This window comes from Cinclus cinclus, chromosome 3, assembly GCF_963662255.1.
Source record: "Cinclus cinclus chromosome 3, bCinCin1.1, whole genome shotgun sequence".
NCBI lineage: Eukaryota > Metazoa > Chordata > Aves > Passeriformes > Cinclidae > Cinclus > Cinclus cinclus.
The window spans coordinates 32,500,797-32,644,975 of NC_085048.1; the positions used below are offsets into that span (position 1 = coordinate 32,500,797).

The following is a 144,179-nucleotide window of genomic DNA, read 5'->3' on the forward strand; positions in this document are numbered from 1 at the left end:
GGCATTATTCCAGAGTGGTATTGTCCCAGAAAAGGGCTGCTACTAACAGTGTTATCTGGAGTAAAAGGTTATAGTTTTTCACAGTGGCAAACATAAGACCTGGGAAAGGGTGGTTTGCAGAAGTCAGAAGGCTCTCACAGTGGCAATCCAGGTCACAACAGGCTGCGTCTCACACTTCCAGAATGATGTACAGTGCTGTAAGCACTGAAAAATCAGTCTGTGGACACCTAAAGTGCAGGAAGTTTTTATTGACTCTAGGTGTTTCCATTCCTCCCTTGTAAAACAAAGTGGTAGTAATAATGCCTTCCTTTTTTGACACATCTTTGAAGATTTTAATCAGTGTTTTGTAAAGAGCTAACAAATACTTGAGAACATGAGTGAATCCCACTGAAAATTAAAAAATGCAGTGTTCTAAGCTAAATTCAGAAGCCCACAGTAAAACAGTGGAGAAGCCTACACACTACAGGGAAAGGATAAATAGAGAAGACACTAAAGATCAAGCTTTAGTAAGCACCAAGACAGTGATCCAGTAGCAAAAGTAACATGACATTTCCAGTTGTGGGATCCATCTTGCAAGACAGTCACTTGCACCCTCTCTAGAGCACAGAAAGGGACATGCTCTGAGGGAGATATGCCTCCCTTCTCTCAGACACCTGGCTTACTTTTGGATGAATCACACATGAAGTGCTTTACTTCTGCCTATTGGTGTAGCTAAGGAGCCCACCTGACCAGCTGAGATTCATTGCCCAACTTTCACATGGTAAAAGTGAGATTAATACCTCTCTGGCATACACAGAAGTGGTCTGGATCCAGTGTGCACCTGCAATATTAACTTTAATGACTTTTAATTAATGTCAGAAGCATGCTTGGATTTGCAGTACTGACCTTTAAAAAATAGGTTTTGGACTTATGATTTTAGCTAAACAGGTATTTCTAATAGCAAAAGCCTGATATAGCTTGGAAACAAAGATAATTCTGTGGTTTTATTCACCTGCCCATAAATTACTAAGAAGGCACACATAGGACATCATATTTATAATCTATGTCCTATCTATACTACATATATTAATATTTCTATGGGGTTTTTTGTTTGGCTGGTTTTTTTTTTTTTGTTTTTTCTGTGGAATGCCTTTCTTACCTCTTTTGTAGAAACAAAGGCATTTCATGTAAAATCTAAAATTTCACTTTTGCTAGAAAGCACTTGCAAGTCATCATCTCAAACATAATTTTATTTGCAGACAGGGCACTCTTGTAGGGTATGGGTATGTGAAGTATGCAGTTCTTTACTTCATATTAATAGAGGTAAACAAGGAAATATATCCCCCTTTTCTAACACAGGTCGGCTGATGAAAGCAGTCTGGTTCAGGGGAAAAAAATTGAGACAAGTTTCTACAATAAATGCATAGTCTAAAAAAAGCATCACTTCCTTTAATGACAAAAAGAAGGGTCTCATTGAAGCCAGTGCTAATATTTGTGCAGAAATCCTGAATCTTTCCCAGTAGGCAAGGAGAGAGGAGAGTGAGTCAGTAGTTTGGTTTTGCTTGGGCTTGTTATCAGCTGTTGTCCTTATGAGGCTGTGATTTTGAAAGTACAAGTTGTCATTCTTCCTGTGTTCTCTCTCTCTCTCTCTTTCTCTGCCTGGGGGGGAGGGGGGGGGTGGGTAGCAGAAATGTTGCAAGATGAAGCACTCCACATCTCACCTAAGATAAGAACATCTTCATCAAAGGAAGACATGGCCACAGCTATCTGCAAGTAATCTCAGGAGCCAAGAAGGCAAAGCTTCAAGTAGCATGGGAATGGTCCCATTTCTTTCACAGAAGAAAGAGCGCAACCCACGCACACTCATAACCGTAGATTTTTACTAGGAGGGAAAAATGGAAATCTAGTGTGAAAAATAAAGGTCTTGTTTGTGCAGATGATCACACAGTGAAGGGTCCAATAATCTTTCCTCATCAGATTTTATTAGCAATAAAAAGTAATCTGTCATACACCTGTCACAGACAAATGTTTGTTTACAAATATACAAATATCACTGGGTGCCTTGGAACATAACTTGATGCAGTAGATGGCTGTGGCCACTGAGCATGAGCAGGAGGTTGCACATTTGTTGAGGACCAGTGTGGTTCCTGGGAGCAAGACAAGGAAGATCCTTCCTCTAACCAGGAGGAAGAGGGCACCATCTCCACTTTGCAGCATTGTCTAGGAACTCAACACAACTGGAAGGGCAACCAAAGATGTAAGAGTAAGTTGTCATTCCTGGTGACATGGTACACACTGGTGGTGTATTAGCCTAGGCTGCTACAAAACACCACATTGTCATACAGAAGTGACCACAGAGATGTTGCATGTGACTCCTCATCATGCTGCTGTGGCACCCTGGACTGGCAGATGTTGCTACTATACTTCTTCTGGGATCCTGTGTCCCCTCAGCCCTGCTACATCACCCTGTACAGTCCCTGCATCCCTAATCTATGTAGGTTTCACACTCCTCTGAGGCACTCAACACATGAGCTCTGCACAGCCTTCTGAGGGTGTACAGATAGGTGTAGACTCCCTCGCTCACACTCCAATTTAGGCGAAAGCAAGCTAGTGCAGATCTGAAAGTAATGTATTTGCACAGATTTAACAACTTGGGTACAGCCCTGAGCCTCTCCAGCTACACAGATTCCAGAAGTGGGTGGCATCCAGTTGGCTTGGAAAGTGAGTGAGGCAAATGTGTGTCTGTCTGCACCTGTCCTGGTCAATACATATGAGTCAACAGCACCATTATTAGGAAAATAAGATTAGGGCAGGGACTAGGAAGGTCCTCCTACAACATCCAATCTGGTCTCACTCATTGTGGATATCAATTGTGTATATGATTGCATCCCCAAACTTATCAAGCTCCACCTGAAGATAATCTAGGATGTGTTTGCATATCCTGTTCCTAATAGCACATAATGGGACAGAGGCTCCTGATCTGATGGTTAGGAACTTTCTAATTCCAATTCTAGATTACTAATGTAACGTGGCTTAATGTGCATTTTATTATATGCACATTCTTTCTACTACCAGTATCAATTCAAATTGCTTTTCTCACTCAAGGTGTTGGATATCCAAGATGTTTGTAGATAACAATGGTGTCCCCTATCCATGTGCCTCTGGCAGCTCCACCTGTCATCCCTAGTCTGATAGTTTGCAACTTCTGGTGCACATCTCACTCTCTTGTTTTTGACTGATGAGCTAACATTATGCTCACTTGAACTCCTTGATGAATCTCTTTGATACAGAGGTGAATCTCAGATTTGCTTCCATGTGTTTTCTCCTTCACCTGGAGGTCATTTTGTTTCCTGTTTTATGTCAGTATCACATAAGGCTTCATTGCTCCATCGGAGACTACACCTCTTAGCTATCTCAACCATATCTCCCTCTTCTCTGTTGCAACAGTCTTCCCTAATTTTCTCTTTTGCCATTCCATCATCTGCCTGATTTTTCATATCCCCTTCCATGACTGCAACTTAATTTCTCAATTTTTTCTCCTCTACCAGTTAGTCTTTCTTTTTGTTTGTTTTAATTTTGCAACTGCATCCTTCTTCTTCTCTTACCCTTCAGGTTAGTTTCCTAGATCCAAGCCTTAAGGAAAGGATGAAAATTCTCAGATCTCCTCCTACAAATTGCTACACAAGCCACCCTTGATGTTGTTTGTTTTGGGCAAGTAGAGCATCGCTTGCAAGAGTAATTTTTCCTTTGGTCTTGCCTGTAACAGTCTTTCACAAGAAGCTGAATGTGTGCAGTCGTAGGCAGTAGCTTTGACAATACACATGAAACTACCAGTAGGTCTTGTACCACCTTCTGGCACATTTGAAGGAAAACAACCCTAGGCATTCTTCTACTGCAATGTAAATCATTCCAGTATCTTCAGATATGAGCAAAACCACTCCTGTTTTCTACCTCATCCTACTTCTTGATATCATCTTTTCGGCATGCTAAGGAAAGTGTACTAGGAAAGTATACTTCTTTCTTTCCACTAATCTCATTTCTGAGTGATAGGAGAAGCCTATGAGGAAGACAGAAAGGTATTAGATAACATAAGTGTTCACAAAATCATCATATGCCTAGGAAATACACTTTGTTCTGCTGACCTCCAGAATATTTTAACTCCCCTAGCTAACTTGCTTCTACTGTCCTGCCTGACATCCCTCTTTCAAAGGAAACTGTCATTCATAAATGAGTTAGTTCAGATCAATGGTTTTGCAGTCTGAAACATGTTTTAGTTTACTGAGGGCCCCTCAAAAGAAAGCACTGGAAAGCACAGTTTATTATATAGGCAGTTTAAGAAAAACAAAACCGAACTGTTTCGTGCCTTTTATAGAAAGGAGATGATACAGAACAGCAATAGTTTTTTGTGGGGTTTTTTGAGGGAGGGTAGGGGGGTTGAGTCAGATGATTTTTCAAGTTCTTTTTTTTACTGAATCCATCCCAGAAAGTAGATGGAAGATGCAAAGTCCTGCAAAGGGGGCTGAACTTTGTTCTATTTGACACAGCCTAGGAAAAATCAAAAAGGTGGTTGTGCCCACTCTTGTAAAACAACTGTAAATTCTAAGGAGAATTCAGGAAGACTGCTTGTTTAGGTCCTTACATTCTCGAAATATAACAGTATCTCAGAAAATATTTATCCTCCTCTTGAGCAGACTTTCACATTTGATTGTACAACAATGAAAGGGCTAAAGGTACAAAAGGAAATATTCAGGATTTCGGCTCAGCTGAGTAAGCAACTCTTGACATTTCTCATAAAACTGTAAAGAACAGCATAAGGAAAACAGGCTGAAAACATACAAATAATGTTTTCTAGCTTCAGGCATATGGTAACCCACATTTGAATTATGCAGACTGGAAAGACCTTTCCTTTGTGGACATACAAATACTTAGTACACTTATCTGTGGTTTTAAAAACATAAGGCACAATAAGTGATCAGCTTGGTGGCTATGGTTGTTCTGCCCTTTCCCATAAAGATAAGTAAAGCACCACTTCCCCACATTAACCCATGTCCTGTTAGGCTCTGTGCTACTGAAAGAGCAGCAGCAGCATCAGGATGTGCAAACACAAATCAGTTCATGTGCAACCCACCCCAGGGCTCACAGTGTGCTCCAGACTCCAGAGGCAAATTCAGTGTGCACACAGCTTGCATTGCATATTGCATTGCATGGCATCCACCTGTTCCCAGCAGCCTGTTCTTAGGAGAGCCTGCACAACCCCACTGAACACAATTCCCTCTGAGAAACACACTTGCTTAGTGACTCCTGTTTTTCATCAGTCTCTCAAAGACAAAAATGTTTGATTATTGAACAACTCACAGTGCACCAGAAAAAGTACTGCTTGTTTGATTTCACACAGGGTGCAAGCTCAACCTCCTAACAAACTGCAGCTCCTCTCCCATGATTTGCAGGGCTATGTTGCATCATTCCTGGGAGGTCAGTAACCGACACAGTTAGAAGGTAGAAATAGGGTAGGGTGATCTACAGACTGACTGCTGGACTGATCCATTGGGACTACCAATACTGCTGTCAGATGCTAAGGTTGATAGCATGTTGAATTAGATTGCATCCTGCTTGGCAGCTTTCTGAAATCTGTAGCTATTATTTGTGAAGGAAAGAAATTGCTGTTGAAGATGACCCACCTTTTATGCTGACAGCCATGGTGGCCATGGGACTATGATGTGTGCGGGCATTGAGTATTTATATTTGGAAGGAATCTGATTTTCAGCAATCCAAGTTAATAGAATCTGTTGCTTAATTCATCTTGTGGTACCATCATTACTACTGGGTTCGGCATTTTTAACTATTGAAGATTCCTGTTTCAGATAGAGTTTATCACAAGACTGCCTATGTCTGAACTGTGTGGCTATGACGCAATAACTAAAACCCAGAGGCTAAGATTGAAAATATTGAATTTCAATTCAAGCAGACATATAGACTTTACAAATAGTGAGGTTACAGCTTGTGTAGTTACTGTCAGTGTTCTCAGGCAATGCCAGGGCTGAACAGGAAGAACAAAAGGACTCCTTGCTTCCAGAGGCAATTGCCTGACACCAAAGAGACAGACTGTTAAGAGTTCTGAGTTGCTACCACACATTTTTTCCGTGAATAATGGATTTCTGTCTCTTTATTGTCACTCACTTTACTGTCACTGCCACATTAAAACTGCATTGAGCTGAATTTCTCTGTGTATCAGACTAATCAATAACAGATCAACAAAATATCTCTCTTGTGCTTCTCTTCCTCTCAGGTGTTAGCTTATCAAATAGGAATGGCAAACTGCAGCTATATACTCTTTTCTGGAATTGTTACTTATTTGGCACTAGATTATTACATAAACATATGGAAAAATATGTTTTGGGACTTTCCAGTTCAGAAGGTGTGACAATATCTGTGGCACAGTTCCTACCAACAGCACTTGATGAATTTGAGGGAACAAGAATAAATCTTTTAGGGGCTACTCTTGCAAGGGATTTAATTCCACATCTCTGGGAAATGCTGAGCATAGATTTCCTTATCTCCTACAGAGCCAGTAGTAGTGCAATTAACTTCCCATACATCAATCATTGAGTGAGTTATCAAGCAGGCAAGTCTTGCCCTGTGATTCCTGCCATCTACCCTCTTAGCAGTGACATCCATTGCAATTCTAAAACCAGCAGCCAGCTAGATTTAGAGACATAAAAATTGCTAGCATATGGATAAATATATACGCTAGCAAACATGCATAAATTCCCTGTCTTTTTTCTTATAGCCATTGTCTGTCAGCCTGGGTGTCTAAGCCTTGTCAGTTCAATCCTTTTGTACCTATGCTATGTAAAATATCCCTATTTATAGCCAGACCCAGACAAAGCCACAGCACTTACAAACAAGGCTCTCAAAAGAATAATAAACTTTCTTGCCTTCCACCAGTGCTTACTGAATTAGACTGGCCTAGGGGCTACTTCCAGCAGTCAGATTTAGCATGACCAGAAGCAGAGATTAGAAGTAGATACACAACAATGCTGATATTTAATCTTTAAGGAACTGCCAAAGGGGTGAGTATACCTTGTTTTTCTTTTTCCTTATTTCACAAAAGGATTGCACAAAAATGAAATCTGAAGCAGTTTTGATGAAAGCAGTGAGCCCTGCTGGTAAGTCATTCAATAATTAGCTAAACAAAGCTCTTGACAGTTCACAGTAGGAAATCTGATTCAAAAAGGGTGGAGAGAACAATCTGATAGATCTGTATTTCAACATATGTATTTCATCAAGTAAATCTTTATTGTTCCCTGCCACCTAATGGTGTACATGAAAAATTACAAATCAGTAAGACAATTCTCAATTTATGCTATTTCTAATAGATTTTGATATATTTATTTAAATATATATCTATATTTAAATGTAGAGAAAGATGAAAGTTTGGGATTTTTCACCACAGAATTTTCAGCTACTCTGTGGTGATGAAAATCTTTAGAAAAGCAAATATAGAAAGATACACTCTACATTGAAATTAAAAAATGCACGTAGATATTTTTTGCTGGGATGAAGAAAATTCATTGGGTAAAGGAAAATAGAAGTAATAATAAATACCACAACCAGCTACTTTATTTAAAGACAGCTGCAAGTGGGTGACTGCAGTGGCGCAGACGGCAGTGCCACACTGAAAGCAGCATTAGAATCTGAATGTGAACCAATACCTGAAACCTAGTCTAGAAAAATATACCTAGGACATTCTGTAACTGCACAGATGGCCAAACTAAAAGGAAGAGGTATGTAGAAGGTAAAAATCCCTTGCAGTTTAGAATAAATTTAGGCAAACTGAAAGCATAGTATGGGATTTGGCTCTTAGAAAATTAGTAGCACAGGTATCCCTAAAGTATGATCTAATTTTGAATAGCTTTGATTATTCACACTCTGAATACAGTTCTCTGCAATCTTCTCATGCTTGACAGCAGCCAAACATGGGTCTGGATACTGCACTGACTTATGCAATACTGCTTCTCTGGCTAGTAATCCTAGTTCAACAAATGGCCAGGTGATGCACAGAAATGGATGTCTCCACATGTAAAACTATGCCATATTTTATAATTATATTGCTGCAGTAGGACTTGTTCATTGGCTGGTTGAGTACACATTCAGTATTTTTAATTTTAGAAATTGCATTAACATTCTGGAGAGAGATTTATTAACTTTGTAACTGATCACAGCTCCCACATTGATCAGCAGCTAAAGGCCAGTCTGTGGCAAGGTGAACATTACCTCACTTATTCAAACCTCTTGAACGTGTTGCTTGGTACACGGTTACCTATAGAGCAGCACCTGACAGCAGCAGTTTGGAAACCTGTTGGGAACTCATGGGATCCAAATGTGACTTCTTTAAATCACACAATCATTACTTAAAGCCATCTCTGTATATTTGTTTTTCCAACACTGCTTATGATGTCATATATATATACATATTAATATATGCATACACATACTTATATTAATATATACATACACATACATATATACACACACACACACACACACAAATACCTTCAATATACCTGAAGAATCCATCACTCTTCTCGTTTCTGAATATGATTAAGATTTTTGGCATACTTTCTTGACCAGTCAAATAGCAAATTCTCACTTATTACAGAACAACAATGGGTATTTTAGAACTGCAAGGTATTAATAAGATTATTTCAGTATGATTTAACCCAGTAGTTTTGCTATCAAGATAGTAATTTTTGTTTGAGCTACAGTACATCATCTACAAAGAAATCTAGTTATGATTTGAAGAGTTGAAGTGATGAGAATCCAGCATATTCTCAGCTAAATTGTTCCTATATTTAACTATCCCCACGATAAAAATGTGATCCCCATTCCTTTTGGATTTCATGATGACTTTTTTTTGGCATTAGAATGATGAGTTGTCAACCATTAGAAATCATTTCCCTGTACAGGTATTTCTAGATTAAGTCAGTAGAAAATAGAGTTAAATATGCTCTTCAGTTTTAAGGCAATTAAAACTGATTGAATTAAACAGAGGAGTAGGATTCTCATCCTGTAATTATGAAACACTGAAATGTCATATAAAGAAATCTGAATAACATCTCTATGGATAGACACTGCAGTTTCTAGCCTTGATTCACTTAATGTTATGAATTACTCATGTAATTTAAAATAGGACTGTCTTCAACTTAAGTGTGCAGTGTTTAAAAATCTAAAAAGCAATTGGTGATGAAACTCACAGTTATTATTCTAGACTGAGTGGGAAGCACTGTATTACCATGGAGGTGGGTCATATAGAAGAAGTAACTGGATGATTTCTGACCTTACATGAAAATGAGTGCAAAACTATGCCATTAAAGCTTCTCTTCCCTTTTCTTCTGCTCTCTGCCAGACTACAACTTGTCTGGCTCCAGATGGATTACCCTGACCTGCTTTTTATCAAAGTGGAAAATAATAATTTCTCTGCTAAACTATAAAAGGGTTTCTGGCATTTACATTACTTAAGATGAAACCATTTATTTCTAAGTCCTGTTGATCAAAACCATTACTGCTCTGGTCTTGTTCAGTTTGTCTTACTCATTCTTAGAGGCAAGACAACCCTTTCTTTTCCCACATTGAATCTGTACAGGACTGATAATAAAACCAGTCTGGCTAAATGCTACAACTTCTCCTTTTCCCATATCCAAGAAAGAAATGACTGTCACTAATCAACAAAAACCCCCATTTGTCTGAGAGAGGAGGGATGGAAAAAACAGTGCCAAAGTATCATTACAGAAAAAGAAGGACAAAGCAGACAGTAATTAGGGTAGAAGGAAGACAGAAGACAGCAAACAAAAGAGGAAAACAGCTGAAGTGCCAAGATCTAGGATTAACATGACAGGAGTGCTTACTAGCAGCTCCTATAAGAGGGGGCGAAACAGCTGATCAACAGCTGGGGTGGAAACATGCAACAAAATTCCTTACATAAACCACAGAGCAGAGAAGAAAACTTAAAGGAACACTATAACATGTCAGACAGAAGCAAGAAGAAAACAACTATGCTCGAAGAAATGCAAGAGAAATTGCCCGGATGCTTCATCATCTACAGAAATGTAATTTAAATAAAGTAACACCTACTAGGAAATGTGACAAGTTTAAGGTTCAGCTGCAAGCTATGTAAAAAATATGAGAGATTTTGAAATAGAATACTAGACTTGGAACAATATGTTTATGTTCAAATCCAATATTTCAGTTTGCTCACAATTAGATCCATGTCAATCAGAGGCAACAACATGGACTTCAAAGGAACAACATCTGATTGATGCTGGTATAAATATGGGCATAATCTGGTCTGTGTCAGCAGGGTCTGCAATCATCATCAGATCCTCATTAATTGCTCTGCATGATTATTCACAAATAATGGTAACCCCTGCCAGAGTTTTTAAATGGTTGTCAACAATACTAAGGAAGTGCAAAATGACTAATACACACAGATGGGGAATGCAGCTGATTTCAGCTCTTATTGTCTGCTATACAGACTTTACAGAAGTGGTCCTAAGTGACTGAACAACTTCCAAAAGAGAAAATCGTCTACAACATGCAATTGAAGCTGCTGGAATATCGCAACATATACCAGCAACAACATGGCTATAATTATTACCCCATCAGAGCTGGAAAGACATAAAAGCTGGGACTAAACTCCACTAAAATATTGTTCAGCCAATGTACATTTGGATAAACCTCTTTGATTGTCCCTTTTTTATATCCAAAGCCATGTGGATAAACCATCTTTTGTTCTCAAGCGAAAACAAAAAAAGTTTGGGTGTTAGTATTTCTCCAGATGCTTTTTTCTCTTTCACTTAGGACCAGGTGAACATCCTACTGATGATATTTCTTCTTTCCATCCTTCCATCATAAATGCTATAACTTCCTCTGTGAGATGCTGGGCCTCATGACCATTCTTTTCAAGTTCCATGTAACACCAGGTGTAGGACACAAGAGTCACTGAACTAAGGAAGGAGTATCCTTTATCTGCCTATGCTGAAAACAAGCATCTCCCACAAAGTCATCACCACAATTTATAAATAACACAGCATGGCATATGCTGACAGTACATAACAAGATTACATCTTATAGTTTACAGTATGAGTTTAGCAATTCGCAGATCCAACAACTGACATATTAGTAATAGATGACAGACTCACATATAAAGTAATTCCTTTCTATAATATTGGTCTCCATTTTTATTGCAGATTGCAGATTTTGCCACAATGATGTGACATATACCTAAATTCCTCCTACTCAGATACCTTGCTTTCTGCAAGAAACACAATTATTTGAATAGTACACTTGGATATTTGTAATATCTTCCACTATTAGCAACACACATTACATGATTATGCATCACTTGATGGTTATGATGTTTTCCAGGTATTAAACTTCTACAAATATCTATGTGCTGCCTTCAGTTGAAGGTGGAAGCAACCTCAACATTAGACATTTATACTCCTTGCTCCTTACAAAGTTGGCTTTTCTATAATTTGTTAAAATCCTCACCTCCTTCAGAAACTTAAAATAGTGCCTTGTTTCCCTGTGATATACTGCGATATGTTCAAACTTGTTTGATCCCACAATCAATCACTCAAAATTTGAGTGCTTTTTTCAACAGTCTCTAAGGATAAAGGGCATGTTAAAGACCAAGTAGATGGTCTCCTTAGGTAGCAGGAGGATTAAGCCTTTTATTTTGCACAAATCTTAATGTTTAAGAAATTCTAAATCAACGTTTCTTTTTTTTTCTTTTTACAAAATACATAATGAAACAATATTTTTCGATAAAATGGAACTGTGGTCATTACAGGGATATTCAGTAATGGCTTGTAACTCAGAAAAATAAAATCTAGTCATAACAGTTGCACATATTTTATGTTAGACATGAAATCTCATATTCCTGTACTTAACTAGGCCCTGTCCACACAAGATTACATATGATCCCTCTTGTATGAAAGACGTGATACCATTTATACATCATTCTAATTTCTAGCCCTCTTGTTTGAAAGAGGTGATACCATTTATATATCATTCTAATTTCTAGCCCTTTTCTTTGAGGCACAGTTTTGAGTTAGAGTTTTTGGAGCAACGTAAAAATGCTAGCCAGTATGGTTGGTCTTACAGACAATATCAAAACAGGGAAGAACAACTCAAAGCTTGTCACATGCATTGGAGGCTGTAAGAAAGGGATTGATGAAGAGGCATGCACAGGGACAAGATGTGAAGCACTGAAAAAAGGGAAAGGATTGATCTGGAGACAACTAAAAGGCAGCAAGGAGGGGTGTACAGAGGAAGAAACGGAGGCTACAAAAGTAGACCAAGAAGATTCACCTGGATGATGGAAAGAATGTGAGGTGGTCACTTTGATGAGAACATTAGAAAGAATGTTTTTATAAAACCTAAAATATAAAATATGTGCATATGAAGGATCATAATTTCAATAAAATAATGCAACAAAGGTATGGGAAAGAGTGTTTGGAAGGAAGGACCCTTGAAAAAAATAATTTAAAATGAGACAGACTGAGAGCCAGGATGGATGGGCAGTTAAGAGAGGTTTTGAGAGACAGAGTAGTATCTGAGATAATATCTGCAGGTCTATGAATTCTTTTCACCCTTCTGCTGGGGTAGAATTTGAGGACTTTAGATGTTTCTGAAGAGAGCCTAGAAGAAAGATGGAGAGTTTTACAAGGGCATGTAGTGGCAGGACAAGGGGGAACAGATTCGAACTGGAAGAGTATAGGTTTAGATTGGATGTTAGGTAAAGAATTCTTTACTACAGGAGTGGTGAGGCACTGGAACAGGCTGCCCAGAGAAGCTGTGGATGCCCCATTCCTGGAAGTGTTCAAGGCCAGGGTGGATGGGGCTCTGAGCAACCTTGCCTTGTGAAAGGCATTCCTGCCGCTGGCAAGGCTGTTGGAACTACATCATCTCTAAGGTCCCTTCCAACCCAAACCAATCTAGGATTTGTCGATTCTGGGGTGGTGATATGACAACCCCTGCAGTGGAAGAAAAGAGTTAAAGAGGAGAGGCGAAGCCTTTGGTTTCAGCTGCGACTATGACAGCACTGAGAGTGCACCGAGGCCCCCGTGCCCGCGCCTACGACTGCGGCCACGGCTGTGTCTGCGCCTATGGATGGAACCATGGCTGTGCCTACGGCTATGGATGGAACCATGGCTGTGCCTGTGCCTATGAGGGCGCTCCGGGAGCAGCGCGCTCCCGGCTCTCAGGGCGCGCTCCCGGCTCTCAGGGCGCGCTCACGGCTGCCGCGTGGCGCGCGCGCGCGCAGCAAAACTCCCTCCTCCCCTCCCTCCCACTCCTCCACCCACCGCGGAGCCGCCTCTGATTGGTCCGTGCCGCGGCAGCGCTGGCCAATGGCAGGCCGGCTCGGGACCCCGCCTCTTTAGAACCTGCTGGCGGCGGAGGGCCCGGCGTCGCGGCGATGGCGGTGGCGGGGCGGGCCCTGCGTGCGGCGCTCCCCGCCGGGCTCTGGGGCCGCCTGGCCCCGCTGCCGGGCGCTCCCCGCCGGGCCGCCGCACACTTCGCTTTCCAGCCGGACCCGGCGCCCAGCGAGTACGGTGAGAGCGCGGCTGGGCCCGGGTCCACCCCGCGGGCCGGCCTCAACCTCGCTCTGCCGCCGATTCCGCTCTGTCGCCCTCACCTTCCTGGGGGAGGTCGCCAGCAGCCCCGTCCGGGATGGGAGGGAGGGAGGGAGGCAGACAGAACCCGTCGAGGGCCCGGTGAAGCGCTGGGAGTCAGGCCCCGGGCGGTGGAGACATCCCCATGGCCGCGTGACCCCGCCGTGTCCTCCACGCTTCCACCCGCGGGTTTTCCGCAGAAATCCTGGGCTGTGGGTAGGAAGGCCCCTGGGCCGCTGGCGGGGCTGGGGGTGCCGCAGGCCCCCTCCGTGGTGGGGTGGTGAGGTGTTTTGGGCTGTCAGAGCCAGAGTTGAAGTAGATGGGCCCGTCCTGTGCTCAGACCTGCAAGGCCATCCTCGGCCCCCGTCCTGTACCAAAAGCTTCTTGCAGTAACTTACTGACTTGACATCCACCCTGGTTTTTGTATTGCATGCTTAGATCATGAGTGTGAGAATAAACCTATGATTAATAAAGACTGCTGTCCGCTGAAAGGTTCGAGGTCATCCTTGTCATCACATGGCTGAGAGTAAACACAGATAACTTGGAAATGAACAGTGTTTGACTTTTATTTCTGAGATGCATCCCTGCAAAGCCTGCCAGCTGCAGAACAGCTGTTTCTATCACACCAACCTCACTATCCTCTAGAAAACTTGTTACTTGATCGGATATCGTGCTGTTGTGTCTTGATCATGACCAACGGAGTTTTCTCTACATTTCTTTTAGTGATAAGGATGTACAGGCATCCAAGGTGCCACATAGTGAAGCTTGTTTTGGGCGGGTCCCTGCTTGAGATCATGTGAAGTTCTGGAGTGGCATGACAGTTATTGCCATTAATTAGTAGAAAACTAATTCCCTGTGAGTTAAAATATACTTTGAAATTCTGTAAAAACTAGTGAAAGTTAAATAAAATTATGGCAATACTGATCCTGATATTGATCTAAAAGGCACAACTAGTTCCCCTTTGTGGGGCTGATACAAAAGCCTGTGCTATATGTGAGGGAAGCAGGTTAGAACTATTATGGTGTCTTTTTGACAGTGACTTAAGTAATAGCCATTTGTTTATATCACATAGTGGGCAGATGATACCTTGTGGAAAAGATAACCTAAGCACTAATGTGAATTACTAGGGATAGAGGGAAACAGCTGCTGATCCCCAGCTGTTTTTTTCGAATTTGTGAATTTTATTCATTAGGGCTTTTGTGTAGCTTGAACAGTTCCCATAACATTTTTTTTCCCACCTTTTCTTCTTCTTAAAGGGCCATGTAAAGTATAACAAGTGAAGTTACCAAGCAAAGGAACGTGTAGGAATGCAGCTACTCTGGTGTGGCATGACACGAGTCTTTAACAAAAATACTAACATTAATTAATGATTTAGAAGAAAGGGAAGCTGAATGTTTGTTGAGAGGTACTGTAACTACTGGAAAAATAATGTAGTTCTCCTTTCTGAATTCTAACACCTATTATGTTTGTGTGAAATCTTAATCTAATAATCTAATTTATTTATTTAATTTTACACACTGTTTGTGTTGGTAGGTTGCGTTCTCCTGGACAGTGGCCTCTAGTCATGACTTAAGAGGTTTTGCCAGTTAAAAAGCTATCAAATGTCAGCCAAGCAATTTCTTACTTGGTTTCTTTTAAGAATTATTTGCTTGGAGAATCTGAATCAGTTATAGTAGTGAGGGCTAGGCTGTTGTTTTGGTCCATCTTTGCTTTCAGGTCTCCTTGTTTTTTCCCTGCAGTGCTGCAGTGAAGAAGGGCACTCTGGTAGGCTTGGTTTGAATTAAACAGCTTGCTTTACTTCAGCATCAAGTTTCTTTCTTTGAAGTATGGATTTAATGCTTCAGACACTAACTGCAGTGCAGAGAGCAGGCCAGTGGTCTAGAAAATTTCTGATAATAATAGATGTCTGTAAATGGGAACGGTTGGTGCTTAAGAGAATGTGATTAAAGAATGATAAAGTAAACTTCAGTGAATTTTCGCTGGAGGTGGATCCTGGTCTTCAAAACAATAATATGTTGATTTCTTCCTTTGAAAAGGAAGGCATTGTTCCCAGTGCTTGAGCATTACAAAGCTGCATTAGCTCTATGCAAGAGCATAGTTTCTTGAAAAAATGTGGAAGTAGAATTATAGTCCTTGGGAAGGCCAAGCATACAGTGCTCAATCCCATTTATCCCATAATTTTATTCAGCAGATGAATCTTGGGTATTCCTAACAAGGATCTTGTTTTTGATGGTTAAAGTTTTTGGACATGTTTTCACCAGTGTTTTCTAATATACTCTGTGTTTTGAACCAAATTAAATTGTGGAATGATCACTTTCACACAGGGCAAACTCAGAAGATGAATCTCTTCCAATCCATAACAAGTGCCTTGGACAATGCTTTAGCCAAAGATCCAACTGCAGGTACCTTATACTTGTTACTGTATTTTGCTTTATATAAATAATGTTTTGGTTTGCCTATCTGTGTACAATATTTAATGTATTTCTCGTGGCTTTTAAAGTTTTCTAGTAAGTTATTTCTACACTTTGATCTCAAATCTGTGTTACGTCAACAGATTACTAATGGAGTATATGGTCTAAGATGCAGTTGTACCTTCTGTTTTAGCTCTGTGTATTTCACTTGAAAGTGAGGACAGAAGATATATTATTTAACATACTTAAAATATTACTGATGAGAATTCTCCTCGAGGGCAGCTTGAGTCCCACTAGTAGGGGTTTTAAAAGCGTAAACATTACTTTTACATTTCTTAAACTTTTTGTTCCCCAAAACTGGTATTTTTTTAGAGACCATATATTCTTTGCTCTGTACATTATCTTTCTTCCTTGCCCTCCAAAATTAATTTATAGCTTTACTGGTTTCTGTTCATTGTTGTGCATAGGCAGTGTAATATTTGCTAGGCTTTTGCAGTCTGGACAACCCATAACTTGGAAGATACTACTTCATAATATCGGGATTCAAAAGGCTTATCCTAAACTATTGCACAAAACTATTGACTCCAGATTCAATTCTTATACATAACAGGAGGTCTTTTGCTTCTGTTGTCCTAGCAAAGGCATGATAATGGCCAGATATCTGAAAGAGATGCTTCATGCCATGAACACAGCTGCAAAGGCTGCATCATCTTATGTAATTTTGGGTTTTCTTTTTAGTATGTTAGTAGCCCTTTTTGGCACTGCTTGAATCACTGCTCAACCTAAAATCTGACTAACTGTCTGATCTGTTGGGACAAATTCCATGTTGTCAGTCCAGTACTATGCCTGTACACATTCCCTCTCAGTCTCAGCTGTTTTATATGCATCTTGATTAGATTAAATTTAGACAACTGAGTGTAAATTAGGGCCACGAAGAGATTTTATTACCATTTCTGTATAATTAGCCATATAAAAGCAAGTAGAATGTTAGTCCAGCAGAGACCTAGACTCATATATAATCTTGGGCCTTTAGAGAACCAGTTGCTCTAAGGTTCCAGTCTTGCTCCTCAGCTTTGCAGGGGTTAGTCTTTGTAAAGTCCTTTGCAAGACCATGTTGGAGTTCTACAGTCCAGATGTTCTCAGAGTTCTCAGAATCACTGCACTTACTGAATTAATTAGGACTTTCTGCAACAGAAAACATGTCCTTCATATGTTTTCAGTTGTATGGGAATTGAGCAATTGTTTAAGTGTGGAAATCCTCATACTTGTGTGAATGAGAATTAGAATCTCTCCAGGAAAATATATTTCAGTGGCTGAACTGAATGAGTAAAGCCATTCAAATTTGTGGATACCAGCATTAAATGTGAATATTTTTGTAGATGCCAGCTGGCTCAAAAGTAAGGAGCCATATGGTAACAGAAAGGACTTACGAAGATTTTAAGTACATAAAATCCCGCCCAAATTATTGTTAAAAATTAGAGAAGTGATCCAGGGACATAGTTCAATCACAGACTCCATGAGTACATTAATTTTGCATCTTTATAGAAATTATTTTTCTTTAAATGTTGCCATTGATGTGATTAGCCTAAGTATGCTAATCCCTTTTAGTGATTACAATCAGAAATTTACTTTATTTAATTAATAATAGTATTTGAAAGGCAAGAAGGTTAACTTATTATTTTGTGTCCTTTAGAATATGGAAAATAATGAAGAACTGGGGAGTAATCAGAGCTGACCCTTGTTCATGCAAGCAGCTATTGGTGATATTGCTGCACATCTTACATGCTTAAAAAAATTGCAATGGGCAATACTTGTTTCTGTGAAACAGATAACAAAATGGTTTCATGAAAAATTAGACATAACCATTCCCTAAATTCAAAGAAAAAAACCTAAACAGATTAGTTAATATGAAGCTAAGTTTTAAAGGCAAATACTTTTAGTGATAAAACTTTATTGACTACAAGAATAGTAGTATTAAATTCTGAGAACTGTCCTAGTTATTAAATAGTCATCTTTTCTGTAGAGGAGTTCCTTTGAAGTCATTCTTCAGGGGTCTGGCAGGTATGTTTGGAGAAGACTTGACATTTCATGTTGAATTGATATTTTGAAAAATACTTCAATTTGATGGTTTTCAAAACACTATATTTATTGAAATCTGTAGAGGAAGCATGCGAATGGTTACCAGTTGATGCAGAAGGTTTAATTTCAGTGACTCTTTAGAGACTGAATGTAATTGCTTTTTGGAATTTTACTAATTTAGTTGTAGACACTGTGTTATTATAGAATACTTCAAAAACTTGATAGCTAATGAAAGCCTAACAGAATCAGTTTCATGAATTCTGTTTTGAGACAGCTGTGTTGGTGTTCTGATTCCTCATTAACCTTGGCTCTTCATGTATAATAGTCAGGCTGTGCATGAGAAATGCTTAGATCTAGATAAATCTTGAAGTGAAATGAAATGTTAGGAGTTACTATTGTTAGTGTCTCATATAAAAGCCTTTGAAACATGTGAGTTTAAAAAAGTAAGATGCATTGGAGTAATGTTAGCCTCCCCTGCTGTTCTTATTTTCAGTTGTATTTGGTGAAGATGTGGCCTTTGGTGGAGTCTTCAGATGTACAGTTGGCTTGCGAGACAAGTATGGTAAGTTAATCTGTAAATCTGACTTCAGTTTCATGTTAACAGCTCTGCTCTTTTTTTACCCATTTTTTATGAGAAGTACTGTTACTGGAATGCTAAAAAACTATAAAATCAATGTTTCATATATAGCAGGCTAATTAGTGTATAGCATTTTCAGGTCTTGGAAGCTGGTTGTGGAGACAGTAACATGATACAGCTTTTAATCTGGCAATTGCTATTCCTCCACTGGGCTATTACAGAGAAGAAGAGGTTATAACATATTAAGTTTCAGTAGCTTACTTTCTTCAAGGCACAGATATGACTTGGACCTTTTGCAACAAGTGATTAAATTTATTTAATGATAATAAAGCTGTATTACAGCCATCTTGGAGAACAAAGATCCACCTTTTTTGAGTAAATAAAAAAGGGAGAGGATAAAGACTATACTTCTAAGAAGTTTCAGAAACACAGCCATATTTTGTTGTATTGCTTCTCTGCTTCAGTTATTGTGTGGATGTTCTTTTGCTGTCTAGTTTACACATTAATGTTCAAATAATTAGAATAGAACTTCTGCTAGTCATGATCTTTAGTGCTGCTTGTTGGGAGTGAGTTGCAGTTCTGTAACTGGTGTGATATGTTGCCTGTGTGTACTAGGCACCATATGAAAACCAGGCCTCTGAGACCAGTTGCTGGAAACATAGGCAACAGAAGATGTTGTTTGGGAAATAAGTAACAGGAGCAGATGGTTGCATAAGCAATCTTCTTGGATTATAGTGAACATCTCCAGTTCAAAAGACAGAAGGGACAAACTTTATATTATTAAGGTGGTTCTTTGAGGTTCATTTAACGGGATTTTTTGATGTAAGGCAGTCATATAATATTGGAATGAAGGAAAGAGATTATTTAATATTTGTAATAGCATTTTATTGGTAGTGTATTCCAATGTGCCAGTTTCAAATATTCTGTGACAGCCCTGACAGAGCACAGGGGGACTGTTGAGGGGGTGCAAAGGACTGGTTACGCTGTGCTAATCAGGATGATAACCAGCAGTCACAGCACATCAGCAGCCTAGCTAGATTCAGGTTTATTTCATGGGTGTAATAACAAAGATTTTAAATGAGATTTTTGAGAAAGCTATGATGTGACTTTGGGAATATTTGGAAAGAACTCCATTAAAGTGTGAGAGGGAGTGAAGCATGAGAACTGGGGAAGTGTTTATATGAACATTGAACAAGGAGTAATGAAACTAGTATTACCATTTGCTCAAAAAGGGTACTGACCTCTTCAGGGTGAGTAAGAGGATAGATTTTATGAGAAAAGACTTAAGAAGTGCTCTTGTTTCAGGTGATCATAAAGTAAAATGAGTAAAGTAAAAATTTAAAGTGCTGGTGAGATCAGATTAGCAAGGTAGGAAGCTGTCTCTTCACATTCATTCAGGCCATTGCTAAGATCGTGCTTGCTAGAGGAAAAGTGTGTCATCTAGAAGAGAAGAAAAAATTCTAAGAGCTTTTTGCTGTTTTCCTACATTAATAAAAAGTTTGTTTTACAGATTCTGGTGTTTAGGTCTAGGTGAAAAGTGAACTGAAGGTGTTGATAGTGATTGAGAGAGAAGGAGGTGGAGAAGGCGTGACTTGATCTGGTGGTTTGACCCTGGCTGGAGGCCAGTACCCTCCAAAGCTGCTCTATCACTCCCCTCAAGTGGACATGGGAGAGAAAATGTAACTAGAGGCTCATGAGTTGATATAAGCGTATAGAGAGATCACAAACTGATTTCTGCCATGGGCAAAACAGACTTGACTCACAGGAATAGGCTGAATTTATTACCATTCAAAATCAGAGTAGGATAATGAGAAGTAAAACACATCTTCAAAAGACATTCCCTCTACCCCTCCCTCATTTCTGGACTTAACTTCAGTTTTGATTCTCTGCTTCCTCCTCTCCCCACAGTGGCACAAGGAGGCAGAGAGTTGGAGTTAATGGTCAGTTCATCACTTGTCTCTGCCGCTGCTTTTTCCTTGTGGAGAGGAGTGCTTTCCCTGCTGCAGTGTGAAGTCCCTTCCACAGGAGACAGTTCTCCATAAACTTCAGGAGCAGGCTGCTCCAGCATGGGTCCCATGTGGGGTCACAAACTCTGCCAGCAAAGCTACTCCAGAATGAGCTCCTCTCTACACAGGGCCACAGGTCCTGCCACGAGCCTGCTCCAGAGCAGGATTCCTATGGGATTGCAACCTTTTTTTTTTTTTTTTTTTTTTTTTTTGGATATCCTGCTCTGATGTGGTTCCATGAGGGGCTGCAGGTGGATCTCTGCTCCTCCATGGACCTCTATGGGCTACAGGGGCACAGCCACCTGACCATGGGCTGCACCAATCTGTACCATAACTTTTTTTCTGTTTCCTTCTTAAATATATTATTACAGAGACATCACTGACCTTGCTGATGGGCTCATCCTTGGCCAGAAGTAGGTCTGTTCTGAAGCTGACTGACATTGGCTCTGTTGGACCTAGGGGAGATTCTTGGCAGCTTCTCACAGAAGCCACCCATGTAGCTCCTTCCCCTTCTAGCAAAACCTGGCCATACAAACCCAATACACAGGAGAAATAAAAATTCTTTATGATGCTGCTGAGGTGCCCATAAGTAAATGAAAGACAATATCTGAAATACAAGTTTGAACAGAAAGAGAATCTGAAGATAAGGTCCTGAATTTAGGACTCATTTGCAGAATGGAAATTCAGTTCTGTGAGGCAGGTAAGAGGACGTGGGTAACTAAGCTTCTTTCTTCACTGATAGTGAAATTCAGTAGAAAGCAGGTAGTGGCTGAGGAGGCCTTGCCAAAGATGACCTGGAGGATGTACTGAAAATATAGTTACAATGCTGAGGAGAAACAGAAAAGACTGAAAGTGCAAAAATTGAACGAATACAATATTTTGAGGGGTGTATATGCTTATCAGTGCAGTCACAGAGATTAAATAAGTTCTAAGTGGAATGCCTGTTTTATGAAAAGGGTAGACTCCATGTAAAACTGACAACCAACCAACCTGAGGAACCTTATGAGAAAGATTACATACACTTACTGACTCTTTCCCCATCCCTTTCCTGAATTTACCATCAAATTATAATAGGTGATGCAAGTAATATAATATGAGGTTGTTTCTATACGTTGATATAAAATACAAAGGAATGAATGGGTTTTTTTCTTCTACCCTGGAAGAGAGAGGCTGATTTTTGTTTAATTTTTTAGTTTCTTTTTCCTTGTAGATAGTTGAAATCACTAGGTGGCAGTCTGTGCCTGCAAGTTGTTATTTTGATACAAGTCGATAGTTCATTTTTAAGCACTTTTATAGGGGTCAAGGTCTAAATATCATCTAATATTATACTAGGAAGAATTTAGTATATTAATACTCAGTGCTAGTATTATAGAGGTTTTGGTTGCTGTCCAGAATGTTACTGAAGTCTCTCTGGAGAGAAAGAAATGAAATTTGATTTTAGAATAAACTGGTCATTAAATATAAAAGCTACCTTTTTTTTCTTTTCCCAGTGCAGTGTTATGTTGTATAAACACATCCAGAGGCCTGTACTAGTAAGTGAAGGAAAGCTCATTGGCTTTTTAAGGAAATAAATACAACCTTTCAATCAGATGAATTTTTAACATGCTACCAGGAGTTCTGTCTAAAAATATTTAATTAAGGAATCATATGTAAATAAGTCAGTGTGTGGAAATTTAATTTCCATGATAGTATGACTAAAGATAGTATGTTTGTTTCAGTACATCTTATATCAAGGTCTGAAATACATTATTCCAGTTTTCTGATATTGAATTGAATTTTTAAAAGTCTGTTGCTGTATAATTCTGAAAATGAGTAGACTTTCTGAATTATTTATGCAGAGTGCTTCTTCCAGGTAGTGAAGATAAACTGTACAGTTTGTTTCCTTTGTCCCCTCCCTCTGATCTGGTACATTGCAAGGCATATTCATGTTTTATTTCTTTTATCCTTCCCCATCACCCTCTGACAGGTTTTTGATTTTGCAGAAGTTGCATCCTCTAACCTCTAGAGTATCTTTATCAAAATAAGGAATGCCTGCTGTTCCACAGTCCTGCCCTCTTGGAGGTGTTTCCTGTCCTTAGAACAGTGTGATGTAAACTGCCTACTGTATTTTTATAGCCTAGGTAATGTGTGCAAACATTTAATATTTTTTTTAAGGGAAGTATATTATTATTCCAGTCCTTCAGAGAAAGCGCTGTCCATTTGTCTGTGAGTCTGCAAATGGATTTGAAACAATGATCTTGGAGTGGAAATACATGTCATGTTGCTCTGCCTGAAGTGTGAAATAAAGTTGCAACATGACAGAAACATAGAGGAGATCAGAGCTAGGAATTAGATGATAGGGGATTAAGAAATGGGCGGAAAAAAACAGAGGTAAAAGCAATGTAAAAATGGAGAAGATGGACAGAAGTGAAGACTGAGAAATGAGAATAGCTGAAGTAGTGACACAGGACGTTACTCAGGGTAATGCTAGGGCAGGTGTTTTTTTGTGTAACTCAAAAGAAAAGAAAAAAAAAGACATCTCTATCCTACTGTCCTACTGTGGTCAAGAAATGAAAATTACATAAACAGGGAAGTACAAATATATATAAAATACTTTCCCTGAATGTTCTTTCTGCCACCGTCTGAACACCTGCAGCTTGGAGGCTTCCTTATCTATAAGTGCCTCTGTGGTGATTTGGCCTCTGTGGTGATTTGTCTTTCAAACCATTCTGGCCTGCACTTGAAGGGAAAATTTAAAGTGCACTTGCTGCCCTGTCAAAAGACTGTCCTTAGTGGGGGTAAGGATCAGGAACTTTCTGACTATTTTGGAGCTTGATATTTTGATATTTTGAGGATGTGGAATAGGATCAGTCCTTGCTCAGAACTCTGAGTCCAACAGAAGAAAGGTGAGCTTGGCAGGTCTTTCCCCATAGCAGTGCTTGGGTAGAGGCTGACTTTTTTTTTGTTTATATGTTCACTTTTACAAATGAAGTTTGCAAACCTTTTGAGGTTCCACTCAATTCCCTATTGTGCAGCAGCCTACAGTTCCTTCTCATGGAATGTCCTTCTATTTGCCATCAAGAGAGTCTAGGTGACTGTGTAAGTTAGATTCCCAGTATTTGCAGGCCTGAATAGATTGTTTTTTATGTTGTTTGAGCTCTTGAAAATTATTTTTAACTGAAAGAATAGTGTGTGTCTTTTACTTTTCAGTATGGAATTCCTGAATAAGGCCATTTTAATTCCCTTGCTGCTATTTGCAAATGAAGGTAGAATGTGAATAGTTTGAATGGGAGTTTTTATTTAAAGATTCTCTCAGTTCCAGGAGGATGTTATTGTGGTATCTCCTACCAGAAGCAAATGCTTGCCCAGGGTATAAGAGACTTGGCCTAATGCTCTCCCTTGAGAGTTCTGAACTTACTCCACAAAATGTTGACTGAGTTACCAAAGCTGATCTTTATGGAGATAAAGCAGAAGTACTTTTTGCAGCAGTTGTTATTTTGAAATGTTTAGGAATTAGTTTATCTTTTGCTTATGTGATTCATTTGTCACTGTTTGGGATCCTCTGTGTGATCGCAGAGTGAACAAGAGGAAGATAGGCTTCTTCCTTTCTGGATTAAAGTCCCATCACTGATAGGAGAATTTTTGACTCATGGGTTTTTTTTTTTTTTTTTTTTTTTTTAAATCTGTTCTCTTTGGTCTCTGTTATTGCTGTTCCCCTCTTTTTGTTTGTCAGTGCACACAGAGAGTACTGCCCACAACAGCTTATGGTACCCTCAAACACAGTCAATTAGACCAAAGTGCTTTTCCCAAGGTTTCTCTATAACATTGCTGAAATGTTCTAGTGATGTTTGCTGCCTTTTTTAGTAATGCAGTGTTGACTGTCAGTTTGTGGCCTTAGTCCCCAAGTTTTTTCTAATCTACTGCTGTGCAGCAGCCAACTGCTTTTTTTGCTGGGTGGGTGGTTGATAAAATGAAACGCAGAACAACTGTGTGTCGTCAGTTCTATACATATGTAGGATAAAACAAAATCAATCTCAGATAATTTCCTTTTAGGTAATTCTGAGTTAAATACATGGCTAGAGACATTAATACATGCAGATAGTGCTAAATGTGCAATAAGTAGCTTCATTTTTTTTCTCACTCCTTTTAAAGTTTTGTCATGTAGTATAGAAGGGGTATGCACAAGTAACTTGAAGTTTAATTCTCCTTTTTTCCCCAGTATTTTCAAGATCATAGGATTGTTTTGTATATAATCCTCCCTGTGTTTTATTATTATTTTGATGCAGCTAGAAGTGTAAATATAGTTTCTAGGATTATTTTCTTCCAAACCATATTTCTAAAAAAAAAAGCATGAAATAGATAGGGAGCAGATTGTAAACAGTAATTTCTGTATATCCAGTCAGTTCAGGATATTTTCTTGCAAATTGATAAATCACAGGAAAAAAAACAGAACATCAGGAGAAGAGGAAACACTTGTAATGAATCCTATGAGAATAGAGTGAGTTGAATCAGAAGTTCCCCCTGTGGCAAATTTCAAACACATCAAAAAGCAAGTGACATATGAAAGCACAGTTGTAGCTGTGAAAGAAAATAGTATCCTTATGTTCCTTATATCAGGATGACTTAGCTGCATTAGCAATCAGCTGGATGCTTTAAAAATGATTTTATTTATCACTTCCATATTTGTTTTCCTTTCTTTTCTGTCTGCCTTACAAAATTTTCTCTCTGGAGCACAGGGTATGTTTTGAGACAGATCAGCTGGCAAAGGCTGTTTTTAGCCTTCAGCGTTGAAGTTTCTCTGGCTTTTCTACACACATAGTCCCAGTGCAGGATTATGGTTATAGTTTGAAGCTTTTCTTTATTGATCAGTTTCTCTGAACTCTGCTTATTGCAGCTGGAGGATATAGGGCATCCAAAACTGGATACTTTACTCTTGTGTTTTACTGAGTAAAATCCAGTTGCTTACAGCTCTCTCTTGTTACATCCCATGATAATGCTAGCTTGTCTTCAGCAATAATGTTTATTTACAACACCTGATCCTCTGTAAGCACTGGTTGCTATTCTGTAGACCTTGTATTTAACATGTAAACACCTGTGTGAGTTTTCAGGGAAAACTTCATTCTCAGTAAATGAATTGTTTATTTATAGTCCAGTAAACTTTATTTGGCCAGGCGATGCTCAAGGGACTCCAGCTTTTCTGAAAAAAAACAAAAAACAAAACAGTAGTTATTCTTTGAAGGTAAGTATTTACTTGAGCACGATATTATTCAGTGAGCTTTAGCTGTAGAAAACTCCTGAAAGCAAGTTCTGTGTTTTAAGTGAAAAGCTTATGAAGGAAAACATGGGTGAGAAGATAGAGTTGTCCCCATGTTGTTCTGGTATTTGGTGAAGGTTGTAGGCTGAAGTTTGCATGTTTAAGCTTGAAAAAGCTGCTTAATATCCTGATGGCTTTTAGTAGCATGAAGTGATGGGAGAACTTTTTGAAGCTGAACTAATAGAAGTATAGTATAGGGGTTTTTTTAAAAAAAAATCTGATAGTTTGTGTCCAAAATACATCAAATATTTTAAAATGTTTATATTGTAAATATTTTTGTTAGTGATTTCAGGGCATTTTTTTTTATTCTGTAAACTATACTTAATGTTACTGCTAAGGGAGCAGAGATCTGTCAATGGAGATTCAGGGTTGTTCTGGTTATTCTTGTGATCCCAACTGTCACAGGGTAAAGGTAAGAAGTAAAAGAACGCAATTTGGATGGACTCTAATGCTATATATTAAGACAGTGTGTTTTGCCTCCCAAAAGTTATTAGTAGATGGGTCTTAATTCAACAGGTTGCAGACGCACTAAGGTTTTTATGTGGAATTTTAAATCAATAATTGGGGTGTCTTTTACTTTCCTTTAGAACATAACCATATGCTGTTATGAAGAGGAGCCTAAAACTAAGCTGGAAGTAGCAGAGGTATTAGGGCTTTGCTGTATAAGCAGATAGAAGAATGTTACCTTGATGCTTCAAAAGCAGACTGCAGTCTTGCTGGAGAAATGTACTTTGGCATAGGTCCTGGTCCTTGCTGAAACATTGCATGTGGTAGAAGGAAGGAGTTCAGAACTTTTGATGTCATGGACATAGGCTAAGGGTGGAACATTTTATTCACAGTTCAAAATGACTACTTGTGTGTTGATTGACTAAAACCTAAATAGCCTGGGATTTGGTTATTGTCATTTCTTTGTGGATAGATTTAAGTGGAGAATTCTACCGCTTGCTTGTCTGGTTCTTCCAGAACAGTTTGGCAAGACCTGGATTTGTTCTGATTTATATAAATGTCTTTGAACAGTAACATCTGGAGAACGTGTTCTGAACTCATTACACAATAGTACATTTTGTTCATTTTCATCTTAAATAGCCAATTCTTTTTTGAAGATAGAAAAAGAAGAAAAGTTATTTGAAAACTTGGTAAAATGTAGTATGCCCTTTTTATACCTTTTGTATATGTGGGATAATGATATAAATCAGTCTCTGTCAGGCCTAAATAGCTTTCATTTTAGTTTTATTTTCTTTTTACTAGTTCTGATAATGTTCCTGGTGTGAAAACTGTATTTTATTTATTTGGGGCTTATTAATATTTATTATGTTTCTTTTCCTGTGTTGTAAACCTGTTTGAGGGAAAGATAAGGAACATACTTTTTAATATAGAACTCAATACTCAGTGCAGAACTCAAGAAAGCTGTTCTTACATTTTTAAGTTATTTCAAGATACATTGCTGAGCAAAAAAGTATGTCCTGCTAAACTTCATAAAGATGGTATTTTCCACATAAGAAAATACTTGCAGTGAAACATGTAGAAACAATATTTATATAATATCATGTCAAGGAGGATGAAACTTTATGTAATTAAGACCCAAGATGGAATTGATGAGCATCTAATCTTTGCAGTCTATATTAGTACCAGGTTTGCAAGCACATTTTGTGTACCTTCTTTTAGACATCTCTCTATGCCTTTGCAATTCCTTAGGTGGAATTAGGTGATTATCAATTTCTTTGGTTAGTCCTGTGATTCCCTCTGTTCCATCTGTGTGTTTATTTATCCCACTCATCAACTAGGGTTAATACAATATGTCTGCTGTTTTTTCTACTCTGAGTTTGGTGGTAAGAGGGTGATAATTTCAATGGTGGTAAGAGGGTGGTAATTTCAATTTAAGAAGGTGCTGCAGACTTTATTACATGGAATAAAACTCTCAGAGTTTTCTTGAAGGTAATTTGCTTGAAGCCTAAAAGGGCTAAAACCCCCAAGATTAGTATCCAAGCCTGGGAGTTGTCTAAGATTTGCAGCAGAAGCACTTTGAGGTGCAGGTTAATCTTACTTTGACTTGATTCAGAGCCATCTTCCAGTGACCAGGTTGACATAACATACTAGTAATTTATAATAAAAGAGCTCTTTTCTTTTTAATTTACAGAAACATTAAATCCTGAAAACCTGGCACAAGGTTTTCACACTTAGATAGAAGCACCAAGTATAGACTAATTTATTAATTTTTCTCATGCACATGTTTTGCATTGTAAAGGGGCAGGCATGGTTACCAGTGAGATTTGTAAGATGGTTTTCACTACTGCAGGTTACTGGTCACTGAGCTCTTTTCTTGCTCCTGAGTACTTCTACAGCAGCATGAAATCTTTGTTCTTATGTTGAGAATACTTGCTTTACAATTCCAGGTAGATCCATCATGCTTTCATGTTCATGATAAAATACGTCTACACTACTGATACTGAGGCATGTGAGAGAGGGTAACTTGTATTTGACATTTTTGCCTACTCCTTGATTTGTCATCCAGATGGTCTGCACAACTTATTACAGCAGAATTTTCATTAACAGGTTGCAATACTTAGCTTTGACAACTGTTCTGTTTCCTGTTGGATCTCTGTCATGTCATGTTGCAGACAATGTGAAAATGTATGGAACTGACCTAAGCCTTGTAATTTAGGATGGTGTGTTGTCCTCTGCTTATACCCACATATGAGTATTTGGTAGTTGTCAATTTTGGGGCATATTTTTGCAAGTAAGCACTCTGTCATCTGGCATAGCTTCTCAAGTCAAAGCACTCTGTCATCTGGCATAGCTTCTCAAGTCAAACTGTATGTCGGTTATGCTTTTCTGCAAGTGTGCTTCTCACATAGCAAAAGTTTTTTGTAGTTGACAAAGGAATGTTATTAATCATAGCTGGAGGAATATTTGAATGCTTTGTCCAATTAGGCATTGCTTTTTTTTTATTTAGGCTGCAACTGGGTGTATGAGCCAGATGATGAGGAGGATTTCAGTGTGGAGTGGGCAGCCTGCATGAATATTTGAACTAGCAGTTCCAGGTCAAAGTGTTCTCAACAAGTCATTCTCTTACTCAATATGATGCATTTTCCTTCCAAGAGCTCATTAGATAAAAACCACTCTTTCACCTCCTCTTCCCTCAAGAGTCCCTTAGAAAAATAAAAAGAAATTCTGGTGAGGAAATCTGCCACTGAGATAGGTGTGAGCTGCTTTTTTAATGTTTTCCTAAGAGTGTGGATCTGAATCAGTACTATTTTATCGATGTCATTAAAGGCTTCCATCAACAGGACAGGTAAAAAGGACAGACATAAAAAAGTTTTGGCAGTCAGCATGTTGCCCTGCTTGGGGCTGTTAATAAACCATAGAGGGTTATAAGGAGAAGACCTAGAAGGTAATCTGTTTCAAACAAGTACTCAACACAGAGTTGAGTTTAGGTTGCCTGTGGTCTTATCCAGGTGAGTTTTGAACATATCCAGGGCAGGAGCTTCTACAGCCTCTTGGGACAGCTTATTCCAGCACGTGACTACTGTCACAATGAGGATTTTTTCCTTAATATAATTAGTTTGCTTTTCTGCATCATTCTTTTGCTTGACACTGAGTACCTGAAAAGAATCTTCTCTTCCCCCATTTGTACTACTGTTTGGCTGCTCTTCCATTGTGGGAAGATTAAATGACTTGCAAGGTTACCAGCACTCAAAGCTAAAGCCAAAGCTTTGCATTAATCTGCCTCAACTCCTCCCACTTCTTCCCTGAGAAAGGGAGACAATTACATAATATATTATTTTTTGGTTTATTCTTTAGCTTTCGTTGGCTGCTAGTTTGTCACAAATGACAGGAAATCTGAACTGGGGGAGAGGGCTAAAAATGAAATCTTCACTTTTTGCTTTAGGAAGCCAGAGGTGTTTATGGATTTTTTTCTGGGTCTTCTCTAATCCAAAAAGTCTGTGGGCCTAACAAGGACATTCTCAATGTTATATTCATGCTGTGAACTTTCAGATTTACTAAGTTTTACTAGAAAGTTTTCCTTCCAAACCTGAAATTTGGTAACTGTGTGGATTGCAAGAATTTCTAGGTAATGGAGGAGATTACTCCCTATCCATGGTAACCTTTTCTTTGTACTTCAGCAGTTCTCCTGACTCTGGTATTATCTGTAGCCTTTGAGAGTGAGGGTTAAATGAAAATGCAATAAACATGCTTTTCTCCTGAGGGAATCTTGGGGGAGAAGAGGTGAAAGTGTAGTCATGATCTAATAAGCTCTTAGAAGAAAAATGCATTGTCTTGGGTAAAAGAATGACTTGTTGAGAACACTTTGAGCTAGAACTACTAGTTCAAATATTCATGTTTCTTCAAATGTATGATTTAGTAACTGGGGGAGACTTAAAAAGAAAATATACCCTTCAGCTGTTCCTAATTTCCAAATTACTTGAAGTGCTTTTCTAAAGTGTTGGTTATGTCAGTGACATGCATGATAAACTTGTGAAGAATTCCTGTTCTTATGAGTTGCCAGGCAGAACAGGTGTCCTTTACTTTGGGCAACACGGTGGTGACAAGTGGTGTGGAAGGATGCATTTTTTGTGGGATTTTCTTTTTTCCCCCTAAATGAAGCATAATTAAGACTCCTGTGAACAAGTGAAACCAAGTAGGAAAGACTTACCTGTCATTTTATCTTTAAAACTTCTGTCTAAAAATTTCTGTCTAAAATTAGAGCTAGAAGTCAGCCCCTTTGTTGCAGAATAGAGCGTGATAGTGGATTTTGCAGCAGCAGAATAGGAAGAAGCTAATTTATTTTATTGCATGGAAATCTCATTTTGACCCTGTTGTCAGTTGCTCTCAGATTTTGGCAGTAAGTTTTTTTTTGCTAACTTTTGTATCTTACTGCCATAATGTGACTTTTTGAAATATTTATGGAAAATGTAATGGGAATGCTATGTACTTGGTTGTTAAATAATCTAAATTTGAATGACTTTTTTATTCAAGGTAACTAAATATTGCAGTTGTTTTGCAGGCATAGGCTGTGTATGCACAGTGTGTATGGATACATGTATTATTAACAGACCCAACTCACTGCACTTGACTTGAGACTTTACACTGACTTGTCTGAGGACTCAGCCCTGGGGTTGGCTGACTTATGCCAGAGGCATGGCTGGGTCTTTGAGGCCTGTTAGGAATGTTTGGGCACACACAGAACTTCTTGGCTTTTGCAGGACACAGGGTTAGGGCAGAACAGAAAAGAAGTATAGCTAAATTCTTTAAGTTGTTATTTTATGCACAGTAGGTAGAAGTCATCTTCAGAAGTTAAAAACTACTTGCCTATGAAATCCTTTTCATTTTGTATAATCACTTTTCATCAGTTAGGTGAAATAATGTATTTTAACATGAATAGCTCTGGAAAAAGCAGCTTTTAAAGCAACACAGCATGTTAGTGTGCAAGGTTTCAAGACTGAGAGTTAGACCATCTCTGTCTCAGTGAGCCTGACACCCTGCTTTGGACAAGTAGGTTTGAAATTTCTATATTCAGCTGTAAAGTTAATCTATATTTACTGGTATTCCCTTTAGAGCAACTGGGCCTGTTTTTTTAAAGCTGGAGAACTGTGACTAGGTTATCAGTAGAAAAAATGGTAAAACAAAATGATTAAAACTATTAAGTTAGTAGAACTACTTTTTGTTAACTGAGGAGCTCTAAAAGAGCTCAGTATAAATTTACCAAATTTACTTGCTGTTTGGCCTGCCCTCTCATATAGTATTAGAGAAATGGAAGACTATGAGTGTCACCAGTTGTAAAATGGGGCTTTAAAGGGATGGTGGGACCAAGAAAGCTTAAATGTGGAATAGATTGTGTTAATTATGTTAAGAAATTGAACTAGTAAGCTGATGTAGAATTACATCTATGAAAAATCCTAGATATTTTAAGGTTAAAAAAAGTCTTTAAAGGCAGGACTGACTGGTAATCAGTAATTCCTGTTTGAATTTTCTACACAAAGTCCCTGGTGAGTAGCAGAAAAGCTCATCTGCTGGGGCTTACTTTTCTTTTTAGTCTTCTCTGCATGTGCAGCCTGACTGCTTCAGTTGAACTAATATTTTTAGCTTCTTAGACTTTTCTATTTGACTTCTAATGGATGTCAGTGAGATCACAGGGACACATAAAACGTTGTCCATGTATATTGTTAATACTGCTCAGTACTGACATCTTTTAAGATGTGTTATGCATTTTTTTAAACACTAGTGATGTAGAAGTATCTTGAAAAAAAGCACAGTTCTCCTTTGGCTAAATGACTGGCAGTATTCCTTAAACCACCCAAATGGTCCAGGGTGGACTTGTGCATAGAGATATGAAATTACTCAGAGTTGGAGCATTGGGTGGTATGTTAACATTATAGGAGCTTTAATATTGTTTGAATATCTCATTTTTGAAGTTAGATTAAGAGAGGAACATGACTCGTTGCAGTTACTGAAATCTGAAATACTTTTATCCTGATGGCTTGGAACAAATAAAGATGAAGCAGCCAAAACATCAATGCACAATAATCGACTACGAATGTCTGTAAACATGTTCTGTTAGGTTGCTATGAAACTCTGTTCCTGGCGAACAAGAAGATGGCTGTGAGACTGCCTTAATACTGTTGTCTCTTACACAAAGGGTCAGTGGTAATTGCAACAGTTGTGGTGTACTCTTTGTTCTGAAAAATCACAAAGATAGCTCCTTTTTTATTTAAGAAAAATTGGATGAAGTATTACTTTTATCCTTAATGCTTGTTCTTCCTAATTTCAGGTTTTCTTTATTAGGGAAGACTTCTAGTGTGTTTTTTTCACTTCCTTAACATGCATCTAGTCTTCTGATTTATTGGGACGGAGAGATGAGAATCATCCTATTTTATTCACATAAGCCTCCCTGTTTGCTGTGTTGCTTCCCTCAGTAGCTGGCAAAGGGCACTGACCTGTTCAGATGGCTGAAACCAGGGATGTTTATAAAGGCAGGCAGGTTAATTGAAATGCAGACCAGTGTAATGTCTTCCTGCAGAGGCTGACGTACCTGGCTTCAGGAAATGTAGAGGTGCTGCTTTCACCTGGACTAACAAGTCTGCTCGTTGACTTGGTGTTAGTTTGTTTTGGGCTGCGTGGCTGATGCAAATAATGGGAGAACATGTTTTAGGAAGTGGTTCTTTGTTGGTAAGGAAATATGGAGAAACAAAGTATCTCTGGGTTATTTGTCTGCTTCAGTCAGATTTCAGCTGAAATCTGACTCAGCTGGTTTGCAGAGGGTGATATGAATGGCTGTTTATCAAAATGGACTTCCTTTTCACATTTGGAAAAAAACAAAGTGAAAAATAAGAAAATGTGAATAAAATAGATAAAAATGCATGGGCTGAATTCATTTAAATGCTAAATATTTAAATATTTTGTGTTAGTTTTAGTGATGATTTTCATACTGTATCAATAAAAGTAGAAGGTTAAAGCAACACCATACAATTTTTAATGTTTGAGGAAATGAATAAATTTGTTTTATCCTAACATTGTGTATGTCTTTTTGTCATAAGGACCTACATTTTATAAAGAAAGCCCTACCCCTTGAAACTCGACCCAAAGTTGTTTTCTGACCTAATATTTAGTAAAGTGCTTTAGGATTTGCTTTTAAGAGGTCAGTATTATTCTTTTAATGCTACAATTGAAACCTGAGTACTTCCGAGTAATAAATTTAATTCATTGAGTTCCCTAGCTCACTCTTTTCTGTTTTAAGTCATGGTGCTTCAGAATTGTTTTAGTCCTGAAACTCCAAATTAGATGCTTCACACTCCTCACAGTACACATTCACATTACAGCTGTCTTGTTACATTTCACTTTTGCTTTATTGATTTTCACTTCATTTATTTCATCATACTCCATTGATAGCAGCATGATGCCTCTCATTTAGTATCTCAGTAGTATTTCAGTAGTTTTATTAGGATGTATTTTATATTTTGAATTATAAAGTTACATACTAGTATGGTGGAGCTAACATGCTTTTAGATTAAGTCACCACCCTAAATTGTTATTAAAGAATTAATTTTCAAGTTTGTATCAATTATTAGTTAAAAGCTCATTTTACGGGATTGTTCAGCTACATTTCAGTTTTTGTGTGAGGGTTATTTATTTATGGAACCTGTGTATTAGGCTATTTCAGTGTACTTTGAAAAATCTGTTAGTTAAGAATAAGGTTAGGTAAGCTATAAGTCTCAGATCAAAGTATCCTGTAAGCAAGTGAAGTGAGGAATAATGATCTGCTAGTGGACTTATTAGAAGCAGGAAAGTAGAAAGTAGGAAAGAATTACCAACATTACCATATGTCTTCTTCATAACATTAATACATTTTTAGTTTATTAAAATGAGATTTGTTTTAAATTAAAATTAATTGCATCAGTGAAAGAGAAGGTAACCAAGATGGCTAATTCATGGTATGCTAGATAAATAAAAGGGAGGGAAGGAAGTGTTTGCCAAGCGTTTATGGTGGTACAGATGGATATGGCTACAGAGCTTCTGCATCTTCACAGTTGTGGTAAGGCCTGGGACAGCTACACATTTGCGTAGGAAGTTTGTTTTCCTCTTTTTTTTGGCCATGATGTCTGTCAGTGGAGAGATGTACCAGAGAATGCAATATAAGAACTACGATTACAGTTCCTTCAGAAATGAGAACAATTTACACAGTAGAGTCCCTCTAGGGGAAAAAACCCATTGGATTCTCTTTGTTTCCACAGTCTTGTTTGAGAAATCATGGTGTATCCAGCAACTGTGGCAATTTTTTGGACTTGGTGTTGGCTTGTGTAGCCTCACTGACACCACCAACATCCTAGTATAATTTCATGGTATTTCTTTTTTATTTGCTTCAAACAAATGTTCCTGATGGGGGGGTGAGGGGGGGGGAAGGAAAGCAGAGAGAGAGCCTAAAACATATTTACTGGTATATATATATATACATACGTACATGTGTATGGACAGGATAAAAGGGGTGACAGTGGTGTGCTGGGTGATGTGTGGAAATGAAATATGTATCCTTTAAAGATTTGTAAAACGTACCTCCCTTTAGCATGTTGCAAATACAGACTTAGACAATGGTTTTTCCCTAATCATCCATTTCTGAAAACTTTTGTTAGCTTTCCTTTTTATAGTTGAATTTACAGATATTGAAATTAGAAGTCCTCCTCATAACAGCTTTCCCACTTACTAGTTAAACTGGCTTTTTGGTTAGTTGTTTCATGGTTACTTTGTTACTGTTTAATTGATTTCATAGCCACTGGTGTGCACTGTGCACATTTTTTCCATTCAATTTGAAGTCTTGGCATTTTCATGCATGATGGATTCCTATAGAAACCTACTGTCTACCCAGTTTTGTAAAGGAAAGATTTAATAGCAGACTGAGATTTTTCTGCTCTACTCCCTTGGCAGAAAAGTACTGCTGGAAAATACTGTAAATATGTCTTATAGAGGATATAGTAGTGGTGTTTCATCTCCTTCCCACTCCTTCTTGTTTTTAATTTCATGAACTGAACAATTTTTTGTCTGCAACCATCTATTAGATTGATGTGTGATTGGGATCTGAAATTACTGTGGCACAGAAATATGTCAGGACTAAAATAACCTTTTGTACTCTCATAGGGAAGAAATGAAATCAAATGTTTTGGGTTTGTATCAGGAACTGCAGTTCCTTGGAGCCAAGGCAAATTATATAAATGTGGCCTTACCTTGGGAGAGAAGAGTGGTAAGAATGGGCACTGTTGTTGGGGGTGTGGACAAAAGGCAATGTGCTTTTGTACAGGTGCTCCTGGACATCCGTCTGCCTTTGAGTAGGGACAGTTACTTGTCAGTGCCTGGGGAAAAAAAAAAAAGGAAGAAACAACACTTACCTTTATTGTAAACGTTTAAAAATGCTTCTAAGTGTTGTTTACTCCCATATAAGCATGAGGAGTATGCATGTTTAAGTGTGAATAAGTCAGAACAAATTTTCTTTCAAGTGTTAAGAATGTTGTAAGTTACAGAAAGCTGTTCTTAGCTTTCATGTAGTTTCTCCTTTTCTTTCTCTGAGTTGTTACAAGTTAAAGTATTTGTACCTGTAATGGATGGTTATTGTTTCTACACCTAAGAAGCCCATCTAAACAGCCATATGCTTAATTGCATGTGACTTTTTAATAAGTAAAATATTTTTGGGACAGTGTTTTCCACTTAGAGCTGGTGTATTAAAGGAATTTTGTGTTGTTGGTGTTTTTTATACAGGCAAAGACAGAGTTTTCAACACCCCTTTATGTGAACAAGGAATTGTTGGCTTTGGTATTGGAATTGCTGTTACAGGTGCTACAGCCATTGCAGAAATTCAATTTGCAGATTACATTTTTCCAGCATTTGATCAGGTTAGTACTAATAAATCTGGGAGTGGTTAAAATAAGTCTTAACATTGTTGTTTAAATTACTCTTCTGTTAGCATTTGTACTTGGTTTGAATATGTAATTTTTGCAAATATAACCACAGCTGTATTACTAATATTTATGTATATTTTAGGTAAACAGGCGTAAACTGCAAACAGTACTAGTACTGTACTGTTAACAGTAAACTGTGCCATGGCCAATTTGTAGGCTATTAAATAATGGAAATTAAAGATCTGGTTTGAGGCAAATGTCTGTTTGTTTTAATTTTTGGTTTTGTGGCTGTGTTGGCTTCAGCAGCCTTAAATTCAACAGCCTGTGTCTTTTTAGCAGTCTCTCATTTCTGCATTCAGCTGCAGCTGGCCATGTGTCCACAGGACAAGCACAGATCTGGACTGGACTCATTAGCAGTATAGTATGAGAAAACTGCTGGGTTGTAAGACTACCCCTGAGGCTTAGACATCTCACTTGGACACAATAAATTATTGATTTATTTGCCTTAGAAAATGTTTGTCTTTGCACTGATGTACAGTATTCCTTTGCTTCTAATTTCATCCTCTGAATCCCATGCATGGAACAGCTGATGGAGTTACATTGCATGTATTGAATGAAGCATCTTGATGCATAACTAGAGATATTGGACTGAATGTTACTTTTACATATAAATCTTCCCAGATTGTTAATGAAGCGGCAAAATATCGTTACCGCTCTGGAGATCTGTTCAATTGTGGAAACCTCACCATTAGAGCACCCTGGGGCTGTGTGGGTCATGGTGCACTATATCACTCTCAAAGTCCAGAAGCCTTTTTTGCTCACTGTCCAGGAATAAAGGTATAGTAACTCTTACTTTATGAAGATTAATATTTTTTGTTTGTTTGTTTTATAATGAACTTGACTAGCAATGAGCCTGGATGCAGACACGGGAAGAAGAGTAGATGTCAGTCCACAGCAAATTTTAATTAAAATCTATTAGAAAATGTAAACTGTGTTTAGTGTTTGAGAATTTGTAGCCATTACTGAAACAATCTTTAGTAGACATAGCATTTTGTATTTGTCTGGTTTTTGTACTACAAGCATGCATTTTACAGAGTTTTGTTTGCCGTGTAGTACAGAACCTAAAACCTATCACTTAATAAGTAGTACTTTCTATTTTTTTAAATTTCTGCATCTTTCTCAAGTGTATTATTGAATTAATTTATGTGAAAGACAGTGGTGGGCAGTGGGAACAAACTGAAACACCAGAGATTCTGTTTGAACTTGAGCAAGCACCGATTGCACAGAGAGTTTGCGGAGTGTCCGTTCTTGGAGGTACTCAGAATTTGTCTGCACATGGTTCCAGGCAGCTGGATCTGGATGGCTCTGCTTGGTCAAGGGCATTGACCCAGATGACCCTCTGGAGATCCCTGTCAAACTCAACTGCTTGGTGATTTTCTGAGTGAGGACTTTAGGCAAGCTTTCTGCCTGAGACTGTGGCATCCCTTGAGGTGAAGATGCCTAGTGCTTTGGTGGATAACTCTAGAGAAGAGGGAGTGGCAGCATCTAGTCATCTCAAATTAAGGGAGGATTGTATTTTCCTGAATAAATTTTTGCCTGTGAACTCGTACTTCTGTACTTAATATCTAACTAACTGGATGTTAGCTGGCATCCAGTCCAGTGAGCAATGACTCATGGCGGATTAATGTAGAAGATTTAAGCAGAACCAGGATTTGTATTCTAAAAGACACATGTTCATTGTTTATCTGCTGCCTAAACTGTTGTCTCTGTTTGTTTTTGGTGTCCTAAAGCTTCAGATATTACTCATCTACAGGGAGGCCATTTCTCCTACGTGTTCTTCTCTTAAAAAACCTTGTATTATTCACACTTTATTTCATTATATTTGAAGAATGGGGTCTTTGGGTGTTCTTTGTGGTATTTGAGGTCCTCTTCTGAACTTGAGAGTAGTTCCTGATTATAGACAAAAGCAATGTACAAAGACTTTTGCCAGGTTATTGGATCAAATGTTTTCTAGGGCTTGTTTAAAAACTAAGGTAGTTTATTATTATATGAAAACAAAACATAGCTTAGAGGATTAAAATACTGAGTCCAGGTCTAGCTAATTTCTGCTGATCTTGTAGGTCAATCTCAAACTTTTATATACTAAACAAAGGGATGAGTTCAGTGGTCCACTCTGGTGATTAAAACTCTAATTCATACCAATTATGTAAGCTGATGGCTAGGCTTAACAATATGTTAGTAAGTCAGAATTTTCTATAGTCAGTCCAGGTAATAAAATTTCTTTATTCCCACCTCTGATCTTTGTGTTGGTTTTTCACTTTCTTTCACCTTCTCTTGGGTAAAATGCTAAAATGGGTTGTTACCACTAAGATCTGTCATCTCAGTTAAAGGCACATAAATTCTGTGGAACTGATGGAACAATCTGCTAGGTTTTTGCACAGAGAAGTGTTTTAGATTCTTATCTTTTGAATATTATTGCTCTGTGAAAGCAGTGTTCTTCCTTTAATATTTTTTGCAAAGCTCTTTGTTGATGCAGTTCATAATGTTTCAGGATTGTGGGTATTTTTGAATAACCCTGGCCTTTAATACAGAAATCAAGAAGTTAAAATGAACTGGGGATTCATATGCATTTTCAAATGTCTCATATCTAAGCATATTTTCTCCATATTATAGGAGGAAAGACAATGTCTTACAAGCTGAGAAGGGTAGGGTTTGATCTTTAGAAAGAGTGTCTTTCAAAACAACCGTCTCATTAGACTTTGTGAAAGGTTTATGGCTTTTATTTTGTGTTTTTCTTAAGTGGCAGGCGCAGTTTGGATTGCCCAAGCCCAAGGGAATTTGTGCAGCTTATTGAGGGGAAGAGCTGTGGTCATTGGTACTGAGGCAAAACTTGTTGGGATTTGAGGACAGTACTGGGTGGTTGTATCTTTTGTCCACTGTTGTGAGAGTGTACATGGAAGACATTGATTCTCTGCATTCCATTGTAAGAATATCTGCTTATGGTTAGAAGCTTGCTTTTTAATTTCCACCCTAAATTTGTTCTTGACTAACTTGTATATTTAACTTTTCTGTCTTTCACCATCCTGTTTATATCCTAAAACACTTGTACTCTCTTTAGTCTTTGTTTTGTTAGACTAATAAATCAAAGTATCAAAGAAAAATGTTACGAATATCTGGAGCTCTTTTGACATCTGTTTCATTCATTTTCTTTTCAAAGGGTTGAAACAATCATTGAGTATTCCAGTTGAGTGTCTAGCAGTGATTTTTGCAATAGCACTAACAGTTCCTTGGCTATGTTGTTACTTTTTTTTTGCACTTTAGTCATCTTTTGAGTAGATAATAAATTCAGGTCTGAATTTCTACTCCTGAGCTCTAAATCAATAACAAAAATGTAGTCCTTAAGCATGTGACTTTCAGTATGTATTTTTCAGTTTGTTTTTGTCAGTCATGTCCTCAGTGTGAACTGAAGGTCTTTTTAGTGTCATTCTCTGTAGTGTAGTGACTTCCAGCTTTGGAATAGCTTTCATCACCATGTACTGAGGTAGCATTGTAAATGAATAAGGTAAATAAAGTCTGTCCTGAAAATGATAATTCCTAAGGAGCTGTACTAGTGACATCTGTGGGTAATTTCCCACGTGTCTGTTACCAAATGCTTTGGTGAAATATTGATAAACTTCTTCTCCCTTGTTTAGAAAAATCACTTCTTGAGTTAATTTCACGTAATAGGAGATATAGGTTGTGTTTTCACTCTTCTATATTACTTTTATATAAATAAATGATATTACTCTCAAAATATATTTTGAAGCCATGGTTGTAGTTTAAATTGACTTTTTTTTTTTTAAACAAGTGCTAGAACTAATGTTTTCAGTGACTTCTAACTTCACAGCTATAAAAGTGCTTTGCCAGTTGACTTCATGCTGCATGTTCCAGCTCTTTGAGGTCTCTGAGCTGGAAATTAGTTGGTTCTTCTGATTTGAGGGAATTCAGCTCTTGGGTTCTATGTTTGTTTGAACTGCGAAAATTTGGTAATTTTCTTTCCATAACTGAAATCATCCAAAGTTAACTCTTCTGTTGGCAAATGAATTGTACTGTTTCCTTCTGAGTATATGGATTACATCTGGAGGCCTTGCTTACTTTTTTTTTTTTTTTGCTTGATAACAGTTTAAGATATTTATTGGCTACTTACTTCCAAAATGGACAAATTTCAAGCTTCCATCTTAAGCAAAGAAAGTCATCTTTAAATAGCTATTTCCTTTTGTAGCCTTCAAAACTTAACTGGACTGAGTCTGAATAGGTCTGCTCTTATGAGTCTTTACCCAATTAACTGAAGATCACTCAGCTGCATTTTTCTGTTATGCATCAATGTTGATTTCATGAAGTCTGTGTGTGTGTATATGTGTATATATAGATCTGGCTGACATTCTTCTGTTCCTTTTCCCTCAATTGTTATTATTAAGATGTTAATTCTACCTTATCTGATCACAGTACCTTAGTATTTAAATCACTGTATGGAGGGGAGCTATTAGAGCCTCATCAACGAACAAAATAAAATTGAAAATTTTGAGTGTGTTTTAATAATGTGGAACTGATGTTAATTCACTTTGTAAGAACTGCTCAATCTGTATGTAGATTTATTTAAAGCAAATAATTGCTTAGTTTTAAGTATTATTGATAAAGTTTCTAACAGAATTGCAACTTTAAATAAACTACTTAAAAATATTTTTACAGGTTGTTATTCCAAGAAGTCCTCTGCAAGCCAAAGGATTGCTGCTTTCATGCATAGAGGACAAAAATCCATGCATATTCTTTGAACCTAAAATACTTTACAGAGCTGCAGGTAAAGATTTATATGTTGCATTTTCCAATAAAGCAACAATGTTTGGGGATTTTTGCGCATGTATGTTGATAGTCACAGTTAAAACAATATTTCAGTAGAAGTCTTGACTTGTTTGGTCTCTAGCTATGTTGTGGGTTAGGTTTTCAGAGGAATTGTGAAAACTGAATAAATTCTTGAAATTTGACTGCAAAGATAAATGAACATTTACTGTCTGATTTACACTCAGCTTTCGAAGTGGAATGCTTTACAGCTTAAGGTTAAAAAAAGAAATAGAACAAAGAGGTATTATTCTTTATTAAATTCTGATATAAATTTGGCAGAATTTGAACTGCTTTCTTGTGGTAACTCTAAATACTAAAATAAGTTTCCAGATCAATTTTTATTTTTCCAAAGGAATTGAGCCCCACCATCACCATTTTCCCGAAGTTAAAATTTCTTTGAAATACTTAATTTCTAAAAATCTTCAAAATCTGCATGTGGAGATAGGCAGAGAAATTGGATGAGCAATTGATAAAATGGAACTGAGGCCATGACTTACCTGTAGCATTTTCCTGTCCTGTGGCTTTATGTGTGAACTGTGCTCAATCCATCAATCCAGTTTATAAATTGACTCCGTGTGGACTGAACTTGAGTGACAGACAAAATGTTTCAATTTTGCTTTGGACTTTTAACAGCACTTCTCTATCTGTGCATCCATTTTGTCAGTAAATACATCCTTTTCCTAGAGAAACAGTAATAAGGGAAAAATTTAGAAAGCAGACATCAAAACTTAAAAAAAAATACTAATATAACTCAGGATCAAATAGGATATTTACTGGCAAAACTGTTTATTAGCTTTTATATTTTAAAAAAGGCCCAGAAGTCCCATTAGAAATGTAAATTTAAAAGTACAGCTATTTTTGTTGTGGTGGGGTGTGATGTGTCCATAAGGTATTGCTTTCCTTAAGTTCAGTGTATTCTGAGAGCTTACTAAAATTCAACGAAATGGCCTCTGTCCATTCATTTAGAGGAAGTAATTTGAAAAATGAACTTGAGTCTGAGTCCTGTTAAACAAAAATATGAAGTGTTTTTAAAGAAGGCCTTTATTTCTCCCCCTTCCCCCACTATTTACAAGTCACAAGTACAGACTGTAGAATTAATAAAATACTTGCTTTCATACTGGTATGAAAGGCTGCACATCAATATCACACGGCTTTTGAGAATGTAGGAAGGTTTTTGTGTTTGAGGAAATTACTTGTAAATCAACTGCTGGATCATTTATTGAACATAAATCAAGCTTGTGGTGGAAATCTTGAGTAAGGATGTGCTGAAATAGTGTTTAATGGAATGTATGTGCTGGTCAATAACCAGCTACAGTGTTGCTGTTGTTGGTCATTTCTGAAAGACAGTGATTTCCCCCTGTATTCTGATGGCTGATTTTCAGAGGCTTTACCGCTCTTTTTTGTCTTAAAATTTCAAAGAACATCAGTTTAGTGGTGTAAGTTGACACTTACAGTACATTTGCATCAACATGTGACAGTGATGATTGTAACAGGTAACTTCTTACATCTACATGGATATTTTATTATTTCTACAATGTAAAGCAGGAATATTTTACTATATGGAATGGTTTTTATGTTCATTTTATTTTCATTTTAAACCTTTCTCTGTGTTACCATTAGTTTGCCATCTTTACTATTAAGCTGTCCTTTGTGGGTGGGGTCAGCTTGGACTGGAAGATGACTGCTCTTTGGAGTTTCTCCTATAAAACTGATCTCTCAGAGTTCATTCTTATTCTTCTGGCCATAGTCTGGGTTTCTGGCAATTCCACCATAGAAGCCATATTGGCCTGGTGAATTCAGAAATGGACCAGGGCCATCATGGTTGATAAGATCAAGATGCAACAGCAGTGAGACACAAGCCTGGTAAACAAGAATAAGATGAATAGTGGAAAAAAGGGTTTTAAAAATGTGCCTGTTTTGTGTTTCATAGAGAAAATTTTTTACAGTACCCCATGTGAGTGTGTTGATTCTAGCAGGAGAAAGAAAATGGAAAATAGTACAGATTCAGAAATTGACTTAGACAGTAAACTTGAGCTATGTCTGTATTTGTGTCTTTCTGTTAGTTTCTCAAAACAGTACAGGGTCTTCTGAAGGCTGAGAACCTTCAAGCTTTCAAAAACAAAAACACAAAATGGTATCAGTTTTCCTCTATTACTAAGTTTATATTTTTTTTTCCTTTTTAGCATGGTGTAAAACTTCACCTAAGATTTGGGATCTTGTTGTTCCAGACAAAAATAATTTTCTTTATTTCCACGATGATGGCTCAGTCGTTGAATGATGAAATTATGTTGCTCACCACAGTATTTTTATTTTCTTTTTTTTTTCTTTTTTCCCTTTAGCTTCATGTAAATAGATGTATTTCAGAGTTTGGAGAGCTAGAGAGCTTTGTGATTGATGTTACAGTGGGACTTATTTGAAAAATAAAGGTATTAAGGATGCTAATGGGAAGGAAGATTTTCTATCTGTAAAATTCACGTAGGCTTTTGAGTCTCATTGTTTTCCTCTAATGGACTTTTCTTTCTTCCTATGAGACCCCTAAATATTTGTCCCTGATACTTTGTTCAGAGTTGTTGATGTATTTGAAATTACAGCTGAACATAAGCTGTAGATGGGATAGTCTTTAGAACACAGGATATCTGTCCTTATTCAGGTAGCCTGAAGCTAATAATGCTTTGTTTAAAACAAACAAGAAAAAAAAAATCAAACTAAAATAATGACAAAAATTCCATTCCAACCACCAAAAATGTATAGTCCTTCTCTGAGTGTTCCTGACAAGGTTTGTCTTAGTTACATTTGTCTTCAGGTACATGTCTCCATATTTTGTTTCTATCTTCTCCTTTTTCTTTATCAATCCCATCAGATAATTTTACAGAAAGAAACACTCCCATATTCCCCATATCCTTATCGATAAGTGGGACTGAGCAGGTTTGGTTCTTGTAACTGCCACCCTCAACCTTTGTGGTAAGGTTTGTGTCCGTGTGATTTCTTCCTTATGACTTCTTCCTTTTCCTATTATTCCCTTTTGTGTTGTAAAGATCCTCATCTAGACACCCTTCGAGGAGCAGGTGCTGTCTTCTTTCACATAACCATACAAGTCTTTATCAGAAGTATTGTGTATGTAAATTTTCCTTCAATTATATTAGGAAGGAGCAAAGAAATGTAAGCCTTTATTGAGTAAAAATTTAGAGTTAAATATGCAAGTACACATGCAAAGGAGAATTCTGTTGCTATTTAACTTACAAGATCATAATGTTATTGAAAGTGCCGTAGTGACATCCCTTTAAATGTCAGAGATACTAAGAAAATATCTGAATTAAAAAGGAAGAGGAGACTTTGATTTTTAAAAAGTGTTAACAGCCTGTGCAGTGTCAAGAGAACATAATGGTTATGAATCAAAGGAGAAGATGAGTCACCTTGACATTATCAGGTTTAGACATCTTGTGGAGAACCTACTCTGATGTTTTTTGACCTTTTCAGTTTCATTTAATTGTACTATATATGACATTGGTGGTGTAGAAATAAATATGACTTGCATCACTGGTTGTTATAGAGACAAGGCAGGTAAGATGAGAAAACATGTATTTTCTTTCTGCTGTTCAGACTGTTCCTTTAGAAAATGCAACAGATGTTGTAACCTCTTAAAATTAACTTGTCATGGCCCTTTTTCACTGATAATTATAACTCTTTGTTAGTTGCTGTATTTTAAATTTGTGTTTGAAACATTTGATTTAAATACTTTATTTCTTTAGTAATAGTTGAATAGGCTGCTTTGTATGTAAACATTATCCTGAATTAGATAATTATCATGAAAGAATATTAATAGAATAATTTCATATGCTATTTTTCATCTGTATTAGTTGGGAGAGGAGTTTTTGCAAAGGCAATCAAGAAAAATCCTTCCAAATCGGACTTTCCTATACATTTTTAATGAGCTGAATTTTCCATTTAAAATTGTCAGGTATTATAGATGAGGTCATTTAATGGACATTCTGTTGCAGAATGGCTTAGCTATAGTAAGAAATTGGTTAATTTGTGTAATTTTATGTTATATTTCATTTCCCTAAGTGGATAAAACCACTGCACAGAGAAAAAGCTTTTATTTCTGTATCATGTACACCTTCCAGTTCTTCCTGTGGCTCATCCCACTCACTTGAAAACCACTTCGTTCCCGTCAGTGTCCTGGGTTTCCACTCGAAGGTCCTGTGGTATCTTTTTGAGTCTCTTGTTCTCCAGGTTTCAAGTAGGTGACTGTTTCATGAAAAAGGCAGTCATGCAATGCCAGTTAGTAAAGTTGTGGGTTTCATTATCTTTCAGGATCTCTTTCTGTTGCCTGGGGGTTGTGCAACATGCAGAATCCATAGAAACCTCTCTGCCACTGATGTACAGTCATCAAGGGCTGGATGTGCCTTTCTTCTCTTTTCTTCCCAGCCCTATATTTTTCTACTCACTTGTTATTCAAAGAAATTATTACAGAGCAGGGTGCTTGGATTAAGTGATCTCCTGAGTTCACTTCCTGCCTCAGCCTTTCTGTGATTCTGTGACATACATGGTATTTATATATCATTATCAACAACAAAAAAGAAAATTGTCTGCTATGATTGAAAATTATTTTTTACTTCATTTTTTGAAGTTATGTTTGGAACTTGTAAGCCAGGAATAAACCTAGGTCATTCTACTTGTGTTGGCTCTACCAGAACAGTGAAGGAAAAATATGAACCTCTTCACTACTGGTATCACTCAAGGAGATTGCTTATTGTAACTTCAAGAAGAAATTTTGTTCACCAGGAACTCAATAAGTATTTTATGAGCTATGAAATAAGTTAACAAAGAAAGGCAGAGTGTTTTCATTATTAGCTGCCCCTATGTACTTAGAAAATTTATTTTTTTCTACTTGTCACTAGAATATGTTTCAAGAAGTATTACTTGAATTGCTGGGGCATAGCCACATCTTGAGATCAAAAACAGTATTTCTTTTAAAATATGATATATAGATGTCTTTTATCATAGTTTTAGTCATTAAACCAGTCAATGTATAGTGCATTGGAACACTGATGCAAAACTAGCACAACTGACTTAATATTTTACCATCTGAAAACTAGTAAATGAGTCTTGAATGGAACTACCTTAAACGTCATAGGAGAAGACAAGATGCCTAATTCTTGCCTTCTGTCTCAAATTGTGTTGCATTTTTGGTGAATAGATAAAATTTTCTAAAAGAAAAATACTTAGATATTTAAAACTGCTATAATCAGAAGTTCTTGCTGACACTTCCTATGTAGGTTCTGAAAACTTTTTACCTCAATTTAAACATAGAACTGGGGAGCATCACACTTGGAGCATCAGGAGGATGCTGGTGCAGCTGATCCTTCTTGTCTGAATATTAAAGTATAATTTCAAGACTCTTCTGATGATTACTAGAATAATCATGAATTCTGATCGATTAGAGGTTACTTGAGATTGTTTATGAACTGTAGCAGTGTCCATTTCCCAATCTGATGCTGATATTTTGACTTGATGTAAACCAGAACTTACTACTATCTTTTGCATGTATATGTATGCATCATCTTGTTGTGGTATATAACATAAATTACACTCTACACTGAACACATTGGTAACAGTTTAATTAAAACGAATTAGAGTTGCAGCTAAACCTTTGAAATGAATGCTAATAATCAGTTATTTTGGCCTAATGCTAATAGAATCATAAAATTAGGGTTGGAAGGGACCTCTGGAGATCATCCAGTCCAATCCCTCTGCCAAGGCAGGGATCACCTAGAGCACGTGACATAGGAACACATCCAGGTGGGTTTTGAATGTCTCCAGAGAGGGAGACCCCACAACTTCCCTGGACATCATGTTCAGTGCTCTGCCACCCTCAACATAAAGAAGTTCTTCCTCATATTGAGGTGAAGCTTCTTCTGTTTTAGTTTATGGTCATTGCTCCTCATCCTGTCCCTGGGTGCCAGTAACATTCTCAGTATTCTTTTGGTCTATTATTTTAGTTGGCTTTACATTGAAGAAAAATTTTATGTGTATGTTTGTGTATGTTTGTATGGGATAATATTGACTAGTAAAGGAATCTAATGCTTATTTCCCCCTCTCCTCTTTTTCAGTGGAACAAGTTCCGGTAGAGCCCTACAACATTCCTCTGTCTCAAGCTGAGGTGCTGCAGACAGGCAGTGATGTGACAATGGTTGCTTGGGGCACTCAGGTCAGTAACTGTCTTACAAACTATTTGTTACCCAGCAAAGCCTAGCCTAGGGGGTAGGTGATGTTTGCATTCAAGCTCATGTGCTAGACATTAAAATGTGTATGTCTTCCATCACTATGTGCTTGAATTAATGTTTGCCAGTGTTTATATTTCTATGAAACCTGCTTTTTATTGTGTAAGTTTTTACTCATTATTGATTGAAGATGGCTCTGGAAGTGTACAAGAGGTACCTGTGCATCAGGTTAATGATTTTTCTGTGATTATGAAAATTATGGATCTCAGAATGGGGTAGTGAGATCTAACTCTGAGGAAGGCAGTGGGAAAGAAAAATTCAAAACAGTATGCTGAAAAACAAGTATATCTCTTTACTGCATGATTTAAAGGAGTGTAACCTTGGGGTCCATTTATACAGAAAGTTAAAAATCCATGGAAAGTTTAATGCTAGTAGGGATTTATACAGCTTTGATTCTAACAGTTACATTTCAAAACTGTTCAGGAACATCATTGGAAACCCTTCCCCCCCACCCCACCCCCACCAAATTAAGATCTGCTAATACTGAAAAGCTGTTAAGAAAACACATCTTTGTAGTTTAGAATTATAGAAAAGCACTTTGAGTCTAGTTTCGATTAACCAGAAGTTACTATTTTATTGGCCTAGTTCTGTCTGAGAAGCTTTTAGAGGAGAAGGCCTTACAACTTTCATGACAAAGAGTATTGAACTGATTTTTGGTTTTGTGCCTCGTTGTTGTTGTTGTTATTTGGTTTGTTTGTTTTATTTTCTTTGAAATTTCTAATCTTCAGTGCTTGTCTGTGGTAGTTTCCTTGTGTTCAGGCTAGTTTATCTCCTTTATATATATGGTTATTCCTACTAGTTTCTGATACTTTGCACTGCTGTTAACTTTTTAAATATCTTTACTTGTATTTGTTTTTCTCCAGCAGATATTGATAATCAACTTCGTAAAGTAATGGCTTAAAAGCTGTCTATGGAGATTTAGTATATCCTGAATTTACTCAGCAGGCAGTAGTGCAGAGAGGACTTGGAGTGACGTGGTTTAAAAAAGCTGTGTGTTCTGGTGCTTGGAAAAAGTTAAGTCAGACTTCTCTTTTGCTGTGACTGAAAATAGGACAGATGTGCAGACTAATCCAGGTTTAGGAGCTGACCAAGTCATGGATGTGTCTGTGTCATACAGCATGGGGGCAGATGTTTCACACATATGCAGTAAATCCAGTGTGTTGGATTGTCACTGGAGGTGACAGGATTCTGCAGATCAAATACATTTGGTGAGTTTGTGCTGAGGATGTGTTCAGGTGAAGCTCATAAACTTGGAGTTTGATTGCTAATTGTGCTACCAATACAGAATTTACTGTCAATAGGCAGAGGGGTTGCACACACTCACTGGTAAACTCTCTTAATGGTTTTGGACATGAGGTAGCTGCTTGTCACCTGCTGCTCTGGTGGAGTTCCCTGATGCTGCTTCTCCTGGATGGTGCTCATGAAGGGCAGCAAAGGCTTTACTTCCTCTCTACTTGTGCTCAGTCTTTTAGTGTCATTAACTGCTCTGTTTATTGTCATTAACTAATCCATATCCCCTGTAAGCTGGGTGAGTGCTTTTATTTTTACAGAGAAACAGCAAAAACATCCATCCCGTGTGCCATGTTGAAAATTTTCAAACATTCTTACTACAGCCACAGATGCATTAGAAGTTTAAACAAAAACACTGCAAGCTGTATTTTCTTTCTATTGCTGCAATGCTTCTACTGATGTCCCTTTTAAAATAGTCCTTTTGCATTTACCTGTTCATGCATCATGATCTAGTTTGTGTTTAAATCCGTAATCATCTTGTTTCAGTGTAGAATTTATGCCTGTGTAGGATTTATTAATGCCCTCTGACCTTTGGGCAGCTGACACTGCCTGACACCATGTCCATATTGCTAAATTCTGTTGCCTTCAAGATGAAGATGACCTCATCCAAATTGATTACTGGGGATGGTCCTTGGCTTCAGCCTCTTACCTATGCTTAGAAGTTGTTTGATGGAGGTTGTCTGCCACAGTCCAGACCTGTATTGTGAGCAATAAAGAGGGCAACCAGAGTTTATTGGCAACATCATATTGAGAAATTTTTTTTACCCACAAAAGCAAATGCTTCTTGCTGAGGTGTTTGTGGAGGTTAATTTGGGTTTTAACAGGTGTTATTTTCCATGTTGGAGCATTTGCTTGCTAATATTTGTTTTAGGGAAGCCAATGATTGAAATACATTTTGCTGAAAAGTGTTTTATAACCTAGTGTCAAGATGCAGTTTTCAATGTATATAGTATTACTTTCTTTTATGTTCTTAGCATAATTCACTTTATGGAATGATGGGAATAGATGTGGATTGTTTTATATCTACTGTGACACACTGCTACTAAATAGATTCCTTGATTTGTGGATAGGGAATAATCTGTATTCCAGTTCAGTGATAGCCTCCTGGTAGAAGGGTATACTTTTTTGTTTTAGTAAAATGTTAATTTTAGTCAGGTAATGCAGCATTTGTAATGTTGGTGTTAAACTGTGTGTTAGAAGAGCAATAAAGGGTTATAATGTTGTGCTACTGCTGTATGCTTTGATTGTGGGGATCAGGACTGGATATTTACAGGTAGTAGTAATTACTTTCTCTCCCAGCTGTTCATGAGATAATGCTTTGGAGATGATCACTTGGCTGTGTTTCAGCAAGTTAGAGAAAGAGTAGTTATTGGGACTACTAGAACTGTTTCTTGGCTTTTTGGCTTAGATCAGATATAGTGCAGTGTAGTATTTCTGAATGTATTTAATGCTTCTTTCAGGATTGCATGGGACTGCTACATTAAAATACATTATTCTGATGTATTTGGGTGTTAGCTTGGTTAAAGTCCTAACAAAAAACCCTTCTGAAACTCATTCAAACTGATTACAAAAAAAACAAACAAAAAATATAGCGAGGACTGATACTATTCACTGAAAGGCACTTCTCTAGAAAGTTTTGTTCTCAGTGATTCTTCAGTGAATTTAGTTTTTAGAGTGGTGTCAAAATACTGGGAATAGTTAGGTACTAAATAAGAAGAAAGACTGAATACTAAATGGTCATTATTGAATAGAAGTGTTTCTGCTCAACATGCAGGTGATATGTTAAATCACTGCTTGTATTCCATATGTGTAATTTAGAGAAATTAGCATAATTTCAATTATTTGGTGATGATATATTGCTTTTTCAGGTACATGTGATCAAAGAGGTGGCAGCAATGGCTCAAGAAAAACTTGGTGTATCCTGTGAAGTTATTGATCTGAGGACCATCTTACCATGGGATACAGAGACTGTTTGCAAGGTAAGGAAATGATGAATATTAATTAAAAGCCTAGGTTTTTTTAAAAAGACCTACATTTTTTGCCTTTTTTTGGTATCTATTCTGCATTTTTGTTCTGTATCATAAATGCAGAGTACATGCACATTACATGAACCAGACATTTGCTTTAGCATTGAAAGATAATTATGTTTCAGGGCTCAAAATAATGGCAGAATATGTGTTCTTTACTTTCAAGCAGAGGGCACGATTTAATCAGACTTCTGCCTGAAAATTGCTATTCTATTATTTCTGAGTCTTCGTCTTTCTGACATCTTTGCTGTCTTTGGCAAAATCTTTATTTTTTTTTTCTTGCTGTTTTGCATTAAGATTTTTATCTACTTGTAGGTCCGCAGTAACGTGCCTTTGTTGTTTATCTGTATTTTTAGAAATAAATGTTTTGCTTTAAGGTATACAATTTCTTGGGTTGGGGAGAAAAAGCAGCATTTACTCTTCTCAGGCAGCCTAGTTTGAAATTCCTGTATACTGGAAAGCCGTTTTGTTCTTTGTGGAAGTCTTTGATATCGCTAACAGAACACTTCCTGCTTCTGCTAGAGCTGAGACTTACCTTAAGCTGGCAGATTCACAGTCCTGCAGGACCATGGCTTACAACTCCTTGGGTACTAATTCAGCCTGGGTACACTTGCTCATTTTATGCTGCTGAACAAATCACTCAGAAGACTGAGAGATATCTGCAGTTTTTTTAACTCAGGCCTTGTAACTGTAGTTTACTGACTTAACCACAGGGATGAGAACAGCCATGGGCTTGGAAAAAGGTGTGCGATTCCATCACATTCTTTCTCTGCCTGCAGTTTCTAATTTAAGGCAATATGGTGTCTTATCTAGCAGCTAACTGAGATTGTACAGATGTTTAAATAGGGCAGATCAGACACATGCCTGACTATATATTTGGTATATCTTAATTGTGTAGACAAGAGTTTTGTCATTTTGTGTTTGCTCAGTCAAGGACCTTCCTTCTGGTTGGGTAACATACTAGGTATGGTAAAGGGAAAAATGAGCCATTGGTCTGCTACTCTATGGCAGAACTTGTATTTCTCCTCAGTTTTATTTATCTAGGGGACTGCCAGTGGGATGGGATGGGATGGAATAGATTATGGGAGGAAAGATCCATGTTGTGCATCTGCTATTGGCAGCATTCTGCTGTCTGTGGATGTTACACATTGTATACTTATATGTGTAGCTATGAGTTGCCTCATAAATTTGATCTTCTTGGTTGAAGTGTTTTCATATTTTGTTTGAAGTGTATTTCTTGTTACTTGGATGTACTTTCCAACTGTAAAAAAATGAAATGTGTTGAGTTACTGTCATCAATATAAAGTGAAATATTGGCCATAATAAATCCTTTACAATCTCCTTTGCACAAGTAAAATGGCTATTTTTTTTCCTTCTTTGAAGAGTTGAGCTGTCATTCTTTAAAAACAAAGTATCTCTGTGAAAGAGCAGTTAAGTCTGTTTTGTTGGGTTGGACCTGCACTGAAACATCAGGAGAAAATGTAATTGTGCATAGGAAATATGGAGCTTTAGTTATATAGTATTTTGCAAATACGTTTTTTAAATTTGGATACTCCATGATGATTTTCATCTCATATTCTGTCCTGAACATCCTTTAAGGTAACTGTGGTGTACATAAAAATATCATAGAATGGTTTGGGTCCAAAAGGACTTTAAAGATCATGTAGTTTCAACTCCCCTGCCACAGACAGGGACATCTTCCATTAGATCAAATTGCTCAGAGTCCCATCCAGCCTGGCCTTGAACACTTCCAGGGCTGGGGCATCCACAGCTTCTCTGGGCAGCCTGTTCAGTGCCTCACTGCCCTTGCAGTGAAGTTTTCTTTCCTAATACCTAATCTGAACCTACTCTGAGTTTGAAGCTCGTCACCCTTGTTCTCTCAGTACATGCTCTTGTAGAAAGTCTCTCTCCATCTTTATTGAGGGCTACCTTCAGGTGCAGGAAGGCTGCAGTTAAGTCACCCCAAAACCTTCTCTTTTCCAGGCCAAACAATCCCAATTCTTACTGTTTCCTCGTAGGAGAGGTTCTTCATCTCTCTGAAAAATGGAACAGATGTACCTGTTGCTTTAAAACTGTTGCTAAGTTTATTATTAAGAATTAAGAGAATAATTTCAAAAGAAGTATAGTGCCTGTTGGCTAGGCAGTTCAGCTGTTTATTATAATAAATACCAAACAGTAAATGTTTTTAGTTAGATTGCTGTTATGTTAGTTTGGCTATATGCTGACTGGTCTGATGGGAGAAATGTTGAATTCTCTTCTTTTTTAGCCCTTGTCTGTTTTGTTCTGCTGAAAATAATTAGTGGTTTGCATGTGTGCATTAGTTGGTTGCATTATGTAACTGAAACTTTTAAAATTTAATTTGCATCCTGGATAGCTTTTAAGGTAATTGCTAGTGTAAACAGAGGGATGGAACTGCAGTTCTAGCTGCTTGCTGTAGTCTCATCCCAAGTGGAACTGCTTGTGGCAGCTGTTGCAGTTGACAGTGGCTTACAGTATCAGTTTGGGTGATGTGACTTGCTATTCCCTTCCTGAGATGCCAGTGTCAAGGTCCAAAAGAGCAGTAGAAAAGTTGGCTGTTTCAGAGAAAGCCTTCTGAGCTGTCAATTGGTCTGCTTATGTTCTCTCTGTGGGCTCTTAAATCATAATGGAATTACTTTTACTCCAGTTCAACCAATAAGCAAATTATCAGCTGTTACAGGCGGCCCTTTGCCTCTGGCTATTACTTGTGTCAACACTCACAAACATCAGGCCAGCTTTTTGTTTTTCCTTGTCTCACATGTGTTTGAAATGCTTCCATTGTCTCTTTGTCCTGCTGGATGCAGATGATGGTGCATGTGGTACACTGTGACCTTATTGCCCTTGTGCTGGTGCTGGAATGCATGGTCCACAGCTGATGGAAGTGTGTGGTGTTGGAGACTAGGACTTTGGGTTTTGCTGTAAAAACACGTCTCTTAATTTTGCTGCTGGGAGTGGTGTCCTTTGTGATCAGTAAAGGCTGTTATTTTAGTCTTAGCTGGAAATATTTGCAACTTCGACAGCTGTGGTGTAGCCATGAAGAGGGATGGGCTGAAATTGTTAGTGCTTTGGAGATGAGCAGTAATATGTCAATTTTCACTGCAAATCGAACTCCTTGGTCTGTTTTCTGTAGCTTTTTCTATGAAAATTATGTCATCAAAATGCATATTTTGTAGAGCTTTGAGAAGTTGTACTTCACAGCTGCTACCAGAGGCCTCTTCTAATCAAGCTAAGCTTTGCTTTGACTTTGCATTGCTCCTATGAGCACATTTATGAATATATAGCTCTGAGGGAAACTTAAATAAACATGAAGAATAAATACAGTGTGCATAAATAAAAACTGCTGCCTAATATTTTCTTCACATTTTTATGATTTTGAGATTCTGCTCAGTTTTGAAATAGGCTAGCATTTGTCATCTGCATGAAGAGATGAGGTTGCACCTTCCTGGAGCAGACTACCATGGACTTTGAATGGATCTCAGCAGTAACTGAAACTTTTTTTTGGTACAATTCCTGGAGTGGCTCATCATGCAGACAGGGTCTAGATTTTCCTGTTGTCAATCTTCAGATGTCTAAGAAGGGGAAATGAAGGTTGACCCAGTTACAGGAGCTCATAGAGCTATTCTAGAGAAAGGATGTTTCCTGGGGGTCATTCATCACAACTGCATCAGCAGACTGTTTTTTTTTTTTTTTTCATGAGATAAATTGGCCTCTGGAAATGTCATGGTTTAAAAGTTTGGTCATTTAAAAAAGTTAGGGAAACCCTAGTTTTCCTAGAGTAAAGTTAGGTGAGGCTAATTGAACTCTAATTTTGTAGCTGAGAGGTGACACCTGCTGCTGACATAAAGGACATAAGTAGTTGGCCTGTTCAAAAAAGCATATCTGACATTTTTGCTAGGATTAAAAGCGGAGAATTTGTGTTTTTTATATACACTTCTGTACATTAAAATGCACGCGGATCTGTAATCTCTCTTAAGGTATTTTGCAAGAAAAATGGAGTAGATTGTACAGGTTGTACATGCATAGACTCCCAGTATATTGCTTCTGAATGAGACATGAAGCATAAGCAAACATGCTTTTTCCCTGCGGGATTGAAAGTAAACCCAACATTAACTCCCAATATGTGGCTGTATAAATTAACTTAAAACATTTTGTTGTTATTATATGTCAAAAAACTGACACAAGCTTGTTTAAAGAGTATGTGCTGCTTTAGATGCTTCCTTAGGAAGTGTAACAACAAAGGCTGTCCTTAAATTACCGAGCATCTTGCCTATGTATGCATTTTCAAAGCCCAATGTCATTGTGGTCAGTGAGAAATTTGTTAGGTCTCGTTTGCTTTGACAATCTTCACTGACTTCTGACAAAAACTCTTGTTTTATTCACTAGGACTGGAATATAAGGGGTCCAGCAGTTATAGAGATTCAAAGAGAGATGAGCTAGCTGTCCATAGAGTTGATATTTCTTTTTTTTTTTTGAGGGAGAGAATGCTTTCCTTGCACTTATTCTAGCATCAGAATCCTACATCTGTGTGTTTTATTCATGTAGGAATGGACTGGGGTCAGGAGTGTTTTTTTTTTTTTCCCATTATACCTTCACCTGTAAACATGTATGCATGACATTAATGTGTTTCTCAACATACCCTGCTGATAAAGCAGCCTCTGCCTTGAATACTCTGCTGACTCTCCAGCTGTTGCATGTGCATGCAGACACCTGCATTTAGTGCAGCCACAGAAAAGATGTCAGGTCCTAATCCAGACAGATAAAACTTTTCCACTAGTTGATTGATTAGCTGTATTATTATTGAAAGACTAAACTGCCGTGACGGACGCTGCTCAGAAAACTGAAATGTGACTTATATATTAATTTTCTATAAACTTGGTTATTTATAACCTGCAGAACTGTTTAAAAGCCCCTTTTCTCCCTTTCAGAAATAAATTTTTCAAACAAAAGTTTTACTGCCTTCGCTATACTTAACAGGTTTGCTGGTACACTTTGAATAGATTAGGCTGTGTGGATTTTCCATGTATGATCTGCTGGGTGGTGTGGTATTGATTAAAAAGCCAATGGCACACTTCCCAGTGTTTCACTGGTCACATGCAGGGCAAAATTCTGTAGTTGTAGTGGTTTTAATACTGAAAAATATATGTTACTGGAAGTAGGAAATTTAGCTCAGGATTAAGTACTCTTAAAGTATTCTGCAAGTTACAGTAGTTTTTTCACTCTGAATTGAGCCAAGAATGTTAATTTAAATGTTAAATTGATTAGTATCAATCTGCCATTTTAATTGTGCAAGTGAAAATTTGCAAATGCACATTTTTATACTTCTGAATTACTTAGTAGGCAAGTATTTGCCATGTACAATGATACCTAATTAGTCAACTGTCTCTGAATGGTTGCTGCCTTGGTGCAAAGAAGTGTTGGGAATAGTAATTCAGAAGTTGCTTCTTTAGGACATTATGCTACAGTCAAGTGAAGGGGTGTATGCAGGTCTGGGCACTTGGTGTTGCTTTGCTCCTCTTCAGGAAGGATTCTGCAGACCCCCTCATGGAGGTGAACATAAATGCTTGTCAGGGTACAAACACACCTGCTGCTCATTGGAAAGAGCAAATCTGCGCAAAGAAAACCAAAGTTCCACAGAGGGGACCTGGGGGTGGTACAGATTGGGCAAACTCTGTGCCTGTTTTCCATCGAGGCTTTTGATGGGAGCCTTTGTTTCCAGTGCGTTTTAAAGCATTATCCTTAATGCACAAGTGGCATTTTTGCCAGATCTCATCAGTGAATAATTTTCAGTAGTACATCTTTCATGTACTATACTTAATAGGCAGCATGTCTTAGCAGACCTATGGGTCTACCAGCTTGTTCCATTCCTTTAAGTTTACTTCATCTATTTGGACTGTGAATAAAAGGAAAATCAAGATCAGCAAGTCTGATGTGGGGTTTTTTATGCTTTAACTATACTCACCAGGCATTGAACTGTACAATTGTAGCACAGGTGTCCTGGGACTAGATTTATGTTTCTTGGCTATCTGTTCTTGGTCTTTTGCCATTTTACATGTTGCTTCTTGGATTTCTTACTGAATGGATCTTGTACCTATAAAATGTGATTAAAGTTGTACTGCTTGCATGATGACAGTTAATTTTGTCACTGTTTCCATAAAAACTTGTGTCTTCTGGTCTTGTAGTTTCAGGTTGCTAGTGCTGTGGACTGTTGCTTGGCTTCCAGGAGCAGAACGCTGGAGCCATACTCGGAGGCAGAAGTTATGAGAATATATACATAACCATTCTAGAAACTAATTATTCATACCTTTGCTCTTCTGTGTTATGTTCAAAGAAAGCTTTGAATGGAAGCGTTGTTCTTTGCTCCTATGCATCTTGTTTTTGTCAGGGTAGTACCTCAGTGCCAAGTTGTTTGTGTGTGTATATATATATATATATATATATATATATATTTTTCTCGTTTCTCCCTCCCAGTATAAAAAGAGTTCTCAGCCTATGTTTTGACAAGTGATACTTGAGAAAGAATCTGATCAGAGAAAGCCATAGGTAGAGAAACTACATTTGTGTGTAGTTTTTGTTAATGTATAGTGCTGATGATACTGTCCATCAATTCTTCATCAAACCTTTTCCCTTTTGCTCACATTATGTATTACAACCTTCAGATTTAAAGGCACTTATTCAAGTAAATGGGCAGTGGTACATAATCTGTGGTTAGAAGCTATTATATGGCTCCAGTATGTGCATTTAGTTTTTTTCCTTGCAAGTGGTGCTGATTGAATTCTAATGGAAGTTGGGATGAAGTTCCATGATGGTAATCATATATGAATCATTCTTCCATAGACATAATTATTGCTTCCCTACAGTATTGCCTTTCTTTAAATGTATGTAGCTATTTGTCCTGCCATTATCACTTAGTTGAGCCAGCTGCTCTTTTAAACTATTTAGGATTCACATGCTGTAGATTGTTACTATTTGTGCTTTATTAACCTTTACCCCATGAGAATGTAGTTTTAGGTATTTCTACAATAATTTTGTACTTCTAAAGATAATGTTGAAATTTGTCATGCCAAGATTTAATCTGCTTTTTACTGAATTATTGTCTAACAATATGTACTTATTAATAGCACAATGCATTGTATTTAGCCTCTTCTGAGTATTTTTATGTTCATAGTGAAGGCAATCTGAAATACTTGTAATAAAAGCATAGGCTGCAGAGATTTCCAAAGGTAAATATTGATGGAATTTGTTTTAGTAGTAAGGCTTTGTTCTTCTTTAAGATATATATACTCAGATATTTTCCAAAGGTCTTAGAGTTATACCTGGGATTACACTTAGTTTTCATTATGCTGCTACCTTCTCTGATACTACTAATGTGGACCTGGACAAACCATTTCCATGCCTCTCATCTTTGTTTTGTGTTCAAGAGTCTGTACTTAGCAATTGCTTTTATTTTTTTTTGTCTGCCGCAAAACAGTATTCAGCACAATCAATGGATTTCTTCTAAATAAACTCAGTCTATTCCAGAATAACTTTTTCTGTCAAGCTATTATGGAGTACTCCTGAAATCCCCCAAGTCTCTTGAAATTCATCTAGCCTGTCTGACTCTGTTCCTTGCAATCTGGTGGGCCGAACTAATGCATGAAATCCTGAATATCTGATTACCTTATTATTACCTACATTATGATAGAAAACAGTTATTTTCTTGTTTGATGTATTATACTTTACAGTTACACAATTTTTGATAGCTCTGAGACACATTAAGACCTTTACCATATTGAATTGCTTAAAATTCTGTGTGTATGTTAATGAGTCATCTACTACTAGTTTTTATCATATGGAGGTTGAACTCATCTGAAAACCTTGCAATTTGCTTACTTTTTTCTATGTATGTAATTTGCACTGTCCTGATATTTATGATATTTCACTTAATAATATGATAGGACAGAATTTGCTTGGGCTTGGCGGAAATTTTACTTTTGCATGTGGATATAGAAAACCAAAAAATTGTTGTTTTGTAATGTCACAAAAAAATGTCCTAGAATGAGATGCATGTATTTAATTATTGCATGATTTTATAGTAGTTTAACATGTAAAAAAAAGGTCTGCACTTTTTTTCTCTCCAGAAATAAATTAGACTAATTTTGTTTTCTTAGCTTTTTGTTTGCAAATATGCTTTTGATATGTAAAGCTGTTATTGCAGAAATTGTTTCATTACATGTGCAGTTTTGACAATCCTAAATGTTTTATGTTTCCATGCTCCTGAGGACTTTAACATAAAACAAATTTGTAAAACAAAATAATTATTTATACTTTTCTGTGGTACTGCATTTCAGCAGTGTATATTAGCAACTTTTCCCCCTTGTTTGTGATTTCTGTTGAATTATTTTATAGAACTCACCCTAGAGAACCAAGATGCTGCCTGTTGTGCAGTCTTCTTTTTCAGATAACACATGCCAGAATTCCATGGGACGGTTCTCAACTTTTACTCTTTGTCCTGTTTGAAATTTTGCTCCCAACTAAATTCCATTTACATTTTTTGTGTTTGTATGCTGGATACAGCAAATGGTTAATGGTGCTGTGACACCATGTGGCTTCATCTCTTGGAAGATGCTCATCTAATTTATCTTTTATATCAACTCTTTAATATCTCTGGAGATCTTTGTACCTGTTCTTTACTGGCATCTGAGCATATTCTGTTTTCTGTGCTGAAAAAGAGTAAAGCTTTGCTGTTATTTGTCTTGATTCTTCTAGGCGCAAATGGGGAAAAAAAGAGAAGTATCTAATTACAGAGGTTGTCTTTGTCTTTCCCAGACACAAAGAGCAGGAGGAATGACTGTTGCAACATTTGCTACTGCTCTTGTTGCTCTCTTCTTCAGGTATGCTTTTGGTACGCAGAGATGTGTTACAATAATTTCTAGCCTTTGTACTTGAAGTACAAACTAGTTAAAATGAGGAAGCAAATGAAAGGAAGTACTTTTGGCATGGCATGTGTTTGTCATCATTACTTTGAGAAGAATGGAAAAAACTGGGCCTTAGTGGTAGGAAATGCAGGATGGACTAGTGGCATCTGAGAAAAAGCAGGAGATTCAATTGGCAGTGCTAGAATGTTTTCATATGCTTGATTCATATCCTATTCTTCTGCTCATGACTTGACTAAGAACTACCCATCTGTGTAGTTCTGGAAGTGGTGTGATTTTGCTTATTACATAATGAATCTTACTGCTGTGCTAAATCTGCAGGGAAATTGGGCATTCTCTGCTTTTTGTGACTATTAGTACAAAATAAATTTTCTGTACTGTCCTGGCACTGTTATTCCCTACTTTTCTACTTGTGTTACGATTCTGCAAATGCTTTTGCCAGTTACCAACCTTCCAGCTTGTGAGCTGGTGTTATATAGTTATTTTGGTAATTTATTTAATTTAAAATAGGAAAGATTTTATTCATAAAATTATAAAAAGTATATAGGGGGAAATACTTCAAACTGATATTTTCATCTCATTTATGGGAGAATATGAAGAATAACATAAGAAAAGCAATCAGAGATTAAATCAATAAAGTACTGGAAGGTCTTAATCTGAAGCAATCTAGAATAATCTTCAGTATTTTTTCAAATAGTGTAGTATGAGGGGAATAATTCATTTAGCCTACTGAAGAAACTGTCAGCATAATGAATGCTTACCATGATATAAATTTAGGATTATGCAATTAATTCACTTTTTCCATTTGATTCACATGTGAGGTATTTATTCACTTGCCTAAGCAATATTCTGTTTAAACTGTAGTCGCATTACTTGGATCAGCAGTGAAGTGTGCTGTAAGTTGGAACTGTGCTTTAGTTTGTGTCTTGTAGCTTAAGACTTGCAAATGTTTACAGAGAATGCTAATCAAACTTTCCAGATGAGAAAAAGAGGAAGTGGTAATTCAATACCACTTGAGGATTATGCTTGTGCTATAAATATGCATTCTGATTTCTCCATCCAGCTAAAACACCCCATATTGCCAGTTCTAATAAGTTTCCAGATCTGCACGTGAAAAAACTGTAAAATCACTCTTTTGGCATGTGGTCAAACATTACCAATAAGTAATCACTAATCTATACTGTATTATCACATCTGGAACTTGTGGTGCATTTACTGATGTGCTGCCTAGACTTTGAAATTTATAACAATGCTGTGTTTGGAAGGTTACAGATTTCTTAAGGAAGAAGGACTTAAACGGCTTTGCTGCAAAAGGGGAATCAGTTTTGAGTTTAAAGAGCAAGTGGCATCTATTTTTCATTTGCTGTTAAACTGGTACGTTACTTTATTAACAGGAAAATATGATTTACTTTTTCAAGGGTTTAAAAGATTTCTCTTAGAACTTTCAATTTTTAAATTAAATTTAGAAGATGTGTGATTTCTATCTGCTTATTCTTACAGAGAAAATGGGGTTGAGGAAAAAGAAAATATATTTGGGTTATGAAGCTTGGCAGTGGGAACTAGTTTTTCATGTGTTAGTATGGAACTACTTGCAATATGATGGGAACAATTGCTGCACTTTAACAAGCCCATGGAAACAATTAATTTCTGTTTACCAGCTATGGTATTTTGCTGACATTAGAGAACTGTCTTGATACTGTCATTTTTTTGGCTAAGAGCTCGGTGATGTTTTAAATAATAGATTGACTAGGGGAAGATGTGATTTTTAGGTCTTAAAACACTGTCAGCAGTTTGTGTTAAGATAGTTGTATTTTATTTTTATAGTGAAAGAAAAACCTTTCAGAGTAATCTGTCTACACAGTTAGTCACTTGGAAATTGTCCTTTCTACTAGACAATCAAAATATATTTGAAATAGTTAATGCATATTAACATACCCATACATATATATGGGTATGTATGTGTCTAGATTTAAAGTATCATCTTGATTATCTAGACCATTTCAGTATCATCACGATTGAGGTATCTATGTTGAAGCTGAACGTGAAGGATCTTGGCTGTTGTATCTGTAGGTGCAACCTGACATGCTGCAAAATGTAGAGATTTTCTAGGGCAATTACTTAGGGTAATTGAAAAGCTAATATATGCATCCTTTCTTGTTTCAGAAATGAATTAGTAACACACTGGAATTTGCTTAATAGAAAAGATAAATTAGCTATGTAACTCAGCTATGTTTTTTTCTCTGTGACTTCAGTACTTCTCAGATATTTAGTAAAATTGTAACTTGTTTTGCACAGGTCATCAGTGTTAATTTTCTGACCTGTACCACACTAGAATAAAATACCTTCCCCGCCCCCCCCCCCCCCCCCCCCCAGTATTGGGAAAAAGTCAGAATAAGCATGTGTAGAAGACTCAAATTCCCCCACTCTCCTGTATTAATTTAGTATTTATTTCATTATCACCTAAAGTAATTTCTGAACTGATGTGATTCAGCAGCTGATGATTCAGCAAAGTACAGAGGAAAATGCTGATGTGATGAAGTTTTTAGCTTTCACCGTCCGTGTTCAGAAGAAATAAAGTATTTTTTGGTAATACAGAAATGCTGATCTTTAAATAAATAAGAATCTCTGAGCAATCTAATATTACATAATTTGGAGGCTCAGTGTTTTCATAAGTAAGCATCATTAAAAATGTGGAAGTATAAAGGAAGAAACTGTGATTCGCATTAGTCACGTGCCTTTCATATCCTTTAATATATTAATGAAATTACTCAATGTCTTTATGCTGCGGTCTTGTGTTTTACAAATTTTGTATTAATCTTTCATTTTTGCAGTGTTGTCTGAGATAAATACATTAATCATTTAGGACTTCCAGTAACTTTTAAAGTGTTGAGTCTTTTGTCTAATTTTCTTCAAGGCACTACAATACAGACCCTTAGGCCCCTTTTTCAGTTTTCTGAATTTAGTGTGCTGTTAAACTTTTGCTTAACCAATTTCCATTTGAGGGAAACAAGACAACAAATACTAACAGTCTTTCTTGAAAATTATTACATTGCACTCAAGAAAATTTTGCCTGAGAAATCTAGAAACTGTGGTAAAGTGCTTCTTTAAAGCTTTTTGCAAACAGATCTCTAAAGAATATCAGAGAACATGGAATTTGTTATGGAGCAGTAAGTTGCTGAGCTTCTGTGAGAAGTGGTGTGCAGGAAGTGCTTTTCTGTAAGCAAATGTTGCTTAGAGTCAAAAAACCAGAGAAAACTAGTAAACAACCACGTTGCTTGCTACCTACAGTGCTGGGTAATTGGTCTTCCCTCTGGCTCTTCCTCTAGCAAACCAAGGTTTTTAGAGATCCTTAACAGAACTACAGCTCTGCTAATTACTGCTTTCCAAAAATGAATTGACGTTCTGGTCGAATATAGTTTTGCTCTGTTGACAAGCTTGGTTATGCTTCTTTCATTGTCATGCTCTGAGATGTACAAAGCTCCTTGGTATTTCTGTGGATCTGTGTTTAATGCCTTCTCTCTCTGGTCCCTGCATATGTAGAGGATGTAAATGAGGAGATCTCTATAGGCATTACAGTGATGCAGCAGTAATTCCGGACTGGGAATGAGTGTTACTCAATAGTTTTGCATTTGGAAATTAAAGCTTCAAGACAGGAAGGTCTCTGTGCCTTGTATGGTTCTTACAGCAACTTCATGTTTTTTTTCTGTCTGTATCCCTTCTGCCATCAAACATAAAAACTGCCTTAGTGATCTGGGAGAAAAATATTCATGTGACACATAGTTGAGACTATGACATTTCAAACTGTTTAGAGGAAAGACTGTCTCATTTATTCAAAGAGTACGAAATTAGCAGATAGGAGGGAACAAAGACTGTCATTCAGCAATATTCAGAACTCTGTAGTGAATGAATTACAGGCTTTGATATTTATTCTGTCATGTACAAAGATGACTGCTGTCTTTTAGTTGATAAGCATGTAAAGGGTTCAATATCTTTTAAGCTGCTGATCTAAGTGAAAAATGCAAATGCCTGTGTATCATGTTGAACAGAAGAAGCCAAATAGTTAATTCTTTGAGGAGTATACACCGAATATATAAGGAATATTTGCAAACTCTTATTGCTGATAATTTTCTTACGCTGTCTACTCATTGTAATGCTATGGTGATAAGTGATCAATGAAAAAAATATTTATATCAGGCTGTTTTTCCCAGATTACTATCACAGTTTTTTCAGCTCACCAGGAGAGGCTGCTTGGTCTATAGATAGAATTTCTTTTGTGTACATTTTAAAATTACTATAATTAGTGATTCATGGCCTGACATGTTGAAAGGTTCAATGTAGCAATTAAATGAAGCTCTATTGTGTGTCAGGAAATATCTGTCTCAAATGTGAGGCTTGATTTGGTGTTTATCGCTGAAGAGATTTCCATTGAGATTGGTGACAGATGCATATATTTTGTGACAGTTTCTGTGTATGCTAATGCTTCATTGTCCTGTGCTAACCTCAAATGTCGTTGGCTTACTGTCGAAAGACAGAACATTAAAGTTCATGGAAATGAATAACTGGGGAATAAATTTGGTTGAGTACAAGTAGCATTAAGCAGCATATGATTCACCTTAGTAATGTTTTTGAGCATTGGAACAAGTTCTCATTTTAGTGTAATCTAATATTTTTATTAGTTTTAGCTTGGATATGGAAGACATATGGAATATGCTGGAAGATTATAATAGTGACATTTGCCAGAAAATAGAATCATAGTTTCTAAAATTCAAGTCTGTCTATTAAAGGAAAGATTGCTGAATATTAATCTTCGTTTATGTGACACAAGCTTAGACTTTTTGTTGCATACAGCTGGTCCAGAAAACAGGAGTAATAAAACCTGCAAATTTATATAGACTTGAATAATCATGTGACCTTATTCAGTTGATATTGAGAAACAATATTTTACCTTTATCCCAAGCACTGCAGCTGTAGTCCCTTTTCTCAGGAAAAAGAAGTGAAAAAGAAGTTATATCCAAATTACTGGCTTGAGTGACAGACATCAAAAAGGTCAAATTAATTGTTATAAAAGCAACAGAGTTATTACTTAAATAGAAAGCAGCTATTGTTTCATGGTATTTTCATGGAAATTTAAATTAAGAAATTATGGGCAAATTACTGAGTGATAGCCCTGTGTTGATGGTTTAGAAATCCTAATGGCATAGTGGGACTCTTCCATGAAATGGAAGCCTTATAAAAACACCCAGAGAACTCAGATATGTGTTCCATGGGTTTTGCATTTGGCCTTACCATCTTTTCCATTCCCATGCAGTGGTGTGAAGGCACAGAAATAATTTTATTTCCTTACTTTTTCATAACAACATTATGATTGAAGAATGAAAAACAATTACTGCGTGAGGAGTGAAGCCTGTTTTTCTGTGAATTTATGTCCCATATTTCTTGCCTTCCACCATTCCATGTCCTCAATTTACCTACGTTGAGATGCTCAGCTCCTTTCTAAAATGGATGGTTAGACAAAAAGCGACAACGTGACAATTTATTGGTGCTTACTGGCTGCTGCTGAAATAACTGTGAAAGAGATAGTGTTAAGTGCAGCTTGTCTTTCATGAGGATATAAAGTTAGTAGGAGTACTAATCTTCCTCACAGAGACTGATTTTTACCAAGCTTTCAGGAGCTTAATAATTTTAAGACGTGCATTTGGCTGCAAAATGTCTACCAGTGACATTTGGACAATGACAAATGGACAGAAAAATTAGATCAGCCTGCGGGACCCTCATTTTCTTGGCTGACAGGCTGAAAATTAATATATATCTGGAAAATGACTATTCCTTCTTCTGTAAATTGAAGTAGGTCAGATAGGGAGAGAGTGTAACTGAGAACGAAATGGAGATTGTAGAAATGACATGATGATTGCTGAGATGGTTTGAATGAAGAGAGCACAAAAGATAGAAGAGATAATAGGACAAAATATGATGCTGAAAGAATGAAAGGAGAAGGTGAATTGGTTGTTGCTTGAGAAAAGCAAATGGCAAGTAGTACAGAAAAAATACTTTAAGAAGATCATAAACAAGGAATACAATAATTTTCAAAGCATAGATTTGCAAGGTACTTGGCACAAAATTCTGTAACAATCTGTTATTCAAATAGTTATTACATCTATCACTTCACCAACTAATGCTAGTTTTTGAAAGGGGCTGAGATGGCTCAGCTCTCATTTTCAGACATCTACTTTATCATCCTGGTCTACTTCATATTCTAGTTTAATTGTTTAGTAATTATTTTGCTCAGATCTTTCCCTTACATTGCCTCATGCTTTCCCATATAGTCCATGTTAGATATTCAGATATTAAGTCCAATAAAGCCTAAGTAGGTTCAACATCTGCAGTGAAATGAATTCAGCTGTCTGTGGTGAATTTCATGAATTTGTGTTACCAGAATTGAAAGTAATTTAGGAAATAGGAATGAAGCAGATGCTGGATGCGTAGATGCTGAAGCTCCTGCTTCTTTGGGAGGTTTGGTGAAACTTAAGTCCCACTACTGTCCTGGTCATGCTACAGTTCCCAGTGTGAACCAGAGTGAAAAACAAATGAGGGGTATGCCACAAGTGGTATTGTTTCTCAGTTCCTTCCTCCATACCTTCCACAATCCAGATAGTTTCTTTCCAGAACTTTGCATCTCTCTTGCTATGGCTTTTCTTTTTTCCTTGCTGTTCTTCATCAACATTTCTGCACTTTTCATTTTCCAGAATTGATGTTTTTCTTCTGTCTGTTCTGCCTTCAAGTTCTTATATTGTCACAGCCATCCTCTTAATCTACAAGTTTAAGAAACATCTCTTTTTTTTAAAAAAAAATATTTCTCTTTGGGTCAAAGCAGGTTTTTTGCTGGGTTTTTTGTTTGTGCTACATGGTTATTTGAATTGTGTTTAAAGCTACTGAGCAATTCAGTGGGGGAAAATGAAAGCACTGTTGTCTTCAGCAATAACATTTCAGTCCGTTTTACTTACTTATTTGTGATCTGATGCTGTTTTTCCTTTTTCTTTTAGGAACAGTTGTTGGTTTTTTTCAAGTTCTCCAAACCTATAGTTAGCTTCAGCAAAATTGTTCTGAGGAGACCTGTTATTTGGGTGGTATCTGGCAGGATAGTGGTTTGCTTCTGGATGAATACTGCCAAGATTTGTTCCAGACAGTGGTTTTGTGTGTGTATTGGGGTGTGAGTATAGCAGTGAATTAGCTGGCCCATTCTTAGATCCTCTAGAATGGCTGGGGAAGTTCTTTATCTGCTGCTCTTCATGGAAACTATAGTACAATATTTAGATTAAGTGATGATTTATGGATCTTACAAATCACTGGATTGTCCATGGGAGGCCTTTAAGAATTGCTCAAGATCCCATCTCCTTTTCAAGAATAAAAGAATAGCTGAGGCACTGTTCATCCTCTTGTTTTATAAGTTAGCTTCACTGTCTGACTTTTTAATGTGACTTGAGAATCAGAGCACCTGGAAGAGCAAGGATAGTAAACGGAGAGGATGGTGGTGTTTGTAAGGAAGGAAGATAAATAAAGCTAGCTAGATGCTCTTAGCATTTCAGGGTTTTAGGTACCTTCATAGTCCTGGGGTAATCCCTCTAAGACTTTGGAACTTTTATTTTATGGAATGGGGGTGTTTTCCCTGCCTTTTTGGCTGTTGAAGACTGCAGTCTTTCTTTAAAGATTATCTTGGAGGAACATCAAAAAACACTCAGACTTAAAAGCTTGGAATTTATTTTTTGAAAAGAAGTATTATAGTGAAAAGCATATATACTATTACAGCTTGATTATTCCAAGAATTTGAGGGACAGATGACATTTTCAAAATCTGAGAATATTAATAAACAGTATGCATGTAATTTCTGAAAGACAAGAGGAGGGCTAGTTAATCTCAAATTCTAATTTACTAATAGACAAACAACATTTAAGGCCTAAAATAAGTATTGGATTTGAACATGAATATAAGAAAACTGAAGAAGCAAGTTAATTTATGAAGATGCTATTTCATATGTTTAACAAGTAATTAAAACTCAGAAAAGGACTTTTCTCCATGGAAGGTCAGCTGAGTGTGGTGGTGTCACACAGACTGGAAGGGTGTCTTATAATGTGTCCATGAAGATTTTTGGGATGAAAAGGATCTCTTTAGTGTAAAGGATCTCTTTGGTGCAGTACTATTCATCTGTATTTCCTGAGACTTCCTAATTTTGCTCCCATAAACAGGGAACTAAAAGGTATAGAGGGTGAAGGTAGGATGGGTCTATCCATGGTGTTTTAGTCACACTGGTGAATGTTGGAAGCTTCTGCAAAAGTTCCCCTTTTCTGAAACCTTTGCTATTAAATTTTTTGTTTTAGGCTATACATAAAGAATAATTATTTGAATAGATGTATTTAATTGTGGTCAAGTAGGCAAATAGAGTTAAAAGTATTGAGGAATCATGATTACCAGTCCAGCTGAGTTGTGAATGTTTTCCCTAAGTTTAGTTGCCATTATACTTTCAATGTCTATTTAAGGAATATGCTCATAGTTATTGCTAGAACACAATGACTGGGAGACCTAGAGGCATTAGGTTAAAAGAAGTTTTCTTAATATTCATGCTATTTATTTCAGTCAGGTTAGCAGATTGTATGTGGAGTCCTCAGAAGTAAACATACTCTTGCACCAAATGTATATGAAAATTATTAATTGTCATTATTAAAGAGAGCTTCCAGTGCCAGAAAGTAAATGAGGTGTGAGGAGACGGAGGAAAAGAATGCAATAAAATCAGTGTAGTGCATAACTGAAGTTATAAGAATGAGCCAGATGGGTTTTATTTTTAATTTTACTTTTGAATTCTGAATCAGTTTTCATCCCTAACCAATTCAGTCTAGCATGTAGCAATTCAGTAGTGAATGTAGCAATTTGTCTTTAGGGTATCAAAAAGCCATGCTATGGAATTCCAGCAGTACTTTTTCTTTGTCTGTCTGTTAATGAAGTTGATTAATGTGTTCTTAAATACTTTTAAGTTAAGCAGAATTAATCCATCTGCACAAAACATCTATTTTCTTAATTGTCCCCACAATCCATGACCATTATTAGCACCTATTGTTTTCTCAGCAATTATCTGTTTTAGTGTATGTAGAATGATGTTATGAAAGTAGTGCAAGAGGGTTTGTAGCAGTGTTGTATTACAAGAGTAAGTTTACTGAAAGCATTGGAGAGTTACTCACTACTTGATAGAATATTAGTCCTTCTGATCTACTTTAACCCTCTTCTGTTAAAAGTTGTATCAAGCAGCCCAAACTGTATTGAGATGCACCCTGCTGTGTGTCATACCTCATTTCTCTTTTCATGGTATCAGCTATTTAAATTACAAGTTCTTTGGAGAGGAATTCTCTGCTACCCTTCATATACTACTCTACACTCTGGGGATCTTTGGTTCTTGTCTTTGCAGGAAGCTTGTGAATTTCTACGATGATCATCTCAGTCAGATTCTGACAGTGTTGTGTAGGATATAAAGGCTGTAACTGTTTTATTATGATCTCTTCATTGCTTCTTAGGCCGTTCTACCTAGCCCTGTAGCAATCCTGTATGGTTTTGACTGCAGTTTTTAAAATTTTCTGTGTTACTTTGCATTATTCCTGTGCTTGTTTTCATTTTTCTTTATCTCTGCACCACCATCCTTATGCTACAATGTTGTTCTTAGTGCTATGCAGGAAGAATCCGTATTAGTATTTCAGAATTATTTGTGGCATCTATAGTGTAAAATGATACATACTGGAATATTAAAATCCTGGTATGTCGAGGCAGTAAATTTTATGGTTGTGTTAACGTTTCTCTGCAAGATGCTTCATCTGTGCATCCCTGCTGTGATCATGTTAGTTCTATATGAACTGTTTCTGCCACACATACAACTGGGGAAAAGATCCATCCTGATGTAGATTTCAGTATGCAACATCAGTATAACAACAGAAGCTATGCTTCTGGGCACCACTGCAAAGAGCCTGGCTCAGTCTTGTCTGCACTCTCCTTTTGGATCTGTAGATACATTGATAAGGTCCCCTCATCAAGTCCCTTAATTATTTTTGTGGCCCTCAGTTGGACTCTCCTTTAAATCTGTGTCTTTCTTACTGAGGAGCGCAGAACCAGATGCAACATTCCAGGTGTGACCTCACCAATGCTGTGCAGAGGGGCAGCATCACCTCCCTTGTCTGGCTGCCAGCACTCCTCCCAATGCAGCCCAGGATACCATTTGCCTTCTTTGCTGCAGGGGCATGTTTCTGGCTCATTAGCAATGTGGTGTCCCTGAGGACATTCATCTCCCTTTCTTGCCAGGCTGTTTTCCAGCTGTGCAGCCCCCAGTGTGCACAGTTGTCTGGAGTTGTTCCCAAGGGCAAGACTTGGCACTTCTCTTTTTTGAACTACATGAGGTTCCTGTCAGCCTGTCCAGGTCTCTCCAGATGGCAGCGCAGCTCCTTCAGCCCATCAGCTGCTCCTCCCAGTTTGGTGTCATCTGCAACTCTACTAAGAGTATACAGTCTACCCCATTATTCAGATGCAGCTGTAGATTTGCCCAAGAAGAAAACAGTAATAACATTTTCTAAATAATGATGTAGAATGCAGGTCTGAAAATGCTTATTGGGATTGCTGGAGTGCTCCCAGCTGTGGGTCATCTTACTACAGCACTCTGACTGCTCACAGGTGCATGTCTTCTGTTTTGGTGAGCCTTGGTTGCCTTTTTGTGATCAAATTTAAGAAAATGTTATGTATTTCATGGAAGAATTATCAGTAAATGCTGTAAAGCTGTTTTTGATGAAACTAATGTTCTTCACCCAAACGGAAAGTTTTGCATGATTAATTAATGAGATATGAGGAACGGTAAGCATGGCCTTGCTAAGGCTAAATCTGTGACAACTATCCAGATATGTGAACAAGGGATGAGAAATGAATGATGCCTTGACTGCAAGAAAGCTTTTGACACTCTCAGAATACTCCTGTATCCAATGAACAGCTCTGGTCCAGTGGAGAGCAGGATAAGTAAAATACTGTTTGTGTGCTTGCCTAGTCACAGTTAGTGGTTAAGGTACAGTATTCTCTCTGGAAGCCATTGACAAGCAAGGACTGCAGGGAGCTGTACTAGGGCCTGTCCTTCCTCCCTTCCTTCATCCATGCTGCTGTTAGCATTGACTCCTACTTCTGCCTTTGCGCTGTCAAAAATATAGCCCAGCTTCCTTCTGTGCTCAAGAGAAGCATGTTGCTTGTTGCTTCCCCTTCCTTTGAGCTCTCATTAAGATTTCCTTCCAGCTATATATTCCTAATACTAAGAAATTGGTAAAAGAAGCAGCCAGGTAGAAGCACAGTTGGACTGATTGTTTAGGAGAGAAGAGATTTAAAGGGGCTATGTGAAATGAGCATAAGTTTCTTTTTTTGAGCTTTGCTCCTTATTAGAAGTTAATATTCAAATGCATAGTATTCATTTTCAAAGAGCCGAGTAGACAGCATGGCAGCTGTCTATGACATACTACACTTGAGTACATGCTTTGATAATTTATTTGATGAACCATTAATCATGTGGTTTCAGGTAAACATCTTATTGGGCAGCAAGTACTTTTCTAATACTTCTCTTAATTTTCCTACATTTTTTTCCGTTGCAATAATACAGTTGTAATGGATCATACTTTTAGATCTTTGTTTATTTTCTCTAATATCTGGTCTTCTGTAGTGATTTGAAATCAATTGGAAAGGAGGTTAGACTAAAAAAATTCTGGGGTTTTGTGTGGTGGTTTTTTTGTTTGATTTTTTTTTTTGGGGGGGGGGAGAGGGTGTTGTGGGTTTTGGTTTTTTTTATCTTACCTTTTACTCCAGATAAAGCAGGTGAAGGTATAGGGACAGTGTCAGGCAGGGGGGTTGTGTAGCAGGACAGCCTCTCTTACCACTCTTAATATGTGAAGGTCACATAGGGAAGGATTGTTTCCAACATTAGTGGATGATGGTCTCTGTTCTTTCCCTTGTCACAGTTCCCTGTTGGTGTTGCTGTTCTTCTGTGTTTTGCTTCTCCTTGACAGAAACTGTTACAAGTGCATTCTTACTGATGGTACTCTGTTACAGAAACCACAGTCGAAATGTCTTCATCTTTGTATTCTTTGCAGTCTGGGAACTGTAAAGGATCTGCTCATCATCGTTCTTGACATGTAAATTAGTTATCACAGATCCTTTTGCTTTGGACAAACTCATTCTGTGCTTCCAGAGCTGGTAGTAGGTCTGAGCCTATCCCAGCAATTTTGGCTGTGCCATCTGCAGTCAATGAATTCCAGACTTGTAGGTCAGAAAGCACAGACCTTGGTGCATCATCTGAAGAAGCAGGCAGGAGTGGATTAGAAGCCTCAGTTTTGGTTAAGTAGTAACCGGATGAGTAAGATTTGTGCTCTGCTAATGTGGGTCAGTTCAAATTGGCAACTATTTAGCTGTTTGTCTCAAGCTAGAAAGGTGATGTACTTGTTTTCTGTTCTCTGCTGTTAATCAGCATACTCGTCTATTACAGAATTGCCTGTTTTTTTCATTTTATTGTTTGAGAAGTTTTGGTTAAAAATTTTTGTCCAATGGCCTTCCTAAGTGATATAATAAAAATGATTTCTTTTTCTTCCCAACTTCTTTTGGCTTCTTTTATTTTTATCTTTTTATCATTTTTATCATAGGTTGTTACCAGTGTTTGGCTAGGATTCTCTGCTATACAATTGCAATACTGTGATAATGTTTGTTATGTTTAACAGAATCTTACCAGAAGGAGGGTAAGGCTGACTGCCTTGTTCCCAGTAGTTGAGAAGTGTTATTCATGCTTTGAAGTGTTGAGCTGATGAAATAATGGTTTTTCATGTCATTTGTTTGTCTTGGAATTGTCTTGGTTTTATTGAAAAACAACTCAATGAGTTTCAGTCAACTTTTGGAAGTATAGCATAGACACTGTGATAGAGTACATCTCTCATTTTCCTTCTCTGGAAATCTAATTCTGTTGAAACCACAGTAAATCATGTTATTTTGTTTTCTTGTTTCATTTATAGTTCAATGTTAAGAATTATTTTTGTTGGTTGGAGCTTTAAAGAGGGCATACTTTTCCTAGATTTTTGTGCTTCTAGGAGGAGACAGTCTTGGACAACTGGTGGCTATAATTTGCAAGCTTGAACATGATTGTTAGGAAGCTTCAGGGTTTCCTTGGGTCCAGGTTACTAGGACACAAACTTCCCCTTCCCTTCTATTCCTTCTCTTAGGACCCTAGGGAAAAAAAAATAAAAAAGAAAAAGAATGTTTGAGGATCTGTTTGGTTTTCCAGAGATCCCAAAAATCCAGTGGGATTCATCCTCTGGGATGTGTGGAAATTGGGGATGGAATAACTGCATTTGCCAAGACTGTGAGTGTATCACATGCGCAAACAATTCATTGTAGTTGGGATGTGTAGTCCTGTGAATCTACATGTGCTAAGTGAATGTAATCCTCAGTGATTTATCTGGCAGATTATGTTACATATTTCTCTGTGGGAAGTACTGAATAGAAATCTGGGATCTTATTTCTATCTCTATGCTTGTGGTGTTCAGTACCAAGAATACTGCTATGCAATTTGTTATTGAAACATTAAAGGGAAGGAAGAACTAATGGGTTGGGGAAAGTAGCCTCCCTCAGGTTTTATGTTTCCCAAGTACAAATTCATTAAAGCTGGTCTAAAAATGAAAAAAGAAAATGTATTTCAAAACATGTATTGAAACTTTACCTAGTAATTTTTTAGAGCTTTCATATTCTGGTTTGTTTTCAGTAAAAGAATGTATCAATTAATGTTCTTTTTTATACAGTTTTATAATTGCTTCATACATGCTCAGTACAAAATGGAATACAATAAAAACATGATTTCAGTACTTTTGCCAGCTTTTTAAAAATTATTATGGAAAGCTAGTTTTTTGATTATGCAGGACATTTTTATAGTCTCTTAAGAACACAATCAAAAGTATTCAAAAATTTAAAGGGTAAAGCGAACATAAAACTATCCTTTTCTGTAAGAGATGGAAAATCTGTTTTTTTAAGAACAGAATTTTCTACTTAAAGAAAATAGCCAGCTTGCCATTGACACAAAATAACAGCTATTTATAAAAAAGCTTGACTCTGATAATTTCTCTTAAAGCAGTGTCTGTGTTATTGGAGCAGCTGTTTGCATTGGGAGTTCTGGTGTTGCTGTATGTGGAGAGCAGTAGTGTTAAATGTGGTTTAGCATCAAACTCATTTTGGTTGGCTGCTTTCTCCTAAGTAAGGGCAGAATATGTTACTGGTAGTGTCAGCACTTGGATTTCAAAGTGCTTGGAAGTGCCAGGCTTGTGTTGTTTTCTTCTGTCATCAGTGCCTGTAGGAGAGGAGCAAACATCCAACACAATGAATTGAGAGTTGAACAGAAAAGTGTTTATAGAAAGTCTTGGATAGAGTGTGGTCAGGGAGGTTGAAAACAATTTGCTCGACTGCTTCCCTATAAAAACATTGGGCTGCATCTCAGAAACGCTTCAGAGTGCACCCTGAAAGCATTTATTTTGCTAAGGCATTAGGTTTTTTTACATTTCCTTATCAGACTTATCGTGCAGTTAACTTTTTGCTCTGGTGCACTCAGTTGTCATTCTTGTGAACGACACCAATGTAAAACAATTGACAACAAATATGTAAAACAAATGACAATGAAATTGAGGTGGAAAAGTATAGTCAGTATTGGTTCCTGGTTTTGTTTTGGGGCTAATTTAATAGTTTAAAGCCCTAGAATCTCTTCTCTAATGATATAGCAGAGGTGACACTGGTGTACTATATCCGGGGTCTCTGCTGCCTTCCAGAAGGAGAGAGTGCTTTTGAAACTTTGTCTGCAAATCTTGATGTGCCTTTCATCTCTAAATCTCTGAAGTGGTGTTTGCTGCTCTATACTAACTGTACAGGATGAATCAGATTATCCCCTTCAGCTGACTTTCCCAGCAGCCCTCTTGGTGTTGAGAAGATGTCAGAGATGGGCTGGGAAAAAGAGGTTCTGGGCAGGGTAGGACCTCTGCCTTTTGGAAGCCCAAGTTTGTATCATTGTATCATCTGAACTTGGCTGTGATAGCACGGAGTGACCATGATAGAGAGAAGCCATGCTCTCTAAATGCCTGGTTGTTGCCTCTGACTTCTCTTTATGCCCCATTACTAAAGATGGAAAAAAAAATCAATTTTCATTTAATTTGAGACGTGATATATATACAGAATCTCTTGGTGCCCTCTGAAGTGTATGTGGACCTTAAGGATCAGCAAGCAACAACTTCTGGTTGTATAGAAGGAACATTTTAATCAGTGATCTCTTAACCCATACTACATTTTTAAAAGATATATTTTCAAAAGTACTCTTCATGAGCTGCAGAATGTGCATGCATGTCAAAATTTAAATTTTTCACTTAGCTAAGAAAAAGTGTAAAGACTGCAGTTTTGCAAGACAGAATGGGGTTGTTGAGGAAATGGGAGAGAATCAATCTGTTACAGAAATACAAGTGTTTGGTTGTGAGGGGACAAAATACATTGTTCTTTGAAAGGCCATCCTTTTTCTCTATCTAATCCAGACTAATAAAACCACTGCATCTGTTCACCTTCAGAAAAGGTGGTAAAATGGTAGGATTCTCTTCTGGCCAGTTTGCTACACTGTGCAGATTTAGCCTCAGTTTTCTGCAGTTTTATGCAGTGGTTATTCAAAGGTTGAGGACCCCATTACCTGAAGTTATTAAGCCACATTTATTTGTACTCTAAATGCTCTTCTGAATATTGGGCTTTGGTTATCCTGGAGGCAGGATTATCACATCATCTAAATTAATAGGGACTAATGTTTTGCCATAAATTTAAAAAGTGAAATTAATGTCTTACAGAACAGCAATGATACCTGTAAATAATCATTATCCCTGTCTGCTGTGTCCTGTAGATAATAGAGCAGCAGTCTTGAAATTTGCACTTTTAATAGAGTAACTATTTTGCTGCCAGGAAATAAGGTTAAATTTTCATTTGAAGATTTAGAAAGTAAATGTTAGCTATTCTAGGACACTATGAATGTATTTGCCAGGCTTTGTTCTAAGTTATGTGGACTGAAATATTTTCCCCTGATAATAGATATTTAAAAACTGTGTCTAGAAGAATCCCATCTGTTGTTATTGTCTACTGTTATTACTGTATTGTGCTGTCATAGGTAAGATAGAAAAAACAGTATCATAATTAAAATTATGAGGGCATACAAGGACTGCAAGATATTTGCTAACTGAAAGTATCTCTTGACCAGGCATTTATTAGTCTGATACCTTATGGATCAGTTTTTCCACAAAATACCTGTACTAAATTGTTTGGGGAGAATGATGTGTAATCTCAGAAGACACTATCAAGAAAGAAGCAGCTATGAAAAAATAATTAGAAACACATGATCAACAATTCAGTGTTGTTTGAGAATATTTAATAGGTGCTCAAAAAATAAATTAGCATAGTTTTAAAAGTAAGACATTAGTACTGAGCAGACTTGTAACTGTGTGGCATAGAAAAGCAATGTTAGTGAATGGGAACAGTAGTCTCAAGTTTCTGCAGTTGGATTTTGGACCTGCTTTTTTTAATATTTCTATCAAATATATGGAAAACATTATAACCATTAATGGTAAAAGTTGGCGGTTAGAAACAGCTAAGAAACAGGTAAAGTAGACAGTTACTGATAAAGAGAATATAAGCTCAGTAACTGAGCTAAGCTCAGGCACGTAAGGTGTTTTTCAGCATATCCAAATATAATTTTATATCTTGAAATAATACATTTTATTTTCATCTTTATTCCAGGAAGCCATTATCCTTTAACCTTCTTTCACACAAGCAGAGTTGCAGTTATCAGTAAAAGCTGGACTCGTCCTGTTACTCTTTGGCCAACAGGCCTCATACGTCCAAGAGCTGCAGTACTGCAGCTGTATTATATGGTGTTCAGAAAACATCTGGAATGCTGGTTCCAGATGGGTGTGCTTCAAAAGAAGGACATAGCAAACTGTAGATGATTCAGGGTAGGGTTGTAAGAATGATGAAGGAGTTGGAAATGCGCTGTTTGCTGAAAGATTTAGAGCTCAGTCTGCTTAATTTAGCAAAATTGTGGTTAAGAGACCATTTGATCACAATCTTAATGTATTCATTTGGGAGCAGAAATGTGATAATATAGTGCCTCCTTCTAGCAAACAGAAATAACACACAAAACAGCCACTTTGAAGTTAAGTTAGCCAAATTAGTTTGGAAATAAGGTGCAAAATTGTTAACAAGGAAAAGAGTTAAGAAGTACAGCAACTTACCAATAGGTATGACACATTTACAAACACTAGAAATACTTAAGATTGCATATGTTCCTGAAAAACTCATTGTAGTCTTGGTTGTGTACTAAAAGCACCAAACCTGTGCATGATTTTGTACCAGGAGTGTGGTACATATGCTGTGTTATAGTAGGGCTGAGATATTTCTATGCTGTGCTTGGTGATCACAGCTGCTTGTTCACTCTTAACAAGCTCACAAAGACATGGACTTTCTTGAAGCCCATTGAAATCACATGTAAAAACAAGGATTTCCCCCCCACACTTTTCTTTATTTACATGGATTAAATTTGAGAACAGATGAAATAAGTTATTAATTATTTAGTACAAAAGACCATATTGGATTAAAAAACTGGAGATATGGAAATAATTGGAGACTGAGACATAGTGAAGGAGCACATTAAAGATCATTTTCTTATTCTTCCCTAAACATTAAATTCTCTCTCTGGGGAGATAATATACTGCACTGAAGGATTATTGGTCTGACTCCATGTGAATTTTCCTATATGCTAACCGTGTTTATTATGCTCTTATCTTTTGAGAAACAAAATCTGTAACTTTAATGATAGCTTGTAATGTATCAAAATGTGAACCTCTCAGAAAAAGTATTTGCAAAAGAATCTTTCTTTAAAATAAAGAGGTTGAAAAAAAACCTGTGAACGACCAAACTGAACTTTAGCATTGATTAGTTGTATCACTTTTACTATAGCAACTTGTACTATAGCAACTGATTGTATCAGTTCTAATCGTATCAGCTTAAAACTGGATTGTACATTTTGTTCATGGAACGATTGTTCTGATGCACTGGACAGATTTATAGTGCAGTTAATACCTCTTTTCCTTTAGATATGAGTTTCCAGTGCTGGAAGAATACCCCAGGAAATCAGCCTATGTAACTGGATTGCATTCCAACTGCTGAAATTAATTCTTCTGCCTTGTTTAACTCTGAATGTTTTCAAACCACTTCTTAGTACGGTATATGGAACATGTTCGTAGCCTGTGAGTTGCCAGTACATCTGTGCATGAACTGCTTAGAGCCACTGATTGGGTCATTGCTAGAAAAGCAAAATAATTAGTAAAATACTTGAATCAGAGAGAAAGCTGCATAATTAGGGCATTGCCTTTATGTGTGCTATAATATAGATAAACTGGAGCTGTCTGACTGGAGAGTGTGCTGGTGTGGACATTAAATTGAAGATCACAGTATTCAGAAAGTCTGATCTGATAGCAGGCACTGCCTTGGGCTCTTCTACTTGATGAGTAACATTAGACCAGCAGTACACAATGTACTTATCTTAAATGCCAGACTGTAACTGTTCTTAAAAGATTAACATACATAATAATTGATTTTTTTCTGATATCCATATCTAGAAGTTTATGAAACTTTTTAATGAGCCTTTTTATTACAATAATTTTAAAATGCTTATCATGGAAGCGAAGACTTTGCTGTCATATTTCTTACTAAAGGTATCTGTTTGATTAAGGTAATTTAGCATAGTTGCAATAAACATCAGTATATTTGTGTGTGGTGAAGCTTTATATTTCTCATCAGATTAAAATATTTTGCATTCATTGTTATGTTTTGCGATGAATAGGTCTGTTTTTTTAATCAAAGATGCTTAGGTCATCAGTATTATGCTATTTATTTAGTTAAAAGTGGGTTACATAAGAACTGCGCAAACATTGAAATCTAAAATTATAAAATGGTACATCTAATTGCCATGTAAAATTTAAATACGCAGCAGTAATCCACATGTTTTCTTGCTAAAATTTTTATTTAGCTGTTTTACTTTCTGAGCAGCAATATTCATGACTTTACATAGGGTCTGTTTGTACAAAGGTATCAGTGAAGGATTTCTTTGTGTATGTGTATTTTAGTATTTTGAGGACTCAAATTTTTACTGGCTACTTGCTAAACTCCTTATTCCATTTCAGAAATGTTATCATTTGCATTGATAGGGTAAACTCATGTGAAACAGGTTCAAATTTATTCTTGAAACTTGCTTGAAGTTGAGTGGAAAATGTGAATACTTTTATAACAAGTATAAAATCATCCTATTAATGACTTGATTTAGTATTTTAGGATAATTTATTGTTCACTGGAAATGCAAGAGCAGAAAAGTAGCTCTGTTCTAACACTGCTAACAAAGTCACATATTTCATATATTCCACAAGTAATACAAGTTAGAAATCACAAGTGCTGTAATTTCATGACATTTTGGGCGTTTGTTTTTCCTTTTCAGTCGGTGGCAAAGACTGGACGATTGCTGATTACCCATGAGGCTCCATTGACAGGAGGATTTGCATCTGAAATCAGTTCCACTGTTCAGGTACACAGGTTATTTGTTTTTAAGTGTTCTGCATGGAAGAATATGTTTCCCTATAGAAGAAATACTCAACACTACAATAAAAGTTGAGGTTTTATGATTCTTAAAAGTTATTGTCTTTTGCAGTTTTGTGTATGCTTGCCTTACTTTATGTGAATGGCTGAGAAATCATGTATCTACTAGGCACTGTGCATAGTGTCTGCTAAGCTAGAAATTTAACTTCTACTGCAAAGCAGGGAGAGTGTCCACTGTGAGATGCAGGGCAAAAAAATCTTCCTGTATAGTCTGGTTTTAATGTTCTTTTTTATTTTTCTCATGCTTACCCCTTGAGCTTCTTAAAAATACATTCTAGAAATGCTGAAACCAGACACAAAAAAAGCATTCAGGTCCAGTACAATAAAACATAGTGTGTCACACAGTGTTCAGAGATCTCATTAGAAAAGTCTGCACAGGTTGTTCACGTGTGCTTGTGGTGATGCTCATGCATGTGATGAGCTCATACACACAGAACAGCTTGGAAAGGCTGAGATGTGCATCAGTATAAGTTACATCTGGAGCATTAGGTTTTGGAAGTCCTTTTGAGCTTTCTGATGTGTTTTATACCTGTTCCTCCTTGAAATTTCCCCCCTTGACTTCTTTCCTATGCGCACCAGTGGTACTGGTTTGTAGAAACATCTAAAATAAGTGTGTCCATCGCTATCTGATGACTCTTTTTTGATTACTTGAGGATAGTTAAGTTATAGGATGTACTGGTTTGAAAAGCAAAACCAGTGAGATTTCAAGTCAGTAATACAATTTTTAATAGGGAAGAGGGAAAAAAAAACAACAAAATACATGCAATAATAAAAATAAAACCACTGACAGAGTCAGAATACAACCTGATACCCTGTCAGTCAGGGTGCTGGTGCAGTTTTCCTCCAAAGGGTCCAGCGATGATGTGGATAAAAAAACCTGGTTCTTCCTCTGGAATCCAGTGGAAAAAGGCTGCCTTTGGCGTTCTAAACCTCAGTTTTTATCTAGGTAGGAAAGGCTTGGCTCATCCTCCTGACTGGAGCATCTCCCAATGGGATGATGTAATCTTATCAGTTACACAGTAGGACTCAATGGCTCATTAACAGAAGATACTTCCCACAGAGATAAGGATGATCACCCTTACCAGTGATGGTCCATCAACAGAAGACATTTCCCACAGAGATAAGGATGATCATCCTTCTCGGATGGTAATAGAATATTATGTTGTATTGTAAACCAGGACATAGGACTACAATGAAATGGGACTGCAAAATTCACAAAATATAAACCATGTAGGTAGTAATTAAAACTCGGTAATTAGCTTTTTTTATGGGAAGGAATAGTTATTAATTCTGGGAGTGTAATTCTGAATTAAATATGCAGAAGGAATCAGAATACTATGTTTCTTCATCTTTGTGATACAGTTTCTTTGAAAGAGTAGTTGTACTAATTTTAATGAAATTATATGAAGGTAAATTCATTTTTTCTACCAAAAAGTTTTCTCCATTAAGAACCAAATGTTTGGTTTCATGGAGACCTCATAGCAGCACTCCTGTATCTGAAGGGAGCTTACAAGGAAGCTGAAGAAGGGCACTTCATCAGGAGCTGTAGTCATAAGAAACAGAGTCATGGATTCAAACTGAACAAAGGGAAATTCATGTTAAATGTATGGAAGAAATTCTTTGCTCTGAAGGTGGTGAGGCACTGGAACAGGTTTCCCAGAGAATCTGTGGCTGCCCCATCCCTGGAGGTGTTCAAGGCCAGGTTGAATGCAGGAGCTCTGAGCAGCCTGGTGTAGTTGAAAATGTCCCTGCCCATGGCAGGGAGTTGGAACAAGATAAAGGTCCCTTCCAAACCAAACCATTCTATGATTCCATGATTTTTCGTCCTTCTAAATAAATCAGCTTTTGACCTCCTTTCTTTAGTAGATAGTCTCTGATTAAACTAGGAGTAATAAAGTCAGAAGGTACTGCCAGCTGTGAGTGTAGGAAATTAATTTTCTTTATAAATTCCCACAAAAGAGTGAAATAGATTTAACAGAAAGAGCCTGTCTTCTAGAATCTTGTATTATTATCAGCACTTGAGGAGACAACTATTCTAAGTTGAGCAGCAAAGTCAAAATCTATTATATAACAAAGGAAAGCATATGTGTTGGATAAAAAAATGAGCTGAGTAAAAAATCAGTAAACATCATTGGAAAAACATGGGGTGCCCAATATATTGCTAAAATTACAACAAGAGTTTTTAATCCTCAGACCTCCACCGAGAAAGCTACTTTCCTGATTGATCCTTCTTGAGGTGTTGTTTTTCATATCAGAGATATATGTGACAAATATCACTTGTTTAGAAAACAAAGTTGAAAATGCTTTAGTAAAGGGCTATTTATCTCTGTCAATATTGAAAGAAAATGCTTGTTTTATTTTAGTTGTTCATAATTTTATAGTCATCTTTCTTAGGAGACTAGGCTTTGTATCTTAAGAAATATTGTTCTATTACATATGCTCCCTCAGAATAAATTCAAATATAACTCTTTGGCATTGCATTTATCCATGACAAGTTCCTTTCATATAAATTGCCTGGCTTGACTTTGTGTTATAACCATATTGTCATTACTCTGTATATCCATTCTTGAAGATTCTATCTTCCATACTAAAATTTTTATATGAGCACTTTAAAGATTATACTGCGAAAGAGATTAAAATCAAAAGCTACAACTTTTTAAAGATCACTATTGCTTTAGGCATAATAAAGACCTTGCTTTTCTTATTCAGTTAAAAATCTTGATCTCTTAATGATCAAATTAAGTCTGTATGTCTTGTATCACTGTGCTGTAAAAATGAGAACAAAAAGTGAAATTCTCTTTTGCTGGATTCATTGTGTACTGAGAACGCCAAAAATTGGGGATTGCAGTTGGCTTTAGTTTCTTCTTACACATGGAAGTAATAAGACTTCAATAAAATATGTCCAGTTGGATTAGATGGTTAGTTTCCATACTGTTATTCCATCCTTGCTGTGAGGTCTCATCATAGAAATAAGGTGAATAGGCTATTTTAAAAGTTAGTGGTCACATACACTTTGTGTGATATACAATTCAAGGAAAAGAGTACAAATGGAAATGATGGCTTTCACTCATGAACTCTAGGAAAAAATACATTGAATATTTTCCTTTTTGCATACAAGAGATGAAAAGCAGCGTTTGGAGAGCATATTAAATTAGATTTGTTGTGTGTCGAGTTCAGAATATTTTAAAGGAGCACATTATTGAACTACATATTCATTTACTCTGGTCAGACATAAAATGAAAAACAAGAAGAGCTGGTGTACTTAAAACTCTACGTAGTACAACTTTGCCCTTTGCTCCAGTGTTTCATATGTACTCTCAATGGGTATTATGAAATGAGCAACAGATACCAGGACAAATTCAATACAGGTACAGTTAAAAGTCCAAATAATTTATATTCTGTGTAAAAGCTTGCAAAACTGTCACATTCAGCAGAGAAACTGTTAAACTTGCATAAAGCACAGTTTGAGGAGCCTTGGGAGAGAAGCTCGCTGAGATGTCACTTCCAAAATAATGAAGAATTGTGTGTGGAAATCATCAGTACATTAATCATTTGCAATACACAGAAACAAATCCAGCAACTGTGTCCTGTTTAAAAACAAAAATTAAAAAAAAAAGGCAAAAATATAAAAAAAAAGAAAACTGAAAACCAGGCAGGATGGAGATGGCTAGCACAAAGAGTAAGGAACTCTTTGGATTATTTCACAGGCTTGCTGCCTGCCAGCACTGGGGACTTGTTACGGGATGCAGGAGGAAGCATTTTGGAGTCATACAAGTCTTGTGGGATGTTTAGAGGGGGAAACAAAGCTGGAGAGATGTGGGGGCCAAGGTGGTTTGGAGAGACATAGATATAGGAAAACAGAGAGAGAAAGGGATAAAAAGGAAGCTTGCATTATGGCTTCAGTAATATGGCGGTTGCTATTTTCTGATTGTGCTGAAATAAATGTAGGGAAGTAGCATATACCCTCTGGCATTGATCCTACAAATGCAGGAAATGTACATCTCATGAAGATCTTGGTGGTTTTCTAGCCATTCTCTGCAAGTAATGGCTAAAATTTTTAAAAATAGAAAATTACTCTAATGATTTTTAATGTTTTCATTTAAGGAATTTAAATTTTCATTTAGGAATTTTGATTTTTGTGTACGCTGATGTCATTATAGCAGGATACACCACAAAAATATGTGCTGTTATTAAAAAAAAAGAAATATGTATGAGTAAAGATACTGGTTAGCTGACCTGGTAAAAGTCATTGCTGTCTATAAAATAACAAGTCAGCACATTGTTTTTTGTAGACGGTTGCACAGATGCGTCATTCTTGCAGGAACAGAGTAATTCTGATTTAATTGCAATTCCTGTCTTTGTAGCATAGTTTCTTTTCTTATTGCCTGGTAAGTATTTTGTCCTTGGGCATCTGTCTGCACAGGGGATGTTGGGTCAGCTACCAAAGAAATGTACAGATGAACACAGCTCAGTCCTCAGGAGCCTTTCCAGAAGACTCAGCATATTTCTCAGAATTACATAGAAGCATCAGTCTTCCCAAAGACTGGTATCAGTCAGAGAGTAGGACTCAGAAAACTCAATGAAATAACCTGTTTCTGAGAGTTGAGTTACATAACCTTGCATTTTCAAATCTTGCATTTTGTATGAATAAATTGGATATAACAGTATTTGACTGTTTGATCAGCGGTGCTTTTGATTTCTTCCTCCTGCAGCAAAATAGGGCCTAATCTCCAGTAAGTGCTGTAATTTTCTGTTAGAGTGCGGCATTAGGGGAAACTATTAAATGAGCTAGTTTTGTGAGAAGCATTTCAGGAAAAGGAAAAGTGGGTATCTTGTGAAATACCTTTCAAAGATGTAAGAATTCCAGAGCAGTTCTATCCTAAAGCAGATTACCATGGGAAAAAATGTGCCTAAAAAAGTTAAACAACAAGAAAAAGAAATGTAATTATTTCAGCAGTATAAGCATTTTAAATAAAGTGACCTGGTATTGAACAGGAACTGTGTTGAGTATTATTTTACAGAGTCCTAATGAAAAAAATTCACCTTTCCAACAAAATGCTTTCATAATGTTTGTCCCAAAGAATTCTTCATACGATTGCATTATCTGTCTATGGAATTTGGGATGTTGAGATATTCCATTATTTCATTTTTCCCATGAGTAGAAGTTGAAGTGGGAATTCCCAAGGAAGCTGTAACAGTCATCTGTGGCTCTCTGTAGTGCTTTGAGGAAGTGAATGCAGTGAAGCACTTAAAAATATCCATGGGACCACGTTTGAGTTTCAGATTATGCACCTGTGTTTGTACTTAGTGTAGAAGGAACTAATGAATAACTTTGTCTGTGGGATTGAAGTTATGGTGGATAACATCAGATTTTGTTCTGGCTCTGCTTAAAATCTTATTTTAATGAACAGGCTGTAAACTGGTATTAAAGTATGACTTTATTGAAAGCAATGATACTGGTGTAATTGTTATTCATTTATAGGTAAAAGTTTTCATTCTCACAAGGTGTGTTGAATCAAATTGCCTTTTGAACTGACCTTTGAGACATAATGGAACGTGTATGTGTTAAGAAGTTGGAGAGCTTGAGGTACAAATTGTTAGAACTACATAATTATTTAAATGTCGGAAATTTTAATTGTTCTCTATTCAGCTGGAGAAATAATAAAAAGATTCAAATATATTTCCCAAGTTGGTTTGAAAAATAATGGAGGCCAGCCTGGACAGCTTTTTGTAGAACACAGACTTTTTTCACTGGGTACCATTTCATGGAATGGCTAAAGAAAGAGGCTCTGGACTAAAATGTAACATAGATATCCAAGGAAAAGGCTCTTTAAAACATGCAGGTACAGCAGTGTGGTTGTTCAGCTGATGCAAGCAAATTATTACATCTGAATTGATGTTTTTTAACTTTCTTTGGCACAATTACAATAGGCAGTAAAACTGGAAGAGATGAACTAGTGACACAATATGGTCCTTCATTTGTTATCTTGTTTAACTTTCACTGTTACTCATTTGGCACATCTAGCAGTAATCACAAACTGCAATATTAGAGTCTGGTTTTAGAGATCACACAATCAGTTTCTGTCAATAGGAATGTGATCTGACCAGAAAATACTGGTACAGAATTTAAAGAAAAGCTAGAATAAATTCTGGCAAATAAATTCAAGGTGGTCATAAATTGTTTAGCAATATAAAAAAGAACATGGATTTGGAGGAAAAGAAAATCACAGTATACAGACATAAGCCATAATGGTGAAAATCAATAAGATTATTTCTTAAATGAAGGATTTGGAGCAATAAGGGAAATATCAGCATAAAGCTGTCATTCAGTGACTGGAGACAAAGGTATATGAAAATGTTCCTGTGTTTATTAAATATGACTCTAAACAGTTCAGCAAGCTTCCAATTTATGATGCAGGATGAACTAGAAGCAGTTTTTACTATGCGAGTCTGAAGTCCTGCATAGCATTGAATGTCAGCATATTTTGTTACACCATATAGAAAATAAAGGTGAATAGATAAAATATTACAAACCTAGGGTTTCTCAAAGGAACTGAAGCTTTCTTATTAATCTGTAATAAAAAGGTTTATGCACTACAAAAAATGTTTGAAAAGTAAGATTCAATAAAGATTCTGAAAAGTTCAGTAAAAATATATTAAAAATATGTTTTTATTTTATATTTATAAATATATTTTAAAAAGCTTTCCAGAGAGCTTGGGTATAGCACTAATGTTTAGGATTTTTTTTGTTGTTGTTTTCTTCTATAAATAAGAAGAAAGCAAATTCTGTGCCTTGTACTCCACTGTGTGCCCTATCCTAGAGCATTGGCCCTCACTGCTAGAGTGCCTGCACAGTCCTGGGCTTGTGAAGCCAACTGGGATTGGGATTTGGTGGTTGTGTTTGTCTGGCAGAGATGGCATTTTTCTGAGCCTGTAGCCCATTTAAAAGAGAATCAAAATCTAACAAGCAGTGCCTGTTCACAGGGTGATGCCTGGAACTTTCTTCTCACTAAATCTTTGAGGCCAAAAATTGTTTTGGATGTTGCACAAAAGTCTTCTTATTATAGTTTGGCTCACTGCATGGAAGCATCTTAATTTTCATTTGTCTCATATTCTGGTATCTATACCCATACACATGTCTTGGTTAATAACTAAAAAATGCAGTACAGGATGTGAGAAATGCAGCACAGAATGAAATGGATGTTCTAAATGTTCGAAGATGTTTTGTTTGATGTTTTCATGTCATAAAGTCCAATTTACCCATAAGACTTTATGCATGCTTATTTAATTTTAGTGAACATAAGGAAGAACAAATTATTTTGCAATGAAAACAGAAAATGATTGTAATAGTGGCATATGTTATCAGTTCAGCTACAAGGGAGTATTGTGTTCTCTCTAGGCTGGAATAAATTCAATACTGAGCAGAGAAAAGTGATTTAATGAATTCAGTATAGCCAAATATTGAACAGGACACAGTATTCTCTACTGTGCAAACCTCCCAAATAGGTTTCTTAAAAAAAGCAAACACCCCCCAAATCCTAAAATAACATTCAACATTGGAAAATGTAGTGCTCACAAATGCTGGTGGATTTTCATAAAATCAGCCCCAGAATACACTCTCTAAAGTTGTAAACATAGAGTGTTTACATGTCCAGGTAGTCCAGTCTCTAGACATAACAAATATCAAAATGTCTTATTCATCTACAGCTCAGCTTGAAGTCTCTTCACCTTCTGTGAGGCACTTCATGAAGAGGTCCACGCAAGAGTGGGTGCGTGGGCTAAGAGTAGTCCCAGCCGTGAGGTTGCTTGTCCACGCTTGATCCTCTTGGCTTTGGGCACAGTGTCATGCCATGTGTGAGAGATGACATGAACCAAAGCCTTGCCTTCAGGTGGTGTTTCAGTCAGCCACTTGTGGCACATCCTTCTGATAGCAAATTAAAAATGATTAAGCCATGTTTGAATCCCACTGGCACTGATTTGGACATGGATTTCTGCATTATGTGAGTGTACCCCGTCTATTTGGCTTTGGGTCTGTTCTGTCTAAAAAATATGGGTTGGAGTAAGCTGAGCCAAAAATGAGACAGGAGCTTGGCAGTTTCCATAGGCAGCGAAAGGAGAGGAGATCATTAAGCCCTGCCTCACTAGAAGTCTTCTGCAAGTGAGAGAACAAGCCCAGCAGTAAGGTTTTGAGGGACTGTTCCCAGTGTATGTAGGTGAATGCCTGCTCTTTTGGAGTGTGCTGCACATGCCAACTTTGCTGCTGCAGGGCCAGAGTTCACAGATGGAAAGGATGGGTTGGAGGAGAGGTGTGTGTACCTGTGAGCACCTCACCGTGAATGGAACAGGGAAAGTTCAAGCCAGTGATCAGCTTGTGACTGACTGCTTTTCCAGGCTGACATTTATGTGAGGCAAAGCCCTGCAAGATAGACACTTTTAGCAAAAGCGTTCAACTGAGAAAAAAAAAAAATTAAAACTGAAGGTTAACTTGAATGCTTTCTATGGAGTTACTTATTTTCAAGTAATGTATTGAGCAAAGGTTTTTAATGCTGAAACAAAATAACCCTTTCCTGTCCCACTTCCAGCTGCATTGTGCGTTAGGCAGAGGGCAGCTTGCTTTTCTTCCAGCTACATTAAAACCTGTTTGTCTTCTGTCAGAACTGTTTTACCTTGCGTTGGTGGGGTACGGAAGTATGCAGCCAAGTAACTTTTTGTTAAATGCAAATTACTGAAGAGACAAAATAATTTATCCCTAGGCAATATGAAGTGGTAAAGTGAAAGAATATGCTGAAAGTCATTGTGGTTCAATGAAATCAAAAGTTTTAACTTCTGAACAAGTTCAGTGTTTGATTCACTTTAACCACTTGAGTGTAGAGTAGAAAGTGTGCTCTTAGTGTATCCAATGAGGGCATTTTTTCCGTGTTCTGATATTTAATTTGGCATGCAAATGTTCATATGCCTGAGACTGAGCTCCAGCATCATTGACCTGCTGATACACCCATGTTCATTCATTGTGATTTATAACTTTGAACAATGTGTTTAGTCTTCCATATGCTAATTCTGAAAAAAGACCAAAAACATGGTCACTGAGGCAGAATTAAAATTTTCTCTTTGCTGTGCACTTCCCCCCATTTGCATTTTCATCTTTCTAGCTGTCAGGAACTCTAATGAAAGGAACTTTTTTGTGTTTTTACTTACTCTAAGGCAGAGTTTACATTTGCAGTTTTAATGCAAACTGTTTTGATTAGAATCATGTTGTGATTCTAACATTTGCGTTTCTGAGAGCTCATGGAGCTGATAGAAATGAAATGGTTTTAATCCACATTGTGAGGAGGGCAAAAAAACCTTCTCTGAACTGCACATCCTATATTTTCTGCTCTGTGATACAGTGATATTTTTCCTTTTTTCCCCCTCTCTAATACCATATTGTATTTCAGTAGCATCAGCATTTTTAACTGATATGTAAATGTAGCTAATGATGATTTAGGAGAGCATCAAAACTGTGAACTTCCCTCTAGCAATTTTGGGTTCCTGTTAAGCTTATTACTCAGCAGACCTTTATATTACACCCTGTCAAATCACTGACTTGTTGCTTAGTGAAAATTAAATAAATAAAGTTTTTTGAAATTCTTACTCTAGTCTGATAACGGACAATCTATGACAATGCTCTAGAATAAGGCAACTCTGCAAAGCAACTACTAATTCATGGATATTCAACTTCTATTCTGCCTGAAAACTGAACAATACCATGTGTAACTTGCTTTATTTTGTTTGGCATTATCTTTAATAATTCCCAGTAAATTATGAGTTGCTTTAAAACTACTAGTAAGTGCTTTGATAAGCACTTCATGATAGGAGTCCCCTATAAAAGTGTAATAATTTCCAGTGCTTTGGAGCAATGAAAGACTTCTTGGGTGGTTAAAGTCACTCAACCTTTGGCATCATTTTTCCAAAAGCTTTGGTGGAATGCTGGAATCCTTTACTAGCCACAGGTATAGCAACTTAAAATGTACTAAGGCACCCTGGCAAGCTGGGGTATAGAAAAATGTGGAGTTTTCAAATTTCACTATATGTCATGTTTACTTCTTTGAATCATACAATCAATACCTTGTCTTATTTACTGAAAAAAAAATATTTTAGTGCATTGGTTTGGGGTTGTGAAGTGCTGATTCATGCAAGTATATTCTTTTTTTTTTCCTGGCCTTTCATATATTGATATGGCTTTTAGAAGTGGTCTGGGTAGACTGTTAGTTTAGAGCAACAGACTTAGTTCAGAATAGCATGATTAGAGGAGAGTGGCCTGTGGCATATAGAAATCTATGCAGAATAGGGGAAAATTATAAAGCAAAACAGAAAAATCTATCTTTCCATGGTAATGGTACAGTGAAGTTTTAAAACTAAATATGTGAGGAACTTTGCCTTTTTAATTTTCTTGAAGTTTTAATTTAATAAATACATAAAAGGCCTATAAAATGGTGTGTATTTATTGATGTTTTATGTATGCTCACAAGATCAGATTATTTCAGTTCTGTGGTGAATGTATTTTTAGGAGGGGATCTAAAAAGAGCCTCTTGAGATCTTCTGAGCTTCTGTGGTCTTTCAGAGGATTGTGACTTTTATACTGTTGCTGTTGGCAAATTAAGATTTTTAATATAGAAGAGGAAATGAAGGGTGTAGTTTTACTACCTCAAAAAACTAGACTAGGAGCTTCTGCTACTTCCTTGAGTAGGGAACTGCCTGATCTCCCTGGGACAGACACAGCTTCTCAGTGCCCCAGTGTCAAACCTGGGTAAAGCCTCAAAATTGGATCTACAACAGTAGGATAAGTTATGACAGTGCCAAGTTTTCGTGTTATAGGTAGGCACAGGGGAAGACATTTTCAAATAGTCTTATTTGTCCAATAGTCCTTTTGAATGCAAGTGGACACACCTTCCTTGCAATCATGTAAGGTTCTAGCAGTTACAGTGATGCAATTTAAAAGTTGCAAAAGTGATTAAAGACAGTTAAAAATGACTGAAAAGCAGAAGTAAGCCTGGAACTAGTTTCCAAGGAAAAAAAGTTGCAGTCAGTTATGTGAGAAAAATAACCATACTGAAAGAACCTTGTGTGTTCCTCTCTTCCTATGGTCTTACTTGTGAGAAGATCTGTGCTAGAGAAAGCTCTATTCTGGAGTGTAACCCCAGCAAAAGAGAGTGAGCTAAGGTACACCTAGCTGTGTATATAATTCATATGCTGTATATCAGCAGTGCCTGTGATGCTTTTTGTTTGCTTCCACAGTGGGATTTTGAAAGGCAGCTTTATTGAAAGAGCTATAGCAGTACTGGCATCTGTCTGCATCTTGTTGGATATGTTTGTTACTCTTACCACAGTTAACAGTGATCATGGTGAGCAGGAGACAAAGTTCTAGGCACATACAACACAAATCTTTCTAATGACACTTATCTTCCATGGAGAGAAGGCTGGTGAGGATTTAATGCTTGTTGTGACTGATGAAGGAAGGAAGGGCTGCTTCCTCTGTACCAGACACTGAAGTGATAATTTTATAAAACAACATTCAAAACTGAAAAATTTCTCAACAAAGAGCCAAATCCATCTTTTATTAATCTACATACAGAAGTTTCTGAAGTTTCTGGAAAAACTGATCTATGTAGCTGTAGCTGGAATTGTTCCTCAGATGCATTTGCTTAGAAATATTTTATTCCCTGTCATCACTGAAGAAGTGCTTTATGTCCATCTTCCAGCAAGTGGCAGGCTCATCACCCAGCTGTGTTTTGCTGAAGCACTAAGCATGCACAGATGACTGACAGTAACTTGGATGTCTAAGGAGTACAAATGTCTTCTTGAATAGATGTTTGGAGTGGGCACAGAAGTTTTTCACTTTTCCCCTATATCTAGTGAAAACATGCCATTTCTCCTGTATTTTTTAAAGAAGCTGCTGACCTATGTTTAGAGTAATGCAGATTAGGAAGGAATATAGATAAAATGCGACTTTCTACTCAAAGCAACATTATAAAAATACCTGACTCTTTGCACAGGGGGTGGTAGTCAACACAAGCTGCACAGATTTCGGACGTTATCTGGATACCATATCCTCTCAGTCCCCATGTGTCTCTGGCATTATCAACTTGGCTCTGAGGTGCCCACAGTGAAAATGTAGGCCCTGGTGATGAAGTCTGTGGAATTAAGATTTTATTTGGAATACCTCTTTTTTAGTATTTCACTTCTTTTCCATATCAGTGCATGGAGAGGATGGTTTGCCCCAAGAGCCACCTCTGTTTTTCTTTAACTGATTGCACATGTGTACAGCTGGAAAGCTCTAGTTCTTTAAATCAAAGACTGCAATGCTTTGCTTTTTAGTACCTTCTTTTGTTCAGCCAGCAACATTAGTTTTGCTGTGCATTGATGAATGATCTTGCAATACGTAGATAGCTGAAAAGTACCAAGAAAGAATACGCCAAGACTGTATTCTAATATGAAGTATTAGGAATAATGTTAATAGATGTATAAAAAAGTTTGCCACTGTGTGTTCTAGAGAGGAAGCATTTCATAGTTTTGCTCTAATTTTTGTTGATTTCATCAACATTGTATCAGACTCCTATATGGTTTTGTATTTATATTTGTATTTATATTGCATGAATATCCAGTGGTTGTTGTATATTGGGAGACCTAAATGAAGCTGTATAGCAGCCAACTGTAGGACTAAACTTTTAACTTGGACATGCTTATTTTAAGCTCTATTAGTCAAAATGAGGTGCATTTTTTGAGAGAACTTGATGTTCCTCAACGGAATAATTCCATTCAAAATTGCACCCATGCCACATGAAATGCTAAAAGCAGCAGTAAAGAAGGAATCTTCATTATCCAGTGTGTCTTGCCTTGCTGGAAATTTTGAAAGGAAGTGCAGTACATTTATGGGAATCACACAGCCGTCTGAAAAATATGCCACAATTATGGTGGGTCTGTCACAGAGAATCAGAAAAGGAAATTCTATTATTTTAACCTTTGTTTTTAAAAGCCATTTGTGAGACTCTGCAGTCTTCTGTTTTTCAGTCCTTCTCACACAGGTTTTCTTTCTAAAGGTACCTGTTTTTTTTCCTTTATAAGATACCCGCAGTTAGACTAAGAAGTCTGTATTTGGTTACCTAAATATATGGCCTGACTTAAAAAAAAAAACAAAGCAAAACAAAAAAAACCCAAATCCACATCTGTCTTGAAGTTTACCGTAGCATTCCTGCTTGCTTTTTTTTCTTATAACTTCTCATTCAAGAAAAACTAACTGATTGAAAAAAGGTTAATCTAATGTACTCTAAAGTAATCTAATCTCCTACTTCTTCCTTTTTAAAGTTGATAGTACATAGATCATCTGCGGAAGAAATGAGAGAAAAATATAATCCCAGTGATACTTTTTCAAAAGAAAGTACTGCAAGAAAAAGGAAAGACTTGTATCTAAGTTCAAAGGTAATTGAACCACTGAGATCAACAAGTCATTAGTTAATTTTGGTATAGCTAGCATTTCAAAACTTCTTTATAAAGAAGCTTTTCTACCTTTTGAGAAAGATCTGATTTTTACACAGGAGTTTTGCACTCATAATGGTATGACTGAAAAGGTTTTGGATTTTCTGTTCATATCTGCCCTTTTATTTACTGGTTTCAGAACTTCCTTAAATTTTGAGTGCTTTAGAAATAAGAAAATATGAAGTTGTGTGGTTTAAAAGGTTCTCTTAAAATGGATTGTAGATTTGGGAGTATCTTATTTCCTGAGGCAGCAGCACTTTCATGTTTAACAGTGTTTCAGGGTTTGGAAATTTAAATGATTGACTTTGTCTCCCCATGGACAGAGATTGACACTCGGCTTGCGCATCTATTATGCCAATAGATACAGAAATCTGTTATGCTAATATAATCAGAATTTATTTTGAAGTAAGGATAAAAGTAATATTTGGAATAAAAATTATTTTTCCTGTCCTTTCCCCTGATTTATTTCTTTACTCATGGGCTGAACTTGCCCTTGAGCAAGCATTATTTATAGGTGGGATAGCTTGCAAAAAAGGATGGCTGAGAATTGCAAACTATGTTTCAGAAATTTTTCCATCCTGAATTCAGAGTTTTCATGTCAGAGGTGTCAACCTTTTAATCACTAAACTTTCTAAAAGTTGTGTGACTTCTGTGATGATGTGAGTGTATAATTTGAGCCTCCTGTGGTTAAAAACATGGCTTTTCCAGGAACTGATTTAGTTAAAGGATGTATATGTAGCAATCTCTACCGTGCATATAACATTTGTTGGACAGAGGAATATCCACTGTGGTAAAATAATACGGTTGCATTGATTTTGTATTTAATGTGTGCAAGCAGTCTAACAGAAAGTAAGCAGAAATAATTGAATAATAATTGATGGCATGGTGAGGCTATTACTCATTATTGCTTCTCATGAACATCACAGCTGAATACACTGTAGATGACATATTAAAATTAGCTTCTATGAATTTCAAAGAAAATCCCACATATCAATTTTAAATACAGAATTATTGTGATACATACTAGAGTTGTACTATGAGAACTGTTTAAACTCTTGCAGACAAGTGATTTTGTATTGCAGAAGTGAATTTCAGGTCTGAGTTGTGGTAGTACACAATACCACTCAAATTAAAGACGACGGAAAAATCTGCTACTGAAACTTGCATTTCAGTGTTAGTAACTTAAACTGTGACCAGAGTAAAATGTATTTCTAAGCATAAAAATGTGCGTAGCAAAAGAAAATATCTTCCCTAATCTGACTGCAGCCAGTAGTTCAATAAAATTGCTGAATATCTAAAATAAAACAGTTGTACAGTTTTAAATAATGTAGATTTTTGGTTTGTTATTGAAGGTCTATAGGCTACACATTTTTATACTTATGTGGGCAGATTTTCTTTAATCAGCCCTTAAAATAGTTATTACTGTAGGTATATTTTACATTATTAAAACCAGATCCTCCTCACTGACCTTTTAAAATATTTTCTGGGTTAAAAAAACAAAACAAAACAACTGTTTATTTGTTCATGTTCCAGTGCTTTAGTGCTTTACTGTGGGATGTAGTTCTGCATAAGTTAGTCCTGCTCTGAGTCATGAGCCGGGAGTGCTCCTAAAAATATGATTGAGATCACTTACACTTCTGGAAGTAAATCAGATTTACTTGACTTGAAAAGCCCTGTGCAATATTTAAAATTCATTGCAAGTTTGAGATCTCGGTCCTTTATTTGTGTGCTAGCAGGTATCATGGCAGCTGCAGTCTGCGGCTCAGCAGTCCCTGCCTTGTGAGTTACCTGGAGTATGAGAGATTTGAGGGCCAATTACCAGTCCTTGTGCAACATGTATCTTAATACAGTCTTGCTTTGCAATAGTTCAGCTTAGTAGCACTGAGAGGCATAAAATTAGAGCCAGTGATTGCAGTGTTTCAAAACAAAGCTGAAATAGATAATGAGATATATGTAAGGGCCAGTATATAGGTTACTTATATTCTTGACTGACTTTGACATCATTAATATCACAGCCAGGATTGCAGTAAAAGTAAACACTTAAAATGCTGATTGAAACCATCAGGAAGAAAAAGTTATAAAAGTATGGGATAACATTAGGAAAGGTTGTGCTTCATGATTTACTGGATAATACAGATCTGACAAGCCATTCAATTGTGACTGAGTTAAACACGTGTACATTTCCTTTATTTTCCTATTTGTCATAAGCAGAGGGAGGAAAGTATCTTCAATTCAGCAATAGTGAATTATATAAAGCATGTTCTCCCTGAGTAGGAAAATACAGCCTGAGTAGTATCAAAACACTCCAAAGCTGCCTTCTGTCATAACTAGAATCCCCTCTAATACTGGCTAGAGTGGATTCTCACTGGATATCACAAATGTGTTAACTTGAATAGAGCAAACAGCATAATTTTCAACAAAACCTGGAGGTGGTATCTTCGCTCTCTTCCCCTTGATACATGTTGATGGCTGGAAGGAAACCCCCTGTTTTTCTTAGGGAATTGTCATTTACACCCACTTCAATTGCTGGAGCCTTAACAATTTGCTTGAAAATAGCTGCACTGTGCAACAGATTTATTCCTTGTAACTGACAGTTTCTGCAAAGGCGTAGAGACAAATTTCTGACTGTATTCCAGGCAGCTTCAGTGTTTAGGAGTTCTACATGTCCATCATACTTTTTTCCAGTCAGTTGTAAAATGCTCTAATCTGTGTTTGCTTTTAATTTTGTCATAATTTAATAGGAGTAGCTATATTAAAACATGAAGCAGTTGAGAAAGATGTCTGAGATAAATTTCAAATTACTATTAAGTTTGGCTTGGCAGCTGCAGTGATTAAAGTAGTCATATTGTAACATGCCTTTGTATCTGCCCTGAAGGAAGTGGCAGTGCTTGTGCTTCCTGAAACCTTAGGGTACACAAATCAGTAGGAAAAAAAATTGAGAAGTTTGGCTGCAGATTTTACTGGCAGTTTTCAAGTTTGAAAATAGTGACATAAATATTGTTTTGATGCTTTCAAATGGAAAAACAACTCTTATGTTTTTTAAATGGTAAATTTTTTCTCTTTTTTGAGGAGGAAGGTTTTGTTCTTAAGTTCTGACTCGACTAAGTTACATGAATGATGTTGAATAGCTGGTATACATCAATCATGAAAAATCAAACTAGTCATCCCATTAAGCCTCCTGTACGGGTGATTTTGCTTTTCTGTCCATTTTGACAACAAATAGAAAATAATAAAATAAATAAAATAATAAAAACCAACAGAAATAATAGAAAAACTAATTTTGGCGAGCGTGCCACTTTTATACTCTTACTATTATGCTTGCAAAACCCACAGGTTTACAGTAGCCATTTTGCTAAAGAGTCATGTCTGGTTTTTATCCTAAAGACAAATATTAATTGAATTATTGCTCCATTGTTTCATTGGGGTTGAAAAGGATGTGTTTGTGCTACTGTTCTTCTGGACTGTCTTTCCTGCTTTCTCATTTGTACTTGGCAATGTTATCTGCAGCTCTCTAGAAGATCATTAAGATCGTTACCAGATCTTGAGGATATTTTCACAGCCGTGGCCACTCTTCCTTACATTTTTGTATGCCTTGGCAATGGGAGAGAAATTATGGCTTTTGATTAACAGAGAAATGCATAATCATGTGCTCTGTGTTTATGGATTGTAAATAATCATATGTTGAAACTCAAGAGAGTTGCATCAACAGAAGGCATGAAACCTCTGTCATGCAGTGCTGGGGACTGTGCCTGCCATAGCAAAGACTGTTAATTAGTGAAAGCAGAGAAATGAGGGCTTAGAATTTTTTCAGTTCTCGCAGTAAATTTATATCTGTTATTTCAGAAAGTTTTCAAATTGTGAAAGCTTTTTGCAAAAGGCTGTCCAGTGTCTAATAACCCTATAGTCCTGATGTCAGTGCCTACGCAAGCAGGCTTTCTGGTTTACTTTGCACTTCCCCATATACAATGCAAACAGATAGCTAATGACTGGGTAAATACAATGGGGAATGTACTTTGTGCACTGTGTGTTCTGAGCTTGAGTGTTTTGGTCTTTATTTTGTTTGCCTATTTTTATATTCTTTCACAAGCACATTTTGTAATGATGGAATATTACAGAGTTTCTAGTACAGTGCAGAGGAATAACATAAGGCATGTATTGTGTTCAGTGTCTTTAAATCTGAAATCTTTGCCGATGCCAATTATTTTTGGCTTTTATTCTTTTGAACTAATATAGTATGAACAGGGGTTACGTGTAATGATTCATTAGCACAAGAGTGTTCATTTAAAGCAAAAAAAAAAAAAAACCCCAAAACCATACAAAAATGTATCTTTCAGACTTTGGCCTGTTTTCCTTTCTTAACCTTTTAATTTATTTTTTAAATGAAAATCCATGAAAAGTCCAAATACGTGAAAGAAAAGACAGTGAGAGCTGAGGAGGAAGTCATTAGCTGAGAACTATACCCAGTTGTAATATTAAGCCATACGGATTACATTTGTGTCATGTAAGGAATATGATTTTCAAAACCATGAAACAAAGGCATTGCAAGCAAAGTCTTTAAAACCAGTCTGATGTTGGACTTGCTAATACAGCCCAGAATGCCATTACCTGCCCTTGCTGGAAGTGCCTGATGCTACCTGTTGTGCAACTCATTGCCTGACAGGATTTCCAACAGCTTTTGCACAAAGCTGCTTTCCAGCCAGGTGCCTCCAGCTTGCAGTGGTACTCAGAGTGCTTGGGTACTGGGTGCAGGACTTGGTGTTCTCCGTGAGGTGCTTGTAATTCCATTTTTCTGTGTGTTGAGGTGCCTCTGAACAGCTGCTCCACATCCCAGCTTATCAGTCCTTTCCCTGTGTCTTTTTCCCCCCTGTATTTTTGTTATATGTGCTCCATCCTGTCCTGAAGATTGGTAATAAAGCTGTTGGTGAACACAGATCCCTGAGGAGTTAGTCTACTAATCACCTGCCTATTGGATTTTGTTCTGCTGATCAGCACCCTTTGAAACCTGACTGATCCAGACAGTTTTCCACCAATGCTCATTTTTGCAACTTGTGTTTCCCCAGCTTGACTAAAGGAAGGCTCTTGATAGTCTTGCTGAAATCCTGAAATCCCAGTATCTCCCCTTCTCCTCTTGTCCATTATCTTTGACATCTCATATTAAAAGGCAATGAATCTAATCAGGCAAGATTTGCCCTTGTTTAATTAATGCTGACCTTTCCCAAACAACTTTTGCTCTTTGTGGCATTGATGCCACATGGTGGTCCTGGACATGGAATCGAGAATGATTTGCTGTATCTTTCTAGAAACTTGGTATTAGGCAGACTGGTTTACAGCTGTAGATTCACATTTCTGTAGGTCCTCCTTGCCCTGCCTAAAAATGTGAATTAATTATGTTGCTTTGCAGATCAAATCCATAATCTGTCAGATTCCTACAATCATACAGGATTTGAGGAAGAAATCAACTTTTATAAATCTTTCTGGGGTACCAGGGAGTCCCTCTAAGCAAAAACCCCAACCCTGTGTCAACCACATGATTTAGTTGGAAGGTCGTGCTGGGTTTTGTTTATACAGTACCCAGTGGCCTGAACAGAATGAATTGGCAGAAGAGCTTGGGCTAGTCTATTCTTACATAACTAATTTTCCTAATTAATTTAGAATATTATGGTAGAAATAAAAGAAAAACTAATGTTAGCATTTCTGAAAAAACTCATAGCAGCTCAATGCCTGGCAGTTACTGTGTCAGTGTGAAAAGCTGCAGTGACCATACGAGACTAGAATGATTCTGCTATGTATTAACATCTTTCACTACCTAAATTACCTCTCATCTAGTCTGTCAAGCCCAGTCACCATCAAACAGGTCAATTTGGGTTTTCTTTGAACATTTTCTTGACATACTTTAAGGTTCAAACAGTGACACTTTGAGATAATTGGAAAAGATAAGCTGAATTAATTTTTTATTATTTTTGAAGGAAGGAAGGTATTTATTTTGGAAGTCTGGTAGGCTTTATATCATGCAGAGTTGCATGGTTTTCAGCATGAAATTTCTCTGAAGTTTTGTTTTGTTTTTTTCTGCACTACATTCCTTTGCAACAGCTGGAATTGGGCTCAAAAAGTAGGCCAATGGAACAGTGCTCAGAAGGAAAACTGAAAAATTTTCTCTCCTAGATTCCTGGCTTGTATATTGATGGCTGATTTAGATAAAAAGGGACTTTAGTGTAGAAAGTTTGGGAACCCCTGATGTGTTTGTGTGGGAAAAATTAGCAAGAAAAGCAGCAGAGCATTGGAGCATGGGTGTCCAGCTCTTATCTAGGATTGTTTGAACATATTTCTTGTGATCCTGATGCTAGATAAGCTTTGACTGCTGTTGACAAGTGGATTTTACTTTACCTTTTACTTCTTGGTGTCAGATAGTTTCTGTAAAATTTTAGTGTATGAGTCCATTTTATCTTCGGGATTACTCAAAACTATCTGTGTGGACCAGCGTGGTTCTGTATGGGGCAGTGGACTGGATGTTCTGGAGCACACCATCAAGTTATATGACCCTGTTCTATAATTAAAGATTATTTTAAATTTTTTCTTACTCTCTCTTTTTAGTGTACCTTTCTTATTTTCATTTTTGCCTTTTCACATCTTCAGCACTGTTCAGTTATTTTAGCAGCTCTTTCAAATATTTCTGGAAGGAAAGCAATCATATGGTCTCGTTTACAAGAAAATATTTTAAAATTATCTAAGGAGAACCTGTAATGGTAAACTGATTTGTTTTTAACTCAGGGTGTAAAAATAATTAGAGAAGCATTTTGAAGTTGCAAGTAAACCTTTTATTATCTTAAGATGCATTGCAGAGTAAGCAAGGACACTCTAAGGGATTTTGCAGAATGCAGCACAAAGTCTTTCCAGAAGTTGCAAAGGTGCAGTGACTTAGAATGCAGGGGACATTCCCTAAACCTTGGCAGTATTGGCAAGTAACTAATTGATCTTGCTGAGACTTCTGCTCTAGGTGGGTACTCATCAACAAATATTGTGTAGTTGTATTGAATTACTGCTTAACTGAGCTCCACTGCTCATGTAATTTACCTCCACTTGGCATCAGTGCAATCAGTAAAAATCTCAGCAACTGAAAGTAAGTTCTTTAAACTTCGAGTTGTTATATAAACTTGCTAGCTTCACTTACAGTTGATAGCAACATATGATCTTTGTAACTCAGAGATGTATTCATTGGTATCTGTTTATTTTGCATTACTTAAAGATTGTTTGATAACAGTCAAAGAAAATGTTGAATTTATTACATGTGTGACTATTTTATATTCTTACGCTGCATATATTTATGCTTAACTGGGAACGTTCTCCAAAGGCAAACGTGCTGCTTCTGTAATTGAATATTAACAAGTAGTTTACATTGTATTGTGCATAGATAATTTCTTAATGCAAACTACTTTGTCAGACATAGTTTTAATTGATTAAGGTCAGATTTTTATCTATTGTTTTAATAGGAGATGAAACAGGATTTTACACAGAAGAGCTGACCCTTCCCTAAAACCAACTGACATATGCAGAGGGTTTTTAATCTCTGCTGTATCTTATGTTTGGTGCTACGTTAGGATGCTTGACTTAAATGAAGTTAGAGAGAAGTTCCACTCTTAGATGGAGTAATAACAGACAGCTGAACTAAACAGAACAAACTGCATAATTTACAATAAGACAATTTATGAATTCCATGTCTGGTAAGAATTGCATGCTGAAAACCCCTAATTTTGAGTAAGGAGTACTTACATTGTCTCTTCAGACAATTCATAAACATTCATAAGACAGCACATTGTTTCCAGGAGTACTTGTTCAGTTTCATTGTTTAAAGGAGATATGTTAATAAATTATTTGTGATTAGTACTGGAAGACACTAAGATTTGTCTATTCAGAATCAAATAATTTATCTCCAGATAAATGATACTTTACCAAGAAAAGGAAGACCATTTTGCTTTTTCAAAGAACAGTTGTTTATTTATGATAATTCAGTGTTTCTAGTAAGATAAAAACTGCATTTAGGACTGAGATTAATGTTCTTATCTCTGAGGACATGGTGTAGAGATTAGCTTTAAAATGCAGAGGCAATTAAGAATTTCACACTGAGGACAGTATCTAATAGCTGTGTATGCAGCCCTCTGAGCTGGAAGGCAGGGAGAGGGACCTGAATGAAGATCCCATAATCCAAGGGAAATGGTCAGTGACCTCCTACACCACATAGATATGTGCAAATTTATGGATCTGGATGGGATCCACCCAAGGTATTGGGGGAACTGATGAAAGTGATCACCTTGTTGCTCTCTACAACTACCTATAAGGAGGTTGTAACCTGAGGGTTGGTCTCTTCTCCCATGTGACAAGAAGTAGGACAAGAGGAAATGGCTCAAGCTGCACCAGGGAAGGGTTAGGTTGAATATTAGGAAACATTTTTTCACAGAAGGATTGTCAAGCATTGGAACAGGCTGCCCAGGAAAGTGGTGAAATCATCATCCCTGGAGGTATCTAAAAACGTGGCAAACTGGGATATGGTTTAGAGGGGGACCTGGCAATGCTACATTAATGGTTGGACTCAATGATCTTAGAGGTCTTTTCCAACCTTATAAATTCTATGATTGTCTGGGCCTATTAATAAAATGTAAGTGAAGCAGAAGGACCAGCTTCCCTTGAAATACATTTGAATATCTCTACATAGCTCTAGATTGCTATAAAATAAGGATTCACATTTAAAAATCTCATTGAGGGAAAATGTGTGAATAAGTATTTATGGTACCATAACCCAACCAAAATTACTATTTAAGTTACCGTAGCATTTTTAATAAAGATCCTGCATGATCTAGCAAGAGATAGTTTCCCAAGTACCCAGAGGCCTTAGTTTTATATGCCTAAAGCTCACCAGATTGTAGAAGTGTCTTTTAATGGTGTCTGTGAAAATAAAGAAATGAAGGCTAAAGATATACCTCTTTTTCTGAAGACAAGTGCAAAAACAGCCTCTTACTCTGTAATAGCAAATATTCAGTGCTAAGTTTGTAAATGATATCAAACTAAATTTTCAAATCCCATCCTTAAATTATTCTTAAAACATGGGTAGTTTACCCTTTTAGACATTACAACAAATATAAAGAGTAAGCAGTAGTGTTATCCACAATGCAGCTGAGGATTTAAAGTTTTTTAAAATGACTTAAGTAATTGTTCTCTCAGATATTAAAATGCAAAGAAACTGAAATAGGTCTGTCAAAAAACTGACTTGTTTAGTGTAGTGCTGTAGACAAAATGACACTTTAACAAGTGAAAGGAAACAGAAATTCCTACAAAATTTTAAGTATTAGTAAGAAATGTGACTAACAAGACTAACAACATGAGCTTTATCAGTGTGGTGTGCTTGCTCAATGCTGAAGTTTTCAAATATCCTGAAACAGTGAGAAATTTGGATTTTTGTGCAAAGCAATTCTCTAATTTTAATTCTCTCGATAATAGTACTGGAAAGTTTTGGAGTTCACAATAGAGTCCAAAAGGAGGATGGAGTTAAGGGGATTTCAGAGTGTTTGCAAAGTTCAGAATTCATAAAGAGGAGGGGATACAGAATCAAGACTATAGTCTTTAAAATGACAGATAACATTAATTCTAGAGGACAAGCATATGAAGCACAATGAAATAAGTGTCATTGAAGCTGTGATATAAAACTGGCATTACCCTTGACTTACTATCTTTAATAATTGTACAGACTTGAGAGGATTGCATACATTAAAATATTCACAAATTTTATTTTAAAATGCAAGAGGACTATATCAGGGAAATATATTCTGTTGTTGAAAGATACTCTTCCATGTCACTCAAATTTTTCCACAAATATTTTGTTATGGAGATTTGTTGCATATGGTTGTAATTATTTTGACACTTTCCTGGACTTTCAGGGTTTCTTTTCTTCATTGTAAACACAATTTCTAGAGAATGAGAATAAGATTAAGAATAAAACACACTTAATTGAAACTTTAAAGGCTGTTCTTAGGTATTTTACTCAGGTTCATAAGATCCACATTGCTACGTGGATGCCAGATTTTCCACGTGAGCACATTTTACTATTCAGAAGACTTAGGAATGACCTCCTGCATATGAATTTTTGAAAAACCTGATGTTTGCAATAATTTGCTCTGAAATGCCATTGGTGTTTTGATTTTATCATGTGCTGTAACCTCTAACTACTCAGTTGGTTGGAAAAGCTGATTCAGACTTAGCATTGCAAAGTGTTTGATCCGATTGGAACCGCTGATGGTTTTATTTCTGAAGCTGGGAAATGGTGAGTGACCCATTACTCATTTTTCTCCTTCAAATCTTCACCCTTGAGTATTAAGGAGGGAAAATTCTTTCTCAGCTCAGAAATGCTTAGCATTTATAATAAGAGAGTTGAAAATTAGGATTTTCAGCTGCAGAACGTGGGTATCTATGTTTTAAACTGAGGGAGGCCATTAAATTAAGAGTCATTAATTCCAAATAGATGCACTTCATCTAGGCTCTGAGTGATGCCATAAAATGGTGAAGTTGTGGAGCCAGAGAAAAGATTTGATCTTTCATATAAGACAAATATATCAGGTATGTCAATTATATGAGATGAGCAGATAACCATGCTGCTAGGTGAGTGTGTTACAATGTTACAAGCTGTTGAGCATTTCCCCACCACAGAGTATTTTTATAGTTTCCTTTTAACCCTGGAGGGCTTTTTGGCATATGGTAGATTTTAGTAGTGGTTCTTTGCCATTCTTTGGCTGGGTAGTTTTTAGGTATTCCTCGGTGACTCTTGATTTAGACATGCTCTATGGTGTCATCTACCAGCATGATTTATTGCACCGTGTGAAAAATAAAGGTTCACTATATAGGCAACCATCAGGATGACCAGGGCTCACAGTAATTGTGTACTCTGGATGCAGTTTTATATGTTCTTTATGGCTCAGTTACGTTAAATTTAGTGGTGATAACTCTGTAAAGGGAACTTAATTTTTGCTTTAATTGTTGCTTGACTGGACATTTGTCTGGGGCAGGGTAAATTGAGGGATAAGGAAGTTTTGGTGCCATAAGCTCCCTTTGCAGGTCACATGGAATGCCCGGGGTCTGCCCCATGGGGGCCTCTCTTCTCCTCAAACTATGAGCAGGTTTTGGGCAACTGGCTTAAGGCAGATGCTGGCTCTAAAATAGCCAGTTGAGGTTAGAAACTGCCCGCTCTATTGGATTGATTTCAGACATTTTGTTGACAAAACAATTTAAAATTAAATATTTTACTGTCCAAATGCATCTTGAAGTTCTTTCTGGTAATATTCGGCTGTGGTTGATGCCTTTTTCCTCTGGGTAGTACAGTAAAACAAATTTATTCAGTGGCTTCTGAATAACAAAACCTGCTTTTAGGTGTCTTAAACCTGCCACACCTGGGTATTCAGTGTTTGCTTTGTGATTTAAGGGACTGAATTGTACTGCCCAAGGTTGGAGAGCGATCATCATGCCATCCCTGCCTGCTCAGCAGAGGGCAGGGCTCTGTCCCCCCCCTGGAGATCCCCCCTAACTTTGGGGGCTTCACCCTGAGGAGCTTTGCCAGTCACTGCAGTGGTGCACTTATGTCTTGAAATGTGTCCTGAGGGAAGTGGAAGTTTTGGATCTGGAAGTTGCCTGGAGAATTTGCAGGTGTTTGGCACTTGAATTCAGAAATAAAAGTGGAAGAGAGCCCACAGAATTGATTTTATTGAGTGGAACAGATGGCTTTTCTCAGGGCCCGCTTCCAGAGCAGCGGTTGAAGCAGAACTGGTCACTGTCTTCGAATTAATTGAATTACAATAAGTATAAAGCAAAATCAGTGGTTTTAGCTCTTCAAGTTTCTGACCAGATACTGCAGAAATGTGAATATTTGATGGCATGGATGCCTATCTTCCTATATAGCCAAAGTACCCAGGGAGCTGAACTGGAGTCTTTGCCTGAGGGCATGAAAAAATGAAAAAGAGTTGTTTCAAAAATGAAATCTTTCTTGCTTTTAGTCCGCAATGTAGTGGGCTATAACATATTCGAGCAGTAAAATACGTAAAAGTTAGAGAGTTTAGTGCCTTAGCATCTTTTGTGCTGTTTCTTTCACAAAAAATTTAGACTTAACCCTTTGTATTATTTATTGCTGTCACCTCTGTCTGACTGAAATCTGAGTTTTAAGTAAACATGGGAGAGCATTTCACAACTCACAGGGCTGGAATCGTTAATGTCTATGCAACTCTGGTTTTTTATTTGACAGTTCTGAGCCAGTTATTTTGTTTACATTGTGGAAAGAATTCAGAATGGTGATTAGTGAAAGTATTAATGAAAGAATTTAGTGTGCTTATCTATATAAATATTAGTAACAATTATCAAGTATATACCAGAGAAAATTTGTGGGTTTGTTTTTGCTTCAGTAATACAGTATATTTCTTTGCATACTTTGTTACTAAAAAATAATGATTACCTCTGATTTTCTTTATGCATACCCCAAGCATATTTTCAAATTATCACAGATTTAAATAAGTATTTTTAAAGCTTTGTTTTCTATAAACACAGCATAAGATGATTGCAATCTTAGTTAATTGCTTCCATGTACTCTAGTTTAGAGTAGCACTGCAGCTTTAAAATCTGAAAGTCATTCTCATGCTGATTTAATAGCATTAAATTTAACAGTGCGTTATGGAACATACATTCAGAACTTAAAGATGGTACTGTTATTTTAAATAATTCTTCCTGTACTAAATTGATATGTTTATCATTTATTACTTTTAAAAAAAAAATACTCAATTTAATTCTAAAGATCAGAAAAATGTTGACCATATTAGTAATTGTCCTTCAGAAAAAAATCCCTAACTTTTGATTTAAAAAACCCACTGATTGATACACTGTAAACCTTAAAAATTAGGTTTCTATACCTTAAAAATAATTATTTTATGGTATGTGAAACTCTGTATATTTTTTTACACGTTAACTGTTTTATATAACATATGACTAAAGGAAAAATTATTCTTTCTTCAGCTGTTCATAGGTTTTATAATCAAACCCAGGTTTAAGTAATACAGTAGAAACTTACAGGGGCTACATTTGTATTTTTGCCAAATAATGTAATTAATTCATTGCAAAATACATTAGAGTATAATATAATTCTACAATGCACGAACTTTAAAATTAAGTGCAGTCATCTTAATTTAAAAGAATTTACTGTATGTGAATAGTCTGCTAGCTGAATTTGAAACACAAGTTTAGTTCCATGTGCTTTATAATCTGATCTCAGTGTACAAAATCTTTGAAGCAGTATAAACATATGTGTAAATGAATTGTTTTAACATTCAATTTTTATTATATAATTTCTCTGAATCATGAAACCTCAGACCTAAGATGTTCCATCAGGGAGGCAGAAATACTGGTAACAGTGATATCCAAAAAGCATACAAGAAATAGTTGATTAAGCCAAAGACAACTCACGTGGTGTTCACGCAAAAACTTGAAAGGGGAAAAAAAGGGCAGAAAACCCCACTCCTTAAATCCAGCATTTTAATGTGAAAGCTCCATGCTTTTGTTGGACTGCTGAGATGGATGAATTGTATTTTAGCATTGGCTGCTGCTCTAAATACAGTCAAACTCATACTGTTCAGCATTGCCACAGGAAATAAAAGTTATCTGCGGGCCCAAGTTTCAGTAATTAAATCCTGGAAGGCCCCTTGGGTGGCTAGCATTGACTGGTGTTATTCCAGAGAAACAAGCATTGCAATTCATTTATGAAATATTCAAGTAGAAATATGATGTATCTGTCCCTTTGCCTAACATAGTTTCAATATTTTTCTTCAAGATGAACTGTAAAAGATGTTCAGACTCTTACAATTGAATACATCTGTAAGTCATGGTTAGATACAAGACATGAATGGTAGGAGAAGACAGATGAAAGTTGCTGAGGACGTGGAGGAGGAATAACCAATTCCACTGGGGCTGCTAATATTTAGTCCCTGCCAATCTGTTATTTCAATCAAGCACTGAAGCTAATTACATGCAACACTTCTATTCTTTAGCAAAAAAAAAAAAAAAATAAAGTGCCTCTATTTTAAGACTGACCATGATCTTTTTGGCAAAGTACTGTTCTGTCAGAAAATGCCAATGTCAAATCTTTTTGCCAGTTTTGGCAGCAGGTTTTTCAGGGAATCCTAGTTCTGTCTTTCCAGGTGGAATTTCTGACAAACTTGGGGTTCTTGGTTGAAAGTTTGAGCTTCTTCCCTGGACTGTTTGCTGTTTTGTGTTCATGTCCGTTGGATAAAATGCTTATGTGAGGAGCAGGAGGGGTGGGGAGCTGCCGTCCCTGAGATGAGCACCCTGGCCATGGGCAGAAGTGCCCTACTTGAGCTGCCTTCTTTCCTGCTCAGTGGCACTGTGACTTTTGAGGTACCATGAAGAAAATGCCCCTATTTCCAGTTTTACCCCTCTCTGTGGTTACTTATTATTCATGGGAGTACTTAAAAAATTACACTGTTGTTTGCTTACTTTTATTTGCTTGTTGTACAATAGCTTCAGATACCTTACTTGGGGATTAGGTTCCAAACATCAGATTCTTGCTGTTTTGGCCACCACCTTAAATTAAGAATGCTGTTTGACTGAGAATAAGAAATACTGAGTGCAAGAAGCTAACATTGAATATCGTGTATTGTAGGTGTCACAATACACATTCTGTGTATGGTAGGTGTCAAGTTCAAGTCTACATATGCATATGTCTGCGTCAACCACAATATATATTGATATTGATGGAATTAATATGATTATGTGCTAATAAATATATTGATGGGCTTATGCTTTATTCTGTCCCAAAGGGCAGAAGTGGAAGAAGACAAAATGTCTCTGAAATATGAGTTGTAACACCATGTGTTGCTATTTGTTGAGTTAGAAAATTGTTCACATTTATTCAGAATGCCTCCGGTAAGCAGTTTATCTAGAGAATGTATTGAAAATGTTTCAGATCTATAAGGAACCTGCTAAGTAGTACAGAGGAAGCAATTCACTGTTATTCAAAAATCAAATTACATCGTCAATGTTGCATTACCAAGACAATTTTAGCAGCTTTTCTTAGAGAGGAATCCTACTTGTTAAACCAAAATTTGGAAATCTACTTTCCTCTGAAGCAGAATCCTCTAATTATTGTGTATTCAATCACTGTCTATATTCAGAATACTAAGAAAAGGATTTCTTAGATAAATAAATTTGATGGGATTATGGGAATAAATGTGGATGTTACCATCTTTGCACAAGTTATAAAGATACATTTACTGTTCTTTAAGAATAGAAATTGTTATTAAACTTTGAATAGGCAGATCTGAACTTACCCCATTTTCATATGGAGTTTTGAGCTAGTGGACAGACACACGTGGTTCTGAATACTATATGTGACATTATATATGGATTTAGAAGTTTCAGAAGCCAATGGGTCTGCCCAAATTATAGGAGCAACTTCAGAAGTCACTTAATGAATGGCATTTTTTTTCCTTTTATAAGTTTGATTACCTGTAATCTTCATTCACCTGTAAAGCTGAATTCCAGGTAGTTGAGAAACTTGAGAAATCTGAAAACTTTCACTATATGTGTACTGACAATATATGTTGTCCTGTGTTTTATGTCCATAAAGACTTTATGACATTTGACAGTGGATCAGGACTTAAAAGAGAGGGAAATATGGATTGATTTTTCAAGTATCATTGTGTCTTTCACTGCTATTGATGGACACTCTTGCTGGTTACTACGGATTTTTTAGTGGTCTACCTTCTGCAGTAATTCCATTAAACTGTGAACATTTATCTCGTCTCTGTGACTGCCTGTGTAAAGACAGCCCCTGCAATGAGGTGGCATGGATTTAATTTTTTCTAAATAATTACTCAGTTGGGATTGATCTGAAAATTGCATCTCTAATCTATGCACTACAGGCTTCCTTTATAGTCAATGAGGATTAATATCTTCAAAGGATGGTAAATTTCATTTTATAGTAAATATCCCTATGGAGAGATTTAAAACTTTTTAGCAGTGCCTGAGAACTAGAGATCCTATTGATTACCTCCTAAAATTGTCTCCCTTACAAGAACATAAATAGCTTGACTTGATTTTTAATGATAACAAGCTAATGAATTGCACACAACTGCCTGCCCCCTAAGTGATTCTTTGGTTGGGAGGAAATCAGAAAGAAAGAAGTCTTGAAAACTGCTGTAATAATTTAGAAAACTTTTATCAAATAATTAAGAAAACTTCCAAAAGATGTTTGAATGAAGGAAACCATTGTATTCAATAAGAAAACTGCAAAGCAGCAACTTGAATTTCAGCATACTGTGGTCACTGTGCTACAGTAAGTCTCAGCCCTCGATTTGTTTGGTCACTGGGTCTTCTAGGCTGAAGTTGTTTATTAACCACTACAAGCTAAGGTTTTCTTTCTCTGTATAATTTGTGGTGATCACTGAATTAAGTAGAAATGCCTTGAAAAATTATATACTGTTCAGAGAAAGATGCTTAAGCCTCTATTGTTGTGCAGCCTTCAACGTAATACTGATTTTACAGTGGATAGGAAACTATGAAGCCAACAAACCCCATAATTTCTGGAGTATCCCTGAATTCATAGCAGAAACAAACTAGGAAAATAATGTTACGTGTGTACTTTATTTCATTATTTTTTTAAAGTCAGCCACAAAATAAGAAATTTGAGAACATTTCTTGTCTTGATCAAGAAAAAGTGCAATGCCAAACACTTAAATTGGATCTTTAGCAATCTAAACCCCTATCAGCAGTGTCTGCATGTTTCATTCTTACAGTTGTTGGCAGGATAGGTTGACTGTATTCCTACCATCTGACGAGTGAAAAATCTCAACAAATACAGTGAGAAAAGCCCCATAATAACCTCTGTACTGGCTGGATTTTTCTGAGTTTTCAGTCTTGACAGCTAATAATTCCCTTCTAAAAGCTGAAGTAATAATTTTCTTCTGTTGTGCTCTGATAAAAATGTTGTCAGCCTGATGTTTTCAAAACTTAATTTGTCAGTGGATTTGTTGGGCTTCATACAGTTAGTATAGATTGTGCCAGATTAACCTGACAGATTAGATCCTGACTTTACAAAATCTTGTCAGTACAAGAACTGCAAGGTATATATGGGGATTGTAGCATGGTGGGCTCTCAAAAATATTAGCAAGTTGTAAAGAGTAGCTTTTTTGAAGACTTTTAGATCTTCACACTCTTGTAGTTTCTTAGTTACAAACCCCAGAATTTTTAAGTCACAAAGTCAGTCTATGACTGATATAATAAAAATTGGAATCCTATAATGAACCTGGCTGGTATTGAGGGTCACAGAAACAGTTTCTACATGGCTAGGAACTACTAATTTTTTTTTTTTTAGCACAAGGTTATAGATGATTAGTTGGGTGAAAGAGGAAGAGCTGGTGTATCAGTTACCTTCAGCTCAGTTGTGTGTCCTGCAGTTGGATAAAATGTGTGTTTGGAGAGGCCATTATGGTAGAAATAATAAATACTTATTTTGTTGTAGAAGACAATGGTGTGGTGAACTGTTTTTTTAAAAAGAAGTATTGAAATCAGATGATGTGAGCAAGGAGTTGTTAGGGTCATCAGAAGCTGTGTAGAGTCTGCTCTATGAAAATAGCTTAACAGTGTCTCTCTCCCTTCTTGCCTTCAATCTCTGTGATTGCAGGAGGCTAGAGTTTATGCTCCTGTACAATCACAGGGTACTGGATACTGGATGAAACCAGAAGCCCAATGTACTTAAAGTGTTATGTTAAAAATTGAAAAATAATCTGACATAGGGAACACTAATTCTCAAACAATCCTGCATTAGTATAATACTAGTGTTTTTTTTATTTTTTCTCAGGGCAGATGTAAGGTAAGTTTGCAGTTTAATAATTAGCTTAATAAAATCAGACCATGTAAATAGTAAATTAAAGTCCATTTGTACTATAGTTCTGGTTTATATTTATGATATTCTGATTTTATGTATTATGCTATTGAATGAAATTTGTTAGAGATATCTAGGCCTCATGATGGATCGAGTTCTGCAAAAATTTTAGTTCATGAATAAAGTAAGAATTTCTCTTGTTATTTCTATGAAGGAATTTTCATTTTTTTTTTTACTGTTTAGCAGACACATAGAAAAATCTCAGTTTAAAATCTATTGTAATTTTCCTTTTGGAATATTACCAGTAGCTTAGTTTTACATTTCATTCATGGCAGTTTTATGTTGAGTGCTAACTGAAGTGGAAAAGAAGAAAATTATGAGAGGCACTTCACAGTAGCTAGGGCAGCTGTGTAGGTATTTTACTTTGTTTCTTCATTAAGAAATTTCAGTGTACAATTGATAACATTGGTGGAAGACATGGATTAGGTTATATAAAAGATTTATAGTTTTGAGTTAAAAGCAGTATATTCAGTAGTGGGGTGAAAATTAAAGTTGTGTAAATGATTTCGTATAAAAGTAAAGTTCACATAACCATTTTAAGTATGGAATTTATTTAAATTATCAGTTCTAAAATATAGACAGTGTTAAATCTTTGGGCCTAATCCAATGAAAACTCCTGTAAATATACATTTGAGAACTACTGTTATGTTTCTCTGTTGTGTAAAAATAATTCATTCTGTTATCCATATTTCTGTGTGTGTAATATTGCTGAATATGTCGCAGGTCCCACGCATTTGTTTTTATACATGCATTTCATCGACTCTTCAAAATCAGGACAATAATTTTGAACTGTTTGTTCTGGCATAAAAGAAACTCAAAATTTCATAGCCTCTGAAATATGTTATTCTTCGTCTTCATTTTTGGACAAGTTTTTAAATTAAGAGATGTCATGCTAGCTGTTTATGGTCTTATTAAACATTTTAAAATAAAAGAGTTTCATTTACAGCCCATTTCTTGGTCTTTTGTAATAGAGTTGCATTGACTATTTATAGCTGCAAAAATTAATGAAGTATTGATTTCTTATTTTCTTAGAGCTCTTGTTTTTGTTTGTTTTGTTGGCAGCTTTCATTGCACTGGAATATCAATGTAGCCTGTTTGAATAGTAATTTAGGAAATGAAGTGTAGAATGATCAAAACTATAAAAAAATGCATCTCTCTAAGAAAGAAGAAAAGCTAATTACTGTAAAAAGTTTGGTAAAATAATTATTTCATGCGTTTCAGGTTAGCCCCTACGTAAAACCTCAGCCACCAATATAATTAATTTAGTGTTTCTGAGTACTTTTTTGCATAAACCTTTATATTAAAACCTCATTGCTTTTTCTCCAACTTTTAACACTTTTTCTGTAGAATAAAAATTAAATCTCTATTCTCAACAGTCAGATTTCTTAATTATTAATTTTGCCTTTAAATGAGAGAATATTTAGTATTCACTTGAAGCTTTTCACTAGAATTCTTCTGCCTGAGGGCTTGAACCATCAAGCAGCTTCTGGTAAATTAAATTTGTAAGTAAAATAATGGCTTGGTTTAAATAATACACTGTGAAATTCCTTTTATCTTTGTGTCAAGTGATCTAATGATCGCCTGCACTCTGAGCCCGTTTTGCAAAGGTGTAAAAAATTCTGGGAAGATATTAAGGAAAACCCTCATCTTTTCATAGGAGGACAGGATAGTTCCTTTGTCCTTGTGTCTCCCTGGCTGCCTAGCCAAGCTGTGGGTTTGCCCTGGGGAAGGACTTGGTGAGTCACAGTGGCAGCATTATTCTCACTACACTGTCCCAAAATGCAAATGCTTCAACATAAAAAGTGAAATGTGTTGGTTTAAATTGTTTAGTAACACCAGCTGAAATTGCTTTTCCTTTGAAGTTCATTAGTGTGTGTTGAGCGAAATGCTTCTATGAGAATTTTACTGTGCCAGATACGCAGACTGACAAGGCTGTCTTTGCAAGAATCACTCAGCTGCCTCAACAGCTGTAAAAATAAAAATACCACTCACTCACTATTAAAACTCTTAGCAGCAAATCCTTCCAGTCACTTTTGGCATGCTGAGCTTAACCAGAAGATGTTTTTACGAAATACTTAAATAAGTAATTAGAATGGTAGGTGATAAATGATGATTGAAAAGTATAAAGTCTGATTATATTGGTAGCATATTTCTAGCTTTGTTATTAAAAGGTAGGAAGTAATTAGAAGTAAGCTAATCTTTGCTTAAAAGCCTAACAAATATTTGTTGTGCAGAGCAACTGCTCATTCATGCAGAAAAATGACCTGTGATCTACAAACATTTTCACGTAAGAATAATTTCATGCAGGCACTTTAGCTCTGTTGATTTTCCTGGGATTATTCAGCCATGTTATTGTACGTGTAGCAGTTTGCAGGATCGTTTACTGAACAGATCACTTAGTAATGCCAAGTAGCTAAATAAAGCAAGAACGTTCAGATACTCATGGGACTGGGAAATCTTTCTAGCTCTGGGGCTTTGGGCATGGTTTTAGAAAATATGTGGGTTCTGGTGCAAATATTTGTAATTGCCACTTAAGAAAGTGCACAGGAAACTTGGAATATCCTATAGAATAACATAATTTGTAGTGACTTTGCTGTAAGGTGGATTGCTGCTGTACAGAGGAACAACTATTTGAATAATTTTGTCATGTTCTGTGTATCTAACATAATTCCCTAGGAAAAAATAGTGTTTCTAGTAATTGTAGCAAAAAGGTGGGAAGTGATTATCTAGTGGATTGCAATTAATTATCAAAAACCTGACTTGCCAAAATACATTCTTATTGTTCACTTAAAGTAGCATATTCCATAACCTGGATATCATTCCACATCCTCTTGAGTGTACCTGTCTTGTGTCATTTATTTTGTGGAGAAGAATTGTGCTGGCTGCTGAATCTCATACCCCAAATAATGCAAATTATACATTTATTAGGAAGAACTTAATTCCTGTCTGTGTGTTCTTCTGAATTGAGTATATTTAATTTCTAGTCCCAGATTCTACCAGAGTCAATTTAAATGGTGTAATATTTGCATACAAAGTCTTTTGCCTTTTTGCATAAAACATAGGATAGGTTGTGAAGAAATAAAAATTACTTTTTAAAAAAATTCCTCCTTGTTGAAAATATAATTATTTGACACACATAAAGTTTTGGGTTTGTTTGGTTTGTGGGTTTTTTTTTGTTTAGTATTATAAATACCTTGGAAATGCAGTGCTGATTTCTTTGTGCAGTTCTGCCAACAAGACAACTCGGCCACTAACCAAGGCTCCAATTCCAACAGCTTCAAGTTAATACTCATGCTATGAATGTTTCTTGGAGTGGTTCTATTGTTAACTTGATAAGGAAAATTTAACAGATTATACCAGTTGTGTATTGTGTTATTAAAGAATGTTCTATTCATTTTTGAAGCTGGCTGAAATTCGAAGGCAGTCTTCCAAGCCTGTATATGAATTGTTTATTTTATGTTATAATACTTTATCTTTTATAGAATAATTTAAACTTACTATATACTGTTTCATGTGATTTATTACTGTAAAGACAGTATTTGCAGTTAATTGCTTTTTAATGGTAACAAGGCAATGAATTACACAGAACAAATTTTTCTCCCCTGAATTTTTCTTCGTTTTATAATTACTGAAGTATTTTGTAAGTAAAAATATGATCTCTTTTGGCAATCACAAAATAAATAATTTCAGCAGCTATTTTTCTGTATTTGCCAAGATATTAGTTCCATAAATTCAAAGAATTGGAAACATATAAAATTGATCATTATTAATCTGTGCTAAGTTATAAATGTATAGTCTTAAAGTGATTTGAAAAGGAGAAAAATATTTGATAGAAGTTAAAAGTTTGCAATGTACGTCTGCAGAGTTCTCTGAGGAAAAATTGTGTCACTTGTTGAAACTATCAGATAAAGATTTATAAAAATATTTTAAGACAAAAATGGCTAAGCTGTTGGAAAAAAAGTTCTAAAGAAAGAATATAGATCTTTCTACGCATATCTCAACTTGAAAATATCTTGTGGGTGCATTGCATAGTACTTATGTAACTCATAGAAGTGACTGTTCATAGGAGTATGACATATTTATGTTGTCAAAGCAAATTATGTTTAAAATGTGTAGCATTTGGTGCTTGCAGCTGTAAAAGAAAGTACTGTACTACAATTGAGAAATGTATGAAAACTGCAGATACTTGACTTTTCTGTTATAAAAAGTACTTTTTTAAAATAAGACATTTTTAAGCAGATACCAAGGAGGAAAACGTTTAATCTTTATTTAGTGTCAGCTTTATTTCATGAAGTCCACGTTTTATAAAGCGGGAATTGATTGGCAACGTCTTTGGAAAGCTTCTTTTGAAAATCTGAGCTATGAGTTAAAAAATTTTATTGTAATTGAGATTGTCGTGTTCATTATTAACCTGTAGTAGGTTTCATCTTATTTTTACAGTAGTAGGTAATTTACAGTTGAAAATCCATATTTGGAAGTAATAGATAATACAGATGCAAGAATCGCCAACACAGTGATCTGAAATAAATTTCCTTAACTGTTTAAACCCCACATTTTAGTTTATGGTAACAGCATAAATAAATCTGAATAAAAATCCAGAACAGAAAGTGAAACTCTGATGCAGTAAGTTTTCCTTCTCAAAAGTTCTTCAATTAAATATGTGTTTTTTAAAATTTTCTAAACTGTAGATGAGATGGCAAAATTCAGAATACTAATTGACAGAACTGACCACGATTTAATTAAAGCTTTGCAACCTGTCACATGAATTCCCAAGTCTAATTTTTTTTACTTATTGTTAGCCAAAAAATGAGTAGTCTTGCGTGAAGAATGTTCCTACGGTTTGCCTTGTGTAATGGACTTTATGTTTAATGTTCTTTTTGTTATAATAGCTCTAATACCAAAATAAATGTCAAGAGTTCTGTCCAACGCTTCATATTCATATTAGCCTTTAATATAAACTTTTTGTTTATCGTCCTTCAGATAGTAAATTCCTGTACAGAAAAAGGAGTTGTGAAATCAGTGGTCTCATGTAGTAGCCACCTGACATTCTAGTAGCTGTTAATTCTTTGGGCTACTTGTAGTGTTGCAAAATAAGAATAGTATGGAAGAGACCCTGAGGACATAAAATGTTGCAGACATAATTTCTTTTTTACGGAAAGCTTTCTCACTTCTACACACAAGTAGAAATGAAAAAAAATTTAAAAAAAAGAATCCTGATTATGGATTTTAATCCATACTAGCTAGAGAGGAAAAATTAAATAAATAAAAAAAATGGAAATAAAGAAAGACTATAATAGGGGGAAAGACTGAGTTTGGATTTGTCTGATATGCTAGCTGTGCATTAAATAGTCTCATTTACCAGTACTTACCAAATGCTTGCATTTGAATGTCTGTTTACTATTACCGTAGAACTGTAGAGATTCCCTTCCGAGGAAGGACAAGCTGGAGGAAAAAAATCTCTTTTAACTATCTTCTGCTTGACCAGATGCCTGAAAGCACTTCCTCCAAACAGCAGATGAGATTGCTTTATTTTCCATACATTGCAGATGGATGAGTAATGTTTTCTTGCAGTAATGCCCAATAATGGAGACTTGTTTTCTTTATTTTATCCATTTTGTGCAGCTGTATGTCTCTATAAATGGCTGCAGTTCTCACTCAAAGAGTTTTTAACTCAGAGCCCTGGTTTAGCAATGAGTACCTGAATCTCTGATAAAAGTAAAGCGTACTTTTAAATTAAGCTAAAATAAACCTGGAGAAAGTTTTCTGTATTAGCATGCTAGGATATTGTAATCTGGGGGAATAGATTGATAGTATGTACAACATACTGGAGAATCAATTTCACATACAATTATGTAACATCAGGCAAGTCCTTGGTTTTAGCTCCTATTCTAAAATCAAGGTGTATGATTGTTTTTAAGTGTTGTGTGTGTGATGCATTTGACTGGTTGCTGTGAATTTCAAGAGCACATTTTTTACTGAGACCTGTGCTCTTAAATTGTTTTGAAGTCTTAATAAGTGTATATTAAGCATCAAATGTTGAAATAGAATTATGTGACCAATTACATGCCTTTATATCCTAATATAATAATGTATTTTCCAGAAACCTTTCAGTTAAAATCAGGCAAATGCAGGAAAATTGGCAAAGGTCTTACTGAATAACTTGGGCCAGAATTTGGCCTCTGCAGTTAGGAAGCAGAGCAAGGTTTGATGTTGTGTTGGATTTTTTTACATTAAGAAAAATTTAGATATATTGAACTAATAGCTATAGCTGTTGCTTTTGTAAACACTTATTTTTCTAACAAAATAATAATTTTTAGTTGAATTTTAGAAGTTATGGATATCCTGCTAATAGAGCATGACTTTTTCGTACAGGTTTTCAAAAGTAAATATTTTATACTGTATCAGAAATCCCATGCCTAATACTTTACTTCCTAAACTATTCAACTTTTTTTTTTTTTTTCTAACATCTTTCCTAGAAAGATACCAGTTTGTTTAAACAGTCTGTCTTCTAGATAGTGGTCTGTGTTGGGTACTTCAAAATGGCACATTGCACTACTGGAAGGTTGTGGGTCTAGAATATACTTGCATGTTTTGGTGTAACGCAACTGACAGGTGGATTGGGCAGTCAGTTTTGGGATGGTCCGAAAACTATTGCCATGTCATTGGTCAGTTACAACGTGGTAGTCAAGGTCTGTTTAGTATCAAAATTACCCTTACCAGCAGGTCTGATCTACAGCATCATGATCTATCTCATGGGCAGATAAAGGATTTATTACACTCTACTTCCCAGGATTTTCAACTAATATGAATCTTTTGCTTTACGAAGAAAAGGGTGCCTGGAAATGGAGCTCAAAAATATTTATTTTGTTTGCATATATATATTATCTCAGACCTCAGATAATTCACTGAGATACAATCACTCAGACTGTGAAGTTTTCTAGGTAAATTAATTCACTATTAAGTGTAAGTGCTACTGTGTGCAATAACACAACTTCTTGGACTTTTTACTTTGGTTCGTTGTCCAGAAAGGTGCACTTCACAATGCTGGAGTTAAAAGGTTATGATCTCAGTGTGTTACCAGTACCTTCTATACTGCCAAATATTGCCATGTATAGAAAGCACAGTAAGTAGACTCAGGCTGCCATGGACTGCAGGGCAATGTGCATTCAAAACACTTCATCAGTCTGAGAAAATACTTAGCACTCGTTTGTAGAAAAGCATAGCTTTTTCACTATTTTCCTTGTGGGCCTGGCAGAAAAGGACCGGCAGATAATACTTCATCTTCCATTTTGCTGAGCCAAGTACAGGGGAAGTTGGCCAGGATTTCTCAGTTGCTGCACTCCATAAAGGAAAGACCAGGAGGAGACATGTTTTATCACTTCATTTGTCTGCTTTGGAAAGCAGATACCTATACTGAAGATATGGGGAGAAAGGGAGCTGATAATTAGCGTCAACATCAGTTTGGTCTGGCCAAGTTATTTCTGCATCTACTTCTCGCAGATTTTTGTGGTACATGCCATCATTCTAGGACTTGAGAGTAAGAAGATGGAAACCCCACTATTTATTTGATTATTAAGGCTGGTAATGTTACATATTTACAAGTTACTTTCAAATTAATGTGGTATTTGTAATATTTTATGCCGTTCTGGGTCAAGTAATAAAACTCTCAGTCATTATCAAGTCTAATTTCCAAGTAGAAGACAAATTGTAAGGGGTTGAGTAGAATATGGACTCAAAGGTTGGAGTTATGCAAATCCACTTAACTTTCATAACTGCTTAATGCTTACACAGAGCCTTAATAATCTAAGAGTTCAAAGAATTTTGAATATGATGTTCCTTTATCTAACAAGTAATAGGCACTCTTAGATTGTATTATTGTTCTCTATGTTTAAAAGTGGCACAGGAAAGAGATTCTTGCTCCTTTGTTCCTTAAATATTTGTTTCTTGGCAGCAGTTGTCTGGATGTATAGTAGATGTACTAAATATAACCTGCCTATGATTTAATGCAGCACACATGTAGAGAATGAAAATAGCATTAATAGAAGTTGTTTTTCTAATAAGGACCTTTGTGCAAGAGGAAGCACTATTCTGGTTGTGACTACTTACTCAGTGATATAAATAGAGCTTTTGAGTTTCCAGGATTGTCAGTCTGGCAATGTTCATTTGACCTCCACTTGTTATGCAAGACTCCTGAAAATAATGTCCTCACTAACATTTGTTCTGTATTTCTGTTAACAGGAGGAATGCTTTTTGAATTTAGAAGCTCCTATTACAAGAGTATGTGGCTATGACACTCCCTTCCCTCACATCTTTGAGCCTTTCTACATCCCAGACAAATGGAAATGCTACGATGCTCTTAGAAAAATGATTAACTACTGAGCAGTAGTACAGGTGAGAAATAAAGATCTTGTTATTTAGGTTACCTGCAAGGGTTCTGACAGGATAACCGCAAGGTTTGGGGCTATTACTGCTTGTTTATTTAGTTTATTTACTACTAGTTTATTTAGTTATTTCTAATAAAAATTGTACCTTATGGCTTTGGGCCTTCAGTCTTAAAGGTGTCTCAAGATTTTTGAGTACTGCCATTGAAATCAGTGTTTAAAATTAATTACCTTGCTTTATCAACCTGAAAAGTAAGTGTCTTGAATCCTGAGAGATGGAAAGAGTATAAAGTGAACGGTGGAAGGAGTACTTAATGGAGAGGATATATTTTCATCTCTATTAGAATACTCAAGATTTACTTCACAAACCACAGTGTTAAATTTTATAATTCTTCCCTCCTCAGGGTTGCCTGTAATCTTGCAAGGTACAAGTAACACCCAATTTGTCCTGAATATTGGCTCTGTACTGTAAACATACACAAACCATTGGAAATACATGAAGCACCTATAGTGTCTTACAGTTCTGTTGAAGTACTAATATTTAATATTTATTATAAAAATATTTTTTCTTTATGGTCTTCTATGTAATTTGATCATGTTTGAAGATTTCTGTTTGCAGAGCACAAAGACTGTGAAGTAATACATATTTCTGTGTCTGTTACTCACAGTCTGTGACATCTTTTGTTTCATTATAATATTATACTAAGTTGCATTTGACTGTGGGATGTGGCTGACCAGGATTTAGAATTGTGCAGTGGGAGAACTTCTGGTGTTTAATGACAACAGTTTAACAGTTAAGAAAATGTGTTAACACAATATATTCTGTGCTTCCTTTAATTGAACAAAAATACAGTCTTTATGGATCTTGTGCATGGGAAATGAAAAGAAGAAAACTACAGAATCTGTAATGGATGGGCAGGGGATTTTTTTAACTGTTCACACCAAAGACAGAAGGGCCGTGGTGGGCCCTATATTAGGGGTGCAATCTTCTGTCTGTTTTACCTCTAAATTAAACTGTAAATTAAATTTAGAGCCATGGATAGAAGGCTACCAAAGCCAAAATGTTAATTTCCTTTATATGCATAGTTACTTTTGGAAGATTCTGGCATTCCACTCTGTTTCCCTCAATAGCTGATACGGGAGTGCCTGTATGAGAAATGGGATTGCTACCAGTGATGCAATGTCTTCTAAAATAATGTAGTTCTACTTTTCTCAAAAATTGCTTGTTACTGACATGCCAGAGCATTTCATAGAATCACAGAGTATGCTGAATTAGAAGGAAACCATCAGGATCATTGAGTCCATCTTCTGGCCCTGTGGAAGACATCCCAAGGATCCCATCATGTGCCTGAGAGTGTTGTCCAAATGCTTCTTGAACTCTGTCAGGCTTGGTGCTGTGACCATTTCTCTAAGGTGCCTGTTCCAATGCCCAGCCACCCTCTGGGTGAAGAACGTTTTCCTGATATCCAACCTAAACCTTCCCTGACTCAGCTTCAGGCTGTTTCCTTGAGTTATGCCTTATCATGAGAGATCAGTGCCTGCCCCTCCTCTTCCCCTCACAATGAAGTTGTCCCTGCAGTGAGGTCTCCCCTCAGTCTCCTCCAGGCTGAACAGACCAAGTGCCCTCAGCTGCTCCTCACACGGCTTCCCCTCAAGGCCCTTCCCCATCTTTGTGCTCTCCTTTGGACACTCTCTAATAGTTTAATGTCTTTCTTACATTGCGGTGCCCAAAACTGCCCCCAGCACTGGAGGTGAGGCTGCCCCAGCTCAGAGCAGAGCAGGACAATCCCCTCCCTTGCCCAGCTGTGATGTGGTTCTTAATGCACCTCATATTCTTGGAATGAAAACTAAAGCTGTTTTCTGACCTGTCATCTTTTTTGCAGAATATGTAATCAGTGCTCTCTTTTTAATAACATTTGTCCTTGCCTTTGATCTGGGTTGAAGTAAACTCATTAAAGACTTACTTTTTTTTTTTGTTTTGTTTTTTTTTTGTTTGGCACCTCTGTAACAAGTCAGGGAATTTTACCTAAAGAGAATGGCTTGGTTGTATCTGTTCCTTGAGGTGAGTTACTGGGTCATGCTAGGTAGCCTCTGATTTGTTACTTTTCAAAGGAACCAAAGGACCAAATATTGTTACCTCTGTAAGAAAAGGGTAACAATCTGAGGACATTTAGTGGTTTAGAGAGTTAGTTAACCGCCTGTTCCTCTGTAGGATAGTAAAGTGAGGAAGGTAGGAGCTGAAAAAATGGGTTCTGAGATTGCATCAAATTTGTGCACAATCCAGTTTTGACACTGGAATTCCCTGTGTTAAACCTGGGTTAAAACATGGAGCATCAGCATTTATACTTCTATTTCAGTTGTGGGCTGGGCTGCACACAAATATCAGAGGTGGTTATTGGTCAGCTGAAAATGTGGATTTAGTGTTACCAAGGAGCAGGTTTATTAGGGTTTGTCTGAAAAACAGTGTCAAGGCAAGAAAACTCTGCTTTCTGCTTTGTCTAACAAAATATCCCAATGCTGGGGCCTATATATTTTGGTTGGTGTGACTAGATATTAGTGTTACAGAATGAGCTGCTCAAAGTTTTTCTATGCTTTGCTGTGAAAGAACATTAATGTGCCTTGTTCTAAGGCACATTTCAGGAGAGTATGCCCTTATTTTTCTGTCTGCTACACGTTGGTCTTGCATACTTGACACAGCAGTTGCAATAAGGTAGCCCACTTATGTTTCCAAGAAATAGGATTGCTTTACATTTGCTTCTTTTTGTACTCGTGGTAACATTTTGTTACTTGCCATTGGTACAGAGTGATGAGATCATGTGTTCCAAACCATCTTATGTATAGTTCCAAGAAATGGTTTTACAGTTTGTGTGGATTTGAGCACAGTCAATCCTTCTGGATGTTAGAGGGGTTGGGCCCCTTTATGTCCTACTGCTGGAGAGACAGGGGAGCTCGGAGTTCCCTGTGGTGAAGAGGGGTATAGGGTTGGCTTTTGGGTTACAAAAATGGTGGTTTAACCCCAGCTGGCAACTCAGCCCCACACAGCCTCTCTCATTTCTCCCCAGTGGGACTGAGGAGAGAGAACTGGAAGAGTAAAAAAAGCTGGGTGCTGTGGTTAATAATTTATAAAGTTAGCATTATTATCTTAATGTACATTTAGTTTTGTTCAGCCTATGTTGACAGCATCTCACACACAGGTAGTTGCTTATCTCGAGTTTGTCAGTACAGTTGGATTTCCTTCACAAAGACAGTGTTTGTTAATGTGTCCTGTATACCTCACCAATGAGACAGGCAAAAGCAAAGTCTCCATCTTTCAGCAGCTTCTCAGTTATTAAAATTTCTAGCTTTGTTAGCTATAAGAGAAATAGCTTCCAGGTAGGCAGCTGTGTTCCAGATACCTCTCTGTAGTTGGAAAACAGATAAAGATAAAAAAAAGCAGTGAGATTAGGATGGATATATATTTCCTGGGTAGGTTAAGGCATTATGAATTTAAGAAATAAGATTGCCCTGGACTGTGCTGTCTATTTATTGTGCAGATTTATAATTTATTTTGTCATCTTTTTCTGCAGAGAGGAGAAGAAGAACTACAGAGAAATACAGAAGCTGCCTTCGAAACTCTTGACATTTTAATCAGGTCTTTTGGGTTTGGAATTTACATAGCAGACTTTTCTTTTAACTCAGCTGTCCTGAATGTTCATCTTGGCTATTCTTCAGCAAGTTCAAATTTTCCTTAATTATGAAATCAGTGATGGGCAGGTGATTGTTGCAGTAAGCAGTTTCAGATGTATTTAAAGATATTCCAGATGTTGAATGAAAATTGCATATTGCCTTGCTTCACTAAGTTACATCTAGACTTCACTGTGTAAATATTAGAAGCAGAATTTTATTCAATAAAACATATTATGCTCATGTTGTCTCTTAGATTTGCTGTTGATTTGGAGTAACCCAAAGAAGTGATTTGAATGTGACTGTTTTGTTAACACAATAAACTTTAGACAGCCAGACCAACTTGTGTGATGGAGACCTGCTTTAACTGGTGGCATCAGTGTTTTACTAGAGTGGCTTCATCCAAAATAGTCCCTTAGCACTGATTTCCTTTTCTGCAAGGGGAGGACCCTTTTTTCTTTATAAGGGAGGAGAACTTTTTTTGCTTTGTTGCTGTGAGTGAGAGGCTTAATTGGTCCATCTTTGCTGCATTATCCTTCCATCTAGAATTGGAATGTGTCTGCTACTAAGCAGTTGTGCAAAAAGGAATTCCTCTTCTTTTTGCCTGCTTTGCTCTCTGTACAAATCAGTCTCAATCTGCATTGCTTCTTAGCAAATGAGGGAAGGAATGGGGGCATTGAGGAGATGGATACCAGTACCAGATAATCCCATTTCTGTGGTTATTCAGGGAAGTCTTTCCAAGAGAAAGAAGAATACCTTTGTACGCAAACCTGCTCAGGACAATCCTCAAGGTGACAGCTGAAACACACCAGGGAGGATAACTTCAGTCAGTATCAGTGGATCTATGGAAAGTGCTAAATTGTTATCTTTTCAGGTCCTAGCTTTTTGTGTAAGATTCTGTGTTCATAGTTTGTTCATTCCCTAAAGAATCCCACAGCTGATAATGAAGCTAGTTCTTAATGTATCCTGTCAAAATGAGATTGTTGTCAAATCTTGTAAGTTTCCTGTAAATGCCATGTATAGAATTGCTTATTGTCTGAAATAAGATGGTTGCATTGCATACTTTATATTTTTTTGGGCTGGATGGAAGCTATTTTCATCACATGAAGAAAAATGGTTTTAAAAATTATTCCTGTCTTTGCAGAACATCAGTAGATATTTTAATAACTGTCTCCAAAAAATGTACTGTTACTGTATTTCAAAGCATACAAAATAGATGCTATTATAGTACTGCCTTAGTAAAACGTACTTTGGTAATTAATAGCCTTAATAAAATATACTTTGTATTTACGGTTTTCATAGCAAAAAAGGTGATTTCTAATTTAGTGCAAAGCTCAAGTTCAAGTTGCCTGTATTGAAATGCGGAATAATATATTTCTTAATAAAAATGTAGAAAATATTTGCTGTTAATGTGGACTGCTGAAATCCGGTTGAGGGGCAGGTTTTGTGTTTTTAGTGACTGCTGTTTGTGTCGATTTGAATAGTATAAAAAGTTGTTCCTTTCTCCTTGGTTTGGGATAATAGAATATTTTTCCATGGCAAAGATGGATTAATGTTCTAAAATAGGTGCTGCTCCCAAAAGCCTGCCTAGATGGCAGTATTCACTCACGTAACCTGTGCTCAAGGATGGAGGCTGTTTAAGTTCCTGTTACAGAAAAATGACTTATGGTGCTAAACTGGATTGGAAGGTGTATGCTGGTACATACAAATAACTGTTTCTTATTAAGTTTCTTAATATTAAAATCCAAAGACAAGTTGTATTTTCTGGTTTTAACCACTTGGGTCTCTTAATTGAATATTCTCAAATTTAACCTGGGCAATGATTGTTTCACTGTAAGTAACTCCTAAAGGAAAAATCCTGTCACTACTCCTTGCTGATAGTCCAGAAAATTAGTAATCTATCTGGCCATGCTCATTTAACACTAATTGCTGGAAATACTTATGGTACAAAGTTTATTGCTGGGTTCTGAGATCTTCACCAAAGTGTTGTCAAGTATGGGAGCTGCCCCAGGGAAATAGGGGAGTCACCATCCCTGGAGGTTTTTAAAAGATGTGTAGCTTTGACATTAGGAGTATGGTTGAGTGGTGGACTTGGTTGTGCCAGGTTAATGATTGATCTGGGATGATCTTAGAAGTCTTTCCCAGCCTGAATTATTCTACGATTCCATGAAAGACCTACACAGTCTTTCAGATTTATTAACTGCAGATGAAAGACTTGTATCCTCTTCTGTCATCTAGCTCAGTTAAGACTGTGGTGCCATAACAACCTCACCATAATAAACAGTGCACTGATTATATAAAAATTGGATTTAAATAATCAGAGGTATTCTTCCTCATGGAAGTGCGTGTGTTTATAAGAGGATTAGCCAGAAGTACATTCTCACTGCAGTAGCCAGGAGCCTTGACATAATGACCTTCTGCTCCTATGGTCTGATAATCAATTCTGAGCCCATTAATCTTTCCAGACAGCTTTCTTGCTCCTGTAGCTAAAACCCGGTGTTCTCGGTGTACTGCAGAAGCTCTGTTCTAGCCACATAACTTCAGAGGCAGCAACTGAAAGGAATCCATTCAGCAAGCTGGCAGAGATTGTTATCACAGCAGCTCATGGGGTTCAGTGAGCATTATATGTTCATAACAAAATAAGCTGACACAGTCTGTAAGCTCTGCCAGATTTCAGCAGACCCGAAATAAGGATGCAATTCTTTTGTAGCTCTTTTTCAGCTGAGCTGCTCTGCAAGATACACGTTGATTAGATATGAGAGCTACAGCTGACTTCAGTACAAACAGGAGTTTTAGAACGTGGTTCAGTTGCTTATGCTTTGGCATGGAATACCATTTGAGACACCCTGGAGTATTCTGCATGGTCTCCATGTGTACAGCTGCTGCTTCCATAGGTCCTATGTGGTATCTGCCAACCCCATGTGTATCTTGGGTGCCTCAGGGCATCTCAAATAGCATAGATGCTGGCACTCAGGCATCTAAATGGAGCCCTTTGTTTCCTGGACCTTCGCATAGCTGATGTCTGACTATTTTTCTGTGAGCTTGCATGAAATGGCAGCACTGAGATGGGTGCATTCCTTGATTTTCCAAATAACTTGCTCAAATCCTCAATATGTGCGTAAGGTGGGATACATGATGTTGTGTGTGAAAGAAAATATCGTCTCCTAGGTGATAGGCTGATGCTGCAGTGGGCTGTAAGTTCCTCAATGAGAATAATTCAGAGCCATACCCCAGCCTTGGAACTGTAACCTGGCTGGAGTTGGTTCCTATAAGTCATGAAGTTTCTGATGATTATGTGAAGGTAACATGTGGACAGGATTTCAGCAAAGCCCTGAGCAACAAGGGTGAGCTAATGGGAGATGAGTCCTCTTGCTTCCTGTAGGGTGGCTCTGTGTGGGATTTAGCTCAGGATTAAGCCACCTAAATGCATCCAGATCTAGGTGTGTATGGCTGAGCAGAGCAGTTGAGCTGGTACTAAGTTACTTTAAGGTAATCTTGACTCATTCTGCAAACTGAACTGACTCCACTGACCTGTTGTCTCTTCATGGTGCCACATTAGGTGATGTAAGGTGTCCTGCCTGCCCCTCAGCTGCTTGTCTGGAAGGGTTCAGGTCTCCCATCAGTCCTTGGTCATACCTGCTACTCAAGGTACATTTTTCACCATGCTCGAAGTCTTATGGGGCATCATTGCTAAATGTGTGGGCAGCAGGATCTTATTCCCCAGCGGCAGTCATGGCATCACAGCCCAAAGGTAGACATTAGATTCTTAATTTCAGGTGAAATTAGTCATTTCATGCTTTTGGCAGATGGGATAGAGTGGAGAGGAAGCACATGAAGTGTTATGTGGATGCTGGGGCCATGCACTAAGTGGTGGAAGAAGCTGTGCGAGGATGGTCTGTCCCTCAGTCCAGCTGCTACAAGCAGCATTGGCCTAATCCATACTTAATATCATGTTAGTCATCCCCAGCCCCCTAACAGAAATAACAACCTCCTGATGAGCAATACCAATTAATTTGATCAGTTGCCTATTTTCATATTTCAAGGGAAACACTGAAGCAGCCCCAGCCTTGGTTTTATGTTACTTGCTTTGAAATTGTTTATGGTCTTTGGTGATGTTTGTAAACCCTGTTTTTTGTCTGCCAAAATAATTCTGCTACTCTAAGAACAGAAACTAGTGTCTGGTCTTGCTCATGTAGGTCTGTGGCTAACTGTTCTACAACTGACAGTAATGTGCCACCAGTGTCTCGTAAGGCATCCCTGTTGATTCCTGTGTGTAATTAATTACTTTTACATGGTAATTAAATCATTCCTGTTTACTTGCACTCTGCTTGCAGCTGAGTACTTGCTGAAAAGAGTAATTGTCTGAATAGCCTGTGGTTGCGCTCTTGCAGCGTTGGTGAGCTCTGCCCTGCCTGAACCACTGCTAGTTCCAGGCTTGAGCAGGCTCTGGCAGTTCTGAGTAAAGTGACCCGTGCTGCAGGCAGGGCTCTATGGGTCGTAAAGCCGATGCAGCCCCTTCCCCTCTGCTGCCCTGCCAGTTCCAGCTGTGCCTCAAGGCAGCCCCTGCCAAGGGTGCGGGCGGTGAAGGATGCTGTGGGTGTGTGGAGCTGTGTCAGGATCCAGGTACTTTGGTTTGGGGGCAGGGGAAGGACAGGCTGCAGAACCCTGTCCCTTTTAGAGCTGCGACAGCGGCACTGCTCATGTCTAGGAGCTGGGAATGGGCTCTGGCACATCTGGAGCAGCACATCCAGGCAGGTCTCAGTGGCAGCTGCACAGGGGAGATATTAAAGACTGTTTTTCAGTGATGGCCTGGGACCAGATAGGCACTGTGTGACTCCAAGTCTGCCTGCATGTGCAGTGCACAGTGTTCCACATGCAGCTCAGCTGTCTCACGCTCTTTATTTGCTAGTCTAGGGGCTTGCAGGAAGGGGTAAACCTAGATACGTTTACAATTTTTGGTTGGGTTGTGCAGGAGATGCAGGGAAGGTGCCTCCGGCAGGACCCATCATTGTCAAATAGTGTTGTATTATGGTTTTCTCTGCCATCCAGCCTGCTGCAGGGTAGTACTTCAAGTCAAAGCAGTAGATGATTGAGATGTGTGTGTCACGTAATAAAGTGTTGTTGGATAATTGCTTATACCATAAAATCCAGAAAGATGATAATGTGATGATAATGTTCTAATGCCTACTGGCTTGGCCTCAGGAATTTTCAAAGATGCCTCTCAAGAGAGTGGCGAGGCAGTGGAGGAACAAAGTGCAGCCTTGTTCAAGTGCAGGTCTGACGGTTTCATGGCATCTCTTGTTGTAACATACTGGTCCTGTGGTTTGTTCGCAAAACAGAATTTAGCTTGGGAAGAGAAGTGTGAGCAGGTTGGCATTCAAATGTTAATACATGGAGAACAAAAATTACTAAGGACAAGCTTAGCATAATCGCAGCCTAGTCCTCTCAAATGATCTTTTGTCAGCCCTCTCACCCATCTCTTCAGTAAAGATTCCCCCCTCCCTTTTTGCCAACAACCTAGTTACTCCTTCAACTACAACACTTTCAAGTTTTTGAAGTAATTTTTGTCACACTGTATTGTAATAAAACCAAGCTATTGTTCCTCATTGGTGTTACAGTTGAGTTAGAGGCCACTGAAGCAGGTGGATGTTGAACAGGTCAGGATGTTGAACAGCTGTGCCAAGCAGAGCTGGTCTGAAGCCCTGGCCTCTTTCTTGGTCCTTCCCTTCCTGGCTTGGCCCCATGCCACAACCAACCCACAACTTTCCTGGGTGTGGGGAGACTTTGCTGCCCCAGGTGGGGGGGGCTGGGCCAGGGGAGGAGGTCATGGAGCAGTGACAGCTGCTGCTGCTAGGTGATGAATGATGAGAGGGAGAAGAGGTGTGAGGTGGGCATTAAAGTGTTTTGTTGCAGGGTCATAGCCCTGCGTGTCCTCGGCCAGTGACTCCAGCCTCCCCAGGCTTCCCACTCCACTGCCAGTCCCAGCCTCAGTCCCTTGGGAGAGGGAGCCAGCCTGGACATCATAGACTGTGCATCTCTCCCTACCTGTGGTGTCTGCAGCCACCATGTCCCACCTCTCAGCATTCGTTCTTGTTCCTTCTTGCCCAGGTGGAGGCAGTTTTGGTGACTTACAGCAATTCGCTGCTCAGGCTGTGAAACACCCACTCAGACAGTGATCTGGTGTTGTCATATGCACAGCTTGAGCCTTTGGGAGATGACACTTTATCTAATTAGCTTTCCACAAAGAATGTGTGATTCATCTTGCGTTACCAGCAGCGAAAGCACTGAGCATTTTGCTGTCAGCATGGCTAACTGAGCCTTCAGCTTCTATAGTACTGAGGTTTAAGGGATGCCCCTTGCAAATTTGTTGGGGTTTTTGTCATTGCTGCACCAGCTCACTCCCCTCAGCTTCATCTGCCTCTGCTCCTGCAGATCTGTTTTGTGGCAGCACAGCAACTGCCTACATACATCCTGATGTTTTGGGAAGGATGTTCAAGTTATTAATACAGTTCAAATTATCTTGGTGGAGCATAGCTGCAAAAGCAAAGTGATGTTTATGGTGTCTATAGACACACTGAAATTAGTGAGGCTGCTCTTGAATGAATCCGGCTCCATGAGATAGAAATGTAAGTTATCTTTCCCAATGAGTTTGATTAATTTTATTTTTAAGGACAAGCGATCCTTATGTTACAGTCATTTCCTTCCACTGTCCTGGTGACATGTCTATATCCATAGATGAAATCTTAAGTAACTTTTTGTTGTTTTCCCTGCCCAGTTGTTGTCGGGCAGGGGAAAGTTCCAAGGTTTGTGAGTGCTGGCCTTTCAGGCACTCAGCTTCATGGTTTCTCACAGAAACCTGTAGTTTCCAGCCGGCATAAAAAGACTGGGAGAGCAGCTCAGACTTTTTCCACAGGCTTTATTATCGTCCATGAAGGGGTCAGGCTACAAATCCAAAGATGGGGGATCACACATGTACTTTTATAGGGTTTGGGGGATCACAAGTAAACCAATGGAAAACAGGGTTAACACATTTTGGCCAACTACATTATCTTTCTTTGTTTGGGACAACCAATTATAAAGAACCAAACCTAACCAATAATATTCTAAAAAGATAAGAAGAAGAGCTTGCATTTTTCTAACATGAGTCATTCTAAGCAAGTAGTTTTTCTTATCTCAAAGGAGATTCCAGGGGGCTGTCACAGGACTAATTGCAGAGGGATTCATCTCCTCTACAATCTTAAGATTCTTCAACTAAGTATTAAATATGGGGCTATCTTCTAAGCAGATTCTTTGGATTTATTTGCTTGTTTTTCAACCAGGGGAAATAGTTAAATTCAAATGAAATTTGTTCTTTTATTATTTATGAAGCTCTTTAATCCTTTTGTTAATTCTGACACTATGCTGAAAAAAATCTGCTAGGTAAGTGTTGCTGCAGTCCCATGCAATGAGGTGAGTTATGTCTGTGAACACTCCACTGCCAGGGAATACAAAAACCTGATACTGTATCTGAATCTCCTGGTTTTGGCTGGGATGGAGTTAATTTTCTTCAGACAGTAGCTGGTACAATGCTGTGTTTTGAATTGAGTGCAAAAAAAGAGGTTGATAACACCCTGGTGCTTTGGGTTTTGCTCAGTAGTGCTGACCGTAATTCAAGGATTTTTCTGTTTGTCATGCTTTGCCAGTGAGGAGACAAACGAGAAGCTGGTGGGGAGCAGGGCTAGGACAGCTGACCCAAACTAGCCAAAGGGATATCCCACACCATAGGATGCCAGTGTATAAACTGGGGGCAGTTGGCCAGGAGGATTGCTGCTTGGGGTGACCAAATTTGGTGACCAAATGTATTGTGCCTCTTGTTTCTCTTGGGTTTTATCTCTCTCTCTCTCTCTCTCTCTCCTTTCCAATATTATTATTATTATTATTTAGTAGTAGTAGTAGTAGTAGTAGTAGTAGTAGTAGTAGTAGTAGTAGTAGTAATTATTATTTTATTTTGTTTCAATTAATCTCTTCTTTCAATTAAGCTCTTCTTACCTCAACCTACAAGCTTTATTTTTTCTTCCCTGTTCTCCCCACTGGGGAAGTGGAGGGGAGGAGTGAGTGGCTGTGCTGTTCTCAGTTGCCAGCTGGATTTAACCCACAACACTGAGAAATAAAGCCATGACTACACTGTCCTGTGTCCTGTACACCTGGAGAACATCAGAGCTTGCTGCCTCATCACCAGGCCCTGGCCCTACCAGCCAGTGCAGTGACAGGGCTTGTGTGGGACTGACCACCCCTCAGGTCAACCCTGCAGCTCTGGGAGGGTGCTGAGGGCTGTGTGGTAGCAGGAACATCAGATCAGAAATATTCCCATGTGTCTTTGCATGTGAATAAGTGGTTCAGGTCTGGGTCACCATCACCAGCTAAATGTTGTGCTCACTGAGGCTGAACAAAATTTCAGTCTCTCTGTTGACATGCTGTGCATCCTTTACTGGCCTGTGGCTGTAAGCTCACTCTCTGCACAATCCTGCATGCCGAGGCCGTCAGGCAGGAATATTCCAGGCTCTTATTTGCACATAAACCCTCTTTTATTTCCAGGACTGCTGAACTGTGTGGGTGGCAACCCTTTCAGCTTCCCCAGCCGGTCGCTTCCTCTGCCCACACTGGAAATGATTTAGGTGTTCTCTGCCTCGAGATGGATGCTCCTTACTTTGTAATTTGTGAGCCCCACCATGATGAGAGTGCAGCACAGAGCTCCCGAGGCAGTGTCCCAAAGCAGGGCTCAACCACGGAGACTGAGTGAGCTCAGCTGGGCTGGGTTGGGGCTATTTAAGTGGTCCTGATTGGTTTGATAAAAAATTATTTGCAATGAAAATCAGTGGGGTTCACGCCATCCACCTGGTGTACAAATGCATGAATTTTAGGCTAGTGGAGCAATGATTACTGTCTGTGCATGCATGTGTTACACACATTTCAGTGAAGAGCATACTCAAGTATGAGTATCTTGGAGGAAAAAAAATCAACAGAACACTTCTCAAGTGTTTTTAAGAGGCTGCGTATAGTGCAGCACTTGAGCTGTGTTCCATTATTTGAAATGAGATGTTCAGAAACATCAGTTAAGAAATAAGAAAGTGGCAAAATGTGAAGACTATAAATTGTAAACTACAAAGTAAGCCCACATCTTGCAACACAAGCTGCTTTATTCAGACAAGGAAGTGCACTTAGGCATAGCTTTAAATAGCATGCATCAGAAAAACTCTCAAATTCTATATAATTTCACATAATTAAATGTAGGTATTTCATCCTACTACAATTTACTGCCTTGGCCCTTGTGCCTACAATGTTGATATTCATCACAGATTCGAGCAGTTTATTTCAGTGAGAGCTAACCCACACTTGCAAAGCCCATATTATAATTATCCTCCTGCAAAGTGCCAGTCACGGTTCCTCTGTTGCGCGTCTGAGAGCCGTCGGAGCCAGTCCCAGGCAGAGAGGTGTTCACAGCACAGATCCCTGAGCAAGCTGTGGCTCACCCCATCTCCATGTCTTCTTTCTGGACTCCTGTCTGTAAGACTGTTTTCCTTCTTGTTTTGCTCCTCTTAGTCCCAAGGTAAATGCAGCTCTGCCTTTCGGCTGCTGAGATCTGGGGATAGCTGGAGAAAAACATTGTTTCAGGCAATATAAACAGTAGGATAAAGTCCTGGAAACCTTTTTTTGTCCTGTTATCTTCAGATCACTGAGAGCCCAGTGATGATGGCTGTGAGGTGGACATATGGACCATGGGGCCGGGTCTGGTTTCTCCTAGACCTGAAAACCGTTGGGGTTTGATGCAGGACTTCACAGGGCTGGGATGTTAACCATGAAATCATACAATCAGAGAATAGTTTGGGTTGTAAGTGATTTTTAAATGTCATTAGTCCAACCCTCCTGCCATGGGCAGGCACATCTTCAACTAGGTCAGGTTGTTTAGGGCCCCATCCAACCCAGCCTTGAACACTTCTAGTACTGGGGCATCAACCACCTCTCTGACAACTTGTTCCATTGCCTCACCATGTTTAGAGCAAAGAATTTCTTTCTAATGTCTAATCTAAATTTTCCCTCTTTCAGTTTAAAGCTATTCCCTCTTGTCCTATCACTACATGCCCTTGTAAAAAGTTCCTCTCCAGCTTTCTTCTTGCCTGCTTTAGGTCACAGAAGGCTTCCATGAGGTCTTCCTGGAATCTTCAGGCTGAATAACTGCAACTCTCTCGGCCTGTGTTCATAGATGTGGTGCAGCCCTTTCACTGTCTTTGTGACCCTTCTCTGGACTCACTCCAAAGATCTATGTGTTTCCTGTGCTGGGGGCCCCAGAGCTGGATGCAATGCTCCAGGTGGGGTCTTACATGATTACAGCAGAGGGGCAGAATCACCTCCCTCCATCTGTTGGTCATGGTGCTTTGGATGCAGCCCAGGATACAGCTGGCTTTTTGGATTGCAAGCCCACATAGAAATAAACAGGCTGATGAAAATGGCACAAGAGTACAAGGACTCCAGCTCTGTCCCACACCTGGGAAGAGCTTCCTGGCCATGAAAGAATGCAAACCTCCACAAAGGCGGTGGTGATGTGCTCAGGGATTTGAAAGGCTGTGACCAGAGTGCTGTCAGCTTGCCAGAGCATTGCTGTCACACCAGGAATGTCTTTCATGAGCAGTGACACAGATGTGCCTGTGCCTGCAGCATCTCTTGTTTGTGTGGCTAACAGGTATGACCTTGCACTGAGCAGGCAGGCAACCCCATGCCACAGTGTCAGGAGCAGGAGCAGCTCTGCTCTGTCACAGAGCTGGGAACAAAAGGCTATTGTCCAGTCCAAACTGCAACCCCTGGATTATGTGCTCTTTTGGATGAAATTTCACTGGAATATTGTGACACATGCAGCGAGCAGGATGAGGTCCTCACCTATCCCTCAGTCAGCAGTCCTCTCAGGGGAAAGCACAGGAACACCAGGGAACAGGTGAGGAGCTTCTCCTTCAGCACTGTCAGCATCATCATTTTAAAAACTACCTCATCACTTGCATTTCTAGTTGAAGTTTACCCCAGTATGGTCAGTAAACATTGTATACTGCTATATGCCTGTATCATAAGCATTTGGCCTATTATATGCTACTAGACTGACTATATTTTTTGCTGTGATGGAATCTGCTTGTATTACCAAAGTTCACCTTTATTCCTTTGCTTCCCCTATCCTTACCAAAGTTCACCTTTATTCCTTTGCTTCCCCTATCCTTGCCTATTGTTGTTTTCCTTGCCTTCATTGTTGAAAGGGAAAAAAATGACCAAGAGGCATCTCTGGTGTTTCATGTGGAGAACATCTAAAACGGGCCAGCAATGTACTAAATCAGTTTTCTGAAGTGGATTTCATGAACAGATCTCTGATTAAAAGAAATAGAATTACTTAATTTCTGTTAGATATGCCTGAACACAACACCCCTCCCACCCCCATTTTTCCCCCATAATGTTTTTTTTCTTTTCAATTTTTTTCCCTCTTCCTTTTACTTGTATAAAAAAAAATCCAACAAAAACACTAAGTGAAAAGTGCTGATTTTCTGCCAGTGTGCTATATGCCAGAAATTCACACAGGTAAGTATATTGAAAAAGAGGGATTATGCTTTAGTTTGTTTGCTAAGATCTGGTTTTAGCTCCAGAGACTTAAGGCAGGGCTTGTAGCAATGGTAGCTAGAAATACTTCCATGAAGATGTAAGATTTCTGAATTGACATAATTTCTTTAACAGAAAAACCTGTTTAAACAAAGTCCTTAATTTATTTTTTTTTCAACCCAACCTCTCAGACTTGGCCACCTTCAGTCTGCAGCACAGGTACAGCTAGAGATGATGAAAAACATGCAAGAAAGTTGATAGGGGTTAGCTTGCCTGTTTAGCCATTCCCTAAGCAACACTGGCTGGGCTTTCAGGGAGGGATTACCACATCCATACATTTCTATTTTTGCATCCTGCAGCAAACATGTCATTACCACTGAACTGAGCAGGGCCTGCTGAGAAATGAAACTGTGGGCATTGCCTCTCACACACCAGAGGAATCCTGTGCCACCAGTCCAGCCAGGGGGTTTGCAGCATGTCAGCTCTAGAAGCAGTGGTGGGGATGGGATGGGATGGGATGGGATGGGATGGGATGGGATGGGATGGGATGGGATGGGATGGGATGGGATGGGATGGGATGGGATGGGATGGGGATGAGGATAATCAACCCAGGGGATCTTGCTCATTGCTCAGCCCCAACAGAGCCTCAGCTTCCCCCTGCCCTGGCTGCCATTCCTGGAACAGGAAGGGTTCCAGGGTGAAAATCAGATCTGGTCCCTTGTTTTCCATGTCCTCAAGGGAAAGGTATAGGGCGGCACCTTTGTGGCTTTGCAGAGAGAAATAACCTTTGTTAAGCCCTTTGTAAGTTTCCTATTTTGCAAGTAGTACAGAGGTCAGTGGTTTGACTGCACAATTCAGCTACCAGGATTAACATCTCGAGTGTACTGAGCTTTCAAAATAATAATCATAATTAACCCCCCCCAAATTTTACTCTTGTATGGACATGCCAAAAAATACAGGAAATCCATGGATAGATGGATTTTTCATTTTGGCATATCCTTTAAGGTTAATAAGTTTGCTGAAAAGCCCTTTTTCAAGCAGTATTTATGCCAAAAATTCCCTTCTGAAGCTCACAAAATATCTGAAAATATTAAAAAAATCTGTGTTCAGTACCTGTATGGCTTCCAGTTATAATAAAGTCAGTCATGTGGCAGATATGATTGGCCTGATCTTTTGTAGCATTTTGGGTGTGTTTACATATTTGAAGTTTTCTAATTCAGACCCCAGTGCCAGAAACACGTAGTCACCTTTTCATGCTGAAATCTTTGGAAGTATTATTTTTCACTGTGTTCTCCCACAATCCCACTGTGCATTTTTATACAAACTGAGAAAACCAATAAATGAAAGGTAAAACTGGTTTTCCAGGCATACTTTTCACTGAAAGTGTTTGCTGGGGTGAGATGTCCTGTACAAAACATGCCAGTCTGATAAAGGAGGTTTTATCAGATCTTCTTTTGATAAAATCATGAGTGTGGAAGTGTGGCATGAGTTAACACCACTATGATTTATCCCAGAGGTGCATTTTCTGCAGTGGAGAGGCTGTGGCTTGGCCAGGCCAGAGGCACATGTGCTAACTGCAATAATAAGAACTGGGAATGCCTTGGTTACCTGCTTAATTTGTGGAGATGGTGTTCCTAAGGAATCAGTACTGGGATCAGTGCTGTTTAACATCTCTCTTGGCAGTGTGGATGCTGGGATTGTGTGCAGCCTCAGGAATTTTCCTAACAGGACCAAGCTATGCAGAGATGCTGACTTCCCAGAGGGAAGGACTGTCATCCAGAGGGACCTTGGCAGACCTGAAACGTGGGCCCATGTCAGCTTTGTGAAGTTCAACAAGGCCAGGGGCAAAGTCCAGTACAGGTGTAAGGCTGCAAAGACAGGCTGGGAAGAGAATGGCTTGAGAACAGCTCTTAGAAAAAGGACTTGGAAGTGTGGCTTGACAAGGATCATAGAACTTGCCTATGTTGGAAAAGACCTCTAAGATCATTGAGTCCAACCATTAACCCAATACAAACATGCAGCACAAAACCATGTCTCCAGGTGCCTCATACACTCATTTTTGGAATGCTTTTTGTGATGGTGATTCCACCACCTCCCTGGGAAACTTTTTCCCATGTCTGGCCACGTTTTTGTAAATACATTTTTCCTAACATCCAACTTAAACTCCCCTGGCACAACTTGAGGCCATTTCTTCTTGTCCTATTGCTTGTTATTTGGTAGAGGAGACTGACCCCCACCTGGCTGCAACCTCCTTTCAGGGAGTTGTAGAGAGTGAGAAGGTCTCCTTCCCCTGAGCCTCCTTTTTGTTCCAGACTAAACAACAGCAGCTCCTTCAGCCACCCCTTACAAGACTTGTGTACCAGACCCTTCCCCAACTCTACTGCCCTCCTCTGGACACATTCCAGCTCCTCAATGTCTTTCTTGTAGTGAGGGGCCCAAAACTAGACACAGGATTGGAAGTATGTCCTCACCAGCACTGAGTACAATCCCTTCCCTGGTCCTGCTGGTTATTGCTGATACAGGCCAGGATGCCATTGACCTTCTTGGCCACCTGGGCACCCTGAAGCTCAACATGAGCCAACAATGTTTCCTTGCAGCTCTGAATGCCATCTGTAACCTGGGCTGCATCAAAAGCAACATGGCCATGAGGATGAGGGAGGTGACTCTGCCCCTCTGCTCCTCCCTGGTGGGGCTCCACCTGGAGTGCTGCATCCAGCTCTGGGGTCTCAACACAAGGAGGGTGTTGGAAGAGGGCCATGAAGATGCTCACAGGACAGGAGCACCTCTCCTATGAAAACAGTCTGAGCAATCTGTGATTCTTTAGCCTGGAGGAGAGAAGACTCTAGGGAGGCCTTATAGCAGCCTTCCCATACCTAAAGGGGACCTACAAGAGAGCTGGAGAGGGACTTTTTTCAAGGGCATGTTGTAATAAGACAAGGGGGAATGGCTTTAAACTTAAAAAGGGAGAATTTAGAGTAGGTATTGGGAAGAAATTCTTTACTGTTGGGGTGGTGAAGCACTAGAAGCAGTAGCCCACAGAGGTGGTAGATGCCCCATCCCTGGAAGTGTTCAAAGCCAGGTTGGCTTGGGCCCTGAGCACCCTGGTCTAGTTGAAGGCTGTGGCAGGGAAATTAGAACTAGATGATCTTCAAGCTGCCTTCCAAACCATTCAATGGTTAACTGCAATTTGGTCTTCAATCAGCAAGAAAGCTTGGCTCTATGGGAAGGGACAGTGGCTGCTGATGGGGGTAGATGGGACGGCTTCAGAGATGGGAGGTTGTGTATGACCTAAACATGTATGGTGACAGATACTCAAGAAATTACATTGGAGAGCCTGGGCCAACCATGACCCATAAAGTCTTGTATACTGGTTTGAACAGCAAAACCAGTGAGACTTCAAGTCAGTAATACAATTTTTAATAGGGAAGAGGAAAAAAAAGAGAAAAAAACAAAATACATGCAATAATAAAAAATAAAACCACTGACAGAGTCAGAGTACAACCTGATACCCTGTCAGTCAGGGTGCTGGTGCAGTTTTCCTCCAAAGGGTCCAGCGATGATGTGGATAAAAAAACCTGGTTCTTCCTCTGGAATCCAGTGGAAAAAGGCTGCCTTTGGCGTTCTAAACCTCAGTTTTTATCTAGGTAGGAAAGGCTTGGCTCGTCCTCCTGGCTGGAGCATCTCCCAATGGGATGATGTAATCTTATCAGTTATACAGTAGGACTGAACGGCCCATTAACAGAAGATACTTCCCACAGAGATAAGGATGATCACCCTTATCAGTGATGGTCCATCAACAGAAGACATTTCCCACAGAGATAAGGATGATCACCCTTCTCAGATGGTAATAGAATATGTATCTTGTATTGTAAACCAGGACATCTTGGCAGTGATCTCCTCATAGTAGCACTGGTTTGAGGAGAGAGCCCAGGGAAGATCGTAGCACCTGGGAGATGTTAGAAGAAACAGAAGAAACAGAACCATAGCTCTATGTCAACAGTGAACACAGCATTAAATACCATCCCCAAAACAGCCAGCTGTTGTAAGGTAACATCAGGAACTGGACAAAGGTGATAGTAATCACCTCTTCTTTTTTGTTTGGGTGAAAGGGATACCTCGAGCAGCAACACTGGGGTGGTGCCAGTTTTTGGCAGGAGCCCTGGGTGTGTGGGTGAGTAGACACCTTGCAGCAGCTACTCCTGGCAAGCAGACGGAAGTACAGCTCCTGACATGGCAGGAAGGCCTGGATAACCCTTGTTTGCTTTTCACTGGAGAAAAAGAGCGGGCACAGCTCAACAAGAGACAGTAAAGGCTGGTAGTGCTGAGATATGCCAGAGGAAAGATCAAGGAGAGAAGCTGACAAAACCCTTCAACCGGTAAAACAGTAAAGCAGTGACATACAGTTCTTCCTGGTGAAAAACAACTATGGGTGGTAAGAGTTGAAGTCATTCACACGTTCTCATGATGTTGACAGGGAATAAGAGTTAAGGGAACATACTGGGTTATGGGTCTGGCAATGTCTGAGAGTGCTGGACCACAGCCAGTAAGCTATGGTAGGAAAGCTCATTAGATCAGGAAGATATTGAAGTGGAAAACTGGCAGGGCCCTGTGGCCAACAGGGGTTAGAAAATGTTTGGGAACACAAGTCAGGGACCACCAAGAGCATTGTGTCAACAAAACATTAGCAAAGACCTAAATGAGCTGAAGATCAGCTGGGAAGAAGTAGATGAAAGGACCAACGTCTGCGGTTTTGGAGAATTCGTCTGCTGGGTTTATGAGTCATGGAGACCAAAACCAGATAGTAACAAGAACTGAGCAGGCAGAGTTATGGCCTGCTGGGTGTGGGAATGAACCACTAATTTATTTTGCATGTACTGTATTGCTGATTCCCTCCATATTTGAATTAAAAAAATAGGGGGTTTTACACCCAGAAAAATGAGTTACACTTGTGAGTTTAATTCATACCACTTGCATCACTGCTTCCATGAATCTGGTGAACATCAATTTTAGTGTATGGGAACCTTGGCCTGTTCCCTTGCTTTCATTTCATCTATTTACTACACTTATGTGGGACACTGGAAGTGGTGATGAGCATTGCAAAACAAGGTTGTTTGTGCTGGATCCCACTGCTTTCAGCTCCAGCTACTTTCCTTTCCCATGAAGCCACTGGCTACTGCCTGCAGAACTTAATGTCCCAGAGCAGCAGCAGGAGAGGTGACAGCTGTCACGCACCCATGGCCAGATGTGTGCACATGGCTGCATCTGCATCTGTAACCAAATGGGATGCAGCAAGTTGTGGAGTGTGTTTTTTATGATGTTCTCTGTTTGCTTGGAGCCTGGCTGAGGGAAAACTTTTTCTGTCACACTCCTGAGACTTTGGGGAAAAGTTTCTGAGGGCTTTTTACAGGGTGTTCCTGAAGGTCACCATGACACAGTAATTCAAATATGTGACACCGAGTATTTCTCTGTCACTAATAGCCTTGTGGTGCTTGTGGATTGGGACGCCAGCATGACTGATGGATCTGGTGTTTTCCATTGCTCTTGATGTTCATTGACTTGCAGGAGAAGGTCCCTGATGTGCTAGTTTTTTGCTCCTGTTTTTTTAGGTAGTGGCATATCACATCTTGTGATTGAAGTTTGTAATAACAGCAACAACCATAGTAAGCCTGCAGTCCATCTGGGAAGGCTAGTGGAAAAAAGAAGTGCTGGTGATCTATCTGGGTTAAGTTTCTACAGTTCTAGTTGACAAATTCAGAATTTTACTCAATAGGCAGAACAGAAAGCCTTGCCAAAACTTATTTTACCTATGGAAAGGGATTGGATCTATTTTTTTCCTAAAAGAAATTTTGATGCAGTCAGTCATGACTGCAGTCCCAGAAATATAAGGCACATGGTTCCTTCACAGAGCATTTCAAACAGCTCATCTGAAGTGTGCCTGTTTACTAGATGAGGTAGTTTACTTTTCAATTGTCATTCCAGAGCTATGCTAAGAATGTGGGCAAAAAATGCCCTGACATAAAACTTGAACTGACTTCAAAATAAGTTCTAAATTTGTTTTCTGCATAATCACCTCTGTCTAGAGGTAGACATCTTTTTTTCCCAAAATGCTGATGGCAGTTTGGGGACCACAATACATCTCTTCACAAGTGCAGCAAGCTTCCGGCCCACACCTCCCCTGAGTCTCTCCTGTCACTTCCTTGTGCAAATTCCCATCAAAGATGCCTGTAGCTCACCATAGAACTCAATTTTGGTTACATTTCTATAATTATACAAGAGGCACAGGATATGTACCTCTCTTAGCATCCTTATTTTTTTCCATATCAAAACCACCTTTTCCCATGTTTGGATCAAAGACACTTCTCAGTGTTAGAAGTTTCCTACATGAAGAACTAAGCTGAACAATTACAGCACTCTTGCTTGATACCTCTATCAAAGGGTACCTCAGTATACAGATTACTTTTTACTTTATACTTTGCTGGGTTTATGTTTGCTTTCTTTAACCCCAGAAGAACAGGAAGGCTGCCACTGGGTACCCCAGAGGCTTTGGTATTACTGCTGCTGTACAAATATTTTCTTAATTTTTTAAAAGCTTCATAAAGCGCTTGTGTACATATTCTGCTTGTGTCCAGAAAGTTATGACAGGTATTTAAAATTGGACTATGGGCTGCCATTGAAAATTAAATTTATGAAAAAAAAGACTAATTGTCCAGCCAAGTGGATGCAGTAGGGATGGGAATCTCTAGGGAATTGCTTCTTATTCAATTTATATTCCTTGGAGTAATTGCCTCTATGTTCTAAAAATTGCTCTGAGTGTCAGGCCATGTGCACTTCAAAGACTGTCCTTTGCTGTTTTCTATTAAGTCAGAAGGCTCTGATAGCATTGGCTAAAGGGGGAATAAAAGCAAGTGGGGCTGACTGTCTTGGCTGTCTTGTCCTCTTCAGTGAAACCTGCCCAAGATATACAGATGCCAGCACCTGCAAGTGAAAGCCTTGAACTTGTGGGAGTCAGGTTTGAGGCTTTTCACTACTTTGGGCTCCTGTCGATAAGCAAGATAGCCAAAGAGAAGGGGTGGCTTTCCCTTTCCTTCCTATGGTGACCATAGGCCCTTTTCACAAAAGATCCCAGTGGGTAAAGCCCAGAGCTAAGCATGAAGTAGGGATGAAGTTGAGTGTGTTGATCCTAGAGCTGCTAAACATGAAACAAGCAGGGAGGTGTGAGGCAGGCCAGGTTCTTGTGCCTCTCGAGCAGTCACAGCAACTGAGCCCAGCTGCAGGGGTGCTGCAGCTGTAGACAAAATGTGCGCTAAGAAGATCTACTCAAGTTTTGGGATGAGACAGACATCTTCCCCATAGAGATGGGAAGCATTAGCACTGCTGTGCAAGGCTTTGTGCATGGTTTTGTTTAGAAAACTGGTTCCAGCTCTGATCAGCTGTGTTTTTATAAAAGATAAATTGAAACAGATGTGGTGAAAGGCTCTAAGAGTGATCAAGGCAGTGGGATATCTATCTTCCACGTGGAGACTGAGAGTGACTTCTTTGGCTTAATGATACAAAAAAACCAGGACCTTCATGAAAAGAATCATGTGTTGAAATCACAGAGAGAGAAAATAACTATTTAGGTTAAATGGCAATGTTAATAGTAGAAAAAATAAATGGGGATGAAGAAAATTAGGTCAGAAATGAGAAATTTTCTGGTTTCCTAAGAAATGGCAACTGGCAGGAGCTTTCTAACAAAATAAAGTGTCAGGTAGTTGGGATGGCTTCAGAGGGGCCTTACAATGTGTATGGAAATGTTTGTGTGACACTGGGAATGAGCCTTCACATCTCTCAGATGCCCTTGAGCCCTCCTGGTGCATTGACATGCCTCCTGCCGTCCATGTATTGCGGCCCGTGTGGGGCACTGGAAGGGAAGTTGTACATCCCTGAGCCTCCTGTGTATTGTAAAAGCACCAGGCTGTACATGCTGCTGGATCTGTGTTACATTTCACAGAATCACAGAATCACAGAATCAGTTAGGTAGGAAATGACCTCTGTCAAAAGACCACCATGTCAACTAGACCACGGCACTTTGTTCCATGTCCAGTCTCTCCTTAAACAGCTCCAGGGATGGTCACTGCACCACCTCCCCAGGCAGCCTATTTCAGTATTTTATCACCTTTCACGTAAAGAAATTGTTCCTAATGCCCAAACTAAACCTCCCCTGGCACACTCTCCATCTTGCTGGGCAGCAGAGTGCCTGAGTCTTTTTGAGTCTCTAGCCCTTGATTTCTGTACTGCTGCCAGGCTGTTTGGCAGAATGCTGGGAAGATTAATGTGTGAAAGATGGTGAGGTACTCAGATGCTGCAGTCATGAGGGTCATGTGAATACATGAGGTAAGTAGACTGGGATTTCAGAAGCATGGAGGAAACTCTGCTGAAAGCCAGAGGCACCTTTATTCCCGTATCCCTGTGGAACTTTTGAAAATACTTCACTCTGATGGCAAAGAAAACACTTTTTTTTTACAACTGTTCCTCTGAAATTTTAGTAGGAAGATGGGAGTAGGAGATGTACTAGCTGGCCTGTGATTGGCATGTACTGAGCAGTTCTCTCCCATTTTTGTAGTCTCCACAGAGCCACACTCTGCCCTTTAGCATCCAACCACTTCTACTCAGATCTTCATTCACCCATGGTCTTGCAGAGTTACTTGTGTTGCATGTTGCTTAGAAATCTGATGCCTGTTAAAAAAAACCAAACCAAAACAAAAACAACAACAAAAGCAAAACAAAACAAAAAAGCCCCCAAACACTTGGTTTCTGTCCTCTGCCTTTTGGGACAATGAATTAGAGCCTCTTCCCATTCCCAGCAAAAGCAGCTGAAGATAAAATTATTATCCTCCAGATGTTCCCTCCCTCTGGCTGGTGGCCAGTTCCACAGTAATCACCTGGTCTAAATTTATCTGTACGAATGTATATTTTTGTGCAAACAGGAAGGAATAGTGACATGGTGTTTGTGTAGTTTGGATATTGTTTGAAGGCTCCTGAGGACTACTAAAGAATCACAGACAGGCAGGAGTGGGATGACATTTACTTCAACCTGGTGATAGCCTTCAGGATATCACATGTTCTGTCAAACATCTAGGAGGAGATTGCACTGATCACAACTCACTTTTCGTGGTGGTTGGGATATATTAGGAAAGGAAAGCAAAGGATCAAAGCTAAATAATTTCTGAATGAAAACCACAGCAAACTAGCTGAAATAGGTAACACTACACTGCAGCACCTCTTCTCCTACCCACCTCCTTGGGCTTTCTGCTGAAGTTTCCCCCTGAGAGCTAGTTAATGATTTTCACCTCACTTCTGATAGAAGAAAGATAGCCAACTTGGATGGCTTTGATTCCTGTCTCATTTATCTCTGCGTGTTGCATCTGTGGCTTTACTGAGGTTATTTCTCAAGGAATAGGTTCTGCAGTGCTCTAAGTGTTACCCAAACACA

The 144,179-nt window shown here is 37.7% G+C and overlaps 1 protein-coding gene across 1 annotated transcript; it reads left to right on the forward strand.

Moving 5' to 3' along the window:
- Positions 1-13,512: 13,512 nt before the first annotated feature.
- Positions 13,513-119,432, forward strand: BCKDHB (branched chain keto acid dehydrogenase E1 subunit beta). The gene is made up of 10 exons (XM_062488607.1): positions 13,513-13,595; positions 15,980-16,057; positions 18,639-18,707; positions 36,264-36,397; positions 37,085-37,240; positions 41,132-41,240; positions 47,395-47,492; positions 50,724-50,834; positions 79,407-79,493; positions 119,292-119,432. The coding sequence occupies exons 2-10, from the start codon at positions 15,994-15,996 to the stop codon at positions 119,430-119,432; spliced, it is 969 nt and encodes a 322-aa protein (XP_062344591.1). The 5' UTR covers positions 13,513-13,595; positions 15,980-15,993.
- The last annotated feature ends 24,747 nt before the right edge of the window (positions 119,433-144,179 follow it).

What these genes read in the sequence shown, in the direction of transcription:
- BCKDHB (XM_062488607.1), top strand. Translation starts at nt 15,994, where the DNA reads ATGAATCTCTTCCAATCCATAACAAGTGCCTTGGACAATGCTTTAGCC. An exon ending in TTTTTCCAGCATTTGATCAG is followed by an intron (nt 36,398 to 37,084) that starts GTTAGTACTAAT and finishes AAATCTTCCCAG; the next exon opens with ATTGTTAATGAAGCGGCAAA. An exon ending in AAATCAGTTCCACTGTTCAG is followed by an intron (nt 79,494 to 119,291) that starts GTACACAGGTTA and finishes TTCTGTTAACAG; the next exon opens with GAGGAATGCTTTTTGAATTT.